Source organism: Leuresthes tenuis, unplaced genomic scaffold (assembly GCF_036924035.1).
Source record: "Leuresthes tenuis unplaced genomic scaffold, fLeuTen1.0.hap1 SCAF_7, whole genome shotgun sequence".
Taxonomy (NCBI): domain Eukaryota; kingdom Metazoa; phylum Chordata; class Actinopteri; order Atheriniformes; family Atherinopsidae; genus Leuresthes; species Leuresthes tenuis.
This window is the reverse complement of record NW_027325361.1, coordinates 13,617,192-13,752,249: the sequence shown is the minus strand read 5'-3', so window position 1 is coordinate 13,752,249 and position 135,058 is coordinate 13,617,192. Positions and strand designations below refer to the sequence as shown.

The 135,058-nt window shown below is 40.1% G+C and overlaps 4 protein-coding genes across 7 annotated transcripts; 2 read left to right on the top strand and 2 right to left on the bottom strand.

The window, feature by feature from the left end:
* Positions 1–42,403: 42,403 nt before the first annotated feature.
* Positions 42,404–52,831, bottom strand: LOC140311829 (cystathionine gamma-lyase-like). The gene is made up of 12 exons (XM_072389379.1): positions 52,574–52,831; positions 51,183–51,264; positions 50,923–51,018; positions 50,701–50,810; positions 50,317–50,451; positions 50,119–50,176; positions 48,506–48,583; positions 47,934–48,086; positions 46,451–46,572; positions 45,850–45,902; positions 45,472–45,610; positions 42,404–43,315 (listed from the first exon to the last, which is right to left on the bottom strand). The coding sequence occupies exons 1-12, from the start codon at positions 52,757–52,759 to the stop codon at positions 43,298–43,300; spliced, it is 1,230 nt and encodes a 409-aa protein (XP_072245480.1). The 5' UTR covers positions 52,760–52,831; the 3' UTR covers positions 42,404–43,297.
* A 2,433-nt stretch (positions 52,832–55,264) lies between these two features.
* LOC140311833 (ankyrin repeat domain-containing protein 13C-A) lies at positions 55,265–80,260 on the top strand. Of its 2 annotated transcripts, XM_072389386.1 has the most exons (13): positions 55,265–55,951; positions 57,906–57,947; positions 62,304–62,408; positions 68,193–68,278; positions 69,769–69,814; positions 70,792–70,858; positions 72,122–72,266; positions 73,026–73,157; positions 73,780–73,941; positions 77,630–77,709; positions 77,901–77,999; positions 78,206–78,306; positions 78,397–80,260. In XM_072389386.1, the coding sequence occupies exons 1-13, from the start codon at positions 55,570–55,572 to the stop codon at positions 78,525–78,527; spliced, it is 1,578 nt and encodes a 525-aa protein (XP_072245487.1). In that variant the 5' UTR covers positions 55,265–55,569; the 3' UTR covers positions 78,528–80,260. The 2 variants fall into 2 exon arrangements, with proteins under 2 accessions (XP_072245487.1, XP_072245488.1); XM_072389387.1 differs by lacking the exon at positions 57,906–57,947.
* A 175-nt stretch (positions 80,261–80,435) lies between these two features.
* On the bottom strand, positions 80,436–88,064 carry LOC140311834 (uncharacterized). Of its 3 annotated transcripts, XM_072389388.1 has the most exons (12): positions 87,694–88,064; positions 86,296–86,429; positions 83,380–83,489; positions 83,065–83,154; positions 82,933–82,979; positions 82,711–82,844; positions 82,416–82,497; positions 82,209–82,322; positions 82,025–82,114; positions 81,872–81,943; positions 81,580–81,769; positions 80,436–81,181 (listed from the first exon to the last, which is right to left on the bottom strand). In XM_072389388.1, the coding sequence occupies exons 1-12, from the start codon at positions 87,813–87,815 to the stop codon at positions 80,975–80,977; spliced, it is 1,392 nt and encodes a 463-aa protein (XP_072245489.1). In that variant the 5' UTR covers positions 87,816–88,064; the 3' UTR covers positions 80,436–80,974. The 3 variants fall into 3 exon arrangements, with proteins under 3 accessions (XP_072245489.1, XP_072245491.1, XP_072245490.1); XM_072389390.1 differs by having other exon boundaries at positions 83,380–83,877; positions 86,296–87,787; XM_072389389.1 differs by lacking the exons at positions 86,296–86,429; positions 87,694–88,064 and adding an exon at positions 83,758–85,689.
* A 1,533-nt stretch (positions 88,065–89,597) lies between these two features.
* Positions 89,598–112,255, top strand: xxylt1 (xyloside xylosyltransferase 1). The gene is made up of 4 exons (XM_072389378.1): positions 89,598–90,218; positions 96,324–96,471; positions 103,258–103,390; positions 110,930–112,255. Exons 1-4 carry the CDS (start codon positions 89,688–89,690, stop codon positions 111,324–111,326), a joined length of 1,209 nt encoding a protein of 402 aa, XP_072245479.1. The 5' UTR covers positions 89,598–89,687; the 3' UTR covers positions 111,327–112,255.
* Positions 112,256–135,058: the final 22,803 nt, after the last annotated feature.

Genomic DNA, 135,058 nt, shown 5'->3' with positions numbered 1-135,058 from the left:
GCATTTTGTGCACTAAAGTCAGAACTTAAAATTTCCGTGTTTTTCTGGAAATTTTTCTCCTATAAGGTTTACTGACAGTAACATTAGCTCACCTCTGTGTCAGTGTTTAGAAGTTAATCATTCCTAAACCACAAATTCTTACAGCTGCACTGAATTTAAAGGCTCTGCCAGAGTTGTCAGTTTGTTGATACAAAGTGCTCACTGCTGGGATCTTGCTCCTCTTCGCCAGCTCCACATCCCCCTATTTACCAAGTATATTATAAGAATTAGATTAGCACTAACTGTTTCAACCTTCTATAGAGGTATGTATAGAGTGCCCTGTGGTAAGCACCTTCAGGAAAAACACTGCATGAACAGAAATCATTAACATGCTTTAGAAGCATAAAGGGTAGATATGTCAATTAATGTAAATATAATGCTTCAAGTGGAATACTTGTCATAATTATGTGTGAGTGATCTGCTGAAGTCACGCTCATCTTTAGTCCTCACATTAAGAGCTATTAGTTTCCTGCTGCCCACACGACTATTTAATCTCAGTCCTCATTTAGCCTCTCAAGAGTATATCAGAGAGAAAAGTTCCAGACTTAATACTTAGAATAGTGAATTGAATGCATTCATTCTGATCTTGTTGAAGGCACTTTACAATGTAAACTACTTCACCCTAACCCTTAAATTGAAAAGAAAATTCCAAAATTCCAAAATTTTCTTAGTGTTTCTGCCATCAAATTTAAGATTAGATATTATATTTATATTATATTATATTATATTATATTATATTATATTATATTATATTATATTATATTATATTATATTATATTATATTATATTATATTATATTATTTTTCATGAAAAAGTAACACGTTTCACTTTCAGCGTCTGATGTTTTCTGTGTTTTATTGTGGATAACACATGGATTTCAAGCAAATCATTGCATTATTTTTTTTAACGAACATTTTACTGTGTCCAAACTCTTTTGGAATTGAAGTTGCATCTCCACACTTTGAACAAAACAAGGTGAAAGTGAATACTGAAATAACATTTATCAGACTGCCACACACACAAAAACAGGCCAATCAGATGAGATGTTGCTTCGTAGTAGAGTAGTAAACACGCAGACATATCAGGAGTTATATATTTCTTTCAGAGCAGGAAAATACTGCCAAACGTGGCTTAAAAAGTTTTGTGAAGATATGTGTTTAATTAGAAAATGAATGGACAACAGTTAACATTTCCCAAGACTAAACAGAACATTTGTTGGGAACGATCCAATCTTAGCTGCCCAATTTGAGTGCTACTGAGTTATTTACAGCCATGGGACTGTGTCAAATCGTCCAAAACCATCTCATTATGGTCATGGAAAAAATTAACATGTGTTTTTGATAGTTATGAGCAAAAAAAGTAACTTTCACGGCACGGAAGAAGAACAAATCAGGCTTTTTCAATACTGAAAAAAATCACCTGTGTTGATGTCTTTGGCCTTCATTTGTATAAGTTGAACCCTTCTGTACATGCAACATTTTTCCATTTTATTTCAAAGATACAAACCAGACAGAGGAAATTACTTGCATTCATCATTTGAACAAGACACTCGTGGGGATATTTACACAGCAGCAAAATCTTGAAGTCAGTTTATCCAGCCTCCTGAGAGGTTGTGTGAGGGAGATTCAGAGGTTGATGAATTCTAGAATTTGTCATAAGTAGCTGGTTAGCATCACTTCTTAACAGTCCTACGGCTAGTTCTACATCAGCAGCCTGGTGATAATGCTAATGCTTTTATAATCACTGTGTAATCCCCCATAGTACAGTAACAGATAGTGAACATTGAGGAAAAATCCTTGTTTTTGATCTTGTCTTTCTGCCTACTTGAAGGCTTGAACAGAGACCCTGCAGCATGGTTTAATTCTTATGGCAATGTCTTGTTTTGCTTTAGAAAAAACAATGAACCCACCGTTGTTGCAATTTAAACTTACAAAACCTATATGAGGAAAGGAAATGCATTTACTCCTGATAAAATATAATTTACAACTTGAATGCATGAACCACAAACTAACCAAAAAAAAAAAAAAAGAACAGAGAAAAAAGAAGAGGGCTGTTTATCCTCAGCATGGATGCCTGTCGTCTGCTGAGACTGGATTAGTGCTATAGGGAAACCCATTATATCTTGAAGAAAACTCAATTATAGACGCTGGGTGGTCGATTTTTTTATGTAAAACATACAAGTGTCATTAGTTAGATAAAAGCCCAAATCAATACGCCATCTAAAGAATGGACAAACCGCAGAGGATACATCAGCTGCTTCATCTGCAGGCTTGTGTTTCTGGTCTATCAGCACTTCATCATTGCCAATCCCATTAATAGGTGGGGATTTTTTGAAGAATATTTAGCCTCAGCCCGAATGATTTGTGGCAATTACACGTTCTGCTGGGTTTGTTTAGAGAGCAAAATATTGACAACTGCTGGCTAAATATCCAGTCAAATTGATATGTACGTTCACAATCATGAAAAGATCTATTTGAAACATTACAAGGAGGTTTCTTAAGTGTCACACTGATACCGTATGCATCAATACATACAGTACATCAAACAGACCACCACCACTGGTCAAAGATCTGCAAATTAAGAAAACATCTTCATCAATTGGACATCACTTTTAATGCAGCTACACACAACACTTCCAAGCAGGCAAGCATAAGGCAGCAATAGCACCAAAGTGTTTCAATGGATACAAAAATGTTTGTGCAGAGGCCAAGTAAGCAGGGATTTCTCCAAATGTAACATAAACACCAGCAGATCAGTTGCACTGGAATTTTCCAGCGATGGTTTAAATTGGAAGGTTGATGATAATCAGAAGAGTGGCAGGTTAATGGTTGACACTCAACACATACACTTAATTAGATAAAACTTGTTGTGGCGTGACATGTAAAGATCAGAGAGAATAAAAATAACTTAGTTTAGTTCATTTCTCAGCTATCTGGCGGTATGACATATGACGTACAATCACTGATACACAGAACAGTTGAGTTTTGTAGGAAACCACTGATTAACTGAATTTCAGGGATTAAAAGAGGCTGATGAGCCCTGCAGCATTAGAAATACTTTATGGAAATTAAATGAAAAAACATTTTATCCCAAAGGGAAATAACATTGTTGTAGTAATTTGTTTTGTTTCATTTTATTACGCAATCATTACAAAGCTTTCATTCTAAACGGTTATTGCTGTTGGAAGAAAGGACCTCCTCCTGTGTCTGTATTTTTTTTCTGAACAAGCCTTAAACTGATCACTGTTTTTTCAATGAGATGTTATGAATAGGAAGGTCAGTGTTGTTCCTTGTGCAGCATTTTTCTTTAAACAATCAGCTCCAGGGCTCCAGGGCGGAGTCAGCCTTGGTTGGTATATGACCCTTGCGTTGGCATGGCAACCCATCATAACAGATGTCAAAAAGTGTCCAAAATACAGGGAGAATCCACTCAAGCAGCACAGCTGCAAAAATCTATCAATGCATTAATTATTTGCAGAAAAAAATAGCTCAGTAGGAATCATAAAAAATACAAAATTCGCCCAAAACTAGCAGAACGTTCTAGAAATTGTATCTTATGCTCCTGTACCTCTCTCATGTCACATGTGTTACAGCACTGAGCCTATTGAAATTCTTGTAAGCAATTTCATAACAAACACGACTCAGGTGAATATAAAAGATGTTCATTTCTGAATAATGACACCGTTAGTTACTGAATGTATTTGATATTCTAGCTCTGCTGGAGATGTCCTGGAAACCACACTGATTTACAATCACAGGCACAGCTAGCTCATATCAGTAAAGAGCCAGGCAGGCTACCAGGAACAACACAAGTTTGTGTAGAGTAGTAAACATGCAGACATACTGATAATCAGGAGTTATTAATTTACCAACAACAGAGGTCCAGTTATTTTCTTGTTACAATATTGCCCAAATAAGCATAATGAATCAGACTAACAACTAGAATATTTGAGAAGCTTTCTTTGGTTTCTGGATATATTGCTTTTCTTGTTTTGTCTGATCAATAATCGAGAACCTAAATGTATCCCATTTACCTCTGCATATAAAAGATATAAAGCTACAAGTGGGGAGTCTCTTTTGATATTCTGCCTGAAAAATCACTTAAACACCTAACAACTGTTTCACGGTCAGTTTCCTAATTGATTAATGTGCAAATCCTTTCAGTTCCAGTTATGATATCATCCCACAACTACCTGTAAATGATTAAATGGCATTGGCTGTGAATTACATTTATGAAAGGCCTGTTTTTTCAGGCTCCATGGGGAGTTTCTGGAAGGGTAACAAAGGAGTGGGAAGACAGGAAGAGAGTCTCGTTGACACTCTGTTCTGTCTGAGAGGGAACAAAATCCTGCCGCTCTGAATATGAGCAAATAGGAGAGAAAATCAGACAGAGGAAATACATTTGACATAAAGAAGTGGCTACAGCTTACCCACAGACATAGGTAACCAAACATAATGCCCACACAGTCCTTCCCACTATCACAATGGCACAATCCCCATCTCACCTCCAGAAAAACAAGAAGAATATGGTGATGTACATTATCTTGCCTTGCCTGGATGTTGTGTATCTTATCATTCATGATACATTTTCCATGTCACTGCTTTACCCTGAAGGAAATAATTTGACATTTCTGTCTCATTGATCCATAACACCGGAGCCAGAGGTTTTTTTCATCAGCACTTCTTAGCGACTATCAGTTGTTTGTCATCCTCCCGACAGTGGCTGCTATGTGCAGCCTAATGTCTCATGTCTGCCCACTGTCACTTGCAGGATGTTTTCTCTTTGTTCTTACTGAGTGATGCCGCTTACTGAGCTGATATCAAGCTTTCATCATCACCTGTTCTGATGGCAGTTCACAAAATAACAAACACAAGTTATCATCAGGTAATCATTTCTTAAATGATCTAAAATGTATGTAACAGGGCAGTAAGGGAGAGGGACTTGGCACTAGACAATCTGAGTTTACAGAAGACTGTTTAAAGTAGACTTTTTCAGTCGTGTTAATCTGTTAATGTCTATTTCTTTGTCATCCTGCAATTGCAAACCAAGCGCCACAGATATTTCTATGGGAATTGTACATTTTTATAAACATGAAACAAGACAGGGTTGAAAGACTATTTACAGTGCACTGGGAACTGGGACTTTTTATTTGTTCTAAGATGTGTCACCCCAGATGGAATAATTGGCTAAATTCCTCAGCTGAGAGTTGGCAAAAGCTTTATGTAACAAATATGGAAAAAAAAAATCAGGGATTTCTTGATTACTGCAAACTAAAGGAAGAAACCAAGAACAAAATGTTACCCTACTTTAATCTCCTGATTACATGGCACAAAAACTTATTTGCCTCCGAATAATAGTGCTCTGATTTAAAATGTAATAAACATGAAAATAAATTATCTTTATTCTGGTAATGAAACTCCATTTTTAACTTTCCTGTACCTAATAATAACAATGGTGGGCTGAAGGAAACATTAAATATCAAAATAAACATTGTTTATGTACACTGAAGACATACTAAGAGCAAACACATATTTAAGCATCCTTTTTATGTGAAAGTCAGTAAAATAGCCAGCTTTCAAACAAATAAGCCCAACTGAATATGCAAAGAGTGATCACCTCTGAAGCTTGACAGCACTGCAGTGCATTCCGTCAAAGAGAGTAGTCTCAATAGGTTACACATTCTCAAGCCTCATGTTTTTGTTCCAAGCAAGCTGTAGATCTGATAGGGAAGAAATTAGGTACACCCAGTGGGCTTGCTTATCACAATGTAGCTCCGCACTGAACCATCTTCTGCTTTATCATCTGTAAGAATCAGAAATTCTTTATTGCCAAGTTTGATTTCATATACAAGGAATCCACTGTGGTGTTTTTGGTGTATTTACAATAAACAGAGGTAGACAAAACTAAAGAAACCAAGTCTGAATAGATATGAAAAAAGTGAGTTATATCGATGAAACATGCTATGAATGTGTACATAAGATTTAAAATGAGAGCAAATAAGGCCAGGTTATGCTGTGTCACAACTGGATGTGCAAGAAGTTACATTTTAAGTTACAGTGTGAAATGTATTAACAGAAAAATGACAGTATACAGACATGTACTGTGGTTATGCAGCAGGCTTATCCTGGAGAAGGTCACAAATCCAATGCATTCATGTATTGGGGAGTGATTGGAAGGGTCAGTGTTCTCATCTAGCTGTCTCAGTTTATGTATGAGGTGATACGGTTGCCTGCTATCTTTTCTGCGTGACTCAGTATCCTGGAAGTGTGCAGATCCTGAAGTGATGGCAGATTGTTGCCAGCTACCCTCTCGACAGAGTGAATGATACGCTGCAGTCTGAATTTGTCCTTGACAGTGGAATACTAAATGGTGATGGAAGGGGTTGGGATGGAATCAGTGATGGCTGTGTGCAAGTACTCCAGCATGGTTTGTGGCAGCTGGAGCTTCCTCAGTCTCTGCATGAAGTATGTTCGCTGTTGTGCTTTCTTGATGAAGGGGAAGGCTTTCAGCTCCTACTTGAGGTCAAGTGTGATCTTGATCCCCTGGAGGAGGAAATGGTCCACAATGTGAACTGCACTGGGTCACCAGATGGTTGATGTCCCACCTGTGGGCAGACTCTTCCCCATTAGAAATCACTGACTGGTAACTATGGGTACAGCTGTCATTTTAAACATGGGAACATAATTTACTAAATAAGCATGATGCTATATTGAAGATTGAAGAAGACATTAAACCAGCAGTTGGGACCATAAATTAACAAGGTAATGTCTCACAGACTTGAATAAACCTGATTTCACACTATGGCCACAGTCACCAGGAGATGGGAAAAGTCCTTAATATCCAGTACAGGTTTAAAGCATGTCTTTTTAATCATTGTTCACAGCATATCTGGTTAATATGAGCTTAAGATTGATTGCCATTCAAAGACAATAAAAAAATTAACAAATAAATATATTAAATTAAATAAAAAGTCAAAAGAGCTTACACCTCAAACAAAGACATTCTCAGTTGAGTGCTTAACCCAAAATACTAAATATAAACTCTAGTACAAAAGTACTCAGATTTCACTTACATCTGTGTCATCTGCTTGGTGGTCAAAGCGCATATTTCCACAGTGATGTCTCAGCTGTGGAAAATATGCGCTACAACCTTCAATACAGCATTTTGTGGCATGAACTGTATTGAAATGATATGCTGCACTACGGACAAAACAAAGTCCATTAGCAGATTTGTTGTAGTGGACACAAATTACCTTGATGAAATAAGGAATACAAATACTTCCAATCACCACACTTGCCACCAGACTCCAGCACGTATTGCAGATTTAACGTGTTGTGATCATTTTACATATATCTGTGAGATGATGGCTCCAAGCAATGTTTGAGACTGCGCTGAAATGGTGTAATGATGATTGAACAGTTTTTCCATGAAGGAACATTGGTCTTTTCGGTGCAATTATTCACAAGAAAACAAACACAAGAAGCAGACTGAAAATCACGAGCTCATAAACAGAGAAGCCAGTAGCCTGGAGAGAGCACCTTGATTAGAAGAGCCGATCTTTTGTTAGTATGAGTACATAATGATTTCCGAGGATTTTGTTGACATGAAACTGGATCCAGAAGAACTTAAGATGAATGAATTAATCTAAATATATGTATAAGTGTATACACAACTGTTAACTTTAAGATAATAAGATGCTGAGTTGCTGCTTAGTTTTTATGTCTTCGAGGTATCGACAGTGTGACAGCCACTGTGTTACAGTGCATGTAAAAGCCATACTCTGAAAGAAAATAAATAATGTCCAAATAAAGCCAAATCTGAGTGTGTGTGTGTGTGTGTGAGAGAGAGAGGGTTATTTGGCCTTGAGCACTGTGACTCTTTACTGAAAGAATGACATCTCAAACATCTCCTTGCTTAGTGCTTTTGAAGGGGAGGCTGTGGATGTCCAAGGTCTTTATTTTGAGTCACATGTGAATTCCCACATGAGTGCAAAAGTTTTTTGCTGCCAATTTGTGCCCTCCTACAAGGCCACTCATTAATTTTTTGTCTGATTCCCATGCGGTTTTAGGCGGCCTATAATTCCCTATTGACCTTCCATTGTAACTAAATGAATGGCAAGCTTTAAGAGGCCTCCCTTCCCCCCAGGAAGTCATGGTCTGGACTGTAGAAGAAATGTGATTAATATGAAACTGCTGCAGTAGGTGTTCATTGTTTAAAAATCTCACAAAAGTGGAATTTTATGATAAATGTCTTTATTTATCTTTTGTAAGCCTCATACAAAGGACCCCTCATGAAATCATAGTTTTCTTCATTGGGGAAGTTTTGAAAAATTTTGTTGAATTAAACAATGTTTTTTAAATTATAAGAGACTAAATTGACAAGAGTAACAGTCCAGAAAATTAAGATTTTAATGACTATTAATTTAGCATATTCAAAGTCCAGCTGAGCTATGAAAGAAACCTGAATGATCTCATCAAAAAGTTAATATCCTCACAACATCATCATCACCATTGCTGGCAAATTTAGTGAAAGAAAGATTTTTTTCCTCCATTTTCATGTTCTCTTGGTCCTTCCCACTATATGCTTGTTGTGTGGTCTTCATGAGGATGACTTTGCTTATATTAGCATCCAGCCTTATATCTGACAATTGATTCAATTGATTGTCCCCATATCATAGAAACCACAACGATAAACCCACCTATTTCACCAATTTATAACATTTCACTGTAATCTTTGAAATTAATTGATTTCGAGATGCACTTTCAAGAATTTCAGGCAACAATAGCCGACAACTGTCTGTTTGATGTGTCTAATGTCAATGCAGTAATTGTAATATTGATTGTCTAAGTGTGAAAAGAAGTACTTATGTTTTACGTCTTTTATCTAATGCCAAATTTTATTGTATAAAGTGTTTAAAAAAAGACTTCTGTTGATCAAACAGTTGGTCTCTGAAGGTAAACAAATGTTAAGATAAGTGGCTCAGTTCTTTTATAGATGTTGCTTTACTGGAAGCCTGTGTTCCACTTGTTCAACAGACGTTCAGTAGATTAATATTACTGTCTCCACTGCTGGTGGATTTCGTTGCTGGGGTAACAATAGCTGCTGAAATAGACTGAAGTCTGTAATTACTCAACTGTAATGTGTGCATAGCATAATAATCGCCACCATAATACTCCTGGGTCCGACAGCATGTTCCCCAGGTCCAGTGTTCTCCTAACTGATTTGGCACATAGTGGAATGGGAATGTGACGATGCACGTGTGAAACTTTTTTGTAAAAAAACAAAACAAAAACAAAGCTAGTTCCGTCCCTACTTCATAACTAAGGATCAGTCTCCAAGCGTCTTTCTCCATCCTACTTTCTAAAATGAAAAAAATGAACATATAAAATTAAATAAGAATAAAAGTCAAAACCTTTTCTTAGAAGTTTTAGTCTGGTTTCTTTCTATAAACATCACAGCACTGAAACTGCCCTCCCTAAAGTGACCATTTTTACTGCCTGCTGACGATCGACGGTGCTCAACTCAAATTTTTTTAGCCCTGAGTGCTGTTTTTGACATAGTCATTTATCATGTCAAATCTTCATTGTAAGAATATTTGAAATAGCATTACAGTGGCTTTCGACCTACTAATCAAATAGTCAACAACCTCAGCTCCTCTCCTGTAAAATGGTGTATATCAAGGTTCAGTTTTGGGATCGCTTTCATTTTGTTGAATTCAGTTGATTTTTTTTTGTCAATATACATTCAATAAAATGGATATTCAAAAATATAATTCCATTTATATCACATAGTGATATAAGTACATATCACTATAAATAAGCATACTTGTTTGGCTCCAAGACTCATAATATAACAAATAATTTTGACTTATTCTTATTACATTGATTCTTATTATTGCCCCAAGAAAATTAAAAAAAATACTGATTTTGTTTGGGTTGACTAATAACTCTTTGGTTATTGCTTTTGCATTACACTGAGCCCACTCATTGACCCTTAATGAACAAAGCTACAATATTTGAAGCTCAAGTTAAAAAGTTATTTTTCCTCGGCACTGAAACCATTTAGTGCTCATGATGATGTAGATGGTTTGGCACCAAAAGACAAGGACTGATGAAAGCTTATTTCGAGGCACGTCAACCAAGGCCTCACAACTGAGGTCACGTTAAGGCAGCATGTTTCCGAAAACCATTGAGGTCACAGTGTGGGAGGTGTACAAGCAAATGAAGGTCTCTCTCTCTCTCTTCTGAGAAATAAATACTTGAGAGTGGGAGGAAAATATGAGTGGTACTTTTTTGAAGACGAAGAGGAAACCATAGTTGGGCCTCTATTCACACTAATTTGACTGTGGAATGCAGCCTCCATAGCAACTTTCATCATGTAGCTTCTGATGTTTGCGCAGAGAACTTTAATTCCACTATTATATCAGAATTAACAAACATTCATCATTGGTTAGTGGAAAGAGGTCTGTAGATGAGGTCACAAAAACATCAATCTGCTTTGGAGCGTTTTCAGGTGAGACCTTTGCATGCATCTTGTTCATTTTGTATCACTACAGAAACAGCAACTTGCCAGGTTGTCGTCACAGTTCCTGTTGTCTCATTCATTTTAAGGATGACCATTTTACACCAGAATCTAATAATTTGATATTTTAGAATACAGGCTATGAATAGAAATGAGCTGTTCACTCCTCTCCTCAAGCATTTGTTACCATTTGATCTGTCATAGGTGAGAAATACAAACTGTGAGAGCTCTACTGAATACACTACTGAGTTACAACTAAAAAAAAAAACAAAGTTCACTATAAATACACACATTCTGTGTTTCCCATTTGTCTCCTCGCTGTTGACATATAATGGCAGAAATGCAAAAACATTGACTGAAAGACACACAAAACATGGGATTAAGTACATTTTAAATGATCAGTAGCTTTGCTCACCAAGCAGATGACACAAATGTAAAAGAAGGTGGACGGTCATTGTGAAGCTAATATTTCTACATCTGTATCAATTTTAAACTCTATAGTAGAAAATAAACTTTGAGTGTCACAAGAAATATGTAAAGTATATAATCATTAGAGTCATAGCAATAGGTGTGCGCCTCGTTTCCAGTAATACGCCTTATTATAACACAGTTTGAAATATGAATGTGTTTGTACAGTGTTTGTAGCTGTGCTTTTTTTTTGTTTGTTTTGTTTGTTTTTTTCTTTAAACTGATGTGTCAACATGGTTAATAGTTGCTCAGGGGGGAAAACAGCTGTTCTGCATTTGTTGCTCAGGCCAGAACGAAGCTCGACAGCTGCAGCAGAGGAACATTGAATTTCTGTCAAGTTTGAACAGTTCAGCCATCGTGTTAACGTGTTTATCGCGTCCTAAGTTTTTTGGTTTCTGTAACAATTGAATTGACGTCCTGGATAAATAAATTACCCGTGAATCATTTCAGTGGAGGAAAAGAGGAAATGGATCTTCTCCATGAATTCAACTGAATGCTTTTGCCTCACAGATGTTTGTAAAAAAAATATGATCAACAGGAGTAAATGCAATAAAGCATTTAAAATGCACATTTTAGAACTCAGGAAAAAGTTAAGAATGGAGCTGGTTTCATTTGCTTGTGCTCGTCTCTTTTTCTATATGATGCCACAACAATGACATCGCTTTGTACATTTGCAATCAAACTGGGGAAGAGAGGAAAACATATTCTATGATGGCTTTCATCTCAATTCCATTTGTGCATTTCCTGTACCAGAATTGCCCTTGCCAAACTTACATTGTTAGTAATACAGGAGAGAGGATAATGATGCAATCTAATGCCGCAAAATCATCTCTCTGTCTGGCAGTCTGCAGCAAAGTTGGAAACCTGAGGTTTTTTTTTACATTCACCCCTGCCAAGAGCTCCCAGGAGCACCCTGAAAGTCATTCTGGTTTTATAATAGCAACAGCTTACTCATTTAAAGGCCAGATTGTGTGTGAACTGAATTTTAAATATGGGATTCATTTATTTTAGAGAGTCCTTAACCACACAGGTTGCACGTCCCAGTTAAAAAATGCTGAGATGTCATAAGTATCTGATCAAATCTGTCCTAATGATTTTGTTTGAAATCACAAGCTGATTAACAATGGAAGTACACAGACATTTGATGATTTGACTGAGCTGAATGCGATGAGTCACCTCTCATTTATCAGGGTTTTAATTCAGTTCTGAAAAACATTACAGTACGTGTCAGATACTCTAACACAAGAGTCTGCTATTGAAACAACTACATCATTTGAAAGACCTTAATGGGCTTTACACAAAGGTATAGTTAGATTATATAAAGCTGAATGAAGGGAAACCTTTTGCACTCCCATTTGCTCTGATGATATAAACCTACAAAATGTTCAGTGATTGCTCAGGTGTCCAGAAGTCTCTTCACTACCCACATGTAACTGAGAAGAGCAGTAGTAAGTAGTAAGCTCATACTGCACATAAAAGATGGGGGTAGCTTGAAGCTCCAAGTTGTGCTTTTCATCACGCTAACCTAGACTTCCTTACGCTCTGCTCTGATTCAGAGAAATCATTATTCCATCTTGTGGCAATTTCTTCTCATTTTCTTCTGTCATATATGTGATTTTCCAACCTCTTTAATGCACATCGCAGCAAAGAGAGCAGAGGCTTCTTGAAGAGCTCTGAACAGGGAAACTGAAGTGTATCCCACGCACAAGTCTTTTATTAAGTGGTGTTACATATAAACCACATATAAGGGCTCTTTCACATCATGCCGATAGTTGGACGTTGGAAGAATGTGAAGTGTCTGCGAGCTTTTTCCAGCCTTTCCGCCATATCAAATTGCCTCAAGTCGAGCAGTGGGAAAGATCCCTCTGATTGGCTGTTCAGCAAAGTGAATGAAGTCGGTTGTAAGTTAATGTGATTTTAACTGTTGTTTTTCTATACATGGAGCTTAAATGCTTAAAGCATAAATGTACAAATAACCCATACAATGTGTTAGTTTTGAATTGAGAAGGATTGGAGGTTGTCTTTGTGATGTGTTTAAGTACATTTTTTTTTTCCAACACAAGAGCCTTATAACACAGAACTGACAAAGAAACCAACAGTTTTGCACATCCGACTCCTCTCTGCATCTTTGCCTTTTGTCCTTTGCTTGCATCTTTGATGGAAGGAGAGACAATGTGGTCACTTTTCTTCATGGAAGTGCAGTGGGTAAACTTGGGCTGACAGTCTGCTCAGGTCTACCAAACAGTTTACTTATCCCTACCTCGTTGCAAGTTTTCCCCACATGGGTTTGTCCCACCACTTTCTCATGCTCCTGCTTTAAGAGGGCATGCGCCTATGCGTAACTTTTCTACGTAGACATGGCCCATGATTGGCAAAACATAAAACGGCTACTAGTCTAAGGGATTGAGAATATAACAGGAGACTATCACCTCAAATTAAGGGCTGCTGATCTCAAGAAGGACCTCTGAGACCTGTCAAACACTCCAGAGAATAACAAGATAAGACTGAGAGCAGGTTAAGGAAAAGATCTAATAAAAAGAAGGAGCAACACCAATTAAACAGTCATGGATAAAACAACGTGACCTGAGGTAAAGATTGTGCCAAAAAGTTGAAGAATAGATAATGAGGTACTAGAAGCAAGTACATACACAAAGTGCCTCTGAAATACAAACTATTTGTTTTGCTGCTTCTTCTGCAGGGTTAGAGGTAATATAGGTGACACAGACAGCAGAGATCAGACAGAGCAACCACAACAGCCCTGACTGAGTGCCAGCACACCCCTCCAAAGAGTAGAGCAGTGAATGTTGAAGGAGATGAGTTTTACTTAGATTCAATATATAAGGGCCTGCCAATGAACAATGACCGATACAATATGTCGTATTCATTTTACTCTTAAATAGCTTGAAAATAAAAACAAAAATCTAAAGATGTCTGGATTTGGCTAAGCCACCAAAGTATTTCAGGTTCCTAAATAAAGCCCCTGCGGAGAAATAGCCTATGGGAGACAGAGTCTTACTCTGTTCTGTTCCCATAGGGACATTTCAGCGCTCTTTTACTTCATACACCGCAGTTTACCATCTATCACTGTCAGACTGCAGTTGCACAGCTTTGATTCATATTAAACAATAAATCCACTAACTCACTTTTCTATGAGAGAACTGCTGCAAAGCCTTGATACCAGAGGAGCAATCCAGGAGCCTTTCACAGATGACCAAAATAATTATGCTGTGCAAAGTTTATAGCAGTGGAGAATTGTGTGTGCCTTTTCACGGTAGGAAAAAGTAATTAGTCAACTGAATAAAACTTTGCTGGCTTGCTTCTTGTGTTGTGTTCTTGCAGACAGAAGATACCAGAGTATCACTTTATGGCATAAATGTTTAATGTTTAATTCAGTTAAGTGAATGTCCTGCCTTCTTCTGTTTGTGAGGGAGGGAGTAAAGCATAAAGAAGGGTTAATAAGATCATCTGTCATTTTAAAGAAGTTATAACAATGCACATAGATTTCTGGCTGTTATCCAGTTTACAGTGATTCATAAAGCCGGGGCTTACAGACATATAATAGAATTCAGGACATCCAACTTAAGATTACAGAGGGCAAGCTTCTGAAAAGATGCATCTGCTGCTTCAATGACGACCAGCTTGGTTTAGGTCCTGACAGGAATTTTAAAGTACGGTGTGTTATTCAGTGTCCTCTCTGAAGGAATTCTTCAAGACGTCTGACTGATCAGGCATGTAATCAGAACGAGAAATGCAGCACTTGATGTAAAATTGTGTATTCATTTTCAGTTTTTGCAGAGACATAGTCTGCATCTAAATGTTTTGTATCCAACGCTGTAAAGCACGTATTGAATTAGAATGAGTTCTTGTTGTCCATTTCTGAATGATCATGAGTTTTAGCATGGATTATAAACAGTGAAATGAATGAGAATGCATGTTCAGGTTGCAACGACTCCAAGGATGATGGACTCTAATGGCACAGAGTCATCGTCCCTGCTCCTCTTCCTCACAACCATCTTTATCTGCCATCGTTATCGCTGCAGAGTGAACAGATTTGTCAGAGTGAAACTGAGATGAAAGAGTGTTGGTTGATAATAAATGAGGCTTGCAGCTGTAGTGCAGTCATATGGGATGATAAGATGGTGAAAATTACACCTGATAAACATCAAAGTTAGCTGAAGTTAAAGCTTCTTGTGTGGCTTGTAACTTGTAGACATTGTTTTGCATTTGAAAACATGTCGATTTGTTTTTGCTGTTTTTTTAAATTATCGGTCCATGCAATCTATGCTTAATTTCTGAACACAATATCAAATAGCCACAGCTATGATACAGATGATGGATTTGGACATGCAGCAGGATTTGGAGGCAGCTGCTCAAAAGGATTTCCAGGAAGCTTCCTATTCCTAATATCCCACTTTTTTTTTTATGTCAGTCGGACTATAAAAGGCAAGTTCTCTCTCCTCACTCTTTAGTAGGGATGGCTCGCTGTATAAAACTCCTTTAATCCTTTCCCAAAAATTTCACCCCAGTGCAGGTGAGATTTCTTGAGAGCAATGGAGTAGAAAAGCCTCTGTCACAGTCCACCATGCAGTTAGGTCAATGGCCCCTTGTGAAATCCGTGGAAGAAGCTGAACTGTCCTGCAGCTTGTTATCACTGCATGCTTTGTGTGTGCGCTGGTGGTCAGTGAGTGAAGCCAAAGAGCCAAGAAGCTGTCAGTAAAGGTCAGGAGTGACACAAAGCAGACACAGAAATCATTTCTGTGGTTTAGCTGGAAGACAGCCTGTTAAGCTGACAGAATACTGTGTCACATAACCGTCACAGCATGTACTGTCAATATCTTGTGCAACATTACATAAATGACTGAAATAGTTATGGGGACTATTTGGTGGAAGGAGACAAAAACATTATGATATGTGTCAAATCTTTGGAAACTAGGCTTTTTCAGTTATAACATTGAATGCTTTTTGTTAACAGTGTGTAAATTAGTGACAATGTGACCACCAAGCTCCATGATGGCTTTGAACACACTCCATTTGTATGACAGGACACACCAGATTATGCATCTGCTCTTCTGTTTTACATCCAGAACTGTAATGATCATATCACCATTGGAAAGAAGATGGAAGAACCAGCCCCTCTTTGAATTTGAGGAAATATAGTGGAGGGTGTCACTACTTTAAATTTCTGGCAACACATTTCTCAGGACCTCACATAGATAAAAACACCACCTCAACTGTGAAAAAGGCACAGCAAATGCTATACTTTTGAAAGTCCCTAAGGGGAGTTAACCTATCCTGCTACAAATGTTTTGTTGAGAGCATCATCACCCATTACATTCTGGTGTGTTTTAAGGGCTGTACTGTGGCTGACAGGAGAGTTCTGGAGAGGGTGATAAAACCAGCTGAGGACACCACGGGGACTTCGCTTCCCTCGCTCAGAGACTTATAGGCATAAACAGAGTCTAATCTCTGCAGATATCCACAAAAATAATCAGATCCCTTTCAACCTCAGGAACCACCTGTTTATCTTCCTGCATCATGGAGGAGCTACTGATATATTACGACCTTGACCAACACTTTAACAGCTTATACCCATATGCATTAAAATAACTGAACATTAATTTGAAAAAAAAAACAGTATTTACTGCTCAATGCTGCTAAACACTGAGTTGCTGCTGTTTACATGTATATTACAACGTTACATGAATGTTACAATAAATGTTTAGAAAACATTGAATTATTGCATTAGTCCAACTACAACGTAACTTATATAAGTTAAAAGTTCCACTCGTAATACATCAGCTTTATCCAACTCCCAGGCAGCACAACTGAAGTCAAAATAATACACCTATGTAGCACTTTTTATACAAGAAGAAAAATGTAGCTCAAAGTGCTTTACATAATAAAAACATAGAAATAAATAAATCAAAGTAAAATGAAATATTAAATACTAAAAAAGCAACATAAATAATTAATGTGAATAAAAAAGGGGACAGCTAAACTAAAAAGGTGGGTCTCGAGCCTGCTTTTGAAAATGTCAACACTGTCTACGGCCCTCAGGTTCTCTGGCAGGCTCTTCCATAGGCATAATGCTGGAAGGCTGCCTCGCCGTAGGTTCTTGTATTGACAAATGGAATGATTAAAAAGTCGGTGCCAGAGGACCTCTGGGTCCGTGAGGGTTCATAGGGTAAAAGCAAGTCTGCAAGATAAGAAGGCGCAAGACTTAAAATCAAAGACCTTAAAAATCAATCCTGAAACCCAGTAGGAACCAATGCAGTGATTTTAATATCTGGTCCTCGTCAGCACACGAGCAGCCGAGTTCTGGAGCACCTGAAAGCGTGAGACAGATAGCTCTGTTGCTACAGAACTGAAGCACAACAGATGCTACATCCCTTTGAGTCCTAATAGTACTAGGCAACCACTTCAGTAGGACTGTGTGTTTTATAACAAACAGCCAGACCCAGCGCGGGGGCCTCCAGAGTGGAAGAGGCCAAGCTGTACAGGTACCAAACATATGGACCAATTGGGGCTGTAGGAAAGCCTCAGGATAACTATGGATCACTCTGGCTATGAGAACGTATTGTTTATAGAAAAAAGGCAGCAGAGAGCTGACAGACAATGAAGGAAAAGACATAAAAGCATGATGTGTTGCACCTCTATTATTTTAAAATAAATAGAATGTGAGTGGGGACAAAACAAGGCTTATCAAGATGTTGCCTTAGGATATAGAATTTAATCTTAGGCTTAAAACCTCCAATGAATTGTTGCTTTTTACTGCATGAATGTACCAGGCTCAGTACATTTGCTATCTCATCTAACAGGAGCAGGGACACAAAGTCCACAGATACAGTTTCAGTAGGACTACTGATCTCATACGTTTATACAAATTTGCACCACTTATGTCACACTCCTTTATTTCATTTCCTAATTTGCACGCTTGCCTGTTAGTTCTTCTGTCTTTGTCGCTCCCATGAGACACGAGAGCAAAAGAGTCAAGAACAGACATGAAATAAGACGAAGGGACATTAATTTAACTGTTTAGAAGCTATATTTTTAAGCTGACATCAATTAAATATGAAGCATTACACAATGCCATCAAAACGTTTGTCAACTTTTTTATTGCAGCCTTTTGTAATAAATCATGATGAACATTACAAATGCTTGTGACAAAGTTTATCATTTGTCATTAATTTGCAAAGTGGAATCAATGTGTGGTGGTCCTTCCAGATGTCACGGATGCATATGACTTTTGCAAAGAATACTCCTGTGTATCCTTGCTGATTGCTCTTTTGGCAAGCCTCCTCACTCCTCTCTGCAGTTTAGGAATCTGTCAAAATATTTAGCTGTGAAGGATTTCCAAGATGTAGTCAGGATGATAGAGGAGACGTGGCAGAGAACAAGAGGAATTCTCTTGTTCCTCATTTTATGGCCAGGTGGGTCAACAACGCATGTGATCCCACTGACCCTTAAACTTTTTAAGGTGCCACAAGAGCTTCAATGTCGGGGTCTCCACATCAGTCACAAGCTTGTCATATGAAATGGAAACGTCTTGAGAACATTCATTTGTTTGGGTTCTCCTCTTTCTGTAGCATCTGCACAAGGTTTTGAAGCTCAAAGCTAAATCCTGATCCAATTCGCCCTATATTACTTCCCATTGCATCCTGGAAATATAAGACGTTACCAAACATTACCAACGTTTAATAAGATTGTCAAAACTACAACACAATTAGATAGAAGAAGCATGAAAGCATGTCCACCGAAGTGATGCTGAAAATGATGACGCCATTCCCTGAAAGTACAACTGGACATTATAATTTAGTATTGATTGAACCTGAAAACCTCAAGCCAAAAGAAAATCCAAAAACAAAGCAACAAAGTGTGAAGAAAATAATGTGATTCTACACTCTCCTAACCCGATAGGAGTTTGGCGTTAAGCATTATGAGTTCAATACGTTGACGCTTTGCCAACGTGGGGCTCAGACTTTGCCTCTCCTGTTGTTGGACTACTGTTGAACTTGAAGTTCCTTCTCGCCATCCTGCTGTCACGGAAGAATGCTGGCAGTACTTCAGAGAATGAATTACTAGTGTGCACAGCTTGTCTTCTTCTGGCAGCCCACGGAGGTCTGTGTGAATGTGTAAGAAAGAAAAATCTGAAATACAATTTTCTCTGAACTCGCATGAAAAAAAAAACAAGAGCAGACAAAAAGGTCACAGAGAAACATGTTGTCTGAATATAACAAGATAGTCTGATGTTTGTGGATGGACAGATGGACAGCAGCAGTCCAGTGAAATCAGATTCATAAACAACTCATCACTCATGCAGCAGAGCAGCTTTCACAGGAGTAAATGGCTTGTCATCAATTTGGAACAATGTAGCATGCTGAACAACAAACAGTTGCCTCTGCTTATCTCCATTATTGGTTGTCTTCTGAGCTGAAATATGAGCAGAGATGGATGAAATTATAAAAAATCTAAAAATTCATACAGTAAAATCATACATTTTTACCTGCCTCCTAGATCTATTTTCCCATTTTTACAATTGGCATCATCTAAACAATATATATCTCAGCTAATAAAGACTGAAGCACAGCTTAATCACTGATCTGTGGTAACTAACATGCAATATGATGTGTACGATTGAAACCCAGAACTTACCTCTGTGTATTCATTCATGCCAATCTGATACTTTGATTGACCACACCAGTTCTCCTTGCTGCCACTGAATGTAACAGCAGAGACAGTTCAGAAATTAGACGCACCGCTACTTCCATGTCTGCTCAGTTACAAGCGCCGACTGATCACTCCCTGTGATTTTTTTTCAAGGTGCAAAGTGTCAGAATCTCAGAACGAGGCAAGAACAGGGACACCAGAGTAGCAAATCAACGAAAGCCCCCAACACACAAACACAGTCATTGTGATATCTGCTGATTTTTCAAAGCATTTTGCTGATTGTACACACGTAATCACAGTATAGGGCACCAAAACAAAACTTTTTTAGAAAACACGTTTCAGCATGAGGGTTTTCCCTGACTCAAATTGTAGTGACCAGAAAACTGGATTTTTTTTGGCTTGCAACATCGTTGCTGCTTGATTTGACATTAAAATATGCACCAAATTTTCCTTCACTAACATAGCAACGGGAGATATTAGTGAGTTATTGACGGTGCTAACCTTGTTAACAGCACTTTCTACGTATTTCAACAGAAAGGGACAGTTAGAGGAGAGAAGGCACTGGAAAGCTCTAGAGTTTATTGTTAAATAATCCACCACCAACGTCCCTTGTTTGTAGTTTCTTTTTCTCCAAACTGAAAGCACTCTGACTGCAGTCCACTGTAGGTGAGACATTTACTACTCATACCAATTGAATATTCTTTTACCCTTCATTTCTATAGAGCTTACAAATAACTCACACAGTATACTGCACATTTAGTATATAAACAACGTACCATTAAACTGAACTAAACTATTTGGGGATTTGATTCTTTGGTAGCATTTTGGATGGAGTGAGTGAGAAGAAAACAAGCTGGATGGCTGGTGTGATGTTTTGAGCTTTCCTTTCGAACTACATGGTATAAATATTAACGCTGTTTGGCTCAGTCCGAGTGATCCTTTTTGTTTTCTGTCTTTAAATTCCAACGTGTTACCTTACAACACTGCCTGTCAAAAAGACAAGAAGTAAGTTTTGAGAATTGAGACACCTCATTGAATAGTCTGTGCTTTGTCTTCTCGGGGGTGCGGTTGATGATGAGAGACCATGTGGAGGTCTAAACCGGTAAAAACTTAGCAAACTTTTTTGCCACGTCTTGTTTTGTGTCATTTAACAGGTGAAAGTGGTGGCCATTGCTAGTTGAAAATTCAATCTGCTCCCTGCTTTGTATGTTGCTTTATGCGTCTTTTAAGCTTTGTTTCCCAGCAAACAAGGGCTTTTTGCCATTTGAATTTATTAACTCAGTCACCCACACCCATTGATGCATGCACTGAGGGGAACAAAACAGTAAAAATCATGGTCAGTAAAATTATGAAAGGATGGACTTTGAATAGCCTCATTTTAGTTGTCAGCTAGCCAGTGAAAAACGTGCATTATGACCCCATTACCACTTGTACAATACTGCAGGTAATTCCCTGTCAGAATTTATTTATGTAACACTTTACTTTAATCACCTGCACCTCTTGCTCCAGGTTCATCATGCTTAGCAGTGTTACTGAACAACTATGTCGAGGGAGCTGTAGCTGATGTCTGAGGGGAGGAAAAAATGCTATAACTATTCCAGAGATCAACAACGTATCATCTAATCATAATTTCTTTATGAGACACAGTGTGCAGCTTTTATAAGAGGTTTCTCAGAAAAAGCTATAACAGCTATATACCAGTTTGTACTGTCCAGAACAAGTCAGGTCCAGTCTGATATATAGTAACCACAATGAGGGGAGGAATAGAAGTGTCACTCATTCAGTTTTATAACCACTGTGACTGAATCTTGGCCAATGTACTGAGAGTGAACATTGAGCATACACAAGTTCAAACAAAACGGTCGAATATCAGCATTTAATATTCTGTAATGAAGGAATTTGATGTCCGTGGACAGATGGTTTAATAAAGTGATCAAATCATTTTATTACCTTGCATCAGTTTTTATGAGTCCAAGCTTCTCATTAAGCATGAAAATGCTGCTAATGCCCTGATGTCACAAAGTGACAGACTGTCTTCTAATTGCTTCACAGGGTGAGGAATCATGTTCTGCAGTACACAGGGCTCTGGCACAAACTCAATCCTTGTTAACTAATCGGTTTGAGTAAATGACTAGGAGTCCTTGTTGTGATACGGTTTCTATGGATATCTTCTTGGAGAATTAACTCTCTGCACACCTGGGGTGCTTCTGGCAAAGCCGCTCCGAGTTAATGCTCTTTTAAAGGCTGCCTGCCTTATTGTGACAAGGCATCTTCAGTACTTCTGGAAAATCCATATAATCGTTTTAACTTACCATGCTTCCCCAGAGCAGTAAAATGTGACAGAATGTTCTCTTTTACTGCAGTAAGATAAGCAGCATCACTTTGATAAAAGGCATTGTCCGAAGCTATCCTGAATTTGGTCTGAATGGAAGATGTTTGAGCTTTCTTGGACTTCAGCCCTGCGTAGCAACGTAGTTCGCCTTGGCAACAATTGCTACAACGACACAGTTCAGCCCTGGAAATGCTCCATACTTGGCAGTTTGTTCAAGCACACATGGATGCTGGAATTGGGATCTAATGGAGCAGCTACAGCAACAAATCCATAAAAGTTGATACAGACTCCGTGCGCAATTATAATATGATGGTTTTTGCACGTCATCGTTAACCACTGTGTCGAACACAGGACAGAGTTAGAGATTACAGGGAATTAGGTATATGGCAGTTGGTGACTCATGTTTCAATAAATCATAAAGCAATTCCATTCAAATGGGTGACTGGCTTAGGACATAAAGAACATGGCTTTGGGGTTGTTCAGTCACCATTAGGAGGTGGCCCACTGCTTCTCCAACATTTTTATCCTGGCAGACAGCTGTTGTATGAAAGCTGAGATCAATACTAAGTGAGTCCACTCTCCATAAATAAATAAACAGGAAAAGTGAATGAGCAGCTCTGTAATTACACTTTGAACAATAGATTTAGTATAAATGGCACTTTTGCAAAGAGGTTTGGTTTATGTTGAGCACCAACTATATGATATTTGAAAATCCAGAATGATTTTGAAAACTTATCACACATATGGAGATTTCATCAATGATGATCCAACTAATCTGACATATGCAGATGTAACACTACACAGATCAAGAATGGCACATTACAGGACTTTCTAAATGCACTTAAGTTAACAGAGTGAACAATCCAGGAGCAATGCAACACCTTTAACATGATCTCGTGTGATCGTTTGATGCAAACACTGCTGGACAACAACAAATATGTATTTAGATTTAACTTTCATACATTAAATGTACTTTTTTTTAAAATACTTTCTTATTATCAGAATGCAGTCCAAAATCTTAAACAATTTTAAATAGGACTTGTATATCAAATCAAAATCATTCTGATGGTATACAGTCTCATGTAGAGAAATATTTTTCAGACAGGGTCCCCCCCCCAGTCAGGACCTGTTCTGGCAGTTTGTAACTTTCAGTGGGTGGATATGATTTTCCTCAGCAGGAACAAAGCCCTTTGCCGCAGTAGTCATAACAACAGGTTTGCCCATCAGTAAAAACTAACTAGCTCGGTGGGGTTTTTTTCATGGCAGCAAAGACCAAAGAAAGTGTTGACACAGGCTGCAAAGAAAGTGAACAAGAAGAAGACCAGTTATGAGTAAATCTCCATCTTTTCTAGCTTTTACTTATTAACAAGCTTCGTAAGTTTGCAAAACAAATGCTGAACAGGCCCTCTTGTTTTTGTCTATTTCATAATACTAAAGGAAATTAGCTGACTCACTGTGTCTCGTGTTGCAGCTCTTGCATGATCATTGAAATGGTTTGTAAAGTTTTACACTAAGTAGAATTGAGTCAACTTACGTACCATCATAGCTTTTCTGGATGCTAACAAAGTCAAAGTCATGGCTTAGGAAAACAAGTCAGCTAAAATCCTCTCACATTGTACCGTTTGATTAGGATTTGTCTCCCATTCTCCCTAAATACTCTTTGAAAGTTGTTAATCCTTGTGTCAAACTGTACTATTGAACTGATTTTGTGTTAAAATCAGCTCAAATCATGTTGCAAACAGCATTTTATTCTACGAGGCTTCTCTACATTCAACAGCTTAGCATACAATATAGGATAAAAGCCCTGCATGTATCTCAGAAGAAATTACGTTATTACTTTTATTCACCATGTTACAATAACTGAAAATAAACAGATATATTTTGGTAAAACCCTCTAGAATTGTAATATTTCATCTGGAGTATTATTATTATCTGTATATTCCAAATCAGCTTATTTACAAAAGCCACTGGGTATGTGTTTGCTGCTGACATCAGTTTTATGACAGTTATGTTGGCCTGTTCATCTTCAGCTTTACTCCATCCACTTTGTTCATTCTATCAAGTCTACTGACAGCAAAATAACGCTAGATCATGATGCTACCACCGCCATGATTATCAATTTGTTTTGTGATCTTGGTTCTGAGTGCCTAAACTCTTTTAAACTTTGTGATTCATCTGACCATAAAGACAGTCATCATCATCATCTGGACAGTCAACTTTAATATGTTGGAGTAAAAGTTTCTGTTGTGTGTCCATACTATTTGTTTCTATTTATTTTTTTAAATGATTGTATGCACAAAGCTCTGTGTATAGAAAAATTGCATTTGTGCTTCAATTACGTCTTGTCAGTAGTACTGAAAGTGAATCTGGATGTGGGATAGGACAGTCCCAAGCGTAACCTTCCATTAGAGCCGAAGATCATGGCTGTATGTTGAAGCATTAAAGAAAGGCTGCCTTTTTTCCAAAGTATGGGACTATGGTTTCCAAGGATATCCACATGGCTGATCCTATCCTTAGAAAAACCTGTGTGAAATAATGTTTTTGTTGTATTACAGTCAAATTTGAAGTGGGACTTGGCAAGACTTCAGGCTGTAGTCACATTATGTGTGTAGCTCCATGCTACATTCAGCAAATATTTAATTTTGCCATTGCAGAGAAGCTGCCAGCTGCAATATTCATTCCAAGTCATGATCATTAATTGGAAATAAAATGCCATGGAAAGTTTTAAGAGCTTCCAGCAACACTAAATCAATAATATAAGTGGATTTATTTGCATATTTGAACCTGCATGTTACCGACAACTGGAAGTTGGAGGTTTATTAAAACCAAAACCAAAAATCATGACCAAACCAAAAAAAAACGTTAACAGAACAAAAAATAAATTAAACTACAGAGCAAAACAAATGGAGAAAATCAGACCAGCAGTGAAAAGCACTTCAAAGAATAACAAAGTACGGATAACAGCAAGAATCTGAAAATGAACTCGGAAAACCACGGAGCAACGCTGGGATGGCTGATGAGGCAAGTGGATGCAGGTGAGTAGCAAAGACAGGGAACAGGTCATTAGGTGATGAGAGGCAGCTGAGGACACCTGGGATACTGATAAGTAAACAGAGCAACTGACTATAACAAGGACTAAATCTAAAAAGAATGCTGAACTAAGGCAAAGAACATGAGCAAACCAAGGACGAACCAACAAAATCAGAAAATAGAAAAACCAATACACACAAAAAAAAACATGGATCATGACTGCATTTATCATATAAACTCCATTTCATTTTCAGAAAACTAAATAAATCACCACTTGTGAACTCATTCTTGGGATTTTATTCTGTTTTAAGGATTTATTTTTTGCCTCATGAGGTCATAAGTGTGTCAGAAATGTGCTGCGTCTGCAACTAACTGCATGAAAACCTCTAACTGCAACTGTACAAGTGGAAGGTGAAAGTCTCGGGCTGCATTTGACAGCTAAATTAGATATTTGTGTTGAATCATAAAAGGAGGCATTGATTAGTTAAATATTGATCTGATTTGAGGGCTCTGAGGGTTGCATCAATATTTGAGTGAGTTTCTTTTTAAGGACCATGGCTTTCTGATAGATGTGTGTAATACCATAATCAAAGCCATTTATACTTCATCTGGTTCCGTTGCCAATCTATCCAAACTTTTTCCTTGGAAACGATGATAAATCCTGTCTGCACCCATCCAGTTTCTGTGGCACAACTTTAAAAAAAACCTGCATTATGAGGTCAGTTTTCTATGCAGGTCCTGTTTTCCTTTTTCTTAAATCCCCAGAAAATCACCACAACATCTAAACGACCGTCAGGTGACTTTAATAACCCCGGTCATCTCATTACAATTCAATTATCTGCTGGGAAACCTCTGCCACTCACATTGGCGTCCATTTGACAGAATACCCCCCTCCCTCGTTAGGACAGTAATAAAATTGTCAAGCAACAAGACACAGATCCTGAAATCTTTTTCTGTTGATGGAAAACCTGTACAACGCAGAGGCCGCCGTCCTCCCAAATACAACCCCACAGGCCATGTGTCCATGCATGATCTACAATTAAGTTAACAAAACAAAATAGCCACACTGTTTGAAAAAAATACTAAAACCATTTTCTAACCCTAACCAAGTGATGTTATTGCTTAAACTCAACCACAAAGTCCCATATTCAGATAAATGTATACAATCTACTCAGTATAGTTGCAATGTGTATGATTGCTTCTACTTTTAAAGGCACTCTAGTGCATCAGATAGTCAGTATCCAACAGTTTACATTTGAATAATTTGTCTAAGAGTCTCTTTAAAATGATGCACAACATTAATATAGTGAGAAGAGGATTTTCTGCTGTAAATTTGAATCAAAAGTACCTCATGTAGCATGACTGGACAATTACCACGCACAGGTTATGTGGAGTAACTTGACTGCCGCTGCTTGGATCAGTAATTTAGCCTGGCTCCAATGAAGAAGGAAACATTGAATATAAAAAAAAAAGATTGCATCTATGGACTTGCTACATAGATTTTTTACTTTTCTTTTTCTTTTTCATCCTGAAGGAAACCAGAGATGCTTTGTATCTACTTTCTCTCTACCTCTGATAAAGTTTGTTAAACTGAATTTCATATTGCAAGCTTACAAACCCCTGACAGTGTAATAGAGTTTAATTGTTGAACCAAACGTCCAGTTTTGTCCCTGGTTTGTGTAATTAAATGCCAGCATGGCTTTGACCCTTTGCTGACTGTAGAGGTAAAACATGCTATCCTGAATCAAACTAACTGGTCAGCTAAAGTAGTGCTAAGCAGTGACACATGCTGTAGATCCATGATCAGTCCTGACTCTAATGACTCAGAATGCTGTGGTAATTAGTGTTTTCCCCAGACATAACCTGCTCCTGCAGCAGATGGAGTCACTGTAGCTAGGGGAGACTTCAGCTCCTGTTTAAACAAATTAGCCAAGGCGAAACATAAATATTTTACTGTTCACTGCACAGGCGTGTTCATTTTATCATCCATATCAATGTTCCTGAGCGTGGCCTACTCTGTAGTTTATACCAGATGGCTACAATCAGTCAAAGCCGGATCTGATGAATGCTGCAGTTTTATTGAGTTTACTGATGAAGGTAATGGCTGTTTTTTTCCAAGTAAAAGCTCTGTGCTAATATTATACTTATTTATAGTGCAAAGAAGTCTATAAACTATAAGCCAGTGGACAAACATGTTTTTCTTTCATTGAGAGAAGCGTGTATAACAGCTGTTTGCACAAAATGAGCCTCTGATATGAGCACCTTTTCAGTTTACACTGAATGGCTTCTTGATTCATTTGGCTTGTGAATGTTTTAAGTTCTTATGTTATTTTGACTTGTAGCATTCACACTTTGACAGTTATATTCAGGAGATAAAAATGACACCTCAGATCTAAACCGATCAGACACCATGCATATAGCTCCACTTTACCACTTATACCATGGAAGTAAACATGTTTTAGGTAAGTAACAAACTGAAAACCTGTGCAAACGGAGCAGCAACCTACAGACCTGAGCGAGTTACTCCCTGGATTCTTCTCAGCAAAGCAACCTGTAAACATCATAAAAGTTCTCTTTTTTTCCCCCATGACTTTGAAGCAGCTATTTCAAGTTCTTTAACATTGAACTATTAATTGGTTAATTAATTTCTGATTATTGACAACAACTGGGTCTAGCTCACAATTTAAGTATTTGTCATTTTACTAAATTAAATCTTTTTGTTATTGTCAAATAACTTTAGATGCTTGTTTTCTGATAATACATAACTGATTCATTTATTTTTGATGATCTTATGATTTCTGTACTTCTGGAATATAAACATGACATGCAATAAAAAAACAAAAAGGTGAGTAATGGTTCACAGTTTAATGTTTTTACAGAAAATCAGCTGTTAAATCAGATACTTTGTTATGGAACATCACCTCTTCTAAAACTTGAACCATATAGTATTGCATGGTTTGTCACGGTAAAATCTTCTGACACAGCAGATAAAACATAAAGTAAACAGTTTAAGATCAGTTTTGAAGCAAGTTGTGTGCAGGTGTTCAGAAACTAAACGACAAGTCAACAGATGGTCTTGTTTTTTTTCTCGAAGGCACAACATATTTGCCTCAGATATCCACTCCACTGACAGATGGGAACTTTATGTCTCAATACATATTGTTGACAGCACAGCATGTATTAGTGTGGTGACTGATCGGAATTGCGGCGTGTGAGTCATAAATCTGACACTGGCAGGTGTGAACACTGAAACGGATCAAGGCTGATGGAGAAAAATTGTAGGTAATTAAACTCTGACGCATAATCCATAATCTGTCATATTGATTTTAGACCTGATTGCAATGAACCAGTCTCTTGTCTTTTGCTAATTTTACCCCTATTTTATACTAACAATAAAATGAAAAGTGAAAATGACACAGGGTGACATTTAGCAAATGCATTTAAGTCCAAAACTACTCAAACACTTGACAATATTTGCAGAAAAGCACCCTGATGTCCAACAAAAAAAATGTAAAGTGAGCAGTTTTACCACTTAAACTTATCTTTTGATTGATCTTATTTCCGGTTAGCACAGCCCCGATCCTTTTCGATAAAGCTATTAGCTTTAGCTTCCAGCCCAAACAGCAAAATTCAGAAACCAAAAAGGACTTTGACAGAGTAATAAATCTTAAAAAAGTATGTTATGTTCAAGGATGTTAAACATGTCTGCGGTGGAGTCAAAGTTCTAGCTTGAAGAAATAAAAGTCGGATTTCTTTCTGAGAATATGCAGCTGTATGATGGGGAATAAGATGTGCCGACAGATAAGAATCATTCATCAACTTGAGAAACTCCAAAATGTTGATGCGATCCCTGCAGAGGACTTAAGTGTTCATAAAAACAAACTTCATAGTCTAAGAACTCAGTGTCAGCAGTATACCTGTAGACGTTTTTATGAGTCCCAGATCGTGAAAGACCATTTAAGATAAATCTCAGTGACTGATTGCAAAGTACAGTAGTTTATAAATTCCACAGAGGGGTCATTTTAATTTCGGCAGGTTATTTTATATCAAACTATGTCAAATCTTACTAGACATAACACAACATCTGAGTCAATCCCATATACACTTGCAAAACATTCAAAATCTATTAAAAAAATAGTTAATTAAAACTTAGCACATTTTAAGACAAACCCACCTAATCTTACATCGTGGTAAGATGGGCCTCTTGAGGACTATGTTGCAGCAACAAGTGAGTATTTATTCAGATAAATAAGCACACTGATTAACATTGAGCCCCTTCGGAGGTTTGGATTCAGGATTCAGATGCCTGATCAAAGAGTCTCAGGTTGAAAAGGGGTTGTGGGTGAAAAAGAAACCAGTGTCAGATTAAAACTTCGAAAGGTGTTCAGAAAGTCTCAAGACCAGTACTTTTGCACGTTGTACCGAATTGCGGAGACGATGTATATTAGTCTCGGACCACCAAACTATGCTCTACACACAACAGATTTGCACTCAGCGGAAGAGCGAAGCTAACAATGTTCTACCGCCACTGATTACAGATGGTATGTATACATACAATCTACTGGAGTGCAGAAAGCCAACACCTCACCTTGGGGCTCAGAGGGCCACAGAGTAAGGGGATGCTAATTTTGGGCAGAGCCAACACAGCATTACGGTGCTCAGCACATTGATTTTGTGCTAAACCACAGTGATACAGAGCTCACTATAACCTCCAACACTTGCCTAATTTGTCATCTGATAGTTGTATAAACTGTCACCACAGACAGCTGGGGTTAGCAGATGCACCACTCCCACAGTTTATCATAGACAGATTGACCACTTATTCTCTTAAAAAGCTATCGGGCTCACTGTGCCAACAGCTCAGTCGTAGTGTTGGCAGATGATACCCCCGCCATGCAAGTGTAAGTTACACAGTGTCAGAATATCGGTCCATAGCTGGAAGATGAACTAAATATTCATTCCAGTTTTTCATTTCACATCTGAACACTTTGGCTTGGTTTAAAGGAACTCCACTGTCTTTGACCTGTTAGTGTGACTCCTTCGGGCTGGTCTGAGCTCTGTAAATCAGGGTGCTCAGTGGATACACCCCCAGCAACCAAAATCAAAGAGCACTGTTCATTTTCTTTGATTTTACAACCTAGTTATATGTACTTGATGATTGTTTTACTCAGTCACGTTCGGCAGGATGGTTAATAGCTTTCTAAGTTAATCACTAACATTCTTTTGTTGATTTGCACTTTACTCAGACTTTGATTATTTAAGATTGTTTACAAGTCTTGGTTATTTTCACAGCCTGCTTTAAACTGACACGATCAAGTCACTAATATTCATGAACTCGTCAGAGTAATCATAACTATTGTTATCATGGAGTGACTAATGAGAAATAGAAGTAGATGCAACAACTACACAGTCCCTAATGAAGAATTATTGAAGAAGTGCTTCTGAAATGTAGCTAATTATCAGCAGCCTAATTGAAAACATTTATTTTGTAGCTTCCCGTGAACTAACATTTAAGTAGCAGTTGCTCTGCACTCATTGTGCGTTTGCCCTAACTGTAACGTATCACTGTACCTGCTCTTTTTAAAACACCTTCCAGCAGCAGATTCACAGATGGTTCGGGTAACAAACCATCTGGTGCATCAATTGATTAATTAATTCACTCCAGAAAGGTATGAAAATAACTTTGGCAGGAGTTGCAAATATCAGTCATCACAAGTATGTCCACGTACAAACCTTCTGTCTGTGCTTCTGTATTGATTCAAATGTTACTTAAACCAAAACGTGAATAACTGGACATCATAGTCGAGTATCAAAAGGGTCTGATCTTCCCTCTGATTTCACAGTGTGAATGTCTTCATGAAAATATTCAGTGGATAAATTTTACTGCAAATCCAAATAAATCTCATCGCCTCTTAATCCACAGCTGTGGTTAGTGGAGCATCTCTGAAGCCGTCATGCTCCAGTGTCAAGAGCTGATCAAGGAACTCAGCAGCAGCAGCATTCATCTTTGAAACACCAGGCAGAGACAAGTTTACTCCTATGTAAATGAGGAAGGCTTAAGCACGAAAGATTTACGGATGTTTGTCAGCTTGTCTGATGCTGCAGGAAACTGCTGGTGATTTGAGATTATGAATGTCTCTTAAGCGAACGAAGGCCATGAGAGAAAATTGGCATTGTGAAGTGAAATCATTTTTGAGTTTCACCTGAACTCAAGCGTGTTGGTGCACTGAGTCAGAATAAATGGATTTTCTGTTTCTTTCACGGATGGCAGATATCTCACTTCTGGTGATTGGTCCTTTATGTTGCACAAATACATGTATATTTATACATATCTGCCCTAAGGTAACCCGTTTTTATATGATGTGTGTTTGTACCAAGATTGGGAAGGAAATACAGAGAATTATCTGCATTTGAATGGATTAGTTTCTTGTCACTATGAAAATTATGTCCGAAGGTTGATTCGGTTCACAATTTTGGGATTTTAAGAGTCCATTGTTTTTAAAGAACATAATACATTTTGACAATTACTCTTTGCTATGGGAACAACGACGTATGGCCAGACCCAAACAATAAGCATGAAGAGAACTGTAATTGCATGCCTAAAGGGTATGAGTCACTGTTCATCCATTCACACATACAAAGGAGATAATTACTCCTGTATTGATTTTGAATAACATTCATTGTGCTGCTTCTGAGACACTAGAAGCAGCACAAATTGTTGATCTTTTAAGTGGTAATTTATGTAACTCACTGATAGACAAGACTGAACTGCAGCTGGGAACTCGAAGTAGACATTTTCCATAATTTCGTTCTTTTCTCGATAATTTGACTGTTAGTCAGTCAATGCTTGCAGAAGCGTTGCTGCTATCATTTTTAATGATGTGAAAGCCGGAAGGAAAAAACATTAAAAGGACATGAAGGGCAAAAGGTAAAATCAAATGTACCTATCAAAGGGGTGCTGCAGAAACAAAAGTGGTGCTGTTACTTGTTCTTACCAGCATTTTATTCTAAAAATAGAATATTATGTACTGAACATATGAACATATCATTTTTGTCTTCACTATTGTTGCCAGAGATTTAACTTAAGTTTGAGATCCAGCCTTCGGTTATTTTTGGTTTTTGTCGTTGTAGCAGCAGAGCTTAGGCTGCAGCCTGGCCTTGTGAGTTTGTATAGGTCATGAGTGGAAAGACCAATCTGCACGCACAATAAAGTTGCTGGTAATTGTTAATTGCTGGAAACCTCTGTCCCTCCCATGCACAGAGTTCATAAATTTGTTTTAGTCATGTGTTGCTTCACTGAATTTTAGTGCCAGCAACAACGGGTAATTCAAAGGAAGTTGCCTGAGTCCTTGACCGCCGCATTTCAGAGACGATTGTGAGAACAATGTTCACAAGACCAAAGTTTTTGTTTGTTCTCTGACTTTACGCTTACTATGTTGCCTGACTCGAGCAGCCCTCACTCCTCATTTTGTCATGGTGTGTGTTTTTGGTTCTGTATTTCGTTCTGATTTCTATTTTATGGTCTGGTTTGATTAATATTGTAGTTTGTCTCACTTCCTGTTCTGCTGTATAGAGCCTGGCCCCTTGTGTTGTCTGTTTAGCTTACTTCCTGTTCTTATTTTACCCTGGATTAATTTAATTAATAACCACTTGCATTCTGTAAATTGTTTGCTTCCCCAGTATAACTACTTCTTGGTTTCCTTTGTCCATCATCAGATCCTTGTTTGATTTTTCTTTGTATCTCCCCAATGTCAGCCAGTCCTGCATTGTTGCTTCAGATGTGTCTCTCATTTGCTTTAAGATTGTTGGATCTTCTGCTTTTGCAGTGCTTTGTGCTTGTGTTGAATTAAATCCTTTATAATTCCAATTCGCTTGCCTCCTGCTCAGGAGCCTGAAAGTCCTTCACCACCTTGTGACACATTTGAGACAACAAAACCCTTTGACTAGATCACAAGCACAATGCTACGGTTGACAGAACCACAGTGAAAGAGACCCATCGGTCAGCTTGAGACCTAAATTTGAGGCCTAAGCAACAGGAACACAGAAAGGAGAATAAATGTCAATCATTCCAAGTTTGTACCTCTGCAGGAACAGTACTGGGACTGTTGAACATTAACTCAGGCTGGGTGACTACTTTTTGGAAAGATGAACAAATTCTTGTGAACAAATTTTAGCCAGCATCACAAACTGCAAACAGACCCGTGACTGGATGGAACAGCGAGAAACTGTTTGAGAAACATACCATTAACCCAGGACAGAAGAGGGAGATGTTGTCGTTCTTTTAGAAATCGCTCACTGTATAAATGTCAGACACTGATTTTATTGTTAACCAGGCATGTTTATTGCCTAAATCCAAGGCCCTGTACACACGAACACAGAAATTTTGATAACCGTTGAATTTTCTGTGCATTTGTACCTATTGTCTCTCCCTGCTGTAAGACAATGTTGCTTTTAATTATTTCCGTTTGTATGGACAATTGTGTGACGTTGCACTGAAACTTCATTTAGCGTTGAAATATCACCATGCACAGCAAAAAGCTAATATGCATTTTACTTGCAGCAAAAATCTGTACCATCACACCATGACATGCTGTTGTCTGCATGTGTGTAGTATTAAATCAAGTGTGAAATTGAAATTCTCCATCTGCTGGTTGTACAGAGTCTTTGCGTAATCCTAAAAAGTCATCCATATGTTGATGTCTGCGCTGCCTCTCTGAAGAGAATCATAAATAATGAAGTAAACGTTACAACAAAGTAAATCTTCAATAAAATAATAAGCTGTTTGTTTTAAAGTGGAAGAGACTTGATGATCATCCTAAAAGTATTTCACCTGGAACTCATTCGAGTGAACCGCATCCCCTTCTTATCTAAGCAACGAGTCTGACTCTCTGCAGTGACTCAAAGCTAACAAAGCAGCACACGACCAAACACAGAGAGCTCTAATACAAATATTATGGTTCCTGTTTTACTAAAGATGACAGATGTCTTTGTCTATAAAATAGGTGTTGTGTGCAAATATGTGCGACTGTTTAATATATCCGACAATTCTTGGGAAAGAATTACAGTTGAGCTGAACGGGTTATGAAATATGTTGAAAGAACGGTCATTAATGGAACGCCTGGTGTACTTATTCATTTCTGAGTGTTTCGCACACGCAGAGTGTGTAAACCTCAGAAGATCTGTCAGTTCTTCTGAACTTACAGTTGATGTTTATTTGAAAATTTAAAGGAAATGTAATAACAGCTACAGGAGTGGATGCAAAATGTTTTTTCACTTCATTGTTCACGGTTTAGATGAGTTTTTGGCAATTTTATACTGCCCTGTACAACATACATATTGGTAGAAGGGCAAGTATGGACATAAACTTCTCCATAAGGCCTACGATGTTGCAGCAATCACAAATTGAAAAATAGAAAAACCAGCCCATGTTACTCACAGAGTTGGATATTGGATTATTTATTTACATTCTGTTGCTATCAAATCTCTCTGACGGACAGAATGGCAATACTAATGGGATTAATGATAATCCATCTTTAAGTAACGTACAAATGCGAAACAGTCCAGTGTCAGCTGTATTAGTGAAACTTTTTCTGTTTCATATGATTATTTGATGAATATTTACACGTGTTTCTGTTTGACAAAACATATACTTTGATGACCTCTTCATGTTGTAGACTGCAAAAATGTGATGATTTGAATTAATAAGACGCTTGGAAACAGCTACAAATGTGTGAGTTTTAATTGACAAGATCGTTGTGTACTTTGTGTACCTGATCTTAGAGAAAATGTCTTTCTCTTATCCACTCATGTACTCACGGAGCACATTTAACTCACCAGTAATGGTTATGCAGAGAAAAATTATCCTAATGTTGGGCTCTAAAGTACAAACTTACTGCCCTGGACATGAGCCAAACAGCTTAGAGTACACAATAAAAATGCCAGAGATGTGATTTGCACTTTTTCTGAACTGCTGTAAAAAACTATATGTTTTTGGATGAGGACGCAAGCTTTTGTGCCACAAGCTTAAGGGCGGACATTTTATCAAGGAAGCTCACTGGACCTGCATCTGGACCTGCACATTGAACACTTGCAGTGTATTCTATCTGCGTGTGTGAATCTCACCTGGTGTTTTCTGTACAGCTTTGTAAAAAGTTGGTATAAATCTGGGTTAGATTGTTGGATCACCTTAGGGAATGAACTTCAACAGCTTTAAATCATAATGTTTACAAAAAATAAGAAAATCTTAGACACAATATGTGCTACAACAATCAACATTTGATGATACCAAACAGTGCTTGAATGTCTGAGATGTTTCACTTATTCCACACTGTCAGAAACTGCTGCATTCATTGCTTCAGCATGCTGCACTGATTCAGGATTTAGGCTCCTGTTTTTCGCGCTATATATGCAGTGAAATCAATTTTCAGTCGAGTCAGCTTGTATGCGTGTGTGTAGAAAAGACATGAAGGCAGACAGAGAACGGGAAGGAGAAAACAAGCAAATGTATTACTTCATTACGTAGCTCTTTCAAACATGAACTGTCATTGGTTTTTGTCCATTCATCCACTACTCAAAAATGTGTTCATTTATCTGTCCATTCAAATTTCCATGCCCACTTTATGAAATACAGAGTCATAGTGGGGCTGGAGTCTATCCCAGCTACCATCGGGCATGAGGTAGGTTACAACCAGTATAGGTCACCAGTTCCTCATTGAGAGAAACGTGGCAAAAAAAACATGTGGACTCACACCTACATTCAAGTTACAATCACCGATTGACCTAGCATGAATGCTTTTGGACCGTGAGAGAAAACCACAGGCACAGATAGAACATGCAAAGTCCACATAGGAACCTTCTTACTGTGAGATGATAGTACTAATCATCCCACCACCATGCAGCGTGCTGCCCGAAAGTTTGAAAAAACAATAGATAACAATCAAAGTGAACAGCCACTCAGTTTCTCTCCTCACTGCTCTCCATGCCTTGAGGGGCCTCAAACCTTTGTTATTAATATTCATACACTGAAGTCCATGTTCAAACTCTTACTCAGCATTTAATATGTAAAGCAGGCAGATCTGTTCTGTTCTACTCATCATGCCTTGTGAAGCTCTTGTCTTAATGAGAGGTGCCGAGCTCCCTTTAATGCACACTGTGACTTATTAGACAAAGTCTGGTCTGGTTTGCTGACGCTGTGTTTAAACATGTCTCATGTAGACAAAATAATCAAGAAGTGGGCTCTGCTACTAGCCTCCATAAAGCACATTGCACAATAAAAGTTGAATATACTTGTCTTTAATGGACTGCACTGTTCATTGGCAGGGGGATGTTCAGAAAAAGTTGGAAATCAGAACTACCATATTGTCCCCCCCCCTTATATTACTATTAGATGTGTATTTGTGTTGTCCTTGCAGTCAAGGCCAGTGAAGAAGTAAGGAAATAAAGGCATTTGGACATTATTTTCACACTTAAACACTAACAGGTTTGATCTACATATACACATACCTTCATGAAGAGTCAGTCTGCTCATAGTCACCAAAAATGGACATCCGTCCCTTCAGTCGCATCTTGGAAGACAGTTTCATCTGTTCTCAGCTCAACTGGTTACCATAGTTACTGAATCAGGCACATCTTAAACATAGATGAACATAGATTGGAAGCTTGAAGTCTACCGTGCCCACAGCATGGGCTCACATGTACTTTTCATTGCAGCTTCTCCCCCTCAGAACACAAAAAAAAGGCAACCAGCTGGCAAACAAATGAAGGAAACAGCACTTAGACCTATTATTTATACTAGAAAATTTATACTGTAAAAATACATTAACAGACACTGAACTGTTGTTAAGTGTTCCTAACAATGTTTTCATCAAACATTGCATATGCAGAAGCTTCAATTACTGTGAACAGTATAACAAAGCCTTTACAACATCTTGTTAGTGCATGTTAGATTCTGAAACAGGTAGTTAGATGTGATGCCCCGTTACAATAACAAAAGCACCGACAAGGGGAATAACTTCTTAAAGAAAAGGTTAACTTCTCCAGTAAAGAGAATTGATACATTGGGGAACATTTTGTTGTATATGCAGGTTTTTGTTGTAATCCAGTGTTAATCTGTGACACATACTGTACAAAGTGTGCCTTGCTTACCATGACTGGACTAAAACTAAAGGATATGTCAGTCCAATGGTTAGCTTAGCTTGATGTTTTACCCTGTCCTCTTATTGAGTCAGATTTCCTGCATGTAAGACAGTTATTGATTGACTTTCTGCTTCAAAAGATTTGAAACATGTGTATGACTTTTTTTCAGGCCCTCATGGTTATTCAAGGCTTGTGAAAATGCCAAGTCTCTTGTTTTTGACATTTAACTGCTCAATATTTTTTTCCTCTGAACACACGCGCATTCACACATGCTACTCTTTTTGTAATATAGCACAAGACACTGCAGTAAACACAAATTTAATCAAAAGCTAAGTTGAATAGTGGATGAAATCTTGGCCTGATGTGCTCATTTGAAGTTGATGTCAGTTTTGGAGTAAAGTGATTACATTTCTGGAAAGTCAAAGACATGGAGTGACACCATCTCTTGCTCTCTTACAGTGTTGACTTCAACTTTGCACACTTCTAGTAATGAAACTGACTTAAAGCCAATATAATCAGAATTTTGCTGAATCACCACAGTGTCTGCAGCAAAAACCTTAATTGAATTTGCATTGCCTGTATTGATTTTCTTTATAACATGAGTTTATAAATTGAACCAGTGTGAGATTTGACAGCCACAGTGTGGTTTGTTTATTAAATGAAACATCTGTGTTGGCAGATGAAACACAAACCTGCTCTCACACTCTCTGAACTGTCAAATTTCCATCAGCTGGTGGGCGATGCAACAGATTTATCGTGGCCTCATGTCCTCTGTAGCCTCATTTGATGGGTTAGGTCTCTGTAAAAAATGTGTATATGTGAAGACACACATCAACTTGATTTAAGCCCAAGTGAACCAAAGCGTCTGATGTTTGAGTGAGGAAGGGTCGGGCACAAAAAAAACATCAAAGGGAAGAAAATTAAATCACACCTCAAAGTGTAAGGCAAGAAAAAAACCAGGCCTGAGCATGATGTTGAGAGCAGGGGCATCGACTGGGCTGTTAATCATCAGAAGATGAACCAGAATTCATGCGCCTGTCTTCATGCACTTTTTATTCTAATATTTCAGTGCTAAACATGGCTCAGAACGTTTAAAAATGGAGAAGGCATACCTTATACTGTAAGCAAAATGGAAGTCCCAGAACATTTTACTCAGCATCCCAGCTCTTTTGCAAGTGTGGTTGAAGCTAAACCTTGGAATTTTCACAAGTTAACTAGTGTCAGATGTGAACAGAATGACAATGACAACAATAGAGAAGATTTTCACCCTGGTGAACAATAAAGTTGTAATGTTTTGTTTAATTCGAAGCAGGACTGGACAGCTTTTTCCTCCAAGTACTGCATCAACAGCTTGAATTGAACTGAGCTTCAACACAGAAAAAAGTTCTGTTTCCGAAATGCTATATATTGCGTGATGTAATCAACAAAAAAATAAAGTTTAGGAAACAAAAAAGGGACCTCATGTGGGACAGGTACAGTGTAAACTGCAATGTTAATCTGGATGTTAACCTCTAGTACAAAACCAAACACACCTCTATTGACACACCTAGTGTCAATAAAAAGCAGGTTCAAATTATGCAAAAACATGTAGTTTTCCAACTCTCAGGCGGGAGTCAGTTCCCTAACCTCATCTTAAAAGTAGTTTCCATTTGCCAATATCACAGGTAGTGTATGAAAGATAATGTAAGAATACGTTGTTATCATTTATGATCCAGGGTTTGTCAGATACTGAGAGTCTCATCCGGGCTGTTTCACTGTGCAAATTCCCTCTATAATTCTTAGAATTTTAAATCCACACTGCAATACATGATTTGAGGCTGTAAACTGGAGTTTAAGCTTGTACAAGCCAAGTCGGCAACATAAAAGGGAATGCTTGGACATGTAGAGCAAATGTCAGTTATAAGGTCCTTGAAAAAAAAAACTGCCAGGTCTGCAGAGGTTTGTTTTTTTGAGAAAACAGATCTACATACATAATACTGGAGGATTTTTATAGGATAACCTCATTTTGAAAGCTCCTACATATTTCTGCCATAATATGCATCAAAATAAATTCCTTTAATATAAAACCAGTCTGCTACATGGCTCCAGATTGTCTCTAAGTAAAAGGAGAGACGCTGACCTGATAAGCAACAGACATGCCATGGTTAATTAATTTTGTGGTGCCCTCTGACCGGATTCATGGACATAAAATCGACTGGCTACAATGGCTGATTTGGACGTAAACAAATAGCACAGATGGATATACTATAAAGTCTGAGTATGGTAAACCCGAACATGAGAAAACATCCAATAAAGGACATATGTGTTTTACTTAAGCTGCATGGCAAAAATGTTGATTTTTATTTCAGTTTCTCAGTGAAATAAGTTTAAGAAAAGTGAACTCTGCATTTGTATCGCAGTTGGCGTATTCTTAAAATGACTGTATGAAACAAAGATGATGCCCGTGTCACATTGACACTCTTGCTCACTTTGCCTCAGCAGTGACAGATATTTAATGTGACGCATGCTCCACATTAACCCGGTGACTCTCTTAAGATTGTGATTGATTTCTGTTGCACAAAGAACTATGTTAGTACGTGGCTGTACTGACTGAACAAAAAACATTTCACAGTGAAGGAAGATAAACCCCGTCAATGCTGAATTTGCATTCCTGACAAGATTTGATGTCACCAATTTACTATGCTATTAAGAGGGCTTCTTATTCTCCTGGTCAATACAGTGGAGGAGCAGAAAAGAGTACACTTATAGATGATTTATAGATGATTTGTTTTACAGATTGCTCTGCCACACTATAAGAGTGTAATAAATAACCAGCATGCCCTGCTTTTCCTTTTACTTTCTGTTAGAGGGCAAAATAATTCTCTTTATGCTATAACAGATCATAAAACGCAGTGTGCATTCAGTCAAACTGTATCGTAAATTATTGTAATGGACTTAATTCAGGCCAAACTAACGTTTCCAGTCCAAATGTACGCTTCTATATGGCCACCATTTCTTTTCACTTTATGAAACATTATGTGGATGCAATGATTTCATGTGCTTCCAGAGTCACTGACACAATTTGAACTTAAGTAAACAGGTTTATGAATGCAGAGTAAATACTAAATGCTGTAGAGGGTGAAAAGAAAACATTGTTGTTGTTCCTTGAAAAACAACCCTCATGAAGGTGAATGACTACTGCCCAGTAGCCCTGACACCGATACTGATTAAATGTTTTGAATGACTGGTCCTAACATGCATTAGAAACAACGTTTTACCGTCCATGAACCTGTATCCACAGGGCAAACAGATCTACTGAGAAAGCAGTCTCACTAGTCCTTCACAATGCTCTCACAACTCGGATCAGAAGAACAGTTATGTGCAGTTGCTGTTCATCAATTACAGCTCCGGTTTTATTAACACCACCCTCCAAAACCCGGTGGCTAAGCTCAATAACCTGGGCTTCGACACACCTCTGTGCAGCTGAGTCCTGAGCTTCCTCATTGGCTGACCACAGACTGTGCCTATGGGCCAACACTTCTTCCCCTCCATTACTCTGAACACAGGAGTGTATGCTGAGCCCCCTACTTATCGTTCTCTACACTCACAAGTCTCAACATGAGACCAGTGGCACAGTGAAGTTTGCTGATGACATCATCATAGTAGAATCAACAACAACAGAGCTGAGGTCGAGAGCCTGGAGAGCTGGAGCAAAAGCAACAACTTCATCCTCAATACATCCAAGATGAAGCAGTTGATCCTTAACTTCAGGAGATGGAAAAATAACATAAATTTCCCCAGCAATTTCAGTGGCGAGCAAGTGGAGGTTGTACAAGTGGACACATGAATTGGTCCATCAACACCACTGCGATTGCCAAAAACGGACTTCAGAGACTCTGAATATCGCATATCGCAATATGCAGTTCAAAAGAAATTGAATTTTTGGGGTCAAACTGGACCAATATCATTGTGAGACTCAAATGAGAAGCATTTCAGGGACTGTTTTAACATTTAATTACAAAGTGCCTGACGCTAAAATCCTATCAATTCATTACTGTTGAAATAATGGTTGTTTCAAACCAAGATTCTCAAGATTAATAAGGCAGGCTCCTTGCATATTGTAGCCGTTTAAAATTTTTGGTATCTTTTAATAATACAAAACCCACACAGACTAACTGACAATGCCTGAGCTGTTTCCCGTTGATTTGTGGGAACCAAAATTGCTCTTTCCAACCGCAGCTCTTTGCTGCTTTTAGCAGAGTCTCACAGCAAGTTGCCCTTTGAACTCAACATCTTTTATCTCCAAACATGTTTAAATGAATGTCATCTGTGACTGCAGAAGTGATGAAATACAGATAGTCTTCAGTAAAGGTAAGTGGGTGGAAGGCACACACAGTCATAAAAGAAACACTTTTTGTTTATAGCGAAGACTTGTTCCACATGCGGTATTTTGTTATTGCAACTTTGATCTGGTGATAGCATTGTTATTCTGAATCAATGTATTTCTTCTGTTATATCAGTCAAAACAGACACAAAAAAACCGACGTCGTCGCAACATAAACACTCATCCCTAAACTTAATGGTGTCATCAGGGTTTTTTCTTCCATGTTTGAGTCTAATCTGATAAAAACACATTCTCCCGAAAAGTCACTGGTTGAGCTGGAAGGGACAACAGCTGAATGATGATGTCTTCCAGGAACATTGAGACATGCACTCGCTAACAAACTGTGATCAGGGCTTAAGGTTTAGGAGCACAATTTTTTTTAGCAGCAGCCCTTGCTGTTCTGGTTTCAATTTTAAATTCCCAAATTTTAACACCTATTAACACTAGACAGGTTTCAGAATCCAATGAGGTTGCCTGCTGGTTGCTGAATGAACAAATAGGCAAAATCAAACTGAGTTTTGAGAAGAGGCAGGGATTCATAAACTGATCGGGCTCCTCAGAGACATGAAATCCATTACACGCTCACAAGTAACAGAAAATTTAAATCCAACAGAGCCTAAATGTATGATGAAAACTAGTCTTCTTAAGCGAGAACTTAAAGCTTCAGTTAGAAATGTTACTGATGGTTTGGTCATCAAGATGCCAGCTAACTCATTTGATTAATTAGCTACACCCATACTGTATCCCGCTCCCCACCATGTTGACTTAATTGCTTCGGTTAGTCTCCAATGCTGACCTAACAAGTACACGAGGATGGTTGGGATAGAGAGAGAGAGGGACACAGAGACTTGTATTGCAAACAGAATTTAATGGATTTGCCAATAACAACATTGATAAGCAGATAAAAACCTAATGAGAACCCTGACCTTCGAGAAAATTCAGCTTTCCTCATCAACCAAAATCCTGACTACCAAGAACACACGTGTATCTCTTCGAGCATTTCTCCGAAATACGTCTGTGAAGACCAGCATTTGTTGCTATGAAAAAAAAAAAAAAAAAAAATCCCTTTACAGTAATCACCACTGAGAAACTGCTCCGAATACAGCATGTGCGCACCATGTCCTCCCACATGTTTTTGCTTATTTAGTCTCAGACATCTTCTTTGGAAAAGCACGCTCGAGGTTTCAGCCAAATGAAACAGATCATTTTGTTTTTCTTGTGCGTATGAAGATATTTAGCCGAAGAGACGGGGAGACATTGCAGTGCTGACTCTTCTCTGACTTTTGATCAGTAGGTCGCAGCATGAGCTCAGTGTGTAATTTGCATAGCAAACAAAGCCAGAGTTACAGTTAGGCATTTTTAGTACAACTGCAGAGCTACAGTGTTAAGATCAAGGACAATGATAAAATATGTGTTTTTGCCTCACTTCTTTTCCCTTTCAAGACACTGAATGGGACTTTCCCCTAATAAAGCCTTCAAAAAAAACCCAAAAACTTAAAACACATACAAACACATAAACCATCATAAGACAAATAAGATTATATGTGATACTCTTGTTAAGGCATTAAAAAGATTCTAATGTAAAAATTTGTATTAACAGGTAGCATTAATTGTATTTTTGCCAGAACAAACTTTTCCCTGAAATGTGCTCCTCAGTGAGCCGAGATGCCACATTTTGATCTTCAGCAGTGGAAGACTTCAGGTACTTCTTCACAATAAGCTCGGCCCCAAGGACGCCCGTTTCACTTCTTCTTTGGATGCTATTAAAGACAACAGGAAAAGAACAAAAATAACCAGTGAGATCAACATTAGTTGTATCCAGGAAGCCGCAGGCAGATATGAGACTATGGCTTATTGGCTTACTGACATTTATCTGAAATAATTCATTAAACTGGAGCTGAAAAAGAAAGGACAATCTACAGATTCAGTAAAATGCAGATTAGTGGAGGGAAAACCATTCAATAAGACGCAGCACACCCAACATTTAGTAACTTTATTAGAAATTCTCCAACACTTTGGAGAGTTGCAGATGATTAATAACCAAGTTCTTGTTCAAAACTAAGGTGAGGACACTTGACCTGCTGTCCTATCCAATTAAAAGCTTTGCCAATCAGAGGTGCCTTTTCCTGGGACCACAGACAGTCATTAGAGACATTTGTCTCCATTTAATTTCAGTTTGCTACAGATGGGCAGCAGAAGGCGTACGGCAACATTATGTGAATGCTGAGCAGAGGAGGCACAGGACACAGCTGAATGAGGTGGCGTGACGGTTTTAGGTCATTTGAACTCTTCCTGACAAGAGTGTCATCAGTGGTAGGAATTGAGGGGCAAATCATCCAAAACCAGCAAACTAAAGCTCATCGAATATGGTTTCAACCTGACAGTATCACAACCAACTTGGTTTTAAATGAGCAGTAGGATTCTAGTGATTTCAATCAAATGTTTTATTCCCTCTAAATGCATCCATCAGTTCCTAAAACTACACATGTGATTTAATTTATAAATCTTTCCAAAAGGACAGAATACCCACGATTTAATCCAGTAATGAGTTTGATGGAACCTCATGCCAGAGCAAGGCAAAGGCAGAGGTGCAATAAAAGCTCAGATGTCGACACCAGCCATTTCAGAATGAGATGTGATAAATATTCAGATGTCCAGACAAGCTCTGCCAGAGGTGAGAGTAATGGCGTGCTGCACTGCACAGAGGTGAGGAAAGCTCAATTCGAGCAATCAGCTGTACCTCTGAAGAGCCCTTGGTTTGTCTCACAAGCAGGAATACTTGTACTTTTTTTTTTCCACAGTGAAAACAGAGTGAAAAAGCATGCAGCTAATAAATCAACCACATGCCTTCTTACGTGAGGACTTACACTTTTGTTCAAACTTGCACTGAGAAACACAGAAACACTGAAGAGATTTCATATGAACAGGGATTGTGCTGAGCAAGTGCAAATGGAAGAATATTTCCTGAGCCTAGCAACGCACCGACTGCAGCAAAGATACAGGGTATGATGGATCTGCTCATGCGGCAGAAAGAGGGGGTTTATGAACACCTAACTCAATCCTGGTCTGCAACCCTTCCCGAGCTGACTCTCTGTAAATGTTCTCAAGATATAGCTTCCACTTCCCCAAACCACATTCATCTTCATTTGGACACGTCTTCCTCGTCACCAGAAAGGTCAAATACATTGTGAGCTGTATGCTCAGACACATGGCTTGAAAATAAACAAACGGCTGCTAAATTAAAATGATTCATTGGATATCACGTATTGACATCACGGTTCATCGAGTTAACTAAAGGCTGTGAACTCACAGGACTCTAGGATCACACATAGCCTCTGAAATTGTAAAGTGAACAAAGCCACGGGTCCGTTTATCGCCTGAATAATCAAGTGAGTCACATGTGCCAATCCCCTTTACGGTTTTAAGGCCACAGCACCTATGGGTGTTAAGTGATCTGTGACACAGCAAAGACTGTAACACATTAAATACCGGCGTGTTTATTGTGTGATCCTGCATCGAGTGCGATCGAGGTCTCTATGCAGTTTCTCGTTTACAGTCGGGTGAAGAGGGATGTGCAGCCAGACGAGGGAAGGCTCATTGGTTTCGGTTTACTTCCTGACATTTCCCCCCCCTGCCCTCAATATTCAAATTCTAATCATTCCTGCTGTCTTCTAATCATTCCTGCTGTCTACCATCAAATACACAAGTCACTGAAACATACAGTCGTTTCCAAGTTGATGAGTCTCAGCTAGCTGAAACCTTTACACTAAAGTTGATAATTGTAAATGTTTTAAAGGGGGGAGGAGTCCAACTTTCTCTGGTCTTTTTAGGAGAACTCCTACTGTCACCGTTCGAACAGTTTATTTAGACTATAAACTAAAGACTTCCTCATGCTCTGCTCAGGTCGGATACTTACAGCAGCATTCAGAGCCTGTTCCAGGTCCTCAATGACGTCTGCCTCGTCCTCCAGTCCAACAGAGAGGCGGATCAGTGTGTCGCTGATACCCAGAACGGTCCTCTCGTTTTCTGGCACTGATGCATGGGTCATAATCGCCCTAAATAATGAAAGAGGAGAGACATGCTTGCATATGAGATGTATACAGAACAAACATTCTGAGGTTTAGGGAAGTAAAGTGTCAATCTTGAAGTCAGTTTGTAAGTCTAAGAGGGATTTCCTCTTGATCTCTGCTGCCCCCTTGTGGTGCTACATGGTCAACAGCAGCTTAGGCTGCAATGATAACTATCAGAGCTAAAAAAAAAAACTTTTTAATAATGTTTAATAGGGAATACTTACGGATGTTCTGCTAAACTTTCATAGCCACCAAGACTCTCTGCTACTGCAAACATCTTAAACAGGAAGATAACAGAGGACATGAATCAAAACATAAATTGTATGTACACAACACCACAAATCACAAACTACTTAAGCTATTGAAATGTTATTTTCTTGCATTTGTTGTTTGTATCATTTCTATAAATGACAGTAAGCATATTAAGGTGTGTTCCAATGTGGGTTTCATGTGACAACATGCAAATCAAATCTGAATAGTCTAAATCTAAATCAAATAAGAAAACACTAAAAAGGTAATTTATCAAAATCATATGATCATAAATATGCACATTTCAGCATTCCTGTGACAATAACTTTATTCTTTTACTGCACTTACTGTGTAAAATACTGTCTCAATTCTGCACCTAAAGCCTATATAAATATGTATTAAAACTTTCAGCACAAAACAGCTGAGTGAGACTTCATTTCTATGCTAAAGCTCCCTTGTTAATGTGGTATTGAGGTGTTTTGTTTTCCTTCATGTGACCGACAGTCTTGATATCTGACCCAGTTATCTCGTACAATCCTTTAAAAGCTATATGTAAATAGTTATCTGTCAAATTACTTTAAGGTTGCTGAGGAAAGTGGTGGCATGCTCGAGTTTGCCCTTTATGTAGAATGTGATCATCCCAGGACAGCCGGTGCATTGTCTCTTCATCACCTCGTACTGTGGGTGAGAGGGCAGGCCTACGTGGGGAGGAAAAACATGAAAAACCCGTCAGCTAAATCCTCAAACTTTTAGCACAGGCAAGAAGAGGCATGTCTTTCATGGAAAATGTGTTATCCGAGTAGGAAAAGGATCTAATTTCATTTCTGTGTGAGAGGTGGGAGAAAAAAAAACCTGCAAACCTTTTATGTCAGTAACTGGTGCAAGCTCGGCAATAAGGGCAATTTCAGACCCATCAATAATAAGAAAAGCCTTCAGTTGCTTTTTGCGTTGTTTTTTTTTTTTTTTTACACACACACGTAATCGTCATCCCATTATTCAAAAATAAGATAAATAGAGATAAAAACTCTCCAGTGAGTCGAGGGTCTACCCTGAAACCTCCTACAAGAAGGAAATGTCAAAAACAACTACTCTGGGAAGAGTGCAGAGGGCATCTTTACCAGATGCCCAAACCACCTCAATTGGCAACCCAAAGGCTAGACACCCTTTACCTCCTTCACCTTTTGGCTCAACTCTCTTTACTACTATAGACCAGAGCAACACCCGCATCACTGCAGATGCTACCACAATCTGTCTGTTCATCTCCAGCTCTGTTCCAGCCCCATTTGTGCACAAGACCCAGAGATTATCAAATTTCTCCACTTAAAGGCAGTGACTCACTCCCAACCCAGAGTCGGCAAACAATCCTTTCTGACTGAGGACCACACCCTCACATAAACAACCAAGTATAATACTGTTATCGCACTTGTTTATCTGGGCTCTCTTCATCTACTTTTAGTACTTGGAAGTGATTTAGGTCATATCTATTAACGAATTTGGGGGAAAACTTTGTAAACTTTAAAGCACCAATGTAGACCGCAACGAATGTAGCTGCAGCTATCGCTGAAAAGAACGACAACAATAAAGATGAATGATTAAACAGACATAAAAAGGACAAGTTTGCTGTTATCTGAGAAGTTGTGAAAAATTTGCATATCTTCAGTAGCGTAGCAAGATGAAAGAAGAGAAAGGTCACGGCCTTTTTACTGGTATGAACATCAGAGTAAAGTGAAGAGGAAGACCGCTGATTAAACCATTCTCAATGGTTAAAGGTTAACAAGCCACACATGAGAAGATAAAAGGTTTGTTCATGAACCCTGGCTTGTTTGGATTTGCACTGATATAACGGCTGTGCTGAGACAAATCAGATTAAAAACGTGATAATCTATTCTAATAAAAGGGCTAAATTGAATGACCTGTATTGGCAACGTGCAAAGGAACAATGTCTTCATCCAACTAAGGCAGTCTACAATGGAGTATCACGTACAAAAATAAATGAAACATGTCTTAAAAGCAGTGTTGGTTTGCCCTGAGGGTCTAAGGGTTTAAATCAACATGTCACCTGGGAAAATGACACGTTCCACTCTGGGATCAGCCTCCAGAAACTTGGCAGCAGCCATGGCGTTCTTAAAGTGCCGCTCCATGCGCAGGTGCAGCGTCTTCAGTCCACGGTTACACAGGAAGCAGTCAAAAGGAGATGGTACACCACCCAGCGCTGAACCGGGGCAAGATTACATGCAAAAAAAAACAAAACACAAAGAGGTTGCAGACAAAGCCTCCAAAAACCCAGATCAGGCAAACAACAGAAGAATGAACAATCAACCTGAGAAGGTTTAAATTGGTTCAGAACTTTAGCCTCAGGCGCATGTGTTGGTTGTTTACTGAATGAAAGTAGGTCAGCTTCAACTGGCCAGTTTACCAAAGACAGAAAGGCACGTTGAAGAAAGAGGAAGCGACCACTTCGAGTGTCGAACTCCTTTAATCAAGCTTATCGATTGGCACCGATTTAAACCAGCATCAAACTGAAACCAGCAAATGTTATAAAAGCAAACGGAATCAAAGCGCTTCAGTGCTGTGGGCAGTAGGTCCAACAAGCAGGTGAGCCGTGGGTTGCACAGCGTGGCGTTTACTCACCATTCTGCAGAAACTTCAGTCGCTCATACAGATCGTCCCTGTTCACTGAGACCAGACCCATCACCACATCACTGTGACCTGCCAAACAAACGACAGGAACAACAATGTGGGACTCTGTTTGAATCTTCTTTTTCTTTTTGTTCGTTGTTTTTGGCCCAAGCCCTTGCAACGTATGGGTCGGACTGGTTAAACATGTCCATTTTTCTAATTCAAATGAATAATCTTTCAATCAGGTTAGACATTAGATGATCTCACAGACTTTTATTTGAGTTCTTCTTATTGCCATGGGTTGTTACAAATAAATTAAAATGTTGTATACTTTTAAGTTGACTCTCTTCCCACTATTATCTCAGCTTTGACCATCATCTACGGAGGAGGTTTTTAACCTGTTTTCACATCATTTACATCTCGAGATAACGTTATAAAAGCAGCTCATCCACTCCAATTTAAAATGGGTTCTGTGAATACTTTTTAAATTAGCAGGTACCTATACTCTGAGTATCTCTAGTTGTAGGTGCTATTCCCCTGTTAAGGGAAAAAAAACAGTTTATTCCCTTACATTTGCCTGATAGCTTTAGCTTCTGGCTACTTTATGAGCTCCCTAGATCTTGCCACTGGAATTTTTGCCCATTCCTCAACACTAAACTGCTCCAGCTCCTTCATGTTGGATGGTTTTCGCTTGTGAACAGCAATCTTCAAGTCTAACCACATACTCTCAATTGAATTGAGGTCTGGACTTTGATTAGGCCATTCCAACACATTTAAATGTTTCCCCTTAAACCACTCAAGTGTTGCTTCAGCAGTATGCTTCGGGTCATTGTCCTGCTGGAAGATGAATCTCCTTCCCAGTCTCAAATCACAGGCAGACCGACACAGGTGTTGCTCAAGAATATCCCTGTATTTAGCACCATCCATCTTTCCCTCCACTCCGACCAGTTTCCCAGGCCATGTTGCTGAAAAACATCCCCACAGCATGATGCTGCCGCCACCATGGATGGTGTTCTTGGGGTGATGGGAAGTGTCGGGTTTGCTCCAGACATAGCGTTTTGGTGGCTGAAAAGTTCCACTTTAGTCTCATCTGACAAGAGCACCTTCCTCCATACATCTGAAGATGCCTTTTGGCAAAGTCAAAGCGTGCCTTCTTATTCTTAACACTGAGTAAGGACTTTTTTTCTGGTCCTATGGACAGATTCTCCAGTCTCAGCTGTGGAACTCCTTCAGAACATTTTAGGGTCTTCGTAGCAAAGCACATATGCACATGCCAATTTTCTTTTTTTTCTTTTTTTTTTTAAATCATTCCTTTTTTTAATATATAGATTTTTCTCTTTTCACTTCACCAACTTAGAATATTTTGTGCAGATCAATCACATACAATAATAATTAAAAAAAACATTCAAATTACAGGTTGGAATGTAATAACCTACTTTTGATTTTAGCACTGGAAGTGCAACAGAAGTCACACAGTTATTGCCTGGCTTTTACTCTGCAACATAGTATTTTTCCAATTCTGTATGAGGGCTAGTAATTGTCTTATTCCACTTTAAAATTCACCATTCAGACTCACTTTGATGGAAATGCAATATGAGTAAAATAGGAAAACATATATCGCCTACCGTTCATGTATTTGGTGGCTGAGTACATGCAGATATCAGCTCCCAAAGCCAAGGGACGCTATGGATGTACAAGACAAACACGTTAAGTTAATCATTCCACGAGGCACTTCCACATGAACTGGAATTTGATTGCAGGAAGTGATCAAACTACTGCTTAAAAAATCAAAAGAGCGTGAAATGCACATCTGTCAGCTTCACCTGGAAATAGGCCGACATGAAGGTGTTGTCCACGACCACCACGATGTCTTTATGGTGCTCGTGCACCAACTCAGAGCAGGCCTTGATGTCAACAACTTTCATCGTGGGGTTGGTTGGCGTTTCAATCCACACCAGCTAAGCGAGAAAAAAAAGACAGCAAGTCGTTTCACTAAAGCAACATGTGTTGATGGACGTGTGAGTCAAACTAATGCCGAATTTTCCGTTATTACACAAAGTTTTGACTGACAGCACTTGCTTTGAGTCAGCACAAAAGTAAAAGACACACCCAGTCAAGGACAAAAGCAAAGCATTAGGTGTATAGGATGTAGAAAAACAAGACGACACTTTTTTTTTTCCCCCCAATAGAAGCTTTCCCTAACTTACTTTAGTGTTGGGCTTTAGAGCAGCCTTGAGCAGGTCTGGTCTAGTGCAGTCAGCAAAAGATATGTCCAGGCCAAAATTAGTTGCGATTTTCTGGAAGTAGCGGTTTGTGCCTTAAAAAGAAAAAAGAGCGAAAACACAAGAAAAATGTCTGGTGTCATGGCAGATAGTTTATGGTGTACAAAAACATCCCAAAACAGCCGGAGTTCCAAACGGGTGTCTCACCTCCGTACACATCATCCATGCAGACTATCCCGTCACCTGCTTTGAGCATGTGAGTGATGGTCAACGTGGCGGCCAGTCCTGAGGCAAGGGCAATGGCTGCAGGTACAAAAATCACAAAAGTTCCTCATGTCATTATGAATTCAAAGCAGGAATTCTACACACCGTTTGATATAAACGTGCCGATAAACTCTTCCATGCTTACATGTTACTGAATCTGTTCCATCTCCATTCAATATGTCACGACTAACAGTCTTACTTACAGTACTTTGCTCCATCCAGCGCTGCCACAGCCTTCTCGAGACAGTTTCTGGTCGGGTTTCCACTCCGGCTGTACTCAAAACCCTGAACGAGGACGGCATGTTCTTAGAGCATTTAAGTGCAACGGTTGCCCAAAAACAAGGGTGAAATTTAGCTACTGCATCACGACGACTTTTTCACAACAAGGTCAGTAGCTATCAATCGACAGTTGTTATATTTTTGCTGGAGGCCACTTTCTTGAAGACAAAATAGCAACTCCTGCTTATTTCACTAAAACTGAGGGAAGCTCAGTCTGAATGTAGTCAGGGGTTTTGTAGGGAGTAGTCCTGCTCAAGAAAACAAGCTGTTAGAGATGTGAACGGAGAACGACTTTTTTTATTTTTTTATTTCTGTAAAACTGGGAAACATCAGCAGGAGTACCCTTAACCTCTCAACTGACCTCTGCTCTCAACAACTGAATGTGCATGTCCTTTTCTGTCTGTATGCCAGGGTAGTGCCTGCCTAACCTGTAATCTGTAAACTTGTTTGTGAAAAATCCACACCATAATGATTGACAGGAACAAGTGCCTTGCAAAACAATGTACTATTACAACTGCAGGGAGAAGACGATAACGTGGGGGGAAATCGTTGCATTTTCAGCACAGACCGGCTTCAGTCTGAACTCCCAGCATAAACTCAGGGTCGTTCCCACAGTGAGGGAGAATGCAAAAATAAAGACAAGGACATCAGGTTGGTTCACTTCTGAGTTAATAAGCAACATCTGTGCCTCACACAGGTAAATTAAAATATGTTAAACATTTGTGTGTCTGCATACTAACCAAACGTTCTTGTGCTTTTCTACAATCCAGTGCTCTGTATAGTTATTTCAAACTTTATCTGTGGAAATTTCATTGGACACCTTGTAAGACTAGTGTGTATCAGAGCTAATGTACAGTCATTCCTATGATTGATTGTTTCCATTACTTAAAAAAAAAAAAAGAAAAAGGTGATAAAACAAACCTCTCGCTCCACGCTTATGTATCAGGGCCACGTAATACTATGAGTCAAATATTAGTGTAGAGGCTTGGCTGTCCATACTGAAATCTTCGAGCCCTATTTCCACATCAGTCTATTTATCTTTACTAGCATTAATTGTTTCAGAGTAGGAATTTTTAAAAGAACGTTTATAAAAAAAAATAGGCAAAAATAAAACTGAGACATCTGGATCAGGGTTCGTGATGTATTTTACATCCGCATAAGACTAAGAAAGAGACTACATCCAACACATGAATTTATTCTGTATAGTTCAAATTATAACTTCCGTTTCATGCACGTACAGATTATCGGCTCCGTCACCCACTCCTCGCCCCCACCCCCACCCCTCGCCTGAAATAACCGAGTCATGACTACTTACGGCGTGGTTTCCTGGCGATTGCTGCTTGAAGGTAGTGGATAGGGAAATCGGCGGCACTACAGCCATAGATGTCCATTGTTCCGGCTCCTGACCGACGTGTATGGCCTCTGTGGCGAAAGATTTAAAAGCCGTGCGAAAGCCAGCGAACACATCGTTCTGCTCATCTTTTTTGCTGGTATGAGCCATTGCTGTAAGTTCACTTAATTACCCTGATCACAGTGTACCCTGAACAACTGTACATTACCGCTAGACACTGAGGGAAATACCATTTACTGGGTTGCTTCGTAAGTGCTTCTGAGCCAATCAGCGCACATCAATATGGAGAGGGGCGCGCTGATTGGCTGAGGTGGAGAGGGCGTCTAGTGTAAGTGACGAAAGCACGTTGTGTACGCTGTTTTATGTGACGGTAATGATGTAACCTTGCTTGTTGTTTGAGTTAGGGTTCCCGTGTCCGTTTCTTTTCACATTATATAAAAGAGTACTTCATTAGTACAACTAACACAGTACAACTTGCTTCAGAAGTACAAATCATACTTAGAAGTTGTGAACGTGTTTTTGTTCCTCTTGGGCGCACGCAGTAAGGAAGTCTGGGTGTGATTCCTCTCCTCAACCACAGGGGGAGGAAGTGCTCTGCAGTGGTTTTATAGTCCATCAATGATAACATAATTGAGAAATGCTTTATTTGGTATGAAATCTAGCGGGTCTGAAGCCTCAGTCGTTTTCAAACGCTGGTTTGTTCACACAAAGTATGTTCACAAAATATGGAAACAGCAGTAGATCAGTATAAGTAGATCATAAATTCATTAACAATTCCAAGAGACAGCTCCTCGACAGTTGGGGGACGCTCATGAAGATTTTACCAAAAATGAAAATGTTTGATTAAATAATGGAATATAACTCATTTCTAAGGTATACAATATAGTTTGAGGCTGGGTGTGTTACTCTCCTCTTATAATCAAATTGTAAATCAGAACCGCCTTTGCTTCTGTTTTTATCAGTTTTCATCACACCAAACAATGACCTGACAATGATGCTGATGTTAAAAGCAAATGTCTGTCCTTTTCAAAAAATTTTTTTAAAAAGCATACCTGATTTTAGCAACAAAGTTTACTCGGATAACTACAAACTTTGAGAGTTTTACAATACACTTTAACAGCATACCTCTTACAGTGAAGGACAGGACAGTTACTGCATTTAGGGCATACCTGGGTGCTGGGTGTTGTTTTTATTCAGTGTTACCTTTATTGTCGTCCTTTTAACTCCAACACTAAGTTAAAGTAATCTTAAATTGTATTATTTTATCGAGAAATGTTACTGTTACTCATGTATTTCTTAGTGCCATCCTTTTACTTTTTGGCAGATTAAAATCTCTTACCTGCATATCAGGTAGATAGATTAGCTACACATTTACGAGACAATAAAATGTCAAATACAGAAAAATTTAACTTTAGCATTAGTTGGCCACTAATCTCTCTCACCGCCGTCATTTTAGAACAAGAATTCTTTGCATTAAAAGCCTAGATTTGATTGACTGATAATATTTTACAGTCTCTAATTCCCAGCATTTTGATTTGATGCAGTTTTACATTAGCAATGCTTATTTTCAGCCCGAGTCAAGATTTTTGAATCTGTACACCCCACAGGTTGAAGATGTTGAGGCAGAGTGTAAATGTTTTTTTCTTTTCTTAGATAGCACATTGCAAAAGAAAATCATTAGATAAGTACATATTCCTGCATCTGTTTATTTGTCCTTTCAATTGTATTGTTCCCACGCATACAAAAACAAAAGGACACGGTAGAAATAATATCTTCCACTGTTTTAGAATGTGTCAACATAGGAATGGAAATGGAGGCAGGGTCTTCGTGTACTTTATACAATATACTATATATGCTAATTAACACCCCTTCCAGATGAAGTCAGCCCTCTGGTTCAGACAGTTGTTAAACAAGACAACATGAAAATGGCCACACACACACACACACACACACACACACACACACACACACACACACATACGATAGTTGCCAAGACAAATTATGCCACTGCAGTCCATGGGATGTCCCATGGAATAAAGATTGAATTATGTTTTTGATGCAGGTAGCATTTTTGTGAGAGAAATGCAAGGCTGCAGGGCAACAGCTGGCACTATCTCAGGTGCACAAGGTAGGGGGCTCCTGTACTGAGAAATATTTACCTTGTTGATAAGTTCTTTTTATCAGTGTCTCTCTGGATAAAACATCTTTGTCAGCTCTTAAGCTCCATTGGGCCAAGTCATTAATGAAACTAAGGGCATATCTAAGGGCTTTACTAAATAAAGTGTTTTACCAAAATTAGGGGGAAAAAAAGAAATGTCCAAATTCTTATGCTTATTTAAAGAAGAGGGGCGTATATAGTCTGATACAAAAACATGTGTGTTTGAATTTCAGTTTTTAGTAGAAGCAAAGCTGTTGGGTGAGGTGTTTTTAACAGCTTGCCAGTGGTGGAATAAACGCAATCAATTAAAAGTACAACATTTTATTTTTAATTTTTTTAGTTGGATGAATATGCACTAAAATCCAGCGCGAGTAAGTGTACTTTATTATTTTACACCACTGAGACTTTAATTTTTGACATGCAGTAGCGGCAATTTTCAGTTAGTGACCGTTGGTGACCTTTCTTAAACTATCGCGATACTCTGAGGCGGAAGACAGCCGCCGAATCTTTCGTACTTGTGAACTGGAGCCGCTAGTGTAGTACAGCAACGACTGTTTAGGGCAGTCGGAGCGCAGCGGACAGTTTGTTTTGATTATAAACCGGTGAACGGAAGCTGCTACTTCTCCATCTTTGAACAAACGTTTTTTTTACATGTCGGGTGGATAATTAATTGTTCACTTAAATGTTGTGCAATTTCCAGTATTTGCGTGAAGACCTCCAACTGGCGAATCGCATCAGTTCGCCTGGAGGGACATCGTCAGCGACGACACCCTCTGCTCCGTCAGCGTCAACCGTTTAGAAAATGACCGGAGAGAAGATTCGCTCCCTGTGTAAGGACCAAAGGCCGAGCAAGGACGAGGACCTATTGGAGCCGGACGAAGAGGCTGCAACTGGGACTTTCACAGCTTCCAAGGGGAGCAACAAGAGCAGGGCGAGTAAAATATTCAGCAATCACAAGTTAATCAAGTCGCCATCCACTCAACAGCAACAGCCGAACCAACAGTCGCAGATTAACGCTAACAGCAACACACTGTCAACATCCGATGTCATCGACGACAACAACAAAAACCCCATCATCCGAACAGGGCAGGACTTCCCGGTGCACGAATGTGTGTTTAAAGGAGATGTCCGTCGCCTTTCTTCGCTCATACGGACCCAAAATATCGCTCAGAAAGACATCCACGGTGAGTTTACCAGCTGCTTATTACGAAGAAGGCACGACCCACGAGGAAACGTGAGGTTCTGTAATTTCAAGGTCCAGTGAAGCTTAGTTTTAGCTTATAGGCCATCAGTCTCCATCAGTATTGGATGTAGGCGAGGCTTCTGACAGCAAGGCCTGGAAAACTGATGTCTAAACTAAGTGATAGTTTAATTCAGAATAAGCATAATTGGAAAAAAAGTGTGTGTGAGAGGTTTTGTATGAGAGGCAACAGCAGCCCTTCAGACTACAGGAGTGACATGGACAAGTAATCAATGATGGTGACAAAAAAAAAAAAATCTATCTGTATGAATCGTGTTGAACAGTCACTGGGTGACTAGATGGTCTCCAGCTCATGAATGATGAATTTAGGCATTGTGTGTGAAACTTTGGGGAAACTGATAGCAGCTCTTCTGCAGGGCAAAGTCTGCTCCGATAACGCCACAATTTCCAAATAAACCCCTCCTGGACTGACAGAGCAACAGGATTGCTTGTGTTCTGGCTCACTCTCGAAGACAGAAGTCGGCCAGTACTTGTGCTCCACTTGGAATGTGGTCCGTCTTCACAAGCCTCACATGGCGTAATCCATGTGTCAGACAGGGTGTTGTTGTGGAACCTGAGCCTGTACATGTCGGAGACTTTCCCACCTTGTCATATTCTGTGGCTTCTTGGAAGGATCCCCGTATTACTCAAGCATCTCACTGAAATTAGTTGGTTTGATTCCATTATGTTGACTATCAGTGTTGAGCCATTATTAGTCTATTAATTAGTTATATTTAGTTGATTGTTTTCCCTTTAGTTATGGTTGGCAAGACACTGAAACGCGTCTGATGTATCCATGGGTGTGTGAATAGCCTGCAACACTGTATGAGTGTGTGTGAATGTGGCTTGTAGTGCTTTGAATGGTCAAATAGGCAAGAAAAGCTCTAAATAAGTACCGTGATTTTAAGCTTCCCCCTTGAGAAGCAGTTGTGCCTCATTCACCTTTTAATGAGTTTTAATGTCAAATTTAACAACCAGCATATTCATTAAAGGACTAATCATTCACCCATGTTTTTTTGTTCTTTTTTTTTTTTATTATTGAATAGCTCTGATTCTGACACACTGATTTCCTTTTTGCCTCTACTGACTCCAATTGGCAGCAAAATTCCAAAGGGATGCCATCTTGTAATTTGAGCAGATTTAACAGAAACTGTCTGCATAGCAAGATTCGACCATTTGTAGATGAAAATTTATATTTGATTCTGGTGAACTGACCCTTACGTTGTCACTAAGTAGTTGGTTTACAGTTTGCATGTCGAGTTGACGTATAGCATCTCTGCCTGAGAAGAAAACCTGTGCTCATGTGTTGCTTTTCGAGATATGATATCATCCTGTGGGATGTAGCTGAACCCCGGCTTGTATTTTCATCCATGTGAAGGCTTCTTCTGTGCAGGCATTTCTTGCCGTAGATATTTGTCCACGTCTCTCCTTGACAGGAGGCCTGAAGGAGCTGAATGGGCAGTTTGGATTCCACTGAAAGGATTCTCTAACTGCTTATGAGGCACATTTCGCATCCTGGAACGGACATTCCAGTCTTCACACTTCCACACCTCATAAAGAATATTTTCCCCGGGTGTGTTTCCAGTGTGTCACTCTCACCATGCCGTGTTAGCATTGTGTCTGTTAACAAGTCACGTCACTGTCTGTTAAATTTAGATTTTCTTTGTTTGTTGCAGTTGTTGGCGAGCAAGTGACACGGGCTGTCATGACAGGAGAACTCACAATAGGCATACCTTACCACATCATTTGCACTTTGATGGATTCTGCCTCCCAGTTTAAATGTCTAATCCACCCTAACTGTGACAATCCAAAGGGCAAAGTGCTTGTCACAGTCTCTGGTCTCTTTTCTGTTATTTTTCAAAATCCAGTATAAAAATTCTGATTTCTCCCTTTTTCAGGAAACACACCATTGCATCTCGCCGTCATGATGGGAAACAAAGGTGAGCAGTTTTAAAATAGTCACTGCCACGTGGCATTATTCTCCCCATCTGACTGTCAGTCTCCGTGGGCGTGTATGACTTGTCTGTGTTTCCACTTGTTTGTGTGTGTTTCAGTTCTTTTTTCTGTCTGTTTTAAGTCGGCTGAAGCGCCGACGTTTGTTACAGATCACCACACAAATCCCAGAAGGAAAAATGCTCATGCATGAATAAAGACGTGTTGTACATCGACTTTCTCCTGGTCAAAATTTTCCTCTTCTTTCTACCCTGTGTCGTGCTTTTCTCCAATTAATGATTCATACAAAGTAACAGATCAATCAGTGACGACAGAAAAATGATGACTGCATGGATTTTATTACAGCTCAAGTCTCTTGTTCTGACTCACGTTACTCTGCTTGCCCAAAGACTAGTAATTCAAAGCTAGTACAGGAGGTTAATATTGAATAATATTGTCTTCTTTCTCGACTTCTGTTTCAAAGTGGCAAGTTGAAACACTTGTAGAAAAGAAGACAACAGAAACACGATGTGTTTGGCACATCCTGCAACTCTGTTTTTTTGTGCTTATTGATTGAAGTCTTAGCTTAACGTTGACTTTTGGGTTTGTGTTTGATATGTCATCGTGTCTAAAAGCTTTGTAGAACTCATGGTTGCCATGTTTTCAGCTGGATTGCGCCGGCTGGACCGAAGGCATGCTCATAAAACATTAAAGCAGTGCCTCTTTGTGTTTCGATGCGTACATTTGATATCGCAGGGAGACGTCAGAACATGCTTTTGAAAAATTAATTCCCTTTTTTTTTTTTTTTTCAAGCTTGCTAGTTCCTTGTTGTGCACAGACCCATTTGTTTAGTGGCTGCCATTGGAGCACTGGTTTCGATTGATTTCACATTCACAAAGGTCAATTCCTGTCAGTGGCACGAGGCCCCTGCCACTGCCTATTGATAATTCAGCGAGCGGAGTGACAAAGTGTTGTGGTGGACTGAACGCCATTGGAATTGATTGTGCTAATGAGGTTGCCTGAGTTGCCTGGTCCTCTTGGGATGCTCAGGGCGAGACAGGCTGAAGTCTACAGTATGAGATCACTGTCGGGGTGTGGCTGTCCTGCTGGGATGCAGAGAACAAGGCTCTCTTTGTTTAAGGCTTTATGTGTGCATGGGGTTGATATGTCGATAAGTCCAGCAATGACAGTTACTCATATGCATATTGGTGGTCTGAAAAACCTGAACGGTGGAGAATCTAATGGAGTAGTGGATGAGAATCTTGTGTTGGAACAGCCAAGGTTGAGCATATTGCAGCACAGACAGCTGATGTCCTTTTCTGAGGTGTAAGGTGGTTTCTGCATGAAATCGGCCCCCTGCCGTGTTCTCCTGCAAGCTTGATTGGGTCGCTGAGTGAAGATATTTTAAAAAATCTACTCGGGTTTGATCCGAATTTGGGGGGTGATGTTGCTTATTGTTCTTTTAATTTGGCTGCCAAGAGCCTCATCTGCAGTCGGTGCACAAATGTGGCAATGGATCATTTAGATTGGTGCTTTATTTATCCATCCTGCTCCCTTATTCCTTATTCAGCGAGGGAGAGTTGTGTATGAATGTAGCAGGACCTCCATACAGCCGCAGCACATGCAGTCATCCAAGCAACCCACAGGGAGACTTTCCTCGTCAGTGCTTTAACCGGACTAAATTGGACTACAAACTGTGGCTAATAACTTGAAGGCTTAAGGTAAATGTAATCGGGCAGATGTTTTTCTCCCTGATAAAGTACAGCTCAAATAGTGACCACTATGTAAGAGTTTGTCCAGCTCTAATTATGTTAATTAATGGCGAAAAGTCAAGAGTGTTGTCATAGTATTCTGTTACCTTGTGCTTTTTGTCTGCTGGATAGATGCTTGAGCCTAAAGGTTAGAGCCAAGTCTAACTTAGCTACAGCTTACTTCATTGAGGTGCTCTAGTCTCAGTACCTGGGATTGATTAGGTACAACAAATTGTTTGCCTAAATGTTCAAATTTAAAAAGACCTTTTAAATTGTTATTGTGTTGCTAGTCAAAGCAGATGCATGCATGCATGTATCTATTGACTTAATGTTCTCTCACATTAAAGTTGTACAGAAGCCTGTATTGTCTCCTTGTGCCATAGTTGCCACAGAGCTGCACAGGCTAAGTAAATGTATCAAAAATCGACTTGATTCCAACCATAAACGGCAGGTGCTAGCAGCTGTTGTTCCAAAAGGCATTTAGCACCAAAGAAAAAGAAAATAACTGGAAAAGAAATGTTCTTTGTGGTTGCCGTGACATAATCATTTCAATCCATAAAGTCAAACTATTCAAAATGCCTCAAGTCAAGACTGGAAGCCAGCAGGTGATCAACTCAGGACAAAAGCGCCTGGCTGCTCTTCCTGTGTTTCTGTATATCAGCTAAATGTTGTTGTTGTTGTTGTTGTTACACAATCATCAGATTTAGCAGAGTGATGTAGAGGTCAAAGGACTAAGGGAATGTGAGGCTTATATCAGAAAGCTAGAGTGCATTTGTTCGCCTGCGTTTCCTCTCGATCAGCCTCTTTTACCAGCTGTTACCATCCCCCTGCCCAATCACAAGGCGGCTGTTGCATCAACACAACACAGGTTTGCCATTCGGTTTGCTGACATTTAGTTGTTTGTGATGCATTCACATATAGTCTCTATATTTCTGAATTAAAACTGATTATTTCTATAAATTTGAGACTCCTCAGCATTCCCAGGGGCATTCCCCATGATGAATTCCCATGGCCATCTTTGTACATTTTGACTCCCATTTCAACGCCTCCATCTTGAAGGCAGCCATACATTACAGCAGTGGTGTTGCTCTTCAAAAGGAAGGTGCATAGTTGTTCTGGCTGCTGCCACCACATTTCTGTATATTAATCCTTGGGATAGCGATGCCCTTTACTGTTGTGCATACGTTTAATTAGGAGAAGCTTCAGAACGTGTTCTTCTCTTTTATTAAGAATGCATGAGACCCTGGCCTCTTCCTCGTTAATAAAACATGTCGAGTATGTAGGTGGTTGATGTGGTATTGTGACAACATGGTACAATCAAAAGGCAGAAGTTCTTGTTTCAGGTTGAAACTGGTTTATTCATAACATTTATGAGGAACGAGTCTGAACAGGAGCACAGAAATAGGTTTGAACGTGACTCATAGGGTTAACTGAAAAGCTTTTAAATGAAAGCTGAGCTGTATTGTAAGCATCTGTGTGGGGCTTCTTGCCAACCTAAATGGTCACTGAAAAGTCTGGTTGAATAACTGTGGGATAAGTTACAACCCCATCAGCCAAGAACACTGCATATCCTCTCAGTAGCAGGCTGTCTACACTGAGGCTTTGCCTTGTGTTGTGTTGCTCCCGCCCCGGTGCTGAGACAGAGCTGTACGGTTGCCAGTGTTTTAATGAATGATGTCACAACAAAATTGATGGCTGAGCCGGAAACAACGGGCTTAATTTCTGGCTGGCTGTTAGTTTGTGGACAAGCTGCCTGGAGAGTTGAGGCATTTTTTGTGCTGCACTCAGTGCAGATCTCTCCACAGGAAAGGGAAGAGACGCTTTGGCTGTCTTCCAGTTTTTGGAATTCAAGCACAGCTTTTAGGTTGACTCTACAGAGTATTAGGGGGTGTGTCTTTGTGACGTTTGACTCTTTATTCCTGAGCATCTGTAGTCATTTTATAGTAATTTACAAAAAAAAAAAGGAGAATGTTGTGGTTTCTGCGCCTGAAGGTCCCACATGGCTCACTGGCTAATGGGTCAGTTGTCATCTAAATCCTACACACAATCTGTCCCTTTCAAACCAGGATATATATATTTAATTGCTGATTTCTTACTACAGAATATGTCTCTTGGTTGTGTCAGATGTGGTAAAGGTGTTTATGCCATGATGTACAGCCAGCATCTGTATAACGGTACCCCTCAAATAGGTCAGATAAGTTTGCATCAAGAGCATCTGCTTACAGCATGCAGGAACAGGCAGGGTGGAACAAGTTAAGCTGTTGATTTGCTACAGATCTCATCTTCTCTGTGGGAGACAGATTTGAACGCAAAACTGGTTAAAATGTGGGAAACCATGGCAACGTCGAAGATGCTGAGAAGGGTTTCATAAGAAATGTGGATGTCTGTCTCAGTCAGTCGTGACTAAACTGTCCATTTGTTTTAAATTGGAGATTACTTTTGCAAAATATCACACTTTTTTTTTTTTCTCTGTCCATCTGTTTGTTGTATCTTGGAGTAATTTGTGAGACAGTCCTTCACTGTGAGAACACCTTGTGTGTGATCTTTGATAAACATGTATTGGTTTGCTTGTTGTTCTGTCTTCATGCAACTTTCTGAATGTCTTTCCTGCAGAGTGCGCTCATTTGCTGCTGGCCCACAATGCGCCTGTGAAGGTGAAGAACGCTCAGGGATGGAGCCCCTTAGCGGAGGCCATTAGCTACGGAGACCGACAGATGAGTGAGTATCTATCACAGGGTGACACTGATCTGACTGACACCACGCTTTTAAAATGCATGTAGAAGATCATTTGGTCATAGGTGCTCTGCACATGCTCCAGAGGTCTGTCTTTTTGCATCTTTGTGTACAAACAGTAAAGAATATATCAACACAGGCAGTATCAAACAGAAACAGAGCTTTGAAACCTCACAGCTACCACATAGTGCCATGATGTCATTCTACCAGCTCATTTACTAACACCACTGTGGCTTCAGCGGGGGTTCAGTTTGACAACCAGTGGCTCTGCACTTTCCTCTCCACTGCTGCCTCCTGGGAGGACCACAACGCTGGCCTGCCTCTTTTGTTTCTTTGACATTCCTCAAGGCCCTCTGGCTTTTATGCTCTGAAGAGAAGCAATTCATTAGATATTTCTCTCACTCAGGGGTCGATTGTGTTCAAGCCCATATTTTTCCCCTAGAATTTGAAATGTTTAGATTATTTGCTTTTATTTCAGCAATTATTGGCCACCTTGTTAGAAAACAACAAACTCCTCAGGGAAGCCAGTTGTGTTATTTATTTATTTATTCATTCATTTTTCTCACGATTGGCTATAAATGGATTAAGACCCAGTTTTATATATAGATATATCAGCTGCCGTCTTGCTCTGGAAAACTTTTATAGCTGCATCTGACAAATTCAACTTGAAGCCCATGACGTAAACCTTAATTTTCCAATATCTTGGCAGAAAACAGTCTATATAAACACAGATCTTATCCCTTTCTGTGTCCAAGTCTTCCTGACCAAATAAAGTTGGTTATTTTGTGGAGGAATAACTAAACCTCGGCTCATTTCTGCTGTGTGTGTTGAATCTGCGCCTGTGGCCATCCCTGACAATGAAAATAAGGAGCAGTGTTAGTACAGGCTCAACAAAAGGACTAAACATAAATGCTATGAAAACTGCTTTTCTAGGTTCATTAAGCTTTTCCTTTTTTTCTTTTGTTTAATTGAGCAACACTGACGGTCTTAAACAGGTTTTCCGAATGGAAAGGTTTGGGCTGATTAGTGTGGTGACTTGGCACAAGCATTGAGCAATCATAAAGGAAAGCAGCTTAAAGTGCCTCCATTGACTGCTTCCTCTAATAAGTGTCTAATACCACTTGACTTGCCTCTGTATTGACTGAATTCTCTAATGAACTCTGTGGTGACACTTAAGATTACCATTGACTGGCCACTTATAAAGGCTACCATACAGCTACATGTTAGTTGTGTGTTTTGTGTGAAGGGCTCAGAAAAGTTCTTTATTATATCCTTTGAAAGCCCCATGTGCCTGGTATCTGGTGTGTTTTTTTTTTTTTTTTTGTTTAAAACACATTCTGAGAGGATAAGCAGGCTTTGAAACATAAGCAAACAAAAAAAAAAACAACCCAAAGATCTCTAAAGAGCGCACTCAGGAAAAAGGAGAAATTCAAGCGAGCTTTACTTGTGCCTCTTGGATCTGAGTTCAGCAGACAGGTGCTATACTAGGTCAGTCTGTTGATCCCCAGATTCAGCTGGCAAGAGACCTCAGTCTCTGTTGCACTAAAGCAAACACTCAGCCGCTGAGAAAAGCTGTCGTCGTTTAATCTTTGCCCTCTCTGGATCTTTCATGTCACTCCAAAGTACATGGCAAGGCCGCCCTTGTGATAGCTTAGCCACAAATGGCTGATTCTGCACATTATAAAGCAAACACACTTGACCCTTCAGATGCAAAACTCAACCTTTACATCACGGCGACACTAAACAAGAGAGGCGCTTAAGTATGTAATCACTGACTATTTGCTCTATTCAGCGCAATAAATGTTGAGTCCTTCACAGCGTTGGCCTGACACAGCTCTGCGTCACAGTAATTCAGCGAGAGCTGACTCAGCATCTGTCTGGGCTTGCTAACGGAAGTGGAGATCTACAGTAGGAGCTTTTGTTTGTTTTACAGTCAGAGACATATCCCAGCCTGGATAGTGCTGAGGTTATTCTTCTCTACATGGGAGGAGTCTGTATTTCACTTACTTCCCATTAGTCATTGCATCTGCTGTTTCATTTGCACTGTTAGATTAATTTGCATTGCTCTCAACCCATATTTGTTGGGACTGGATGCATTTGTCACCCGAGTTTTGTTTCGGAGGCAAAATGCGTCTCAGGAATAGATGCTGTCATGTGCTTTGCTCAGATATATCTATTTCTGTCCTCATTTGCCTTTTACCCACGCTGCTGTGTTGTCAGCTTCGGGGGCTGGTTTAAAGGCCGTCTCTGTTATTGTTATTGGATGGGGAGCTGCTTTTCCATGTGGTAGTCAGACAATTAAGGTCTCTGTGGTGAGAATAAACGACCAGACGAGAGCAGAATCATCTGCTGAAAAGATTTGGTTGAAACGGTCTGAGTTTATGAGAAGTTTGGCTGGTCCCAGCTCCTTTACGATGCATGTCTACCCGACATGTTTAACATGTTCCTAGAGGGATACTTGAGTTTCTACTTGACACTACATAAACTGAATTATTTTGTTTGTACGACTGACACACCCAAATGATGGATTTCAGGTTCAAGCACAACTGTACATGCTCCAGAGTTCCATCTTAAAACGGTAAAGTGCAAGCGTTTGTTAATCCAGACGAATTGTGAATCTTTTGTCACATGGTTTAACTCGCCAGACATTGTGATTTTAGATCAGCCCTTTAAAACTGTGTCAACTTAGAGCTGCTTTAAACATTTCCAGATCGTCGCTCTGCTCAAATAAAATCCAGTTGTCTAACTAAAACCCCATTCAAGTAACTTCAAGACAACTCCTGTGCAGCGATCCTCCTTAACGGACAAGGTTAGGACTGGCAGTATGTCTTGAACTTTTTGTACACAGTCCACAGCATTATGGCACCGGACATATTTTGGGCCAATAACTCGAATTCCCTCCCCTGCATCTATACTGGGACAAGGACGACGGTCCAGCGAAATGTCACAGTTGAGCTGTAACCATAGCTCGGCTCAACCGTGTAACAAAGCTGAGCATCGGTTTGTGTTTGTGGAAATGTTCCTGAAAATGCAGGGACAAAATCAGGCTTTGATCCTTACCGGGGGCTCACACCAAAAGCGTCGTGAGCGGCCAGCTGCCATTCATTTTCAATGTAAGCTGGCGTCGATGAGCGGCCGGCGTTGTGAGCGGCGCGTTGTGAGCTTCGTGAGCTTCATGAGCGTTGTGAGCGTCGTGAGCTTCAAGAGTTGAGAAAGGCTCAACTTTATGCAAATGAGCAGTGACGCGACGACAGCCAATTAGGGCCGATCTGGATTCCGAAGGCGGAAAAAAGGTGGAAAAAGGCAGAAAACGGCAGAGCGCAAACACAAAGAAACACAAAGAAGGCTGAAGAGTACGATCCATGGTGAAAGAGGGAACCGATGTATGGATGGATTATTATATATATATATTCTAGTTGCTATACATATAAGCCCCGCCCCTTTGACTGCTTCCGGCTTCTCTGGCCGCTTCCGGCGGCAGAAGAAGTACAAGCGGCGGGTTGTGAGCGTCGTGAGCGGCTGTGGTCGCTCACAACGCTTTTGGTGTGAGCCCCCGGTTACTTGAATTTGATTGTCCTATTTATGGATTATCATTGACAATTATCTGCTGATTAATAATTTATTTACCTCTCTAAAGAATCTCTCGAGGCTTGATCTCCTCTGAGAACACCTTTTACTTTTACCACCTTTAACACCTTCGCATGCCCAACCTGCACTTTGCACCTCTGTATCTGCTACACTTTTACTTTGTCACTGAAACGATTTAAAAACATTTACCGTAAGCCAGGGTTTCCTGCTGCTCTGAAGCTTGAATGCCGTTCCTTCCTATTGTAAGTTGCTTTGGATAAAAGTGGCTGCTAAATTACTCATTTTTATACAAAATACTTCAACATTTACAGACCATTAAAATGATGAACAACAAAGTTTTGTAGTCCGTTCCAAGCCTGTAGAGAGTCATTTTCATAATGTTTCATGGCAATGTGAAGGGATCCTTATTGTGAAACACTGCTTATGTGTAATGTTGGCCAAAATAATTAACAGATTTATCATTTCTGAACAGAGTGAATGTTGCATGCTACAGCTTGGATAAGTTCTTATTCTTTCTAGTTATTAGTCAGATGGTAAAGTGTACCTGTGTTGGTATTAGCTGGATCCCATGATTAATTGTTGAATAGTAGCACTTTGTGGTGACTGACACACAAATGATCTTGACCCTGTCTCTATTCATAAACACGTGAAGGTGAAACTACTGAGATCAGTCGCCTGATTAAAGCCAGGAAAGTGCGATCCACTGCCGTCTACATGCGCGTTCGGTGTACATTTGGATCGAGTTAATCCGATCCGATCGCGAGTAACCCGATCTGATCGGGTTTTTTTTGGTCAGATTAAGGTGTCTACATGAACTGAAGAACTCAGTCTTATTGTAATTTAGCCATTACTCAGTCCCTCATGTAACCCCACTGAGTGTGTGTTGGCTGGGTGGTCCGTGGCCAGATGGCGAGATTGTACCCTTTTCTTGTCATGCTGAGAGGCGATGAGGATCAGGAGGCTCCCCATCTAGAGCCTGTCCACATTCGTTAGGCAGCAGGGCCACAAAGATACCCTCATCCTGTGGTTGTGTCTGTTTCTGTTGGCGCGTGTGTCGTCATGTGAATTAGTTTGTTTGCATGTCTGTGCTCTCATTCTGGCCAAGTTTTACCCCCTCTGTGGTGCTGCATGGGGAGCACCAGTAAAACAGTATGAACAAGCTTGTATATTATCACCTACCACAAGGATATAGAAGAGCTAAGGGCACAGCCGGGTGATAATACCTTATATAGTCTGTTGACTTTCGTCTCATTAAAATATAGGACAGGCCAAACAAATGTGCCTTTTAAAACTGCTTCCATAACTTTATAATTGGCAAAGCCATTTTGTCAGTTATTCCACTCCAGGCTTCATCAAAGCACCACCATTATGTCATGAGCACCCGACGCCCCCGCTCCCTTCTGAGTAGCAAATAACATTAAAATATATGCTTTGTGGTTGGATGTGAATCCAGTTTTTTTTTTTTTTTTCTCGAGTTCTCTCTTTAGCATAAAGAAGCAAGAACTGTGAATGCTTGTTAATGTGACTGGTCATGGTTAAGTCTCCTGTGAGCATGCTTTTCCCTCCCGTCATTAAGGAGGTTAAAGGCAAGCCTCATTAAAAGGCAACCTCCTATCTGCCTCGTTCACTTTGAACTTCCTGGAACATTTTGATCTCCAAGCGATGCGGCAGGATTGGTCAGAACGATGCGACGCGTCCCATCTGGCTTCAGGAAGTTGGCACATCTCTCAGTCAAAACCCTTTGTTACTGCAAACTGTGTGCCTGCAGCACTTTTCAGCAGCATTTGCATAGACAAACGGTTAAGAAAATAGGGATGACTTTAGCATTTTTTGTTTCATGAATGCAACCTCAATCGTGGCCACCTTGAAAAACGGTCTTCATGATGTTTTAGTCACATTTCAGCTGTCTAGATGTTTGAAGGATAGTGCACAACAATGTGGAGAGGAACAGTTATCTGCTGAATCAGCTACGAGTTTTTCCACTCCAGTGCTAAAATCTCCTAATTGGAGAACAGTTAAGTGTCAATCGCAGCCAGGAGAGAAAGAGTTATTCAAAAAGTTAACAGCTGTTTTGGGGGGAAATCGCATGTCATTGAGTATACTTTTGAACAATTTTCTCTCAGGAGAAGGCTCTTGAGTCAGGGTGCTACGTCGGTGCTGAAGCTTCTTGTTTTCTCTCAGTCACAGCGCTGCTGAGGAAGCTGAAGCAGCAGTCCAGGGAGAGCGTAGAGGACAAGAGGCCCAAACTATTGAAAGCCCTCAAAGAGGTATGTTGTAGCACTTCTCCTGTCATCTTATGCACCTGCTGTTTTTGGTCATAAAATCTTTTTTCTCCCCAGTTTTCTGCTTTCTCAAGCCACACATTGTTTTTTTTTAATGTTATCTTCATCCTGTTTCTGTCCCCCTATTTTCCAAGTGGGACATGACAAATGTTTCCTCAGTCCTTCTTTACTGAACACGTCTTTTCAATGTCTCTCAGCTGTATGCAGAATAATGCGCACACACAGGTTAAGAGCCGTTAAGTGCTCAGTCAGGAAGACTTAACTATAACTTTGAGTCTTTTGCCCGTAGACATAACCGTCCCTCCCAGGCCTCAGTTAAACTTTTTGTTCACTAAATATTGTCATTAGAATAAGACAAAGCCTGGAGGGGCTCCTGCACATGCATTATCAACTCGTCAGAGTCAAAGGCATTAAGGCTAATTGAAGCCTTACAGCGCTTCTGTGTGGTATGACATCGTTTCTGCACACACACACACACACACACACACACACACACACACACACACACACACACACACACACACACACACACACACACACACACACACACAGACGACTGCTGGAAGACATCCTGCAGAGTCTGAGAGATCCATGAGGCTCTGTTTGGCCTTCTGTTTGCCTAATATCATATTTACACGCATACTGCGTACACATATTCATTTAAGGGTTTATAAACCTCCGTGCTACTGCATGAGTAATATTTCTGTATGTTTTTTGTTACTAAACATGAAGCGACGGTGGTTACCTGTAGGCATAATCGTATGAAAATGTGAGCCTCCGGGTCAGCACTGCAGTACTGCCACCCCCATAAAAGAGCCTGAAAGGAATCCAATAAGCAAATTTAATACCAAAACAGACAAACTCTCAAGGACTCAGTGTCATAACACCTTACCTAACTCTATTTGGTCTTCCTACGACCAGTTTAATGTTTGTATTAACTGAAAGATGCCGCAAAGCCTCTGCTTTATGAACATGATGAGCTCATCTCCTGGGTGATTAGGCACAGTAAATGTTTCTGTCATCTTCTCTCCGAGATGATTAAGATCAAGAAGTTAATGACTGTCTGTCAGCTTAAAACCATCTGTGACAGAATGATTGAGATCGCCGGTGGTGGGGATGTGACCTTTACATCCCAGGCTTGCATGAATCAGAGGGTGTATTGAGTTATGTCAGTCAGCTGTTCCAGCTCTGAGAGGGAGAGAACACAAACCTGTTGCATTCGTTCTTAATGGATCGAATAGTCTTTTTACATCTAAATCTCATTAGAAGTCTAAAACACGCAATGAATATATCCTGCTAACTAATTTATGTGCACGGTATATATATCTAAAGGCTGGTTTTGCTTTTCATGGGATTTAATTACATAACATGAAGGGAGGCTCATCCTTTAAGCATACAGCATTTTAATGATGATTTGTACCACATCTACTATTTCACCCATGTCAGTTTACTTACAGTTGACTTTTCGTTCACAGCTTGGAGACTTTTACTTGGAGCTTCACTGGGACTTCCAGAGTTGGGGTGAGTCAAATGACACCGCCTGCAATCTTACAGCAGTAAGCTTTCCAAAGGACATAGCAGGTTCTCAAACACCTCGTAAAATAGCCACATGTAGTCAGTTAAGATGTTTGACAACAGAAGTGTGTCTCAGACAGGAAAAGGTGATGGATTCAGGCAGTGTTTGCCTGCAGTGAGAGTGAGAGTGAGAGTGAGAGTGTCACTCTGTGTCATGAGGGACATAGAGTGACCAGGAGCCACACACTGAACATTACTCCTCCTGCTGGACATGAACTGACACTCCAACAGAGACGTTCGACGTTCTAGAGTGCAATGAATATGTGTTAATCTGAGAGGCACAGTTGTTTCTCACTGCATGTTCATTTGTTAAAATTTCATAATGCAGCACCTCATACATAATACGGTTGGAGCATAATGTGTGGTCACAGACAAAATGCATCCAGTCGAATTGGTGTATCAGCATTTGCTTAGTCTGCAGAGAAATGACCCCAAAGCGAGAGTCAGGACTGACTTCTGTGTACTCTGTGAATCATTGACAAAGGGAAGGATTAGAAAATGCACACATAATAGTGATGAAATGTAACTTAACGGTATATTTGTAAATCAAGATGATTTAAAAGTAAAGGTGACAGTCTGTCAATCTTAACTTTATATGAACAGCATTCCCTGAGAGACAATAACGGTTTATATGAAAAGTCTCACTGATCCATGCTCACAGCCAATACATTTCTGGCCAGTTGCCCTTTAAGACCCCCTGCTTAGAGTATATGTGGTACTGAGCATTTCGATTTTCCACATTTAAAGGAATATACAGCTTTAGATTTGAATGTTAAAGCAAGGAAGTGCAAGGAACTCTAGTCTCCAGGGTTATCTGCTTCTGAGGCTTTGCACTGGATATTGGTCCTAATTTTTAGTGAGCTTTCTAAATTTAGACCCTTCTCAGATGTTTTACATTCTCACTGTATCTTTCCATGTCGCAGTGCCTTTGCTGTCCAGAATCCTACCATCAGATGCGTGTAAAATCTACAAGCAAGGCCTCAACATCAGGCAAGTCCTGTCAACAAACCTTTTCCACTGAATTCAGATTCTGACGGTAATCGATGATGAAAGGCACTTCTGAAGCTGTCTAAAAGCAGAAACATATTTAGTGTTGTTGTGTCAAGGTAAAAAAGAGTAACACTGTTTGTAATTACAATAAATGGTAATTAAATGGTAAGAAAGCGATTTAATTATGCACTTTGTCACTCTTTTGTCATGTTATGCTACACACAGCAACCCCTCTTCTTTCTCCATTCTTTCCACTTCCCATTTCCGCTCTTCAGCTAAGTTTTGTGAACTAGAGGAAACTGAATGGCAGTTCCTCTGAGCACCGAGCTTCTCGTCCTAATCGGAGCCTCGTGGTTGAGTAGCAACCGTCGAGCCTGCTGTGCCCATTAGCTCACGTACCAAGAGTGTCAGCCGGAATCTGTCAAACGCTGACACGAGCCGACACACAGTCACAACAGTGGATCCTCAGTGGCAGTCCGGGCTGCTGCGCTTCATTGTCTTGTGGGCAAAAAGGCGAAAGCTAAGCAGCATTTAACAGCTTTGAAGTATAGCTTGTACAGCTGTGGTTTGTACGCATACAGTAACACGTGGATTAAAGTTGTTTCCTTTATCCAGCACATACACAGATAATTCCACGTTTAGGTATCAATCCACTAAATACATTTGAATCACGAGTTGGAGTTTGTTTGTCTGTGTGCCTCTCCTGTATGAGGTAACCTTGATGTGGAGCATCTCATTATAGCCTGAAACTGCTCCTGGCTGGCTGTCTAATTTAGTATTCAGCATGCCTTCTCATTATTCTGGAGTTTTAGGGTGGTAGAGGGAGAGAGACTGTGAGGGTGAAAGTAGAAACTGTCACTGTAAGTTAATTTGCATACCGCTGCTGCAGCATGTCGGGCTTGTCATACGTACCCGTAGCACATATTCTTCACACGCAGATCTGTTATTCTCTTGCTGTCATGCTCCATTTAAGGACAAGCCACTCTGACACACAAGAAAAGAATCTTGACATTTGTTTTTGGTATTTTACGGCGGTGATTAGCATGCACACACTGTCTCTGAACCTTCGGAGTAAACGTGTGGCATCCAGCAGTTTCCTGCTGTTTACCGGTTTGAAACTGTGCTTGTTACTGGCCTATGTGTGAAGTTTTGTTCCGTTGTCATTCTCCAATTTATTCACCGTCTTCTCTTGCAAAAGCTTTTTTTTGTTTTTGCCATCTTATTTTTGTCTTCATCTCATGTTTTCACACTTTGTGTTTGCAGATTGGATACAACCCTGATCGACTTTACAGATATGAAATGTCAGCGTGGAGACCTCAGTTTCATCTTCAACGGCAACGCCGTTCCCTCTGAGTCTTTTGTTGTGCTGGACAACGAACAGAAAGTCTACCAGCGGATACATCACGAGGTGCGTTAGATCCTTGTGGCCCCTAAACTTGCCATGTATTTTACATCTGACATTAATAAATGATGCGATCCAATAAAAGACCTTTTAAAAAGGTGCTTTTTCTTCTTTTTTTTTTGCTGCTGAACAGCCTTTCACTGCATGTCTGAAACGCTCTGTTTTAGTGTCTGTCTTTTTAAGGCCCTTTCTGAAAGGCCTCGTCTGCTCTGACTCGCTAACTGATTGATCAGAAATGATGGAATTGGATGCAGCTGCTCATTTTTGGGTTGAAGTGGGGTACGACACAATTACAGAGGCGTTATGGAAATGTGTTCTGTGTAGACAAGTAGGAAGATGTTTTAGGAGGTTTGGGAGCTGTGTCCTATGTGGGAGAGAACATTTTTACGAAGAAGCTGTAACAGACTAAAGGGATAAGAAACATGTTTCCTTCAGTTTCTTTCCTACCTTCATTAAGATGAATGAGATATGGCTTTCAAGCTAGTTAGCCAAAATGCTAATAGTAAAATCACTGGTGCTGTTGCTAAATAAAGTTTCCAAACACGCACATGTTCTATACAGGCTTAGTTATCTGAAATCAGCTTTAATGTTCAGTCTGGACTTTAATGTTGACTTTCTTGTGCTTGCATTTGCGCTGTGTGTATTTTAGCAGCTTGCGTTAGGGTTGCGTTAGCGTTCCACTTCTGGATGAAGGGGCACGCTATGATGAAACACGATATAACGACCACCCTTGCCTTTGCTGACGCCTCTGTCCTGTATTTACAGGAGTCGGAAATGGAGACTGAAGAGGAAGTGGACATTCTGATGAGCAGCGACGTTTACTCCGCCACACTCTCCACCAAGTCCATCACCTTTTCCAGGGCACAGACTGGTTGGCTGTTCAGAGAGGACAAAACGGTATTCCCACCAGCTCAGCTTTGAGAAACACAGTACACATGATATCATGTGAAGCAGCACCATGATATTGATGACCATGTGGCGGCATGTTTTTGGGGATGTATGCGATGACACTCACTCTGAAAGATATTGATACATGTAGTCTTACTGTTAAAGTAAATATTCCAGAGGAGTAAGAAAAACTTAGAAATACATCTGGGCTTTATCAGATACTGTATTTATTGCTCTAGTCTTTTTTTTGTGTTCGGTTTCAGTTCCCTCATTTTTTTGGAAAATAAACAATGTGGCCAGTGTTTGGAAAGAGTCAGGCATGTTAGAATAGTTAGTTAGAACATGAATGTTGTGAAGGAACTACACAAGTACTCTTATTTCCTGTTATATCTGCCAAAGCAGGCAGGAAAGACTGCAAATAAATCAGAGGCACGGCAGTGATAACTCCAGGAAGAAACCACAGATGATAGGCTTGTGGTTAATAAGGACAAAGACAGGGTAGTGAATGAGATGTGGAAGTATTTAATTCTGTGTTCTCAATCTTTTGTCTGTTTCACATGTTCTTAGAAAGGAAATTGGTGATACACTCGGTTGACTTGGTTGTTTTTGTTTTGTTTTTTTTCAACTCCAGGAGCGCGTGGGAAACTTCCTGGCAGATTTCTACTCTGTGAACGGCCTGGTGCTGGAATCCAGGAAGAGACGAGAGCATTTGAGTGAGGAGGACATCTTGCGGAACAAAGCCATCATGGAGAGTCTGAGCAAAGGAGGGAACCTCATCGAGCAGAACTACGAAGTGAGTTGCATAACCCCGCCTCACTGTCATTACCGTTCTGACAGGGTGATGTCGTGACAAAAAGGTGACCTCGAAGTTCGAGGAACCACTTTTAAAGCTTCACTTCAAACCAGTGTGTGTTCCTGCAGAGCCCCTCCCGACATTAATTGCATTGCGGTGACAGTTAGGTTTAGAGGTCACCTTGTACCTTTTCATTACCAGCATCTCATTATAGCTTTGTGTGCTGAAACTGTATTTAGATAAGATGGCAGAAGATCAGGGTGAGTAAGGCTAGCATTAACACTTACTTTGTCCAACAGTGCCGATTGATGCCATACAGCTTGCACTCAAAGGGAGTGTCCTGCATCATCGATGTAGATTTAAGGTTTTCGGACTACTTTGAATAATTCAATTGTAGTTTTTTAACATTTTGTCTTGTTTTAAGTTGATCAAAGATATGATTTATCATTTTATTCCTTTCTCTCAACTATCATAAAAGGATTAACATCTTTAATTCTTGGTTCTCAGACAATAAAGCCCTATGTAATTCTTAATGTTAATAAGAATGAATTCATATCTTTATCTGGTCCCTATATTAACATCAATGTTGCTTTCTTGGTTTTAAAGTGAAGTGGTGCACGCCTTACAGCTGTTGATGAAGCTGTAGCAGTATTTCACCTCAAGAAGTTGACTTTTTAGGGACATTTTTGGGTCTTTTTTGTCAAAAAGTGTTAAACAGAGACTCACTATTAATAACATTTTAGATGAAAATGAAAGCAATTTGAAACGCTTGCGCTCTATTGATAAACATCCTGTTGACTTACACCTGCAGCATAACCAGCAGTCCGATCCTGAAACTGTCCTGTCCCGCTGGAACCTTGGGGTAGGACGCGAGTCTCTCAGACAAAATAAACCCCACTGTACTTGACTGCTGTATGCGTTCAAAGACCAATCCTGTAGAAACAGCATGGACTTCCTGATGGATTCTGTGAAGAAACATTGCATGGTTTATTGAAAAATTCCTGTCTGGATTCCCACTGACGTTTCTTTGATATCTTATTTGTTTCAGATGTAAAATCAGAACGAAATGTTGCCCCCCCCCCACCTTCCCTCACCTGTTTTGCATGGATTTAAGTCTCAGTACCAGTACTGCCACCCAATGGTAACAGCTTCAGTGCTGCACCTTATTTACACACCTTTCCAATCCAACCACCCAGCCCATCACTACAGTATGTTCCAGAGTTTACTTTGCAAGCCACTGAACAAAAAGCCAGTCACACAATGAAGACAAAGCATCTCAACACTCAGTGGATGCCTTTTAAATGCTCACTTGCTTTTTGTCTGTGCTGGGCTTTGTCTGATCACGGTGTCCTCTGTTGTCTGCTGTTCCACTGCCTTTCTAACTATTATGAATTCCTGCCAACCTGTGTTTAAAGTGAAAAGGCCGTGTTGTAGTGGACGCTCTGCTTTGATCTCAGCTGAGCACATGGGAAGTGTAAAACTACCGTGTGACGTAGGTGTGTTTACAGCAACGAGGGAGACCAGATCAGTGTGTGGACACAGGCAAGTGTGCGGGGCTTGATGCTATTGATGTGGGCTAAAACCTCAGGAGCCATGAAACGATGAGTAGGGAGGGGGCTGGCATACCAGCTAGCTTGTGTGTATTCTGTTCTCGTCACAACAACACACCAGGGCTGGTACACAGCGGGAGTGCGAGCGCTTAACAAGGTCGCAGGGGGGAAAAAAAAAACACCTTTGTGATTATTGCACTGTCGGAGCAAAGCTGATATATTCTCTTTGTTTTTCTCCCTCACCTCATTCAGCTGTGTCTTTGCACAGTCAGGTGGTTCATCATCCGCAACAACTGTTCACATTATCCTGCCCCAGTTACCGTACGTAACCGTGGTTTCCAAAAAAAAAAAAAAGAGGTCAACTGGTGTAATAACCAATTTTTTATAACCTGCGCTTTGGCAAGAATGAGTTAATTTTAGGAGAATATCAAATTGAAGATTAACAGGGTGGCACTCGTCCCAGATCCAGTTCAGGGTCAGCCAGAACAAGTTGTCCAATCCTAAAATAAACTGTTACTGATAAGGAACACTCGGTCAAGACGTCTTTGCAAAGACTGTTTTCCACTGGAAGGATGATTCAGTATGAGGAAGAAGTTATGACATGTTTTTACGAGTTTTTATGCTGGTGAGAAGATTCACTGTGGCTGGTCTGCTGATCAGATTCTCTCTTGAGTTTCCATTTGAAGGCCACTTTGTTATAATGCAAGTTTATACGATGGATTCGGGTTTGTATCTTTTCTGATTCATGAAGCATTTCGTGCTGATAATCACCTTGGGAGAGATTTCACATTGTTGTCGTGTTTGGAAAACCATTTTTTTAACTGTATCAGTTTCTGTTGAGTTTTGTGTTCCAGGCCATGAATGTAGAGGGTTGTGTTTTTGTACACATAAACTTGAAAATATCCTCAATCTGTGTTATGGAGAAAAGAGTAGTCGGACTCGTCATGTCAGCCTCTTATGGGGAATTTATTGAACAGACCGTCACAGAGACATGTACATTTCAGTCTTCGTCATTATCTAGACCGTGTTCATTCTGACCTCAACAACATGTTATTCGTGCAATATGTGGGTCGAGAGTCAAGGTACAATATGTGGAGCAGAGTCAAGGCTTTGCTCTCCCACATCTGTAGGTAAAGTATATAGGAAAACAGAGTAAACGACAATAGAAAAGTCCACTAATTTCCATTTCAGGTGAAATGTAGGGTAGTGGGGTATTGTAGGGTGTAGAAGATGCTGGAGAAGCCAGAGGCTGCTATGGTTTAGTGGGCGACTCCCTCTAGTGGCGTGAGCCGTGTACGCCACTGCTTTGAAGGCAGACTGACTTCCCAAACAACAACATACAAAGGCACCCCTCTGAGTTCACCCTCTGAGGTTATGACCACGCCGACGCAGTGACATAACACAGGTGTGAGGATCAATTCAAATCCCTGCTTCCTCCCTGCTCTGTGTGCTGACGTCTGTCGGTGAGCTTGACATAAGTTTAAAGATGCAGAACTTCCCCACAGCTCGCGTAGATGTCTGAAAAAGTGTTGACGTGGGTATTTAGCTGGCTTTGTAAACTGTGTCGTATGGAAGGAAACCCATTCTTAAGAAAATAATGGGGTTCCTTTGCAATCTGTTTTGAGCCAATATCTGTTTGCAAAGTGAAGCACTGTCCAATCAGCTGAGTTGCCTCCAGTTGAATCGAAGCAGAAAGTGTATCCATATATGTTTAACAGTTCTGATCCCTTCTGGCTTGGCTTCTCTTACATAATCAGAAAACACAAGTTCACTTCACCTACATTAGCTCTCGGAAAAAAGAACCAAAAAAATCCTCAAAAGCACATTAAAGAGCACCATCGGAAGCCGGGTCTGCACTACTGTAATCTCAGTATGTTTTGTGTCCACTTGTATATGAACGTAACGGTAAGTCAATAAAACTGATAATGAGAATATTAAAGCTCCCTTAACTGTGGTCTTCCTTTGATTGTTAAGTCTGCAGGTGACCAGAGCTCATGGACTCGTGAGCTGCCTGTATCACGGACACAGATGATTTGAGCTCCGTCTTAGATGACATTGAGTTTGATCATTTTATGTTGGTTTCATTGTGCCTGTGTGGGTCTGACTTTCTTTCTTTCTTTTTTCCCCCTGCTTTTCAGCCAACAAGAAGGCAATCTTTAACTCCCCCCTCACCCAACACTATATCCTGGGAAGAGTACATCACTGCTGACAACGGAAAGTACGTGTTTAACGTGTAGATTTGGCCAATAAGTGAGAGAAGATTTTATTTAATTTTAGCCAAAGTGTTTCACGTGTCTCAGATGTAGTAATAAATATATGGTGGTTTGTGTAATGAGATGCTGTAAACTCACCCTGAGTGGGCTGTTTTTAAAAAAAAAAATTGTATTTGTCTTGCTGGTTTTCCCTCAGAGCACCTCATCTAGGAAGAGAGCTGGTTTGCAAAGAGAGCAAGAAGAACTTCAAAGCCACGATAGCCATGAGTCAAGACTTCCCTCTGGGCATTGAATCGTGAGTCTTCACTTTGAGCTTCCCTCAAAATAAAAAAATCTAAAGTATGCTTAGTTTTCTCCCTGCATATGTGTAGCGGTGATGAGAAATTAGTTTGAGATGGAGCGAAAAAAATTGGTTAAAGTTTGTGCTTCTTCTTCTTCTTCTTCTTGATCTGGTTTCCTGTCTGTCATCTGTGCCCGTGTGCTGGGTTTGTTCTCCCCCAGGTTACTGAATGTTCTGGAGGTGATTGCACCCTTCAAGCACTTTAATAAACTCAGGGAGTTTGTTCAGATGAAGCTCCCCCCCGGCTTTCCCGTCAAACTCGGTAAGCCGCGCGGTAACGTGTTCGACTGTGGAAAGAAATGTGAAAAATCAGCAGGTGCTTTGGCTAAAAAGGATTCTTGTTTCCCTGCAGACATCCCCGTCTTTCCTACCATCACAGCCACGGTGACGTTTCAGGAGTTTCGCTACGATGAGTTTGACGATTCGATTTTTACAATTCCCAACGACTATAAAGAAGACCCAAGCCGCTTCCCTGACCTTTAACCTCTCGTGCTGGACTTTGAACAGGTGACATTATCCGATCACCATACCTTTTAAATGACAAAAACAAACTTAAGGATCCCCTTACCGACTCCGACTCCGGATACACAAGACCAGACACGTGATCAAGGCCTGCTTTGCCCCCTCTCGTGTCAAAGTTTTTTTTTTTTTTTTATGAGGTGTAGAGTCGCAGGTTCTGAGTCTCACCTCCAGATTTGACTTAGTGTGGCAGGAAGTGCAGGTAACTTTGAGTGTCGGGTCATATCATCAGTGAAAGGGCATTGAAGTTCAAATGATTGGCAGCAGAGCAGGTGAGTTTTCTGTAAATGGGGGTATGAAACGTAAAGATACAAGCAGTTCAGTTTAAATATTTAAATATGTAAGTAATGTTTGTAAAGGGACTATCTGAAACTGACATGTAGTGAAGCACTGATCTTACTGTGTGAGATTCTGGAGAGGAATTCCACTGAGTTCATTTTTAGGTTCTTCTTCCACTTCTGTGGCACTCTGGACAAAAACAAAAACTCCAGGTGCAAAAACCATCAGCAGTCGTTTGTAATTTTGTATTATTGAAGTCGATGGAAACGATCGTTTCATTCATTCAGTTCCAGAAAGTGCACAGGTAAAATGGTCATTTAAAGAATCCAAAACCGAAAAAAAAAACCAGTTTTGTAAGTGGAAAAACCTAAACGGAGTTTTTGTTGAATTCCTCCTGGACTCCGCACATGAGAGTCGTGACTGTGCGTGTGTAACGATGTTTTTAAAGAGCACAGAGTAGCACCACTGAGCATTCGGGCACTATGTAGGAGTCACTACAGCTACTCTGCTTTCAGCCGAGCTCACACAGACGCTCATTTTGAGATACCGAACCTCAGATCCTGCGTTTGAAATATCAAAGTTTCACTTGAATGGAGGAGGTGACGTAATGCTGCAGATTTTTACGGTACCACAGAGACTCTTTGAATGGCAGTCTGTCTTCTGTTAATCAAGCCTTTTTGTCTCTTTAACCTTTTGGAACCTTGTAACAAACTGTCCTACCATCCGAATAAAAACAAAAGTGGGGAATGGAGAATGAATAGATGCTTGGGAATGATCGAGTTCAACACTCGTGCCATTTTTACACATGAAAACGAGGCTTTTCCTTCGCACAACACATAATTACGTGTTTTGATTTGTTCTTTGTGTTATTTGAGCAGACTATTCTCAAATCTTTTATTCTTTATGTAGCATCATGTGAGCTGATCTGAGTGTACTGGTTCATCAATGTTGGCACTTTTTGTACATACTTTTTTTTTTTGTTGTTTAAATGAAATATTAATCTCTTCAATCATCTTTTCCCCTCATTGTTGAACTACAAACCACCCTCAGATGTGTTGAATCAAGTCATTTCAGCTATGTGAAAAGCACCCGGCAAGACTGAGTCTTAAACCAGGAAGAGGATGTAGTTCGTGAGCCGTTTTTGTTGGTGATGCTTTTTTTCTGTCTTTCCAACCCATGTCTAGTATCGTAACCAAATGCAATTTCATTGTTCACACAACATTCCTTAGTACAGGTAAGCGGTGCCTCGTCACTGATGTCATGCTTTCCGTTCGACTTGATGCTCCCCGCTGATTTGGAAATGTTTTGGCAGATATTATTCATCCATCGACCTGTCAGTTGTACAGCAAAAACTGTTGGATAAGTCTGCGACACTATTTTCATATAAAAAGTATTCAAATAAAAAAACAAAACCCACATATTGAAGAGTTTTGATTTTCGTGGTTTCATGTGGCGTCTCAAAATAAAATGTCCCCTCAAGCAGCTGAATGTGAGCGAAGAAAGCGTAAAGTTGTCCAAACAAAGTTATCATTACTGTTAAGAACACAAACAGACCGGAAACTTCACCTGTTTCTGTCAGTGACGCCACAAGTCCAAAGTTTTACCCAATTTTATTTGTTTCCTTTGGAAAATCTATCGCAGACGATGCATTTCATCGCAACAACACATTTCTATCTACAATGTTTACTTAAAGATGTAATGGGAGAGCTGAGACATGACAGTGCGTTACCGTTAAAAACAAACAAAAACAACGAGGTTCTGTGCTGGTCAGTGAGCGACGATGAGGGAAGGACAGAATCCCGACGAGCACAATATTTACAAATGTTCAGTCTTCTGCTGTCAGGAAGACCGAGCCGGAACAGAAAAGGCAGCAAAAAACAAGAATCGACAAGATCATAAAAAAAGTACAGCAAAGACGGGTTAAAACCGGGTTTCATGTTATTGATATTCTTTTACGTCTGCTTTTCTCGCGTCTTTACAAAAATCGTCAGACCACTTTATCTACAACTCCCTCAACACTGCGTCTACAGTTAAGACAAAATCTGTTTAACTCTGTGATCAGGCACGGACATATTGTGGCCCATATTAAAAATATAAAAAGGACAGTGGAAGTAGATCGGTTCCGGGAGCTCTTAGTCGCTCATCTCCATGTCCTCCTGATGGTGATCATCTCCGTTCAGTTTGGACTTTTTAGGGATTTGAGCCGCTTCTCTTTCCATCTCTTCCTGGCCTTTGGGGGATGAGACGGAGTCAGAGTCGCTCTTCCTTTCATCGTCATCCTCTTCCTCGCCCTTTTCACTGTCATAACCTTGCTCCTCCTCGTCATAGTCTCGCGTCACCTGTGATGGGATGTATGACAGTTTGAACTAATGCACGACTGCTCTGGGAATGTCTTCACACGGCTTAAGAGTTGCTGCATTTGAACCAGGTCCTGCATGTTCTCAGCCTGCGTTCTGCTCCATCACACCTGATTGAAATAAACGGGACGCCTCTGAAAGCTCTGCAGAAGGCTGATGAAGACCCATTCATTTGAATCAGATGTGGTGGATCAGGGAAACGAGTGAAAAGACATTGAACTTTCTGTTTCCTTTAGAATTGGTTTGTTTGCATTTCCTGACAGATCTGTGCTGCATAATAATAATAATAATAATAAAAAAAAAACAATATTCACTGCATTCAAGCTTCTTATAAAGTTGCACATATATTTTTTCATGTTAATATGCTGCTCTACACCTACCTTAACGTCACCTTTCTCACTGTCAGACTTGCGCTCGCGATCTCGCTCCTTGTCTTTGCTCTTCTTTTTCTTGCTGGCCGAGCGCTCTCGTTCATCCCGGCTACGATCCCTGTCCTCCCTCCTGTCCCTATCCCGGTCCTTCTCCCTGTCCTTCTCCCGCTCCTTGTCCTTCTTCTTCTCCTTCTTGTGGCTGTCAATAAAAGTAAATGATTCACTAGTAGCGGGTGCACTTAAGTTGGTGGTTCATTGTACTTAACTGCACCTACTACAGAGAGCACATGTGAAAACTCACCGTCTGGGTGATGGAGATCTGGAGGGCTTCTTCCTGGGGGACCGGGAAGCACTGCGACTTCGCTTGTGCCTCCTGAAACACAAATAGACTTAATTTGCTACGGTCACCAACACATACGGCAGCCATGTAAAATACTGTAGCCGCACTACTCACCGATTGATGCTTCGAGACCTTCTTGCACTGCTGTAGCTTTTAGGGGGAGTCTTGGATCTTTTCTTCGATTTTTCCTCCTTTCTCCTGTCCCTATTTAGGACCAAGAGTATTGATTTAAACAACTGAATGTCACCTTCTGCAGCAGTGACCTTTATAAAAAATAGAAGACCAGTGAGCTGCTGACCTAGATCTGCTGCGACGGCTTCTGTCCCTGGAGCGGGTCCTCCTCCTCCGCGGACTCTTGGACCTCCTCCTGCTCCTCGAATGAGATCTACGCCGAGACCTGCTCTTCGAGCGTCTGCTCAAATCAACCAGATGCACATTTAACAACACATTAAGACACTCGCACAAACAATGATGTATTATTCAATTATTTCCTGTGTTTCTTCACCTGTGTCTTGAGCGAGACCTGGACCGTCTTCGCCGAGACCGTGAACGGGACCTGGAATGTTTGCGCTTGTCATCTTTCTTGCCTTTAAAAGTGAAGACAAAGTTACACAACAGCCAGGTGGTTGCTCACATGACTCGACAAATATTTTACAGCTTCATGAGCAGAAGTGCGGCGCACGGCTGAATTTAACGCCACATAGAACAGGCGACTGCACCTGTACAACCGTATAAAACAATTACTTCCAGTCAGAGGAAATCTGACTTTGAACGCAAAAGCATTTAATCGCTGAACTCACTTCCAGGTTCAATGGCGGCAGAAATCAGAGACTGGGCCTCTCGTACTCTCTTCATGGCCTCCTCGATCTCCTTGTTGGAGGCATCTGCCTTCAGACCTGGATTCAAGTTCAGTCCAGCGACTAATGGATTCAGTCTGCAAAAGCAACGAAGCATTTAGATTGTAACAATGAGAGAAAATGTTGGACTGCAAGCAAAGTTCGAGACTGAGTACTGTTTCATACTTTGGGTCCATGGACTGCATTAGCTTCAGGAAGTCGGCAGAGAGAGCCTGAAAAAGAGGATGTCCGACGTCACCATTACTCATGACCGTTATTACGTTAAACCTGCTCTCGACTGGAGTACTTCAGCCTTACCTGTGGGTTCATGTTATGCCCTGGAATTCCCATGGCAGCCATTTGTTCCATGTTGGGAGCTCCAAGACCTCCAAACGGCGTCGCTCCCATCTAAAATGTTGGACATTTACACTCATGATACTCTACAGATGCTTTATTATTGCCTGTGTGTCAAAAACCGGCAGTATGCACACAGTCTACAGCCAACTCTCTGGCTCTTTCTTTAGCTTTATGGTATCTTGGACCAGATTTAAAACATATAGTGAAATATATTCTTGTATATATATATATATATAAATATACTACTTTGAATAAAAATGCAATGTAAACACTTACGGATGGCAGAGGATTAGGAGTCGGAAGAAGACCTCCTCCGGGCATCATTCCTGCCACGGCGTTGGCTGGAGCCAGCAGCGACATAGCTTTAGATTCATCAGGAATGACTCCTGGAGAAAAATAACAACATTTCAGCACCTGCGCCAAGAAAACGGTCAACAACACTAACACAAGACTTGCAGACAAGCCACCTTAGTCTAACTACTCTGAAGTAAAAAAAAATGTTTGTTGTTGTTTTTTTTTTTGTTTTTTTTTTTTGTCTTGTCTGTAAATCTTGAACCCTGAGACTTTTGTGTGAAAGTATAATTGTAGGATTAGCAGCTATAAGCTTGAAAGTCACAATACACACTGTGGTCAACACTGCCAAGATTTTATCACCTGTACTTGTTTTTTAAGTCATGAACCAAACGTTAGCAAACACAGCCAGTTCTCCCGTGGGATGTGCTCTCAACTTTCATTAGATGTTTTATGAACAATCGACTCACGCCGGCTGCTTCGCTATAAAGCACACAAAAACATTGAGATACAGAAAACAAAGTTCATGATTTTGGTGTAGACACAAGGGTACATTTCAACATCACTTACCATAACCACTACAAAACAAAACAAAAAAAGAGTGTCAGTCATTTTACCGTTTGGGGGGGGGGGGGTTACTTTGAACAAACCCACCACAAAAAAACACTAACTTTGCAACCAATCTAAGTACAGCTAATCAGGTACAACACTGCTAAGTTTAAACCAACAGTATATTACACGAGACACTTAATAATGCAAGAAATAATCTGCGCTAAACAATCATGAGCAACTGCCAGCAATAGTTGTGATCAAATCTTGAAAAAAAAAAATGAGTCCGAAGCTGAAGAGAATCGAACAGTGAAAATCAAAGAGGGAACTCTTATGAGATGATCATCCATGGCTGTGCAATCTGAAAACAGGCTATTTTACTGACATTTTTTTCACATTTTGAGAGAGAGAGAGAGAGAGGGAGAGAGAGGGGGAGAGAGAGAGAGAGAGAGAGAGAGACACACACCCGCCCTCATTCATACGCACAAACAGAAAAGACACTTGAGAAACGGGATAAGGCTGCAGAAGACAAAACTGTTGGTGGCATTTTCAGCAGGGCCTGGTATATAGGGCTGGCTGAACCAGGAAAAAGAACTGTAAAACACAACAACAAAAGAAACACCACTGTTAAATGTGAGATTCACTCATCTCGTTCAGAGTTATGTGTGGAGAGGCTCAATTTCTATTAAAAAAAAAAAAAAAAAAAGGCATTTCAACAGCAACAATTAGCAGAGCCTCAAGACTACTTTTAACCATGTGTGCTTTCTAAAACACGGGGAGAACAAATGGCTCAGCGTTACATAAAAACAAGTCTTTGGAACAGCAAACACGTAAATGTCAGATGCAGCGTGAGCGCACGTCTTTAAATAAATCTCCACAGCGGTCCCTGATCCCAACTGTGCAGATGAAAGTACACACCTTCAAATTCTAGTCTAGCATGCACAGCTGACTGGTTCATCTAGGTTGCGTGCTTTGTGCTTGGTGTAGGGATGTCCCGAACATCTGTTTGAACCAAATCTGAGGGAAATTCCATTGAAAACGGAGCCTACAAACACCAAGTCTAGATCCAGTATTTATATTTTCCTCTTGGCCAAGCATTTTAAAAGTTAACTCAGTCTGAATGCTGGGTCGGCAGATCTGCATAAAGATCCCAAAGTCAGACTCCAAACAGCCTCACAGGTGTTTTCACCTGCTGATTAGACCTCACACACTAAGGACCGGGTGGTCCGGCATCACCGTGAACCACCTCCCTCACTAGGTTGGCGTCCAGTTGTCGCGGGGCCACTTACACCAGGTGTTTGGCGGCCTCCCATCGTGGTACCATCCAGCGTGCACCTAAAAGTAAGCCTAATCAGCCAGCAGCTGAAAACACCTGTGAGTTTGTGCCACGTATTTAACACTTTCAGTTGACAGGGATGTCAGTACGGCTCTGTTGCAGCAGGGAATCGAATTAGGTGTTAGCAACCGTAAATACCTACTTTCAAGTCTAAATTCATCTGTTAATGCCGTTTATGTATAACACCTGAAACATTTACTCGAAAACAAGAACAAAACCCATTTTACTTAACTGAAGGTGTTCCCCCTTGTTGGTTTTCACTCCCTTGGAGCTGTATGCCATTATTGTGGAAATTAAGAATAAACTCGTCAAGCTCATAGGGAGCGTTTTGGCAGCCGCTGTGGCCAGCAGTTAAAATATAAACAGAGGATCAGAAATGGCTGGGTCTGCTTTGATTAATTCAAAGGAGAAAAAAAAAAAGAAAGAAAAAGCAGTGCGACTTAGCCTCTAACAGTTCCACCTGCTCGGGGCATCCCTGGTTTTTGTGCACGTCTACTCATCCGACACATAAAAGACATCAGCATCTCATTGAACATGTGAGGAATAGCTCTGAACCCTCACCTCCATCCCCTCATTTGATCTGAGCTGTGCAGCCCAATTGGCTTTAATAAAGAAAAGATGCCTTGGACAGAGAGGGACAAAAAAAAAAAAGTTAATGTTTTACTGCAGAACAAGAGAGAGACGGGGCTTGCGAGCCTGGCGCCATTTTTTTTTCTAATCTCCTGATGGCAGCAGAGGACCACTTTCAGCCAGCAAGGAAGGGGCTCTCTGCAAATGACTTGTCCACTATGAAGACCACAACACAAATAACAGAGAGAGAAGTTTATAGCTAGATTGTAAGACATGGACACAAATGTACATTTCCCTTTTCTATACCCTAAAGATGCCAAGCACTGAAAAGCTTAGCCAAGAAAGAAAAAGAAAACCCTCACAATGGCACAGATTTGTACTTCTACATGTGATGTACCCTTGGAGATAATCATGTGGATGTGCGGGTGAATAAAAGAGACACCCACCTTCAGCAAATGGGACCACGATCAGGGCTCTGTCCACAAAGACGGTGTTCGTCAGGTGCTGGGAGACTCCTACCGACTCGGGCTCATGGAATTTTACAAAACAGACACGTGAAGTCACAGGCAAGGGAGAGTCACTGGAAGAAAATACAGATATGTTGTGCAAAGAATACAAACGTGGAAAACCAACATGCCCTCTTTAAACTCTCACACCGTGTCCCCGAGGACGAGTAAGTTCACAAAACATTCTGACAGAGGTGAAGTGATCAGATGTACCAGATTGTAGCGTTTGTCCAATAACATCCGAGGAGAAAAATGTTTCATCAGTGGTGTTTTTTTTTTTGTTTTTTTTGTCCTCCTGAAATGGTTATAAGTTATAGCTTTTGTATTGTGGTAATATTGTTGCTAACATGTTTATTCTTAAGAGCACAACCTGAATGTTGTCCTACCTGTGGAGTGGCCAAGGTGTAAGTGATTAGAAGGAAACACGAAGGAAAGAACAATCATGTCCCACTATAGCCAGTAAGAAAATAATGTAATTTTAAGTATTGCATTCACAAGAGGCTCGTTGAGTGGGATCTGGGAAATGCAATGCAATGTTAGTCACTACAAAATAATAATAGTAATAATAATAACAGTGACTTTAAAAATGTGAAAGATGCAATTACCTTGATAAATCTACTTGTATCCAAGTGAAAAATAATCTATTAAAAAATGTGATTGTTGTGAGACTTGGAAAAAAATAACCGACATCAATTGTCAATAATTACAACTTAAACAATTTCTCATCTCTAATAACAGTATCACATTTTAAGTGTGTGTCAACTTTCTGCTCGTCTTGGAAATTATTCACCTAGCACGTGACAAGTCATTTTTAATCTTGAGCAGTCAACATATAAACCATAAACTGATGGGACTATAGATGGATTAGTGGGTTTGAGCCTTTGTGTTTTTGGTTGACAAACTCAAAACAATAAGGAAACAAACGATAGAATACATACAACTAGTGAAACGTGCCCCGGGTTAGTAATAACATGTGTTAATCACGTGTTCAATAGTTTAAGCAAGTTTGCTTTTAAACAATCTAGTTGACAGTGTGGGAACCAGTTACAAGCTAGCGTCTTAGGAAGAAGGTACTTTTAAATATGCTCTAAATATCTTGCAAAATCTCAATGAAATTAGTTAATTGACAAGGACAGGAACTAATAAGTGTATTAAATAATCGCCTACGTTTACGCTGGGGGGTGGGGGGACTAAAGACGCGGGCAAACATTCACAATAGCAATAGCATGCAGTGCAGGCGAGGCCTGCTCGTTGCTACAGGCCGCAACCAGCGCTTTGCGTTTGCCGAGTAACCCGGGAGAGAAAACTCCTTACCCAATGATAGTACAGGATACTCACTCAGGTGGAAATAACTTCATCTCCTCTATGGTTCCAAGGAATCCAAACAAAGTCCTCATTTGTTCGGACGTTGTGCTCGGCGAGACATTCGTCACCTGAATGACGTGCGTGTTAGAACTCATCTTCACGACTGCTAAAGCCACCTAGCCTTGTGCTAGCAACGTACCCGAAGCGAAATTTAAAAAGCGAGCTATACAAGGGTTATAGCTTGAAAAGCATCAGGCAAATACAAACGCTAGCATGTTTACTGCAGATAGACGAAGGCTTATTTTTTTAAGTAGACCTCCCGAAACGGTGCTGGTAGCGAGCAACAATACAGCTGCAGAGCGACCGCCACTGTCGTGACTCGTGAGACTACGATGCTGCCTTCAATGCCGTTTTTACTCTGGTAAATGTGGCTTCGTCAATGTCAACATTAATTTCCCCTTTGTATGTTTTTTTTTTTTTTTTACGATTTACATGTGGGGTCAGATATACTTGGCTAATTTTTCTCGATTAAACTTCTTAGCCCTAGTATAATTAATATATTTTGCAAGGAAATGTCCCCTTCATACAAGATGTTGATAAAGTAGGAAAATGTTGACAATTGTAGACAATAATTTGAATTTCGACGCACCTGACAAGTAAATCGTGTTTCTGGGATGTAAAATTTTGTAACAACTCGCCAAGTTAATATTCTTTGAATATATGAATTAGCTTTAAATGGAAAAGTGCAAGTTCGGAAGCTATTAAGATTATTTCACTTACTTGGTTAAACTTAGGGTTTTTGTTTTCACAAACAACGTATACATACAGCTAGATGCAGAAGATAGAGGTGAAAATATGCTATATGACATTTATGACACCGTAATTGTGGAAATTATCCTTAGACGACAGATATGGTTATTCTGACAGCACGTGAAGGCGACATAATTGTCGACGCTTACAGTGGGTGTGATTAGGACTATGTCACAGGATTGTGTTGCTAGGCTGTTAGCTGGAGGCTTCTGCAGCTGATGTTCCTGCATGTTTTCACTTCGAAACGACGTAATTATGCAAACGCCATGCTGGTTTTAAAACCACATAGGCATGCAATTTAAACGAGTCATTATAATCGACCAAACCGTGCTTTGGTGAGATCCTGGGTTAAAAAAAAACTGTGTCGAATTGCCGCTTAGCGACCACATTTGGGCGCTTGTCGCTAACGTAGCGCCCTCGTCGATGACATATCAACAGGTTGTGGCTGTGTGTGTTTGTGCGGTTACCTTTTTATTAAGTGGTACCTCACGGTGGTGTTGAATTCCTAAATTGTGTAGTTAATAAAGTGTTGTGGCGACCCTCTACCAAACTAATGACTCTCGGGCAGTTTAATCCCTGAACAAGCTGTGGAGGTGGAGCCAACGACATCAAACAGGCACGTACCTTCAGTCTTTTTCTGCAAAAGTTAAAAAAAAGTGACACTTATTTTGATTTAACCACAGAATAGCATGTGAAGTGAAGACGCTGGTGCAACGTGACACGCGAGCATGTAACTGCACAACAAAACCTTAAAACCAAACTATGAATTATGAGCACTAATTGAATATTTTTCATACAAATGGTAAAATGAGCACACAAATCTTATCTTGTAGAGTGTAAATGACAGCCACAAATCAGTTCTGAACTGACATAACATCCTTTTTTAGTATGACAAAATGTGACGGTAGCAAAACATCTAAGTTGCATCTGTAAAACTTTGATTAACCTTATTTATTTAAACTGGTTAGTACAGACTGCTGGCTTGTTAAACCCCAGTGTGTTTATCATGGGGAGCTTGCTGTGCATTTAAGTACTTGAATCATTATTATTCTTTACTTTGTTCAACTTTTACCAACACCTCTGTGTATCTGAGCTTGTACTAAAACAAGCAATTTTCTCTTACAGGAACATGTTTGCAGTTTGTGAGCGATGACCAGCACAAAATGGTGACCGTTTTCCCTCTAACACCCCGGTTTACATGACATCAGAAGGGAGATATGGGCTTCTTAAGACTGCTCGCTAGAATCATGGGAAGGATCGGTACATTCAGATCCTATCAGTTTGTGCTTCTCCTGGCTGCTGCGCTCGCTGTTGTAGCTTTTTACTACTTTGGCTCAGAGAGGCACAGCTTCTCCAGCACCACAAAGAGGATAAAACAAACCCAGGCCAACACCAACAGAAATGACGCGGACCTCACTGTGGATACCAGGATGTTGCACCTGGCTGTGTCAGATGAGCAAGGAGGGGAAGAGCGTGATGAGGCAGGGGAAGGTGTGGTTTTAGGGTCCAGGAGAGGGAACACTGAGGCTGGTGGCCAGCGCTACCATGCACTGATGATGTTCACCAAGGTGGACAAGAGCCGAAGCCTGCAGGATAAATTCAGAGTGGCCATGTTGTCGATGGCGAAACATGGACATTTCCTGGAAGGTGAAGTGTTGGTGCTTCATTTTGTGAGTGACCAGGCCAGTCGAGAACTGGGCCAGAAGATGCTTCAGGAGTTTCTCCAAGAGGCAACATTTAAATATGAGGTAAGTCTTCTTCCTGTTTTTTTCCTCAAGGACTGCAGTATGTCAGCCATCGACCTTATTCTAAATGACGATTATCCCATTTTTCATGTCATATAGGTTATTTTAGTCATATTCCAATTCACAACATCAGATCACAGTCCGATTATTATTTTTATTTATTTATTCATTTTTGTTAACCCCTGGACACATTACATCGCCCTACACCATTTCATAATGGGATGCAATGTCTTACTCAGAGTAAGGTCTTAAATCAGGTTAATACCAGATTTTTCTGTCCATGTAAAGGTACCTGCAGTTAACCACTGATTTCATCTAAACAGAAGCTTTTGGGGGGAAAAAAGGTTATTGCAGTGAATGTTTTAAAAGCATATGGTTAATTTTTTGCAGCCAGACAAAGTTTATGTTGCTCGGTTCTTGTATTTTGAATGTGCACCTGTGTGATAAAGCGGTAGAAGAGTCAGCTTTCGAGATAGGTGTGAGCGATGTTGAAGAAAAACATTTTTTGCTATATCTTTCTGCACATATGTTGCAATACACAACAGTACAGAAAGTACAGGGCTTACAAGAATGACTTGGACAGATGGGTTGGAAATAATTACTGTTTCATGCAACTTAAGGTGCAGTTGCACCAGTGTTATAAAATGAAGTAAAACCATAATAAGCTTTGTTTGAGAACCATTCGTTTCTTGAACTTAAAAGGTTCGAAAACCAAAAGAAAAAGCGTTTTAGTGCTTAGAGGAAATCTGTTGGTCACTGTCACACATGCACCGCATTACTGAATGTTTTCTAAGACACGTTCCGGAGGAACAAACACACGAGACTTCCAATGGCGGCAACATTAGCACTGAACCTGTTGCAGTGTTCACCTGGACAGGTCTCTCATTACAGCTCATTTATGTGCAGATGCAGCAGGTAATCTTTATCTCTGCGATTTTGGCTGCAACTGCAGCAGCTGTCGACTAGCTAGATGATATTTCAGATATTTCCAAGTAGAATTAGCATTGATAACAGCGCAAGAACAGTCATAGACATGAATAGAGCCCGTAGAAGGTAGGAAGTGGGGAAAGTCAGACCTCACTGTCTGTCCTCCATTAGTTCTCCGGCGTGTGTGAAAATGTGTGTTACACTTCCAAAAAATGGACACAAACGTGCATTATTCTACATCATGATAAATTTCTGCTTTGGATGATATTCAGATCTGGCATTGCACTTAACAGAAATAGCAGATTTAAATTAAAGCTGCCAATTTGAACAGCTAAACCTACTGGTCATGCTGTCTCTTGATTTGACCGCAGCTCCAAGGCAGTGTTGACGTACCTGCTTTTGCTTTTATTCTTTGCTGCACTGCACTCCCAAAAAACATTCAGTCAGAATAGACGATGTTTTATCAAACAAACTTTTCACCTCACTCAGTTTTGAGAACTTGTATCTGTAGTTGATTTGCATTAGATGACATTGTACATCTTGCAGTGAAACTGTTGGTCACCTTACCCTTTGGTAACCGTGGTTACAGTGCACCAGATTAGGCCACTTCATGGTTTTCAGGTGAACACGCATTTTGAACAGCTCATCATGCACAGCTTTATTTACTATATATATATATATATATATTTATATATATATATATATATATATATATATATATATATATATATTAGGGGAAGAAATAAAAGGATTTTCGAAAAATATAGCCAGCTGTAAATTAATTTAATGGAAATCTTAAAATTGAAGTTGATGCATTCATCATCTGAATGGAAATGTGTTGAAATAAAAAGTCTTAACAGGAACAAGATCCACTTTGAAAGCAGAGGACTTCAAAACTGAGAGCTTGTGAGCGAAGTTCCCGACTATTCATTTATGTGTATATGTTTTTTTACATTTTGGCAGGTCATTGAATGGATTAGGTGCTCTTCTGGTTTCTGAAATCTTCAGGTTCAGTCCCCAGCTCAGATGCTCTTTGGTCTTTGAGTGAAACATCCTGACCCCTCAGACTAACTCAAAAGGCCTCCTCTGGAAGTAAGACATTGGGTGCAGTTTAAAGTTGAAACACACGGGGGCAGTGTTTGCCTGCTAAAATGGCCCAAACCTAATGGGGATATACCTTTTACTTTGTGCCAAAAAAGAGGATTTTGTCCCCTCTTTGTCCATTTCAGATGTCCAGCCCAGTTTCTCCTCTTTCATATGCTTCTCACAGCACACAGCCATAAACATGTTTACAAATGACTTATTCCTTTCCAAATCCTCCCCCCAAGAGCCAAGTGTTTGTTTTTGTGTTTTTTATTATTCCCTCCTCAGGAATGTCTCATCATGTAAATCATCTGCTGTGGATGTTTCAGCTCTCTGTTGTTTTTAGGATGATCCCATTCCTGCTTGGAATGATCAGAGCTTTGTTCAGCTTAGCGTATCTTGGCATCTTTTTCGCTTGCTGGTTGGATTCCATGTCACACTCTCCAGTAGTCCTCTTGGAGCCCAGCGGAAGTGTGTGATGTAAAGTGCTGGAGAGGATGAGTAGTCTGACGTGTTGGTGAAGTAAAATGGATCATTGTTAGGCAAAGAGACGCAGAGGACCCTCTAAGGTCCCTTTTTAACACCGAGTTAAGATACAAACCACTTCTGTGAAACGGGGACAGTTCAAAGTTTTGACTGTTGTATGATTTAAAAAAAAAATAAATCATATGGGAGGGGGGTATACAACAAATGCAAGAATGACTGGGGGGGTGATATGAAGCCATAGGCCCTCTAAAGGATTTCTTCTCTGGTGTGCAAGGTATTGATGAGTCACAATGATCCTCAGATGGAATTATAAGAGTAATACATTATGTAATTGTGTGGGCAATAAAAGATTACTTGCCAACACCGACACAGGGCACAATAACTTTGGAAAGAAGCAGTTTGATTAGCATGTGTGCATGTTCGTGCCTGCAAAGGTTGTGCGCATTAGATGAACATGCTTTCTGGTAGGTACCAAAACAAATATCACTACATCTCTGATTAAGAAACCTTAAGAACCAGAAATCCTAATGAAGGCCAATCATTTGCACTTTCCCTGTTGCTCTATAAAGACTGAAGTCTCTTGCAAGGTGCTTTTTTAAAATCAAATTTACAAGCTCTGTAATTTCAAATGGCGTCTGGATTGAACTATCAGGCTGTGCGTCTGCTGCTTTTATCAGTCTCATTCCAGATGGATGCTTTTAAACAAGGTGATTTGAGACCATAAATCCTCGGTAAATGTTTCTCCATCACTGACACAAGCTCACTCACTGCCTCTTCTCACGTGGACACACACACACACACACACACACACACACACACACGGTTGTCCTGCCATAGTTACAGATGACACTGGGACTCCCCAGAGCCTGATGGAGGCACTGATCTATGAGCATGTTGACGTGCTTTCCAGCCTTGAGGTTTAATCTTTGTGGAGCACAAGAATAAGATGGCAGTTATGCAAACATTTTAACCCCCACTACCTCCCAACAGCTGTAAATTCAAGAATCCACTTGACCTTTTTAGTGAACAGCCTGCAGAGTCACTAAGGTCAGAGGCTCATTTCTGCTGACTGTTCTTAAAACAACAAACTGACGTTTTGAGCAGTTTTCCTCTATTGCTAATGGCAGAACACGATTTAAGAAACAGTTGTGATATGATTTCCAGGTAAAATTCTTATTGCTGATTATTGCTTATTTCTATTCTTTTTTCTTACCGTATTTTTGGGCTATAAAGCACACCGCATTAAGGCGCAATATCAATGATTGACTGCTAACGGGTCTATTTTCATACATAAAGCTCACCGGGTTATAAGGTGCATTAAATGAAACAAAACTCAGATAAGTCAAACTTTATTCAACTCACTTGTTGTACTGCGTGACTGATAGAATTGTGTTTGAAATCCGCTTCGTAAGCATGTCTCTTAACAGGAGCCATTTTTGGAGCTGTGGGTATAGAAAAGGAATGAATGAATGCACACACCTTAATGTTGAAGCACAGGTCGTATTACTCCGCGATGCTCTGACTACGGTGGCCGTAATGCTCAATCCATCAAGCAGTGCAGCTTCGTAGCTTAAAACATTTTGACAGATTTTTGAGCGCCGTGTACCACATAAAATCAGTTCTAGGTCAGAAACACAACCAGAATTAATTAATACATTAGGCGCACCGCATTTTAAGGCGCACTGTCAATTCTTGAGAAAATTAAAGGATTTTAAGTGTGCCTTATGGTCCGAAAAATACGGTATTTAATGCGGAAAGTGAGTATTTACAGCACATTTGCACAGTAAAAGCAAAAACCACTCATCGGGTTATAGAATGGGCTAAATCAGAAGTCGTGAAGACTTTGGTCTCTGCATGTGTGACTCGCAGTCATGCTCCCTAGTTCCTCTGAAATGGATGTTCTCCTGACTGGGACTCAAGTGTTCACATTCTTAAAGTTCTCTTGTCCCCACTTTCATACTTGGTTCAGAAGTGGAGGACTGGAAAAGTAAAAAAAAGGACATGTTGCACAGCGCTGGCATTCTGTCTGAAAGCATCACACAAAAATTGAAGCAACATAGCTACCAAACATGCCATAAAGTTTACTTAAATTTGCTTTGTGCAGGTAAATATACTCGTATGCCACTACCTAAGCTTTAGATGCACAGTTTTCTCTGTGCCAATGTAGAAAACCTTTTGTTTTTGTTCATTGTGTCCAAGACTCGCTGTAGAAGTGCTTTGTGGGGTTTCAAATCATGGCCTCGCGTCAGTTGGTTTTAGTCTGTGTTTAGAAACCTGCAAAACGCTTAAGATTGTTTTAAACTGTCTTGCATTTCCTAATATGGCAAAGCTGTAGGAAAGTAATTGGGATAAATCTTCTATTTTGTCATCTTTTGTTTGTTGGAAGTCATTCAAAAGAGCCTTTCTAGGATAAACCCTAATAAACTTTTCAGAAATGTTGGATTTAGGGGGTACTGCATTTATTCACCATCATCGCCACAGGGAAGTGATTAATTTTATTTTATTGCATCACATTAGCAGCGGAACTCCGAGCCAGATCTGATTTAAAATGAACATCAGAGACTTTACCATCAAATAAATAATCATTAAATAACCGAGGTTCATTGGCTTGGTTTGTAATATTGTCATATTGTCCAGTTTGTCTGAAGCCTCTAACATACGCTCATGGTCTGAATGAACAACCAAATCATATGCATTTCTTTCTGCTGCAAAGCTTTAACGATGATCCGCGCTTCATGTATTTTAAAAAGATCCTTTTTCTGTAATCCTTGGAGCTGCACATGATCAAATCAGAAACCGCTGCCTCAAAGCTGATGTGGGATTTACGGCTCATCGAAGCAGCACGAGGCAGGAAACTTGAACACCAGAAAGCATCTTACCAAAGCTATTAATAAACCTATATTGCACACATGTTGTCTACATCAACGGGGCTTCTTCAGAATAATTCCTCTATCGGATATCCTTTTTTAGCAAAAGCACCTGTGGTGGCTGGTTGTTTCTCACGGGTTGTTTTTTCTTTTTCTCACAGCTCTGGCTGGAAAACGTGACTTCGTCACTCTTTAACATTGGCTTCACTTTTACAGTCTGTAATGAATGATCCACCTTTACCCTTTTTTCTCTCTTTTTTTTTTTTACTAATATGTGCCATATACATTCGGTTTGTGCTACTACTTTTGAACAGTTCTGACCGCTGCGAACAAGTTCTCAGCTGTAAGCAAAACATTTTCTTGACAACAGTTGATAATTGGAAAAAGAATAGGTCCGAACAACATTGTGATACCGGTGGTCACTAAAATGCCACTCTTCTTTTCCATGTTTAAGGTTATTTACATATTAATGACAGGGAAGTTTCCCTGAAGTTAAGGGGATACCACCAGACACGTGCAATTCTTGTGTTTCTGTTGCATTCTGATTGGAGGGAAGGGGTATGTTGGCAAGGACCATCACATTTGTTATAGTAATAAGTAATGTGACCCCCATCTTTAAGGCAAGAGGAGTTTATGTTGAAATCATGTTGCAATAACCAAAACAGCAGATAACATCTAATCAAATTTACTGCAGTTTTGACCTTCTTGTTCAAACTTAATTCCACTTTGTTCATATTCCCTTCAGGTGTCCTTTCATGACGTGGTGGAGCTCACACAGAAGCTCTTCCCTATAGTGGAAGCCATGCAGAAGCATTTCAGCGCCGGCTCTGGAGCCTACTACAGCGACTCCATCTTCTTCCTGTCTGTAGCCATGCATCACATCATGCCTGAAAGTAAGACCGAGGACTTTTTCTATCACTTCTCGGGGATGAAACTTTAGATTTAGGTCACTTTGGAATAAGTTAGGATGGCCTTTAACAGCCTCACTCATAATTGTCCCATTAGCTGGCATTATAGCAGGTGTCAGTGTCTTGATATTTTGTGTCAGAACTCGTCCACATTTCTCTTAACCCTTGTGGTTAAGAGAAGGTGTTCCTTTCTAACATTGTTGCCGGGAGAGAAGCGTTCATAACAGACACATTAATATAGTTACATTGGTCTATGTTCTGTTTGAATTCTCTGGCAGACTGCTCTTTATTCAGTTGGATGTTTATTTCCTCAACTTGGCACTGCTGGTGCACAGCTGGAAAAGGCCGGCTGGACTGGTATCTAACAGACACGTGGCGCGCTGCAGAGGTCCTGGGGAGTGAGGAAGGAAGGAAGCGCTCTGTCGCTGCGGCCCACATTTGTGCCCCCTGTGTTGGCACTGACGGTGATCTCTCCTCTGTTGTACGGTTCACTTCAGTGGGTGTGCAGCATGGGGCATCACTCCACAGATGAACCAAGTCTTTAGGCTTTGAGGTTTTAGTCAATAGCACTCAGAGGCACACGTGTGAAACTTGAAATCTCAGTCTTCCTGGAAGCAGAGCGCCATCCCCTCATTACTCAAGGGTGAAAGTGTGAGGTGTGACGTAAATCTTTAGACCTTTTATCATGACTGTGTACAATAATTACTTTATTTTTATAAACCTAATTTTAAAAAAAATTTTTAAAAAGTGTAAAATGTAAAGAAAATCTATGCAATGATTTACAAATTCACAATACAACATAGAAAACATATCAAATGTTTGAAGTGTCTGTGCTGTTTCCTGAAAAATACTAGCACACCTTGAACTTGATGGCGGCAACGCGTCTCAAAAAAGTTGAGACACAGGCAACAAAAGGCTGGAAAAGTGAGCTGGAGGGAACATGTTGCAACTAATTAGGCTAATTGGCAACAAGTCAGCTGCACGATTGGTTATTTAAGAAAAGCACCTTGGAGAAGCAGAGTCTCTCAGAAGTAAAGATGAGCAGATGTTCAGCAGTGTGCAAAATAATGCTTTTATAAACTGTGAAGCAATTTCAGAATGATGTTCTTCAGTATGAACTTGAATAATCCATCATCTACAGCACATAATATCACAGAAAGTTTCAGGAGACGTCTCTGTTCACAAGGGAGATGAATGAAAATCAATATCAGATGCCTGTGATCTTCACATGATCATGATCTAGAAACGGTGCCTTCTCTGGGCCCAAGTTAATTTGAAATGGACAGAGACGAAGTGGAAAACGGTTCTGTGATCAGATGAAATCAAATCAAAATGTGAAATAGTTTTTGGAAATCATAGACACCGCATCCTCTAGACTAAAAAGGAGAGGGACCACCCGGCTTGTTATTAGCTGTCAGTCCAAAAGCTTGTATCTCTGATGGTGTGGGGGTGCATTCGTCCCTATGGAACTGGCAACTTGCACATCTGGAAAGTCACCATCAATTTTTAAGGGTAAAGGCTCCTGCACAGATGGCATCTCTTTCAGGAAATACCTTGCATGTTTCAAAAAGACATCGCTAAACTGCATTTATTTCGACAGGAGGCCTCGAATCTGATACCGGACACATCATCCCTGTATGCACTGTTGGTTAGGAGGAGAAAAAATGGGAAATTGAGTAAATGTCCCTTGAAAAAGGACAATTAATAACTGGTTCAGATTGCCGTTGCTGTCATTCAGTTTCTTTAGGTGGAGTGCAGAATTGATCAAAATGGTCTTCATCCTTGTCTTTAAGAAGCATTCACTGTCACGTGTAACAAGCAATGTTGCCCGTCACGTTTTGGCCTAAAATGATTATTGATCACGCCATGTGCCTCTAGTCTACTTTGTGTGTCCAAGCCATCACACATTTCTGTAGAAGGTAGGCTTTTATCCACAAAGAGCATTATGTGGTCGTCTCCGGAGAAGCAGAGCAGTGGGGGGGTGCTCATGAACTTTGTTTTTTTTTTTTTTACTGCACACTATGTCTTCTTAGACTGTTTTTCTGAAAAAGAATCCATTCAGCGAGCCACTCGGCAGTCTAGGAACATTGTTTCTGATTAACAACACAGAGAGAACAAAAGTGATTTCCACAAATAGAAATCACAGCTGTTAGCGGGAGGAGTGGAAGTTTGAAGTTAGATTGTGAAGATGTAAATGTCACTGTTCAGTTTCAGATGTTAAGCCACGTAAACGGTCTGAATGCGACAGAGTTTGAAGCGTGTATTTATTTATTTCGTTTTTATTAAACCTGTGGAGTCCAGATGAGTTTAACTGTAGTGTCATTTACTAGCACAACAATACAGTGGGACAGCACAGACATTTCTTTAAGGCACGATAGAAGACCACCTGTCCACCATCAATCATAATGACTGAGTAGAAAGCAGCTTTGAGACAGAATTCTTTGTTTTTAGATATTAAGAAATGGGAATGTGAGAGTACTACATTCATTGATGGAGAAAGTGAGAAATGGTTTAAAATCAGGACTCCATTTTCACACCATCTGTCCCTGGAGGTTGAAACCTATATTGCACAGTGGAAAGCTGTTATAACTAAAGATAAGGTTTCTAAGAAACACTGTTTTCATTACTGGGGAGGTGTTGCATGTTTGTGTATTCCTACTGGAGATCTCGGCATGCTGGAACATGAAGCTTTCCTACAACACGACCCTTTCTTTTTTCCAGCTGCCCCGTTGATGTGTGAAACGATCACTAGAGGAAAGGGAGATGGTTACCTGAAGAGTAACAACAGCTGATCTGTTGGGATCAAATTATGATCTCATCTGGATGTAAAACGGTTTTTTCTCCTTTCTTTTTCTAGACCGTGATGACACCTTTGAATATCCCTCGTAATTGTTATCCGTGGGCTGGCTTTTAAGTTCCTTAATATCCATGAAGGTGAAGTTTTACATTTTGGTGTCAGAGGTAATTTGTAAGAAACTGAAGTGCACTGACATTTTTCAAAAAGCCATACCTGTCATAACGGTACCTTTCACTCTGCCTCACCAGGGTTACAGGGGTAGTACTGATATATAATAGCAGGCCCGGTTCGAATGTGACCAGCATGTCTAATGAGTGGACCAGAGTAGATTCCCATAAACTTCCTAACTTTTAGGCCGATGGATAAACTGGTGCATAAAAAACAGAATGGCCACACTTAAATGCATTTTTAGCCATTTATTTGTGTTCTAGGTCAATGAAATAAATCACTTAAGTTTGTTTCATGGTTGTCTGGAAAAGCACTTAAACTGTTCTGTTTAAAGATAGATATGACCCCTTTTAAAGAGGCTCTTTAAAAAAACTAGCCTGTGGCTCGAGGACCGTGCTGTTGGCGTCAAACGGACTTTGAAGAAGGGAACGCATCAACATTTGGGTGCTTTGGAGTTCAATAAGAATGCGTATAAATGATTAAAAAGGGCTGTTTTCCAGTGACTGCTGGTGAAAGCAGAGAACAATGTGTTTTACAAACAAGGCTCTAAGTGCTCACATCAAGACTAGTATTGAGGCTTAATAAGGTTGACCCACTTACTTCCTGAAAAATGTGATGTTAGATAATGGCGTCCTTGTTGTTTTGTTGCTGAGGCTGACTCAAGGTTTAGTCAGTCAGTTGTCTGATGTGACCAGAGCCTCGGTGTTGAGCTGAGAGCCACTCTAATGACACTATTCCTGCAGCAAATGTATACCTTGAAGGCTGCCCATGATTTCAACCGAAATGGTTCTTCTTTGGATCTCAACTAACATTTTAAAGCATTTTTTTTTTCTAAAATAGTAAACTTTTATGTTACTGTGGATGAGTGCATTGATTAACACCCTTTCTAAATCTTTTTACACTTTACACCTTCCCTGTTAATGCACACACAGTATATTTTTTTTTAGCTTTGTGTTGCTAGATTCGGTGAATTTTCAGATTGAGAGCCCCTCTTGTTTACATATGCTCCCCAAGCATGAAAGGAGTCTTTCCGGGTACTCAGGCTTCCTCCCACAGTCTGAAAAAGTGGGACCTCATGCCACTTTTTTTTCATGATGATAATAGGAGCAGGCTTCAAGTTGAGGGGCAGCTAATCTGATCCAGTAGATGATGCGATTGACTTGACTACAATCTGTTCAGTGATTGGTAGAGAGCACAGGAAGCAGGGCAACAGTTGACAAAGATGTGAATGTACGTGAAACAGGAAACTCAAAGACATTCTGTTGCTTTTTATGTTATCACATCAAATGTAGATCGCACATGAAGTATAACCAAGAAGTACAGCAGAACTGTTTATCTGGTCAACAAATGTACCCTAAGATACAAGGAGCATGGCTGTTTGGAACAATGGAGGGCATGGAAAGGTGAAAAAGAGAGTTTCATTCATATTTTTTACAATCTGCACATAACACAAGCAGACAGCTGCTGCCAGCAGTGCCACCACAAACAACCTCTTAACATGTCCAAACAAAACATGTCAGGAATGTTTCTCCGGCTCTGTGAGCGAAAAAACAAACCTCAGGTTCAGAAATGTTGGCTCAGCTGCTTGCTGTTCTTGCAATGTGGAAAAAAAAAAAAACAAAATACAGAAATTTAAAAGGGATAGAAACTCTTATCAACTCAACAGACCTGGACCTTTATGGGAGACATGTCAACGCCAGGCAGTGGTTTAAAAATAGTAAAAAGGGCTGAAATTCAGCCCAAACTAAATCCCAAAGTCATCGTTTACATATTTAAATGTAGTAAAAGATTGTGTGGAGGGGAGTTACTCTTGTGCTGTCCTTACTGACTTGTAGTAACATTTGTTGTGATTTAAAAAAAAAACAAAAAACATCAGCGCGGCTTTGACCTAATCGCGTTGCGTTGAGTCGCCGGTCCAACATCAAACCCATCGCATCACAGTGTTGTATCAGCCTCGGACCCTCTTCCTGTAAAACGCACACAAGTTAAGCCCCGTCAGTGCAAACGAACAGCACTGCCCGATGCAGAGATTACTCCTCTGTGTTGCCACAGTACATGACGGCATTGTGATGAGCCGCTTCCTTGTTTGGAGAGCACAGAAAACAGGCCGCTGCTACATTGCTGAGTCGTCTTTTTCGGTCATTTGTTTCCACAGAAACGTGCACTTGGATGTTTTAGTGAACGCTTCTAGCCCTGCCATGATCTTCCTGTAGCCACATGGGAATCCTTTGCTGTGCATTTCAGAGGCTGTTTTGTGGAAAGCACGACATTTTTCCCCTCCCTTTTCTCAAAAGTTCGGCAGTCATTGACCCCAGTGAGTCTGGTCTTTGACTTGTTCTCTTTTCACCCTGATAGAACAATTAATGACAATAAAACACAATATTCAATCAATTGAATAATTTTCTGACATTTGTTGTCTTATTCAAGTTTCTAAAGTCTCATTCTGTCGTTTTTATTTTTGAATTAAGTAGATCAAATTTAAGCAAGAAAGCACATTTTACTAGTTTTTAGGGACTTAAGAACAAATCTAACAAGTTGGAGAGTGTGCATCACCCAGCCTGGATATGGATGCCACGGTCCTATCGTTTATCAGCTCTTTTTCTGGGCCTGAAAAAGTCTACAAAATCTTAAGTGTACAAAGTTTAATTACCTGGAGTGTAATACGATCAGCACAGGCCAAGAATACAGAAACGGCTCACCTAACATTTAGTTGAAAGTCACTTTTCACCATGACAAGTTACATGCCTTTTTTTCCACATGCTGTAGTGTAATATGGACTAGCCAGTAATTGCGACTCTTCCTGTTTTCCCTCTAATCACATTTTGTTGACATCACTGACGAATAACGCATGAAAATCCAATGACCTCAGTCTTCATTCCCTCTGCATTATGAAGTAATTGCTAATTCTGCGGAGGTGCAGCTCACGTTTGATCCGAACCAGGATTACGATGAACCGAATACCCAGCTGAGCTTCAGAAAGGGTCGCGATCTTGCTAATAAGATGACAACTGACCAAAGTGCGCAGCTTGTTTTTCCTTAAATCAACACCAGCTGTGCCAGTCCACAGCTGTCAAACCCAGTCCATCAGTCTCTCACAGTGGGTCTTCTGTTGCGGTTATGTTGTGCCCACGGTGCACCAGGCCTGACAGTTTCCTATCCCGTCATCACCATAGCTACCAGCAAAATATAGGAAGCTGAAACAATGAACAGATGAGGGTCTGAATATCCTGGTTACAGCTGTTATGATTTTCTCCACAAACAGCAAAATACAGTTGTTGTTTTTTTTAAGTCCACTGACCTTTACTGTGTGTGCACTCAGAGCTGCCAAGTGCTGTTCGTCTCTTTTCGAGTCTACCCAAGCGTCTGTGCGTTTTTCACTGCTTTCTCTTCACTCTCTCACCCAGCCTCCTTACTTTTAGGTCGGTGGTAGCATTACTGGAAGAAAAGGTCAAATCCACCACCGCAGAGCAGCTACCTGAGTTTGGTGGTGTAGCTCTTATTTCTTCTAATTATTCCAACTCCTGGAAGGACTCGTAGAAGTGACTATGCAGGGTGAAGAATGAGCTCGTGCTCCCAGAATTAAATCCTACATGGAGACTAATTTTCATCGTTTATCAAACCTGGGTAAAAGAATTGTAATTAATCATTCATTCACATGGGGTGAACACGATGTGCTTTATTCTTAGTTATTCATACAGATGGTTGGTTATTGTACTATTTTATTCTGTTATCTTATTGTACGTTTGTTTTGTTTTATTTATGTTTGGCCTTATTGCTATCACCAGCGTCTTGTGCTTCTCTTTTAGGTCTGACACACATGGTGCAGCTTGATTTGGACCTAAAGTACAGAACCAACATCAGAGACCTTTTTCAGGAGTTTGACAAATTTCCCCCAGGAGCAGTCCTAGGCATCGCCAGAGAGATGCAGCCAGTCTACAGGTAAGCACAGCATCACGACCACCTTTGAGCGTGCAGTCTTTTGCTTGTAATTGTCCACTCAGTGTAAATCTGTTTTCTGACTCTGACTGGATGAACAGTTTAGCATCTGTCAAATGAACCGTGGCGACCGGGGGCCTTAACTCAATTTTTGGGATCTTCCTTATAAAACAGAAAGCTGGATCCATACTTGAAGTGTATGTGTGCACACACAAAAACAGCGGAAAAGCACCAAATGGATGGATCGTATTTCTACAGCTGTACACCCGGGCACCTGTAGGCATTGTTTTGTTTATGAATTACTTTGTGTAGCTCAGACGTATATTCAAATTATTTTATTCTGCAAAAAGCAAAAATGCAAGCCTAATCCTCCTGAAGTTGAAACACATTTGGTGATGAAGGGCCAGCACCCACCAGAAATGATTCATTGACTTACTGCTGGCAATGCAAATTGAAGGTGAAGGGGGAGGGGTGTCTAGGTTTAAAAATACCGGAGTTCCCCTTTAACAGACGAGATGTTAGGGGGTCGACTTTCACCAAACGGTTCTCGGTGAGAAGATGAACGTATTTCATGACAGAAATAAGGTCCAGGTTTAAAAATACCGGAGTTGCCCTTTAACAAACTAGATGTTAGGGGGTAATGCAAATTTCTATTCTTTTTAAAGCTTTTGAAGCTGGTCCCAGAGGATCCCAGTTATTGAGCAGTTGAACATATTTGGTGAAACTGGGAAAGAGTTTTGTGCAGTTGAGATAAACTTTTACTTCAGTTAGCAAAGCACAAAGAGTGTTTTTTTTCTTCTTTTTTTTTCCCATCAACTTGGGAAGATGTTGAGTGAGACTTTTCTAGAAGTGAGGACACACCAGCCTTTCATATCGGTTGTTGTTTTCTTTCCAGTATAGATTTTTTTAGCAGATTTAAATGATATACGAATACGAAGATGTGCTTTACGTTTGGACTTTTTTAGTGGTTGTAAATGTCCAGTAAATGTATTCACTGAACTCTCCACTAGACTTACGGAAACACCATGTGTGTGTGCGTGTGCATCTGTGTGTGTGCGCGCACGTGTACGCATACATACGTAAATGAGGGGCACCCACTTTAAAGCTCTTTGTTCCCCAGCTGATTTTTCCGTCCCACTCCGAGATAGTAAAACAAACACGGCTGATCCGTTTAGGCTACTTCACTGTTTTCCACCCAGGCACGGCATCAAAACAGGACGTCACTGTGTGCATGTTTGTGTGCGCTGGTAGGACTGCATGGGGCCAGGCCGGGTCAGGTGGGATATGTCGTGTAGCAGCTGCTCACTGCTGCTCACTGGTATAAACACAGGCAGGTGGTTTCCTCTGGGCTCTTTAAGACTGTGCCGTAATGAATTATAACGTGTTTGACTGTTAGAGGAGGGCAGATAAGGAGAGACTTGCAGTTTTCTACCTTAATCTCTATGATAATTTGTTTATGGTAATGTTTTCTTTATGTTTTTAAATTCCTAGTATCTATGAGATAAAAGGACTTCTACTGACAACTTTGACTTTATGTTCTTATTGCGACTGTGTGGAGGTAATATTTAACGTGACCAGTGTAACAGTTGTACCAGTCTGCCCTCAGTTGTGATTGCATTCACATCTTTTGACACACTCGCAAAGACAATTACTCGCAAAACTATTGTCTTTCATCAGAAAATAGTTTTTTGGGTTTTTTTTTTTGTAGGATTAATCCTGTGGTCCACGTGGGTAATTACATGAGCATTTCTAGCGTCTGAGTGCTGTAGAAATGGAGTTGGAGTTTTCCTGCCAGGCTCCAGTTGGCTCCAACATCTCCAAAAAGATCTCTATCTCTGCTCCGCCACTCTACAGCTCTGCGGTTTGCCAACCCTGGGAAACCCCTGCTAATGTTGTTCCTGTGAGCCCGGACACACTCGATTTAAAGCGGACATCAACACAGCAGGAGATTGTGCCTCTTGGCTTGCACAGCATCCCTGGTTGAAACTGTGTTGGTTTTGTGCCCACCGTCTGGGAGCTGCCTGAAGGATAACTCACTCCATTGGCATGAGTTTTAAATCGCATTCCCGATACCAACAACTGATTTTTCCTGTCTACCTGAAAGGAAATTAAAAAGTCTGAATGGCAGTTGGGGTGGAGGTTTATGTCACTGAGGCTTTGGAAGGTACTGCTGTCCACCCAGTCTGTAGCCACAGCTTAGCTATGAGCATGCAGTGTCATGTGTGCCGTACTCATCAAATCATTTCATACTTTATGTATTTAGTGTTGAATCTGCACCCAAAACAAGGCAAAATTTTGTTTTATTTCGAAAGACGCGCCAAACCGAGTAAGCTTTTTAGAAACCAACCTGCTACTGGTCTGCAATCCCTGTCAGATGCCGTGTTGGATATTAGACAGAATGTTTCAAACCTGTGTGCATCCTCTCTGCTGGAGTGTTTCCCTGCATTCAACAGAGCGGTGCTCTCAGCTCCCACTCTGTTGTGGCGCTAATGGACAGAACATTATGCAGGAGAAAGCATCCTCCCACCAGCCACATTCATAGCACATCCTGCTACTGAAAAGTTCATTATTGAACAAAAAAACCCACATCTCTTCCGTGCAGCTGCTTTAGGGTTTTTTTTGTGTGTTTCTTTTAACCCAGGAGACATGGCCCATTTAAACAAGTGTCACAAATACATTTTTAATTTGCCAGGAAGGTTATTGCGATATTGCGTCTCCTCCGTCACAAAGGTTTGGCCACACAATGAGCCAGAAGGAAGTCTCTCTCTCTATGAATTGTGCATTGAATCCATTGTGTGTTACATCCCACATATTTCCTTTTTTTTGCTGTAGAGTTGTATCAAAAGATGTTATTCGTGAGCTATATTACAAGCTAACCTTGAAAATTGAGTATTTTAAGATCTGTATTTATATTTTATGATATTTAATCTATGTTGATTGATTGATTTTAACCTTCACATTTATAGCCTTCAGTGGACTGAAGCACATGAGGCCGTATGGGAGAAAACTCAACAGGATTTCAAAACCCTGATTTTAAATCAGCTGCAGCACCTCATGCATTGTTGTGTTAAGGCTCCTCTTCCCCACCAGCACTGGAATTTTCTTTTGTTTTTCATAGCAAGCTCTCAGCGATGAAAAGGACCAGACATTTCATTTATGCACCCAACTAGCAGACTTCCCTCTGACAGCGAAAGTGTTTGACACAGCTATCAGAGAGCAGGCCGTTTCTTGTCCTGAACAAATTGAAGGAAAAAAATTGGCTGAAATGGCAGCACAGAATGTCCTTGTCTTCTGCTAATGCTTTTCATTCTTTCACAAGTCAAAAAGTGGACACTGGAGGAGATGGAGGTGTGAACTGTGAGAGAGGACCAGCACCAATCTAAAGTTGGTGGGTTATATGTGTAGTTTGAGTCTGTTTCGGTGTACTGGAACAGAAAAAAATGTGCCTGACGAGAACGTGCTGTATTTGATGCTTTAATTGTGACTGTTTAATTTAATTGTAATTATAAACCTATGTGTTACTCCATCAAGCCTGCAGCTCTGCTGTTAGTAGGTCCTGGTGTTATTTATGTAAAAATATGTCTGAGAATAATTTCATGTCTGTTTAATGCAACTGATGTTTCTTTAATGACTTCAGATTAAATTAAATTAAGAGAAAACACTTTTTTTTCCCCCGAATTCCATGTCATAATACAGTATTATATTGTATTATCATAGGGAATTAGCTATCTGGTCCACCTTATTCTGTCCTGTTATGGATGTGTGGAAGGAAATCTTCTGCCTAAACAACCAAGAGTTCATCTGTAAAGTCGTGTCAATTAAAGAATGGGCAGCAACATCACAACGCACTGCACTCTGGGTCGTGTTCGCCACAGTATGCAGGGCACACAAATGATTTATAAATTAGGCCACCAGTAGCAAGAGAAAGACTCGACACCATCCGAGAAACGGGGAAATATCACAGGTTGACCAGGTGAAGATCATGTTAGACGGAGAGAATCTAAACAGCCAAACCTTGAGAAAACACAGTAACTGAATAGTGTTAATCTGTATAAGAGCAAAGTGTGGATCTCCATCATTTACCACTTGAAACCTCTCAGATGTTTTTTCCCCCAATGCCATATGTGCAGTAAGCACGTACACATCTGAGAAGTTCAGAAATGAGAAATTACTTGAAGCCCAACTTCAACATTGTCTGGGTGCAGGGTATAAAACTGACCTGTGAGAAAAGGACGTCAACACCCAGCCGCTGTCGGGGAAAGTTGTCCGATTGTTTTTTTCAGTTGTATGTTGCCACCTACTGCACCTGGCGTCTTTTGATCAGCTCTGATTGTCTTTAGTTTGAAATCTCTAAACTTTTAAGAAAGATGCTGACGTTGCTTTTTTTCGGGCAACCAGTCAAACGAGTAGAAATTGTCACTTCCACAACCAGAAAGATGGAGGATGGTTTTGTTCTCACTGTGTCTATTCAAGATTAATCGCTGCTGATAATATAAGTGTAAATGTAAATGCTCACGGTAAAGGATCATTTTAAAAATAGATGGCAAGATCATCGGTTTTATTGAAAGCAATGCTGGTCTGTGGATATCTGAAAAGTAGTATTTTCTGTAGCTGCTTTCTGAAGCCTGCTTGTACCTACACTTTGAACACGTGTTGTTGTCAAGAGTCGCCTCTGAAGAAGCCCCCCCCCCCCCCCCCCCAACCAGCAGGACATTTAAAAACCAGAATGTTGTCAGTCATATGTGATGGCCATCATTAGACAGAATTACATGGAACATTTGATCCACTCAGTACATTCTTGTGTTGAAAACAGCATCATGGAAAAGTAATTGTAAATGTGCCCTTATTGGCCTCACTCACCCTGGATGTGTCTCAGGGCACGTAGGCCCAGTGTCCTCATGATGATTAATGCTCCACAAGGGCCACAAGTCCCCAGCTGCCAACCCAACAGACTGTATTAAAAACCGTGAGGACAGGCTACAGCTGCTAAATATATAGGTCAGTAATAACAACCAACCATTACTCCGAGCGTCTGCTTCTCATGCTAGATCTGGTCAGTCTGCACTGTATATATTGAGTATATACTTTATAATACAAAGCATATTCATTCTAAACAATATCACCACATGTACTATCAGCACTAAGGAGGTCTGCAGGTCTAAGGTGATTTTTGTTTTTAGTCACAAAACTGGTTCCCTACAGTAAGCTTAGTGTATGTGTTTTAGCACATTTGTCAATTAATATTTAATCTTTAGGTTTGATGCAGCTTGGCCTGGAATAAGAATAGTTTAAATTCTTTGGCATGTGTGTACGTGTGTTCACAAGCATTCAGGCAATATTCATCCTCATGTTCAGTGGAAATAGAACAACTTCACAGCAGCTGTTAGTGTGTGGACAAGAGAATTCTGTACTCACTTGACCTGATCCACTCAACCCCCAAAAGGAAAAAAAAAAAAAATGGAACAAGCACAGAATTGGAAGTTACTGTCTCTATAGATCCGTGAGAGCTATGAAGCACCGTAACACAAACTCTAAGAAAGTGACCTTGTGTTGTGTTATTCCCCAAGCATCCTATTCAGACCCATCTGTTCCTCCTACAAGATGACAAAAAACCCATTCTACTCTGTTCTGTTAATGCCAATCATACCATCTATTTGCAGCCCGGGTGCTTTGAAGTAAATGTGGGATGAACAGAGTTTATACTCACTTCAGTATGTTGAGCTGTATTTTTTTGAACCAGGGCTACATTTTTCTTATCAGATTTCTTTTACCAGACACGAGCATCATTCATCAGACCTTCTTGTTTTCTTTGAGTAAGACTGTGGGTCCAGCAGCTCCTTGAGGGTCAACAGAAGCACATGAATGAATGTAGGTACTGTATTTGTTGACACTCGGCTGGCAGCTTTCTTACGGAAACTGCAGTGTTTGCAGTTCAGTTGGACGGTGTCAGCTTGCAATTAGCCCTGCTATTTATTGTGGTTTGTTACGGCTCATCAGTCCATTTGTCTTTTTAAAGTAAAAATGCGGTGATATTATTAGTGGGCCCTTGTTAAAGTTGTTTGGTGTTCTGCAGGTTTGCAAATGGTAACGTTTCCAGTGTTTTGCTCTTTCGTACTGGACCCTGAAGCTTACAGTGCCTGTACTGTCCAGGTTAATGCGCAGCCAGAGAATTCAGCTGAGTCAAATTTTCAAATCCAAGCAGACAGAAACCAGCCAGAAAAATATGTTTTGATACACTAGCTACACTAACTGCTTTAGATTTGGTATGTTGGCAGAACAGGGTGCTGAGTTGGCACAAGCTTCTGGCGCTCCAACATGCTCTGACACTGCTGGACCAATTCTCTTCCTGTGTTTGGCCACAGTGCTGTTTGCTCAGCAAATGTGGACTGAAACACAGATATTTCTAACTTTACGGAACATACAGCTCAAACATGGATAGACAAAAAAAGTTTTATGATTTGCGTTCAAACTAAAAGGAAAACTAATGCTGACTGCTGAACCATTTGTACAAGCCGTGTCCGTTTGCTGTTGATTTCAGCTTTTAACTGATCTCAGAGCAGGGCAGGTTCCTGTCTGAAACGACAGTCTTTGGCGTGACTCTGTATGCATTCGTACTGCAATCGGTATTTGTATCTCGTCAGGAGTTTCTTGCTGCAGGCGCGGTGACTCAGTGACTTCTCGTAGGGTTAGCTGGCAGGCGGCTGCGTTTGCGAAACTGAGTGCTTTAGTGCAAGTCACTGCATGCCTCTCAAACCTCGTGCACCTCACCAAGCTTTAATCAGTGACTCTCATGGCAGCGAAAAAATATGAATATGTAGCTAGTTTACATGATTTATTAAGCCCTCGGACAACAACAACATATCCATGTACAGTACGGTGGGATAGTCTGCTGACATCATTTGTCACTTGTGGCAGGCTGCTAATGAACCACGAAGGCGAGTGATTAAAGAAAACAAAAAAATGCATGCATGTGCAATTTTCATCTATATTTGGACATTTGGGACCTTGCACACCAAGCTGATTATTGTGTATTGAATGTCTGACTTTCTTTGTTTTCGAAGGCGCAGGTGTATATTGTACCTCCGAGCCAGAGGTCGGACGTTTTCTTTGTGGTGATCATTTCACTGCTGGGTGTCCTCGCTGGCAACGACAAGACCCAGCAGACGGCCTCTTGTTCCCGCAGGTTCTTCACGTCGGTTTGGTGTGCAAGAGCCCTTACTTAATTCTTAAGATGGTGCCACTGAATTAGGGGTGAACAAACGGTCACTGGTCTGGCAGCCCTGCTAACAAGGCGGTGTTACTAGCTTATCTGTTCCAGAGTCTCATGCGAGCGAACTTGTAGCACAAAAACAACAGAAATGAACATATGCAAGCAGTCTGTTTACAAGCTCTACAAATCTACAATCTCAAACTACAGTTTTTCCCCACTGTTGGGATTTAAACAGCCGTCCATAGTTGTTGCTGGGATGCTGGCTTTTTAGTTGAAACTGGTTGACTAATGCACACCGACTAACCCACAAAAAACACCTCTTCTTCCCTCAGACACACCTTTTGGCAGTATCGCAAGGAGAACCCTCAGACCAGAGTGGGAGAACCCTCTCCTGACGGCCTCCCGGGCTTCAACAGTGGTGTGATGTTACTGGACCTAAGTGCTATGAGGGCCTCAGCTCTCTACAACCAGTTGCTTAAGCCCAGCAATGTGGCTAAACTAGCAGAACAGTACCGCTTCAGAGGCCACCTGGGTGATCAGGACTTCTTCACGATGATCGGCATGGAGCATCCTGAACTGTTTTATTCCCTGGCATGTGGCTGGAACCGCCAGCTGTGCACTTGGTGGAGGGACCACGGTTATGGAGACGTGTTTCAGTTGTACTATCGCTGCGATGGACCCGTTTACATCTACCATGGAAACTGTAATTCCCTCATACCAGACGACTGAGCTTTGAACCGGTCTGATACTGGCACTGAAAAAGGGACATCTACAATTTATCTTAAGGGAGTTTTGAGTCCTGATTATTGGGAGGCAGGGCTGGAGTTTTATGTCAGTCATGGACCCTCCCCCTGCTGGCCAAGGGGTGATCAAAGGGCCTTCCAATACAATGTAATTTTGGAAGAATGTTGGGAATTTCTCAACTTTACGTAGGTGCAATGATCTCATTAGTGAAGGCATATTTCTTCAATGCACTGAATTTGAATCTGTAACTGATGACTTAAGTTAATTTTGAGTTGCAGATCCTTTATTTGAGAGCTTATCCGATACCAGCAGTTATTATGAAGAATGTGTAAAAAAAAAAAAAAAACGACGTAAATAAAAGTGATCCAGCTGGAACGTGTTCCTGCTTGGATTTGATCAGCCAGGACAGCATATTGGTGAAGGATGACACATTTTAGCAAAGCAAATGATGTGTCAGTGCCGCTCTCATTCAAAGATAATGAGGGCAGCGCTGTGTGTTGATGAATACAACCCGGTGCGTCGTACACGAGTGATGGTGACTCCATTTTTCTGTTCAGTCTTCATGTAATTCTTTTTGTTAAAATACACCTAAATTACGATATGTCATTTTAAGTAGGGCCAGGACTCCAGGTATTCCAGGACTCTAGTTGAACAGTCAATGCCCTGAAGATGTTGAAATACTAACTGCAAATGAAATCAGCAAGTGTTTTAAGTGACACTTCCAGCTCAGTTTATTTTCCTGCAGAGCAGAGCACACTGCGGTGTCGCAGCTCTGGGACACGCATCCAAACCTTCATTGAAAAGGTGGGCCAGATAAATGTTAATGATAGTGGCTAAGCACAAACCCACTGTCGCTGACGCACACGTTTCAGGTGGAGAAGTGACGCCAGGAGCGTGACTGCAGACACTGACCCGCTTTTAGTTTTTTTTTTTTTTTTTTATTGTGCTAAGCTGACATTTAGCTTAAACACTCCAAATTCATCTGTCAGGAAATTGTTTGTAGTGATGAAAGCTTTAGCACCCACGTACACAAACTGGCACAACTAACAACTCTATTACAGCCTGTCAAAAAATAGCAAAACAGTAATTGCTGCAGTGCTTCCACTTTGAAGGCGGGCTCATCTAAAATCTCCCCGTTGTTTCGAATTATCGTAAGATTCAGGTGTGTGTAGCAAATCGGCTGAAATATCCTCACCCGTCTGTGTCATCCGTGAATATATTTTTTGGTGTTTTGTCCACCGTCTGTCTTAAGTGCATCCATCACAGTCCCTTCAAAGTCTCATCTTAGCATTTTTAGATGGTGTATAAAGAGAATCAACGAGTGCATGTAGAAACACCATAGTTACCATAGCAACAGGTGCAAATATGTGTATCCAAGAATTTTTTTTTTTTTCTCTCAGAAACCTCTTTGTTTGTTTTTTGGAATTCAAATCTGCATGTTAATTCGGTACGTTTCCATGCACAGTTAGGACAACCTGTTCAACCAGGGCATTTAATTGGACGACTGGCTTTGTCCCAGTACACAGCTGGGAAGGGAAGTCAATTTGTTGAATAAGGTAGATGCTATAAGAAGTGATAAGTCCCCTTGCAGCTTGTTAGTTTGGGGCTATTTCTGGTTGACCTCATTCTTCACAGACCAAAACAATTGACTGAGTAGTTTAGCTGGTGGTAAATTCGTGCAGATGGGAAAAATAAAACGACTGCTGTTGGACAAAAAAAAAAAGCTGCAAGTCGCCATGTAAGTGTGAAGACCTCTTGTGATTGATGTTTTTGCTCTGATTTTATACCGTACCTGGACCACAGATGTGCGTCACTCAGGATATTTAATTTCTCATTGCAGTGACACACTCCATCAGCTGTGCTTCCTCACGAAACTAAACCAATAACCAGTGTTCTTCCAGTGTGCTTCCATCAGCTTGTGTCATGTCAGTCGCTTCAGTGGTTGTTCACACAATCTCCCCTGATATTTGTCCTCTATTCATGGTTAGTTATTCAGGTTCAGCTAAATTGTTCAGTATTTGATGGATCCAACATGGGCTTCAATCATTCTTAGAGAGCACAGGTGATGTTTTGTGATTTCTGCTTTCAGAAGTTGTTTTAATTGTACAAGGAAACTGAGCATAGTGGGATAGACACTCCAGTGCCAACCTGTGTTTTTAGGTGGTTTAAGTAAAACAGAAACACCAGCACAAAAGCTCACAATGGGCACAGCTCCAACGTGCATAATAAATCAAGACATTTCTTTTTTTGACGTAGCAAAACAAGACACGAAAACCGTTTTAGATGCTCTGTTTTGTTTTGTTGGAGATGTATTAAACTAATTTTGATTACACAGATTATTTTGTGTTGAGCTGACAGCACATGTAACAATTCTATACCGATTATACATGAATACACATTTATCCTTCCTTAGCTTTTATGGATCCGTATTATTTGACAGCAAAATGTTGTCCCTCAGTACAGTGTACACTTTTATCAATATTGCTGACGTCATATTTGGGATATTTAGGGATTTTAGTTCAGGAAACTGCCCGTTCCTTTGTGCAAAATGCAAACGGTAGCATCGGTAAGGTATTTTTTGTACACTTTCTGCCCCTCATAGTTTCAGTGGTTGGCCTTCTATGAAAGCTTCCCATTCTTACGGAATAAAATCAGACTAGCTGTAACAACCCTAGACTGAAATTCCTCCACCTTTTATCCTGCCTATATCAACAAACACATATTATTATATATTATATATAAGCATATTTTCTTTCAGGGCAGGTTGGAGAGAACTGCATAGCTGGCTGCTATAGATTTGATACAGATGCAGTATTGATGTCCCTATCAATGAAATCTCAACCCAGAGATCAGTTTAGAACTTTTGTCTGGAGTCGTTTCAGGGAAGAAAAAATAAAAACTGCTCAGCAGAATGTAATGCTACATATAAGTTGTTTACCTGTTTAACGAAGATAACTCTATAAATCTCAGGTAATCTGGACTTTTTTTTTTTTAAAAAGCTACAAATTAGGGGCAAAAAGAAGAAAAGTGACTCGAACACTTTTTCATAACTGATTTGAAGCAAATAAATGACTGCGTAGGAGGTGCAGCTTTGCAAGTGGTTGTAATTCAGCAGATGACATCATCGATTTAATCGCAAAATAGAGCTGTTACCTCGAGGAGGAAGAAAAAAAGAAAACAACTGTGGTGGTAGTTTAATAGAGGCAAACAAAGAAAGCTCTCCCTGATTACCTAAACCTCTTAGAGTATCTGGGTTATTAAGCCTTGTGCGATGCTGTCGGTCACATGAGTTTTGTTCGCATGCTCAGAACAGAAACAACTAATGTGTTCCGGCATTTTGATCTTTTCCAGGTCAGAGGTGATTCATAAAGTGGTTTCCAATCCCACTGCTGTGCATCAAGTTGTCTTCAAAGAGGCAAAAACCACTTCTAGCCAATGTACAACCTTTACTGCTCAATAGTGGATGTTGATTTATTTTAATTTTTTTCTGTAATTTTCTCCTTTTACCTTTACTTATTCACATCTTCTTATTGCAAATCAAAAGCAGCAATGGAAATTAAATTTCCTCGCCTAAGCTGTGAGTGGTTTTAAAGTTGCGGCTGATAGGTTAATGTGTTCCTTAATAAGGTACTGGAAGCTTGGTTCATCCCTCTCAGTCAATCAGTGTTAAACTGTTAATGACTAAAAGAGAAAAATGTGCATGTGTAAAATGAATATATAAGAAAAAAAATCATGCTGAAAGAGTGGAATAAAAATGTCATTTAACAGACTTGTTGACCGAGTTTATTTTTGAACATTAGGACTCTACCCGACAGGAGCTCTACATGATCTGCATGACAGGAAATGGCTGGTGACAGCATACATGAATATGCAAATGTGGAATATTTAATGCTTTGTGTGTGTATGTGTGTGAGAGAATACATCTGGCACATTGCTCCACTTGGAAGAAAAATGTAGGCCAGGATCCTCCAGACTGCTTCTCAAACATCTGTCTCACCCTCTTTCTCCCTGTCTCTCTGTTCTCCCACCACCACACTCCCCCTGACATTGCACAGCCAGTAGAAAAGGTGAAAAAATTTTCTGTTTTTTTCACACTTCACATAGCTTCCCAGCTTTTTGGGGATTGGGGTTGTTGTATAATTATTCAGGCTAACATTTGGAAAATAAAATTTGGCTAAATGTAGACACTCTAACAGCACAACTGGTGGCCATTCCTTTCACTTTCAGACTCTGACACCGTGACCCTGAGTGTCTGCATGGATTCTGTTTTTTTCATGGGAAATTTTCCCAACTGTTGGACAAACGTCTCAAAACAAAAATTACTAGGCAATCCCAGCATCTATTGATTCTTTCCTGTCAGCTGCACAGTATTGGTAAACCTCTCTGAATGCCTGCAGTCACTGGGATTTTTCTCAAAAGATTAATTTATTTTGCTGTACTGACTTGTAGTGCTGTACACTATTTCCCAGCATCTTTTGTCCATTACTCTGACCCACCTTTGTGCAGACAGTACACGTTAAAGTGTTTTATTCAGATAATTGCCACAAAAGCTGCTGAACTCTTATCATTTCCTGGCAACACAATAGTCATCCATGAATGGCCTGTGTCAAATTGGAAAAAAAAACCAAAAAAAAAAAAAAACAGAAGCTGTTGTGACAAAAAAAAAGAAAAGGGAGGAAAAATAAAATTCACGTGCTTGTGGTTCTCGTGGCTTCATCCAGAAAGCAGAGAAAGGGGAGTTTCTCCATGTTACATGTGACCATTAGACCTTTCTGACTTGATTTGTTCAGAATTTATGCCGAAACCAACAGTGAAGTCGGCTGAGAAAGCGTTCTGATTTTATAAACTCGATACAGTCACAGTTTTAAGTAGTTTGTATTTCTTTTCTTTTTTTTTAAATGGACCTTCTTTACTTCAAGCTGCTCACAATAAGAACAAATAGACTTTGCTTTTATTGAATGTGGGAATAAATATTTAATTTGTAACTTCTGGAGAACAATTTATTTTCTGCTCACTTGACAATTTGAAGAAACAGAAACCTTGGCCAAACCTTTGAAGATCACATCTTTGTCTGTCTGTCATTTTGATTTCATATTTGCATCCAGGGTTTTGAATAAGTGTCACAAGATGCAAATTAAGTGACCCTCACACACACACTCACACACACACACGCCAGTGTCTGTGGCCTTTGGAGAGTTGGAGAACTGTTTTCTGTTATGCTGTATCAGAACAGCTGTAACCTCTGAACAAATGGGAAGTTTTTTGATGGCAGTAGAGCATCATTTTATGAATCACAACAGATGAAACATCAAATGGCATGATTCAAAATTGGGCCAGTGAATGTCAATGCCACTTCTGCTGCCCATTAGGCCAGACCAGTGTGAGTTCAGGCTCTGATTCATGCTGCAAGTCGTTTACAGCAATGAAAAAACTGAAATCTGCAGACAAGCAACAACGCTAACAACAACCCTTTACAGCAGATAAAAACCGACAGTAATCCTGATTAACAGAGATCAGTAAATTACTGTTGTGGTCTCAAATCTACACATTTCCAGATGCTCTTTAGAACTTTAAATTCAATCTTTAAATATCTTTTTTTTTGCTTTTGCACTGCATAGACAGACGTGTAATCAGATCCCAAAGAGTTTCTATGCTGGTGCTTCAAACAATGGGGAAACTAGAGTTAGTGAACATAACTCTAGTTCTATGGGGAGCTTTATTCAAACTCCCACAGCACAGAAACGAGAGGACATTGGAGGCAATGGTGTAAATGACCTTTCAACTGACAGACACACAATTTGCATATTTTCAAGGGCCGAGAGGTTGCTGCCTTAAAAAAAAGAATTTCATTGTAAGTTTAGATGAACACTGAATTATACGGAGGAATGAGTGAAGAAATAAAAGTGAGGTATTCACCACCAAGACCACTGTGCCCTTTGTTAATTATAGGGGTAGAATGATAAAGTTCTACCCCAGAAGTGTTTCATTGCGACCTCAAATAATCATCTGGGCTGTTTTAGGGTCCGCATTGATAAAACAAAACGACAAACTTTTGGAATGACCATCCCACATCTGTAGTATTTGATACCTGAATTGAGCTTACAAGAAGTTCCTGTGCCACCAAACCTACAAATCGAGCTGAGCTTTAACAGAAGTACTAATCAAATATGCAACCAGAGATCTGTCAGAAGCTCACTGATGGCTATCAAAGCTTTTGGTGCACATTGCAGAGGGACAATTCCCCCAATGTTAGGTCATCTGTATTTTCAATCTTTTACTCTTTCTGTTACAGGTGTAAATTCAACAATGATTTCGCCCGAGGTTATGTCCAAAACTGTGACGACATTTGTGCCCACGGGTGTGTTGCAAACGTCCGACTGTATGTGAGCTCCTGTTAGAGCAGCGGATTAAACCGCAGGGAACACACCGTCTCAAGATGACAAGACGGGGATATATTCTGACCAGACTGTCTCAAGAGCTACACCTAGACATATTACAGCCATTATTTCACTAAACATAAAATCACAATGACTTCTGTAAGGATGCAAACTGTGATCACTCGCTGGAAGTCTGACCCATATAATATATAGCACCGTCTCAGAGAAATTAGGTCCCTGTGTTGCCCTACTTCAAAGTCTATTGGGAGAAATGTCTCTTATCGACGTCTGATCCGGTATTCAGTTATAGAATCAGATTCAGAGGATGAAAAGTTGGGTTTTACTCATACCATTGTCTTTTCCTGACCCCAATCAAGCTGTTGCTGTATCTAAACCTGACAAAAGATCAAATGAGTTTGACCAAATCAGTTTGTGTCTTCTCAGTAAAGCTTTGAGACATATTGACAGTGACTGAGAATAAGATGGATCTCCCATTAGGCTCATTAGAGAGCAAACAACCAAAAAATGAGCTGGCAAAAAAGTCAAACATAAAAGATATTATACAGTCTAATTGTTTTGTTGCTGAAAGCAGGGGTTTACTTAATGTGTTTGGTCTTAACCAGTATGATATTCACAACTGCTGTAGGGCATTGAAACTAATTTAACCCACACCATAAAATTCGAGAGATAGCTAATCAACAGAATTGATGTTGTCTCATGAGCCATGATATAACCTCGAAAGAAAACAGCATATGTAGTTCCTTTTGAATAAAAGAGACATAGCTTTGATAATGATTTCATTGTTACGTATTGATTTATTCTAAAGCCCATGAGTTGTGAAATGACACACTGATAGTTAGAGCTCCTCATAGAGTTCAAAGCTCTTTGTTTCCGTTACCTGGCATTACAGGAAACCTTCACCCTATTTTGCGGTATTTATTGGCGATATGACGTCCGATGCTTATTGAGGCCACACAGATTGCTTCTGGCGAGATCATAAGAAGGGCACTTGTGGGAGTCTGTGGAAGGAACTGGCTCCGAGGTGTGTGTGATGGTTCCACAAATACTAAAGGACAACAGGGCTTATAAAACAACCTTGATGCGCCTGTGCTAATTTGATAATACTGCCATTACACCCCACATAACACGTATATAATTGAGCTATTACATTTATATACACACAGTTACACACGAGTACAAACAGGCACGCACATACATGCACATAAATCACAACATTTATCTTGTACAACGTGCCAGCAGAAAAAGAAAGAGTAAAATCAGTAAGAAAGGTGTTGGTAATGAAGCCCGGATATATAAACCTTCTCTGATGCATGTGTGTCAGGCAGGATATAAGACACAAACAGAAGGCCACGTAAGTAGGTCAGTGGGCTACGATGCAGCAAACAGGCAGTGAAGAAGCTCCAGGGCAGATTAAAAGCCAGCGCAGCATTGTGAGACATGCAGACTTTATAAGAAGACGGAGGTCCTTAGGTCACACTTACGAGACCATCTGTAGGAGGATTCGTCAGAGCTCTGCTGGGTTAATATGCTCCTCATATTCAGGAACTGAATTAATACATTTTTAAAAAGCTTATTTCTCTCCATGAGCTGAATGTTGGTGTAATTAGCAGATGGAGACTGTGAGTCAGAAGCTCTGGATTCAAGCTTGATGACAGTGAGCAGCTGCCCTGATGAAGGCACTCAGCTCTTGTCAGTACAAGCTGTCTTTCTGTGTCGTCGGCCCCAAACCTTCTTCCTATGTCTGGAGAATGGCAACCAGATAATTAGACCACTTTGACTCTGTAAAGTACTGTAACCATCAAGGTGACTTGATGGTTACAGTCCTGGGCTCTTCCTGGGCCCATCAGCAACCTCCCATTGCCTTCAGCATACCATCCGTCATCTTTACTCATTTCAATTGTTCTCTCACCTATCCTCCCCCTGCATTTGGGTTTTCTAGTTCAGTGTTTTTCAATCCTGGTCCTCAGTGACCACTACCCTGATCTTTTAGATGTTTCCTGCTCCAACACACCTATTTCAAATGATCAGCTCGTCATCAAGCTCTGCAGTGGCCTGATAACGAGCCACTCATGGAATAAAAAAAAAAACAGATTTATATATACACATGTCCCTTAAAGAACTGAATAGAACTACTGGACTATGATATCTTAGTGGCAGTTTATCGATATCAGTCTTTATGTAGTGTTTTGGCCAGCCTCCATAACTGCTGATGTACACATTTTATATAGTTGTGTTTCCCTACAATTGCAGCGGCATGGTGCGTTGCCTGGTCAACGTTAAACCCCTGCTGAGCCTTAAATAATTTGCAATTCATATCCCAACTAGTTGCTCAAAAGCAAAAAAAATGTAAATAGAATAAAACAAATAATATGTAAGAAGAAGACATATATCTTATTTTGTTAATTCGACATTTCAGTGTTGGGGGTGATTGAGTTACAGAAAAATATTAAAACTTGCATTAAAACTACTTTTTTATTGGTCAAAAGTTTTCATTTGATTAAAATGAGTAATTCTTATTCTTTGTCACATGATCAAATTTCACTGCCATCCTAATACAGTAGCCAAGAAGGAACAAATAATACAGCAAGTCTCTTTTCTACATTTGTATAAGATCCTGCAGTTTCTGCTACTAAATGTCCTGATATCGGACACGCCTTTATGTGCACGCCTTTCATGTCATTTAGTTCCTCTCTTCTACTGTCCCATGTCCGTGTGTGTGATGAAGGAAAGAGGGTGCAGCAAAGGAGAAAATTATTTACGACTTATGTCGATGATTTTCAAATCATTTGAGAAATTAAGCGAAAATACCTGAATGAGTTGTTGATTACAGGGAAACCATGTTCTCACTTTTGCTAAAGGCCTTAAAGCTGTACCCCTAAACATACAGCAATGCTATGGTAACTATGCATCCATCCATCCACCCACTGTCGTTATAGTCAGGACCTCGATTAAAGCCAGTGGCGGTTGCCAAATGCCCTCCAGGCAGGCAGTGTGTCCAGGGCTCTGTCCTCATTCCTTGGCCCAGATGGCCAGCATCCACACCCTCTGTCTCTGGCAAAGCAGTGGTGGTGATGACTCACTAGTACTTATGAAGTCAAATAGTCAAAGGCTTCTCGTCGTTGCTCATGCTGTTCTCGGACTGACATCACTGGCAAGGAGGCATCTTAATCACCAATACCTTATATGAACAGAACGTCAGCATGAAATTATGACTGTGTTAGGGGTTGGTTGATCCTGACTGATTGAGTTTTTTCAAAGAATCAAATGATATGTGTTATATACAAAAAAAAACAACCTTATTGTTATTTTGATCTAAATATCACTTTTCTATCCAAATAAAAATCTATGTCTGTGATGCACTAATGATTTCTGACAAAAATATAAGAAACTATTCTTTGAAACTGCATGAATCACAGCTAGTATACAACATAATGCTGCATACAGTAAATAGCTTTAATCTAGCTGCAAGTTGTAGCCAAGGTCATTGTGAAGAGTGAGAATATTTTGTAGGTCAAGGACATGACCACCTGGGAAATGGTGCTTATCTCTGGATGTATGGGGTTGTTGAATGTTTGAAGTACTGCCATTTGTGCTCTTAGTAAGGCTTAATTCAATACCAACAACCTCAAAGTACACATTCATGATATATCTTTGGTCTTTCATTAATGGGAACAGCAGCAGTTAGTTGCATTGCAGTGAGGAATTTGTCAAGAGCTCAACTCTACAGACAGGCAATAATTGGTGAGTTACAGCCATAACAATTCAAGGTCTAGAACAAATCTTTCATCATAACTAACTGACTAATGTTTTTTTCGACAGATTTCTATTTGCATTTTTTCAGTTCAGTGGTAATTTTCATGTTATGATAGCAGTTATGACCGTGGTAATTTGGTAATACAACTTTTAGAGTTTTGAAGCAGATTTTGTGTTGGATGTGGAAGGCTGTTTGTTTTAGCAGTCTGATCATGTTCACTTAAAAGCACTGATCTAAATGAAAAAGAAAGAAGTTAATCGGTATTTCTTTACACACAACAGTTATCTTGGAGGGAAAGAACATCTTGATTACATCCGAAGATATATAGATATATTGATTATTATTGCTGGTTTCTCCTCTACTGAACATAGTAATGCATTAAAGGAGACTTACATAATTATTTAAATGTATGTGCTCTGGCTTCTGTCACGTTTTGATAATGTTTTGTCTTGTTTTCAGGTTTCTTGGTTTGTTTCTTGTCATGTTTTTTCCCCTGTCATGTTAAGTTTCACTTAAGACACCTGTTTCTGTTCCACAGCTGCACGTCATCACTAATCACCTCCCCACAGTACTTAGTTTCCAGGTTCACTCATGTCATTGCAAAATTGCATTGCAAAATGCAAGCCACGGTTTTCCACAGTCTCGTCAGGTCAGGTTTTTGCCTCATAGTCTTGTCTTGTTTGTTTAATTAATAGTCTTGTCTATTTATTCTTAGCCACAGTCTTGTTTTGTTTTCACAGTTAAGATTTTTGATAACCGGCTCGCGTCCTTTGTTCTTGCCTTGTGCTTTTTGTTAATAAATCTACGTTTTTTTAAAATCTGCATCTGGGTCCTCCTTTCGCACCATGAATCCTGACAGCTTCACAATAATCTCCATAATAAAGTAATAAATAAGTATACTGAGCATATCTGACAACCTGTCTGCCACTGCTAGAAATGGTCAAATGAACATGTAGTCTGCATGCTAGAAAATCAAAATATTAAGCTTAAAGATGCTAAAATGCCAAAATTGCCCCTTATTTTCTTTGGCATTGGCAGTACAAAGCTTTTGCCTTTCATTTTCACAGACGTTTTCCATTTCTTTCACTCTGCCACTGTTATGTTACTGTCTTCATGTAATTATGGATGATTAAGTATCAGTGTCGTGTCGAATGACCTCAGCAATATGCTACCAATAGGCAGCACTGGAAAATACGATGACATGTGAATGAAAACAAGAAGATGCACTCCTTGCTCTTGCTTGCATCCCCGATGCCACATTTAACACAAATTCATACACAAATCGGAAAAAAACTTGTTTATTCTCACAATTCTATATGTTTCCCCAATTTAACATAATCATAAAATATCTGTTTAGAACATAAATTCAGTAAAACGTTAACATTTCCACATGCATCTACTCATACAAACTCACTAAGTAGACAAAACAACACCTGCATGTTCCAGATGTGTCATCAGCTTTTGGGTCTATGCATTTTATGTACTACTTGTCCTGAGTAATCCTGCTCAGCCTGGGCCATATTTCTACCTATTTTCTTGGGAGAGACTCATCCACTTTTTTTCTCCTTCCTATTTATGTTCACAAGCTGGGGTTACACAATAATGTAGGTCATGTTATTCTTTTAAGGTGCTCTTTCTTTCTTTTAAGGACTTTTAAGCTGTCGCACAATTGCTTTAAGTGAGCAAATAAAAATAGAATATCCTAGAATGTCTTTATTGTCATAAATCGAAATGCAGTTCTCCTTTGAGCAAAAGAACAGCAAAAGGGGGTTAAAAAAAAGCATTGAGATGAGTATTAGGGATGAAAGAGAAACTCCAGGAGGGACTTTAAAGCTGTGAATGACGCAGAGGGACAGAGTGGGAAAAGACGAGGAGGGGGTTGCATGCAGGTGAGTAGCTGACAGACGAAATCTCTCTTGGTCAGGCTGAGGTTGAGCAATTAATGCTAAAAAAAAGTGGCAGTGTGAGAAATACGTGCATGTAAGCACACATCGGCTGGTGCAATGGCAGCAGAGACATGTAAATCTTTCCTGGCGGGCAGGGGGGTGTTTTGTGGACACTGCTGGTTAAGATTATCAGCGTCCACCAGCTTGACCCACATTCTGCATCCAAACAATACGAAGATGCTCCTACTGCCCAAGTCTCACTTCTTTTCCCCTTTTTCCTTTGTGTTTATTTCTTCACTAGCAGATTAAACCACTGAGCAAAAAGAGGGCTGACAAATGAAAATCATTCCCTTTCCTCAGAAGTTTCTTGGGAAAGCAATGGCGTTCTGAGCAAAACAGTGACGCTATTTCATCAACACAGAGCTTGTCTCTAAACCACTTTTGTAACCCTCTGGAGTGAAAACTTTGAACACACATAGAAAAATAAAAAAAAACACGGTGCAATGAGTCATTTGTTCAGTTCAGCATAATTTCCACCAGTCACGACATGAAAAGTAAACTGTAAATCTCCCCATTGATGCGGCTACCTGTTTGAATCTGAATGCAACCAAAGGGGCTTTGACATAGCTGGCTTTGACACAGGCAGCCTTTGTTGCATAGGAGGAATGAAGCTCAAATGTTACTTTGGTTTAAGGAACAGAGTGCTCTTGTATTTGTGTACCTATGTGTTTAAACTGCCCAGTGTTGTTATTGATGTGTGTGTGGAATGTGCAAATCCGAATATATGAATGTAACTTGATGCATATGTTGCTTTGCATGTGTTTCTACACAGACTTGCTTAATACCTACAATCCTGCTGGCCATCCATCACCAACAAATCTTTTGTGTGATAACCCAGGAGTCATGTAAAATAGTTCCTCAGATCAGCTGATCAGCTGCTGAGCGTGGCAGTTATGGCTTAGCTGATTCACACCAACTCCACTAGAGTTTTTTTCTTAAGTAGATTTAATCATCTTTGCGAGATGTTCTTTGCCGCTGTAAAGAGGGCTTGATGTGATTTTCTTGTAAATGTCAGGCTCTGAACTGCAGAATAGTTCCCTGAGTAATAATTATCTGGTGCACAATTTATTCTTATTGTGCCCAAGCCTCCATGCTGAGATATGATTAGGCTTCTGACTAACATATAACTTGCTTTCTGTTTAATGTCTCAGAAGTTGTTCCACAGAAACTTGAAATGAAAATGGAAAAAACAAATCCTAATAACAGAAAAGAGAAGTCACTACAGTTCAACAATAATTGCTGAAGTTTGTCCATTCGGGCTTTTCTCTGCCCAGTTCAGCCTTTCCTCTCACCTCCTGCACACTGTTCCATCCCATCGCTGCACGTGCCCATCTGTGCCATAGTGTGAGCTCAGGTGCTTGCCAATAGAAGTTTGCTCCAGCATCAGTCCCACAGTTGATGGGGTCTGACTATACATCAGAGTGCTCTTTTTTAAAAAGTAACCAGTACCATCTCATGTTAGTGTGGTCCAGTCCACTCAAGTTGAACTATAATAAAAGCATGTCTATTAGAGCTGGATGCTTTGACATGGGAACTACTCACAAGGCTATTCACGTGTTTGCATCGTACCACGCACCTAAAATGATAGTACTTAAAAAAAAAAATTCAGATCACATAAGCCGTAATTGATATGTGTGAATGTTTATTAAGAAAAACATAAATGACAACTTTTTGACACCAATAATGAGTAAGAACCTGGTTGAAGGGGCTTCAGTCTGCTTTTGTTGATTTTGAAAAGGGTGTTGTGACCCCTTCTTTATGCTGGTGTGGTCCTTTAATGAATCCAAGAAACAGGAACTGATCATTTGTCTATAAACCAATAACTCACCAAGCCATGTAGATTTAGTGCAGTTTATTTCAGAGCCGACACAGTCTTACAGAAAAATGTGGAAACTGTTTTGAGAACTTAATATGTCTGGCTTTACACCAGATTTTGTCTATCGTCACTGTTGTTGCTGCCTCTTGCTACATGACAGCAAGCTAGAGCAGCATGATTCAAGGTACTTATTTAATATCAGAATCATACCCATATAAAAGTCCTTGTAACATCCACTTAATCCAGTTTGTGCATTGTTTAACAGATACGAAAAGCCAAGCAGCTTTTTAAAAGATCCATTCCAGATGTGCATGACATACACACGAAAGATCTTATCTAGGTTTTATAGATCTAAGGGTGTTCACACTTTGAGTTTGGTTTTCTTGTCTGGACTAAAGCAGAAACTTATTCCTGTTTAACTTTGCCTTTTTTTAAAAAACATTTTGTTATTCAACCAATCCATGCCTGATAAAAGACACACGTATGAGGTCTCATCCTGTTTTGAGAGCATTTCTGACATGTATTTTGGCGACAGAACTTACAAAAGCAGTACTGTGCGTTGCACTACATGCAACTGTTGGATTCAAGAACATTATACATGTTGGTATTTTTATCAAGAGAAATGTCACAAAGATCTGTAAAATTATAATGAAGCAAATATAAAAGTGCTAAGAGTTCTTTTGCTGCACACACAAATGAAGATATGCTACAAGGAAGTTGTAACGATGACTTGCTTCAGCATTTTGAAGAAATGAGATGGCTTGAAATCATAGAATTAAATGCTGAAAGTATTGGTTTCTTTGGCCCTTGCGGTGTTCATATTTCACTTAAACTTTAAGACCCACCTTTTCAGGTGGAACTGAAGCGTTTACACTTCATGAAGTAGTCCACACTAACTGCGCTACCATCATTTTATTTTAAATTTTTCATTTTTCCAGGCATCCATTCTGTAACTCTCTCATGTCATGAAGTCCAGCGCACACTGGTTAGATGGCCAAAACGCCAACTTCTCCATCTCAGCATAGTATAAATGTTTTTAGTAATATTTTATTGACGATGCCAACTTATGAACCTCAAAGTCATCTCATTGGTGAGGGATGGATTCTTGGATTCAACACTCAAACAAGATGACATGGGGATAGAACAACGCTGCAACCATCGGTTCCACCCCCATGGCACAGCTACTTCCTCCGTCTGCCCCTGAGTGATTGCCAGTTCAGCCCTGGCCCAACATCCTGTTGAGCCACTCTGCTGTGACTGCTGCTCAAGTGACACTAGACGTGGCAACTGTGTACTTGATAAACATGCATTCCCCACATTTGTGTACAAACTATTTTGCATTAGTAGTATCATGCACTGCTCTGAGCACATTCAATGGTAATTTAATTGCCATTGTATGGTTTAAAGATGTAGTATGGGGGGTGGGGGGGGGGGGGGTGGGGGGGTGAAAATACACTTTTCTACAGAGACAGAGTGCATGCTCTCACATGCATACACGTACATAGCTGCTGTGCAAACTCACAAATGCTTGCAAAATACATATTCTTGCCGACTGCTATGTTCCCCTGCGTGCCAAGACGGCAGTTGATGGGGTGATGGTATTTGGCTCTAGAACTGGAACCACAAACGAACACTGCTGTGCTCCCAGTTAATTGTGTTACGTAACTTCGATCAAGGCTCATTATTTATGGCTAACACCACGGGGTAAGTTTGATTTATCATTGCCAGTTTAGATTGCAGCTGCTCTCATTATAGTCTGTGGTAGTGCTGCGGTTTGCGCTACAGGCTGCAGTAGCAAGAGGTTTGTTCTGGTCTGTTTGTCATCTGGTCTTAGGCTGACCACAAATTTATCTTTTCTCATTGTGGTATGGCAGAACTGAGTGGCTGTTTGCTTGGGACATGCTTTATTTCCAGCAGGCTGCACTCTGACATGTGCTCCACCAAAATAGGAAATCAGCACAAGTCTTTGTAGAGCTGATTGGCCTGGTTTTGGCTGTTTGCTGGTATGGCTTTCAATTCTTGAACTAGAAAACAAATGTGTTCATTGACCTCAGTAAACGAAGGAAACTGCATGAATCTCTTGCATTTGTGGAGTCACATTTAACAAAGAATATAGCAGCAACTAGAATAAAAAACTCTTTGTCCAATTTGGAAGTCATGAAAATACCAACAAAAGAAGTCTAAGAACTCCTATTTTTTTTCCACTTAGGGAGAAACAGATCTTTAGAATAAGTTGTTTTTTGAGAATTGAGCCACATGGTTCCACGGCAAAGAGAAAATTCAGTGTGCTTGGCTGTACAATGTGTTCTGTTCACACAGTGGATAAAAGAGGCCACAGAGATCCTGTATGCTGCCAAGTGGAGGCGCTGCAGTACTCTGATGGGAGCATTGTTGCTAGTCATGAAATGGGATAATCAATGTGCATGTGCATACATTATCCACTTCCTTTACAACTGTTCCAGAGAGTAACGTGAGGTTCCATGCTGTGTAACACTTTGCTAAATACATTTTTTGAAAAAACATGCAGCAAAAGCCTCAGTTTCAGTCTCTCAGATCAAATTTTCCTGCTGTGATGCTTTCTATTTGTGTGGGAGAATTGATAATTTAGTTAGATTGAATCTTGAATCTAGAATTAAATCCTTCATGAGTGTAAAATATTCTGTCCAAGAGACAGGGGTCGCCCATTGGTGGACGACAAACATCTATTTAAAGTTCAGACAGCTCTCTGGTATTTCACATTGATCCCCAAACAATCCGCACCACACATAATTAAATGTGACAGAAACTGATTTAGCATTTAATACACCACAGAATTCTCTAATTTCATTTAGTCCCGTTTTTCCCCGCTCCACTTTTCTCACCTGTCCTGCTCATTTTAGTAACCTTCCCACCAATTACTCATCCAGTAATCTGTTTATCTTTGGTTGACTGTTCTGTTGTCTCACACGCAACTGTCTGAAGTTCCAACCCTTGTTTTTAACACACTGACATACATTTCTGAATGGGTGACCTACATTCCCAACTCTCTGCTTCAGCCACTTACAGAAACCTCCCTCTTTCCTCCCCTCTTTTCTTTCCCTCCATCTCATCCCGTCATCCTCTTTCCCAATCACATGCTTTGATGGTATTTAATCATCTTAAGTTTTAAATCTATAGCTAGCTCTTTAGTATGCAAGTGATCAAAGGAATGTTTCTTTTGACTAGGTTGGCCATACATATCAGACACTAAGATTTCAGAACCTTTAGTCAATTTTTCCACATCAATCCACAAATAGTACTGCACAACGGCAGAAAAGGCAATGTGAATTTTCTTTTTAAAATCATAAAACATAAATACTCTATTTACATATGTATCCAGATCCTTTGACACTTTCAGTTGAGCTCGTGTTCATCCTATTAATACAACCCCAATTCCCAAACGATTGAAATCCATCCTCCTTTTCACAAGTGAGCAAAAACAACCGTGTACAGCGCTGTGTTGTTGAATAGAAAGTCTTGAAAGGTGAACAACATTGTCATGTAGTGAAACAATTCAAATTCCCCATGAAATGAGAATATAGGTGAACATGGGTAATCAGTGTCACCTCACAGACGGATTGAAGTGAGAGTGTGGAACCCAGTCACTGCCAGTTCTTAGGAATAACTGTTGGCCACATTAGGAAATAACCTGAACGTAGAATCACAAATGACAGAGCAATGGACCAACAGTAAAGTCCTGTATGCAGCTCTGAATGTAGCTGCACAGCAGTTGATTTCACAACTTTGGATTGTAAAAAACAAAGATTTGTGAGTGTGTTGTCAAATACATATATAGTTTGGCTCGTTATTTGCTTGGTCTTAGACCACTTTGTTAACAACTTTCAAATAGTTTAATAGATTGGCTGATTTGCCTTGTGGTGCAGCTGCTAATGTATATCAAGTCTTACTGAGGATTTTCATTGATTTTCATTCAAGTACGACTCCTCAAAGCAGTGTTTTTAAACAGGTGAAATTGCTGAGTTATTACCTGCCAAAGCATGCCATCAACGCTTCCTATCTCAACATAAGAAGCTGACATACTGCACTAAAGTTTGAAGGGTGGTGTAATAATAAACACTTTTGATCATTTATACCTTTTTCATAATTGAGAGAAGTCAAATTTTAGATTATTCAGCCAGCCTTAAATGACAGTATGTTGTCCAGTGTGCAGGCGATTATGGTCCCTTTCACCTTCAGCAAATCATTGAACTGTTTGATTTCAAAACTAAACTAAAAGTTTAGAACTTCACCAATTTGGCCTTGTAAATTCACAGTCCCCTGTGAATTTACCCGAGAGACTCAATCCTTGAGAAACAAAATGCTCTGATCTGATGAAATAAAGATCTCCAATATTATGCCACAAGTTTTATTGGTGCGCATGGAGAAAACCAGGTACTGAGCATCAACTCTATAATACCTCTGAACATGGTGATGGCGGCATCATGCTGTGAGAGTGTTTGCGACATTGATTGGGAAACTATTTTAGATAGATTGAAAAAGTAATGCAGAAAAATATGGAGCAACACAGAGTAAAAACCTTTAGGGAGGTAGGCTGATCTGTTATGTCGGCTATTTGTTTTTATGTATGTGTACAAATTAACTTAATTATTTCAGCGCAAATTTACCAAAATGTGGGAAGAAGCTCATCAAACAACATGCGAAGAAACTGTATCTTAAATGCATGCAATAACATTTTGTGCCCTCATGGAAGTAAATCTAGCCTTCAGTAGGTATATACAGTATGTCTCACTCTTTCTCATTATAGAGCCTGCTGTCACTTGTGTAGTGTCACAGCCTCATCCAATTAACCTTGTTCTCAACAACAGCAGGAAGGGGGAAAAAACTAGATGGCAAACACAGTGAAACATTGACATATATTTCTTTGAGGCTGGTAGACCAAATCAAAGCTCCTGTGTGAAAAGACTTATGGACATACAAGACATTGGTGTGGAGGTCATGGACATCTAAAAAGTTACAACAGCACTGAAAGATCTTTCCCTACATGAAATGATTGTAGCTCATGAAACAGGGAAAAAGAAAAACATCTTTTGAAAGTGCCGAAGCCTTCCTCTGTTAATTTCCTTTCAAATCATTTTTCAATATCAGCATCAGTCATTTGTCACAGGATTGGCTGCCACGCTGACAGCCTGTGAACGTGATGCATTGTAATCAGCAGAGAAGAAGCTCCCCCGTCATAACATGCGCTCTACACATGCACTGAATGTGATGAGAAACAAGAGGAGAAAATAGATCTTTTCACCGCTCCTTCTGACTGCAGCTTCTACCAAACAACAGTTTATAATGGTGCTGAAGAGATTCCTCTCATCTCGTTGATTCATGTTTTGCAATTCTTCTCTCTCTTTTAATAATCTCTAAATCCTTGTTCTCTTTGTATATTTGGTTTCCTCTATCACTGTCTCTCTCTGTGGGCTGATGACTGATACCTCTTTGTGCAGCAGGTGATCAATCAACACTCTTTTTTTCCATTCCCACAAGGCTCGAGGGTGCCACAGCAGGCGGCCGTGACACGTGCCTGTGTCTTGCCCGCCCCACCACCCTGCAGTGCACACTCACAGACGCACAAGCTCTCTCTAAACTATCTGTGTGCCCTTTTTTCTGTTTGTTTAAGAGTGATTTTTTTTCCTGTTCTTGCAGCACTTTTTCACATCTGTTGTCACCAACTTGTAACTTAAAGCTTCCACAGAGGAGCTGTGACGAGAAAAGCGATCAATCAGCCCTCTCAGCCTGTTTGAAACAAGAGGTTTTTTCAGGTTTTTTGCAGTTTTTTTTATTGTGTGATAATGTCACAGTAACTGTATGTTAAAGCTCCAGTTATATTCTATATTTGCCCATCACATCAAACAGTTTCTATTATATTCTGGCTAGACAATAAAATATTGTATAAAATCCTTAGCAACAGTTTCTGTGCAGCCAGCTGGAGGCAGAACTAAAGTCTCACACAAGGCTTGGTGCTGCATAATAAGTTTTATTTCACACAGTCTTCATCCTCTATAGTTGTTCCCACACACTCTTGCAAAACAGCACACCAACACATTCAAGTTCAGTTTTCTCCTTCTGGTCAATATTTAGTTAATGTTATTTTGATATGTGTTCTCTCATAGCCCCTTAGTACAAGCTCTGCAGTCTGATTGGTTGTTTTTTGCTAATTGTAATTAGCTAATTAGGTAATTGTACTTTTAAAAAGATAAAACACACTGACACCGAGAAGATAATGACAAGTCATGAACATCAGTGAGGTTTCTCAGCTTTGCTTTGAATGGCCTACAGTAAAAGCCAAATTCACATACTGAGAAAACATGCAAGAAGCCAAATAGCTGAATATGAGCTATACATATAGATGTGACTGGTTGCATATAAAGAATAGTAATAACCATTATCAACCACATTTCTTGGGTAAGCAGGAGGATGGAAAATATCAAATGTTTTTCAAACTCAGCTTGTCACTTGATTCACTGTGTTGGCATACTGTTGAATTTTGCACCACTCGATTAGTTTCTCTCGTCTCCTCAGATGATCTGCTCTCATAGTGGTGAGACAATATTCAGTGTTTTTGCAGTCTGAGTGAGAGGTTAAAAATACGCTTGAACAAACAAGCTGAAGTCATAACTGAACCAGCACACAAAATCCTCAGGCTCAGTATCATTTTACTCAGCTACGATCAGTCTCTCCTTCACCTGATGCACAAATCTGCAGCGGTTTCCTTACACCTGGATTCACTCAGACCATACCAGCTGAATATTTACATGACCCCGATGCTAGGCGGTTATAGTTCACCAACTTTCATCCCAGTGAATGATAAACTTCACTTTTAAAGAAAGAATTTGAGCCCAGTTTACTTGTATTTGCTATGAAATATTGATAAGCACAAAAACTCTTGAAAGATCTGTCGTGTAGCGACACAAGACAAATGGCAAGATAAAGTGCTTCTATTTTCAACTGACGGGATAAAATTGTTAGTGTCAGTGCATGACAACATCGGGGAGAGGATCTCTACTGAAGTGTCATTGAGGGAAGAGTCTTACTCTCAAGTCTTGTCAGAGGTGAGCTGTTGAAGGAAGTGAAAATATGAGGGGGCCTGATGTGTAGCTTTCTGTTACCTCCAAGATAAGAAATAAACAATGGTTGTTTTCCCTCCTCCATACAGTGGCAACAAAATAATGGCTCACGCTTCACAAATCTTCCCTGCAGTAAACTTTTGATTGGGATAACTTTTCCCAGTAAAATGGGAGAACACATTCTACGTCAAAGCAACTTTTCCTGAAGAAAAGAGCAGCACAACGTTTTGGAGACGGAGTCATTTATCAGATGTTTTCTTATTTCTTTTTGTTATTAGGACAATAAGCCAGTGTTAAATACAAACTATGAATGGGTTCAAGACCAAATGTAAAACATGAACATTCTTCCACTGTGGAAATTGGGTCACAACACAAACAAGAATAGCCCCATTTTTTCTGCAGCCTTGTAGTAGCAGCTGGAATGTCTTCCTCTGCCAGGTGCTTATCTTTCGTTCCTCTCGTTCGCTATTAATCAGTTTTCTTTAATACCGGAAAGGCAGAAGGAGACCCATGACAAGATCCACTTATTGTCTCTCAGACTGACCTGCATCCTGCACCGAGAAACACAAGAAGAGCAGGAAATGGAGCAAAATAGAGGATAGGATCATTTTGGACTGATCTCAGTTTGAGTGCATGAGTATCGGAATCCAGGATTATTGGAGGACCTTTGCCAAAGATTTAATTTATCTTCCTTTAATGGGGAAGATAAAGGAGAGAGCAAGGGAGAGGGTGCAAGGCAATGAGGGGGAGACAGTGCAGGGAAAGCTGAAGAAAGGAACTACATATCTCTGCACATCTTTAAATACAGCTCAGCCGACACTGATCTCTGCAGTGATGGAGAAGGGAACACTATGTGCTCATTTTTCAGGTCAAACAGTACAGAGCAACACCACAGACACATAACTGACACTGAGAGGTGAGGTATGGAACGTAACATTTGGGAAACTATGCTGTTATAGAAAATCCACATTACAAAATGAAATAAGTCATACTGTGAAAGTCTGTGAATTATATTAAAAACATACTGTGTATCAGCAGTGTTTTGCCTTAAGTGATATTTTGGTCAAAGATAATTATGAGATTGCTGAGAGATTTCAGTGAATATATATAACAGCAGGCAAAAGTTAACACACATTTACTTTTTGTTATGCAAGTCCACAAACATCTTTAATATCAAGTCTAGATCTTGACTTGTTTTGCTTTGTTTTACAGTTTCACAACAACAAAAATGGAGGATCCTTCATACAACAGCATCCTGGATCCAGCCAGGAGTTGGTGTAAGGATCATAGAGCCTTAGTGAAATCTTCAGGGTGTAGGCCTTGAATTAGCCCATTGCTGAATTTGAAGCGTTTTTATCCTGTTGCCACCTTTTGTCATCATCAGCTGTTTTACAGAGGGTGTGGTGTTTGATATCTGAATCAGATTACATTTAGTTGAATGCTTTCTTCCCCATCAGCGATGCTCCCCATGCAGCTGGCTGCAACATGAGCTCTAAGCATCCAACCCCATTTGCTCGTCACTGTCAAATAGTTCCATCTGAAATTCAGTCCGCAGAACTGGCTGCCAAAATTTATCAGACTCATTCAGTTGCAAACATCTGATGAAGAAATTTGGGATTTTCTTTTTTCAAACGATTCTTCCATCGGGACCATATTTCTGCAGGTGCAACTGCACAAAGGAAAAATGCCCCTGCCATCAATGCCTGATAGCTGTAGCATTCCTGTTACCTTCCAATTCTTTATTAGCATACAATATGAACTGAGAAAAAAACAGTAGCTTCCTATTTGTTTACAGTTTTCTGCTCTGTAGTCGTCAATTATTTTCATTTTCAGAGCCCTTGGCAACAAAAGATGGGATGTTAGGTTATCTAAAAGCTCTAATCTCCTTTTGTCACCACTCTGTTGCTTTATACTTCTGTTATTTTTTCCCTCTCAAACTGTATAGAACAAACAGTAACTACAGTGATCCTGCTTTGAAGGTGATTTTTGTCAAACAAAACATGTTTAAAACATCAAGAGCTTTCAACAGAACTGGAAAAAGCACTACTTATGATGCTATTTAAACAACTCAGAGCTTTTGGGGAGGGACCATATTTTAATGTAATATCACTTCGTACAGGGTAACCGTGATATGAGTCACTTTAGTATCATATGACCTGCAGCCAACAAAAAAAAAAAACAGGTGGTAGTACCCAACACCGCTAATAGCAAACAAGCAAACTGCCGGCTAACACAGAACATAGATGAGCAATAGTGATGCTATGTGTGAATAACCAAACTGAAACAATACCAGGTTAACAAGGATGCATTTTTTTTGCAGTTAAGCCAATAAGTGAAGGGCCGCAGTGTTGATATGTTTTTTTTTACCTTGTTTGAGCTAAAAAACCTGAGCTTATAGTTTAATGTAAACTGTAGACTGTTATTCTCAGTTATTTTCATTTCTTCAGGGATGATTTTTTTTCAGTTAGAATGAACAGATTCAGTAGAGAATTGACAGATAAATGAGTTAAGGAAGAAGAGCTTTTTTTTAACCTTTCATTTAATAAGCTGAAAAAAAACCCACTGGTTTACAGATTAATCAATCTTGAATCGCGCTGATGAAACTGGAGTGATAATTTCATCAAAGATCAAAGTTACACTCCAACTTTAAATGTCAAAACAATATTTCCCTTTCAGCATTATGGCTTTTGCAGATTCATCTTATCTCAT

Coding starts and splice junctions, on each gene's coding strand:
- LOC140311829 (XM_072389379.1), bottom strand. CDS start 52,759: ATGGCTCATACCAGCAAAAAAGATGAGCAGAACGATGTGTTCGCTGGC. Junction 51,265..52,573: donor AATCGCCAGGAAACCACGCC/GTAAGTAGTCAT, acceptor GTCCTCGTTCAG/GGTTTTGAGTACAGCCGGAG. Junction 50,452..50,700: donor CTCTAAAGCCCAACACTAAA/GTAAGTTAGGGA, acceptor TTTCTCGCTTAG/CTGGTGTGGATTGAAACGCC.
- LOC140311833 (XM_072389386.1), top strand. CDS start 55,570: ATGACCGGAGAGAAGATTCGCTCCCTGTGTAAGGACCAAAGGCCGAGC. Junction 62,409..68,192: donor CTACGGAGACCGACAGATGA/GTGAGTATCTAT, acceptor GTTTTCTCTCAG/TCACAGCGCTGCTGAGGAAG. Junction 70,859..72,121: donor AAGCAAGGCCTCAACATCAG/GCAAGTCCTGTC, acceptor TTGTGTTTGCAG/ATTGGATACAACCCTGATCG.
- LOC140311834 (XM_072389388.1), bottom strand. CDS start 87,815: ATGAGTTCTAACACGCACGTCATTCAGGTGACGAATGTCTCGCCGAGC. Junction 83,490..86,295: donor CGTGGTCCCATTTGCTGAAG/GTGGGTGTCTCT, acceptor ATTTTTCTCCAG/GAGTCATTCCTGATGAATCT. Junction 81,944..82,024: donor AGGTCTCGAAGCATCAATCG/GTGAGTAGTGCG, acceptor TTTGTGTTTCAG/GAGGCACAAGCGAAGTCGCA.
- xxylt1 (XM_072389378.1), top strand. CDS start 89,688: ATGGGCTTCTTAAGACTGCTCGCTAGAATCATGGGAAGGATCGGTACA. Junction 90,219..96,323: donor AGGCAACATTTAAATATGAG/GTAAGTCTTCTT, acceptor TATTCCCTTCAG/GTGTCCTTTCATGACGTGGT. Junction 103,391..110,929: donor GAGATGCAGCCAGTCTACAG/GTAAGCACAGCA, acceptor TTCTTCCCTCAG/ACACACCTTTTGGCAGTATC.